The sequence below is a fragment of the Bidens hawaiensis genome, unplaced genomic scaffold (assembly GCF_021521415.1).
Source record: "Bidens hawaiensis isolate Kalapana, Puna unplaced genomic scaffold, B.hawaiensis_p1.1 tig00003536_1, whole genome shotgun sequence".
Taxonomy (NCBI): Eukaryota; Viridiplantae; Streptophyta; class Magnoliopsida; order Asterales; family Asteraceae; genus Bidens; species Bidens hawaiensis.
Genome location: NW_027491199.1, coordinates 516,988 through 661,166, shown reverse-complemented (window position 1 = coordinate 661,166; position 144,179 = coordinate 516,988). Strand labels below are relative to the sequence as shown.

Below are 144,179 nucleotides of genomic sequence, written 5' to 3'. Positions count from 1 at the left end.
GGTAGAACATTTTCCATGAGAGAGAGCGATTTGATGGGATTGCCCACTTTTCAAGGGAAAGATACAAAGGAGCCGTATTTACATATGAGTAATTTTAATTCCATATGTACTACTATCTATGGTCAAGGGTTCACAACTTATGAGGTAAAATTAGTAGCATTCCAATTCAGTATGAAGGATTCAGCTAAGCAGTGGTTCTTATCACTACCGCCAGCCATATTTACACGTGTATTGATTTAACACAACAATTCCTAGATGAGTATTATACGCCACTTGAATTTCAGCTATGTAAATGCAAGCACTCAACAAAATCTAAATTTCCATGGCAGTTCTCAGAGAACGTGGTACCAGTCCAATCAGAAGCAGTTTAACAACAACTCAGGTAATAATCAGAGTGGGTTTAATAAAAGAGATTTGAGTAGTTTCAACCATAAGTATCAAAATAACTATCACTAAAATCAAGGATCAACTCAGTTTCAAAACATGTCTCTAGATTCAAAGGTTTTAACACGGTTGAAGGACCTCGGTCGGAACATGGAAATTCAAGAAAAGGAAAATGTTGTGAGAGACAAACATATTAGCTAGCTTGCTGAGGAGTTATCAGCGTCAACAAAGCTTCCAAGCGATAACTTGAAGAACCCTAATCAACAAAGCATCAAATCCTCAAACTCCAAAAATACATACATTAGTGCCATCACCATTGAATCTAATGAGGAGAATGACACAGCTGAAGCATTTGAAATAGGGACATCACTTATTCCCATTCAATCTTGGGAGTTCGAGACTATCAAGGCACTGGTTGATTATGGTGCAAGTGTTAGAGTTTTACCGGGGAGTGTGTATGGCTGGTTTGTCTTCGTGCCTTAACGAGAAGTTGACACCGGCAATTGGGTACCTGTTAAAGACACGATAAGACCTGTTAATCAAAAAAGTGCGGTGTGTGATTTTTCTATTTTCTTAAATAATTGAAATTAGTAGGCTAGACTCCCTCATTATCTCTTATTGGTACACAAAACTTAAAACTGTCTTATGGTCATGGCATATAAAGTAGTTAAACGAGTCGTATTGAAGTTTTATATTTGTGTCATGCGCGTCGCCTCTTACCTGTTAAACCTGTTAAGACACGAATTGCCAGCCCTACAGTCACCGCCTTGGTGTTAGCTAATTTTACAAGCAGACGCCCCCGAGGGATGATGGTTGGTGTTGCACTGAAAGTTGGATATTTATACTACCCTGAACATTTCTTGGTGCTCGATTATCACCAACATAGAAGAAAGAAGAACCCCTGGTGGTATTGGGGAGACCGTGTTGGCTACATCTAATGCTCAGATCAACTGCCAAGTGATAACAGTTTGCATGACCTTCGGTAACCGTAAGTTAATTTTAAATATATTTTCAAATTCATAAGATTCATCTGTTGAAAATACATATTCTTGGTCATGTGTTACTAACATGTATATTCCTTGTATAAGCTAGGGCGACACTGAAGTGAAAGGTTTGTTGTTTGACAAGACTAAGCGTGAGTGATGGCCGGCTATAAATCATGTGTGTATATGTGCTATTTCATGCATTTTAAGTGTTTATATATAGCGTACATTGAGTTCTTTTATGATCACATGTGTTCAGAGCTTAAACTAGCTTATTCAGAGCCAGGCATATGAAGATTAAGCAAGCCTCGATAAGACGAATGAATAGGGAAACATATTTGGATGGTTAAGAAGCATTCGAGAACGGTTTGGATGAGAAACCCGAAGCCGAAGTGAAAACTAAACTAGATGGGCTACCAAGAAAATGTCTTTTAGTAAAACGGGCATATCTCGGCCTAGAAAATGAGTTACGAAACACAAAATATATGAATTCCGGGTTTCTCGACGAGACAAATCTAAAAATATGGTTATGTTAGTTTGTGTGACGGGAACTGATGGTTAAAACCGCTTCGCGCGATGCGACGCGAAGTGACATCAAAATGGGAAAATAACTCCAACTTGATATAATCAGTCTGGAGCCCCTATTTCGACCTATATTTCATTCCAGCAGTTAGAGAGAAGCCCTAGGACGATTTTCCACCATCCCGAAGCTTCCTGTTCATCAGTTAGGCTAAAACTGATGCCGATGTCATCCTTTCAACATATAAGCGAATATTTCGTGATGCCGATATCAGGCTAAAACCATTGTATTCACTTTAGGCTAGGTTTTTGTGTAAACTAACTTTGATCAGATTCTATGTGTTTGAATGATTATAAATTTGATTGAGCATTCTTTAATCTTGTTTTACATTATCAATTGATTGTTTAAACAATTTATGCTTTTGACTATCAAACTTTGCATCACTTTTCGGGTTATGTTCATCAACAATTACGGTTAGTTCTTATGTCATTGAACCAATAATCGTTAGTCATTGCTCATACTTGATTTTCATACATTAAACTGGTAATTAGGTAAACTTGGTTTAGTTGTGTCAACAATTCAGTTCGGGTATCGTTTGTCATCACAAGCCAACTATTAGGTTTAGTAATTACTGCACAATTAATTTATCTGAATATGTGATTAGTCGAATATCACATTACCTGAACCTGAAGTGAATCGTCTTATCATAATTGTTTACAACTCTTAATTTATAATTGTGTGCTTCCAAATCATATTTCTAAACTGCTTGACATCGTTTGTCCGCCTAATTTAATAATTAATTAATATGAGTTTTACATGCACTTTCGATTGATTCCCTGTGGAGAAGACTGATATACAGTTATTTATATATGTTTACCCATGAAAAATTTATGCAGTATTTGATGATTTATGGTTCATTTTCGCTTAGAATTGATATATCACTAACTAAATGAAGTTTTGTAGGTCTCGGGTGCGATAAACAGTCGAAAAGGAGCTTAAATGAGTTAAAATGAAGAATCATGACAAATCAGGATTGAAGCGGAATGAACCATTAGAAGAACCGGTCAAACCGGCTAAGAACCAGAGAGTGTGGAGCTGGTCGCGTCATGCGACGAGGAAGAGCCTCATGGTCGCGTGACGCGACGATGAATATATGTATGGCCGTGCTTTGCGTCCTTAAAAGGCATCATGGTCGCGTAGCGCGATAATCCCCTTTTTCAAGAAGATTCTGACGTGTGGATGGGTTTTTAAGCCTTAAGCACTATATAAACATCATTGACCTTAACCCTAGGATATAAAACAAACCAGAAGCTATTAGGGTCGAAAATTCAAGTCAGGATTGCAAGTTTTGGAGCTTTTGAAGGCAAGGAATCACAGTTTGAGGAGATACAAGTGCAAGATTGAAGAATTCACGGGTTTTGTCATCCAGACTTCTTTATTCTTATTAATCATCATGAATTCATGTTTTGCTTTTATTCATGTTATGTTTGATTTACCAATGTTAGGCTAAACATCATAGACTGCCTAAGCTATCGATGAACCTTCGTTGACGTTTGATTTTCTTTGGATTATACCTTTTCTTTATGATTATATGAATCAGTAAATTGTTTGGTTTATTCAATTGATGCATATGTGTGCTTGGTTTTGATGGATTTAGTTTTATTATTCCACATTATCCTTCATGATTGTTTCATATAATAGAAATTTATTAGGTTATCAATTGTGTGTTTTTGACTAGTTTATGATTAAATTCGAATAAGATCATAGGAATATATTATTAGTCAAACAAATAAAAGTGTGTTGCTAACCAAAAAAGTTGTAAGGTTATAGGTTATTTGTTAGATCTTTGTTGATTACGATTGCTAGATTTAGTTCTTCGTAAGGAATCCGTCTAGGTTTGATTAGTTAACATTGTCCATCGAGTCAATTAAGTTTACTAAATTAACTTTGATTTTCGCGTTGTAAGGTAGGATTTCAATATATAGGTACTTGTTCATAATTATTTAAATATCCATAAGGGAGTATAATATATAAAACTGGTGTGTCTTAAAACTTGTTAGAAACCCATAGGTGTCTTCTTAAGAAGGGTCAGGGGTCCTGATTGGCTAAGATATATTATTAGATATGATTTGTTGAATTTTTGGTTTATTTGTCGGATGGTGAAATACTTTAATTGCATAATGTCTATCAAATTGGTTTAATTGATAAGATATATTATTAGATATGATTTGTTGAATTTTTGCCACGTATGTTCGTGTGTGAGAGGAGGAGATACCGTTTGCTGAAGCACATTTGTAGTTGGAGGGTATTCATGGAAGAAGACTTTGGCATCATATTTCACGCATATTACCAGCTAAGTAATTTTCATTATCTAGCTTATTTACATTTTATTTTTTTTTATTTTATTTTTAGCTTTTTAGTTTTTGTTATAGTTCGACTTTATTTTATTTTTATTTTAAGTCGTCCTCCTTGCATTGAGGACAATGCAAAATTTAAGTGTGAGGATAGAATATTTGAGTCGTAGTTTAAATCTAACTTTACAAAAAAGAAAAAAAAAATAAAAAGTTTTGAAAATGTCCTTTGAAAAATGGTGTTTTTTTTGCGTTAAAATGGAAGATGATGATAATTATCGGAAATTGGTTTTTCAAACTACTAATATTATGAGATAATATAAAAGAAAATGCGCTTAACTTGGGATGTGTCGGTAGGCTCAGGCTTGAGAATGAAAGGGCAATCTGATAAATGGGTAACGAATAGATATGGATTTTAGTGGGTGATGCGTTTTCTCGATGGAAAATAAGTAATGAAAGGTAGGGACATACTCAAGCCTCAATTTTTGTTGGTTTTTGTTAAGAATTATTGATTTATGATAAAAAAAAACCTATGTATAAATTGTATTTCATGTATTTTGGGTGTTTAAAATGCATTCTATAGAGTCTATGGGTCAAAAAGTGACAAATTCCAAAAATTGATGCAAGATATCGTTTTTCGCGCTACGCGACGGCAGATGGTGCCTACCCATCGTGCTACGCGATGGGCAACATGAAGCATATTTTTCGTTAGATTAGGTTTTAGCCACACTACAAAATAAATATCCACGGCTGTTGGTGACATTTGACCACACTAGTCAAGTGCGGCTGCTAAATGTCATACTCTTTTCTTAAAGTGTGTCTAATTGTTGTGTTTTTGTTCACATGAATTAAATATTAAACAAATACCATGGCAATTGAACACATTTGGCCACGCTTCACGAATTTGGCTAGTATATGCCACTTTTTTTATGTGGCTATAGGTTGTGTTTTTTGTCACATGAATCAAATACTGTAGCAGTTGGTCATATATGTCCACACTTTTTTCTAGCGAGGCTACTAAATGCCACATTTATTTCTAAAAGTTTGGCTAAAGGTTTTATATTGTTAAAATAGGGGTCACGTATTTTTCTTTAGGCGTGGCTAAAGGTCATGAACTGTCATATAATGGTCACATCAGTGTTTTTAAAAGGGTTTCGAAATGTTAGGTTTGACCTTTAGTCACGCTTTTAACCAAAAGTATGGCAAAACGATTTTGAAAAAAGCGTGGGCGTAATCCCTTTTTTACGTAGTATGGTAACCACGAGTAACGGTAATTAGTGCGGAACAATGGTGTGCATGAGATGGTATAGAAAAAGTTGTTAGTTTTTTAAAACTTTGTTTCACACAATGTCTAGTTTTAAATTTATAAAAATGATTTTTTTTATCTTAACTAAACCACACACAAATAGGCAAGTGTACCTATCGTATATGTAGAATAGTATAGGTAAGAACTATGTATCGATCTACAGAAACACTTGTTTGATTTTTACTACTAAATCAGTGTATTTATTTTAACCGGAAGTAAAATTCATAGTAGTTTGGTTTGAGAAGTAATTTTAAAAGAAATTTAAAAGCAATAGTTAAAAACAATATTTTTGGGTTTTTATATATTTGTAGAGATGATCAAGGATAAAAGTGTATCATAGTGGTTAAAACGCTTTTTAACTTGGTTTAACAATTAATTGGTAAACATGTTATAGAACCTTGCTTTGGTAATTAACTGTGGAAATAACATCTTATTCTTAAGTCATGTTATTCCATGATAATTAAATAAAGAGATATGCATAACTTCATATCCTCCACTAAAACATCGTTTTACGTAAGCAAGTAGTTTATATTAAGTATATATAAGGTAACTTACTTTAAAGATGAGACAAACCCGTAAATTACTAAGTGAATTGTCCTTTATATTTTAGTAAAAATAACCTTTGCATTATACTTAAAATACCAATTGAGATTAGTTAGCTTGTAAAGGATCAACCTTGAATTACCAATTTTAACCAACACAACTCTTGGACAATTATAAAACTCATGTAATAACCATCCAAGAGTTGTTTGAAAAAGGTTATGTTATACACTCATTTGACAAGTAATTAACTGATTTAAGTTATTTGAATATCGACAATTTGTTTTCAAAACAAGATCAACATTCCCATTTTAAGTTGATCAGTTCCAACTAATAATTCATTTGGTCATATTCATATTATGATTTATGTTTTTTTTTCTCAACCAAACCCTCACAAGAATGGCAGTTCCCGTTTATCATCAAGTTCGGTATTTGGTGTCTCTTTTAAAATTTATTATCCAAGGCCTCACAAGAGTGGCAGTTTCGGAGTTTATCGGAAAGCTCGACACTTGGGGTATCTTTTAAGGGTATTTTAACATTCCTAATAAAGTGATGATTACAACATAACATTTACTTTATATAAACCGATTAAATGTTTAACCAATATTATTAAACTTCAATTAAGATTCATTATAAACCAAGATGATACTATGAAAGTTTAGCCAACAATAAGCATACTGTTAATACATCAAAGTAATAGATATAAACATGATCAAATTAGAATTGTCGGACCAATTTGAATGTCTAATCTTTGATTCTAATGACTTCTTCTAAGAGCTTAATCTCCTTGATCTTCAAAGGTTGGATGGATGGGATAATTCCCTTATTAATGGTGGTGAAAGGAGGTGGTTGAAGTGGATTTAATGGTATTAAGGTGTATAGAATGTGGAAGATGAGCATTCAACTTATAGGCTGAGCTGGGGACTCAGCACGGCCTGTGTTTAGCTGTCCACGACCATGTTGATCAGTTTGTCGTATTGTATTAATTTCCCGTTGTCAGATGATACAACAAGAGAGAGAACACAGCCGTGTTGACCTCTCAAGACGGTCGTGTGAGCCTAAAAGTGTCCATTATTGTCTTTTCTCTTGTACTTTCAACATGGGCATGTTTAGGTTGAACATGGGCCATGCTGAGATTCATAACCTTCTATTTTGTTTTTTCCCTCTTATACTTTAAACATGGGGTGTGTTGAGGTTAACATGACTATGTTGTGAATTCCTTAATTTTGTCTTTTCTTCATATGTTCTTGACATGACCATGCCTTAATTCACCATAGGGTGTGTTGAATTTGTTTCACCGTTTTTCTTCGTTTATCTACGTATATCAGCTCATAAAATTCTTTAAGGTTATATTTACCTAGTGATAGAAATTATAAACATTAGCGATTATTTATTGTAAAATTATTGTTGTTATTACGCTTATTTGGAGATATTTTAGCGCCGAAAGATGTATAGATTTATATACATCAAACAATATGTTTCTACCAAGACTTTCCACTAAATTTTAACTAGTAAATTACCCGGAGCATTGCGCCGGGACTAGTCAGATACACTTATATACCCGTCACATTACTCTAAATCCTAAGACGCAAGCGTTAAAACAAATAAAATATTTAAAACGACGTTTATTTGGCTGTTTAAAACCCGAACGTTCGTAAACCTGGTGTTATGGCGGGTGAGTCGACACGAATTTGGTCGATTTTAGTTACGTTTGTTACCGTACACTATACACAATGTTGGTAAAATCTAAGCGTCAAACCCCAAATAATAAATCCATCAAATTCACATGTAAAAAATAAAATATCTAAAATGGCATTTATTTGGTTGTTAGTAAAGCTCGAGCATTGTCGGTCCCGACATTACGGTGGTGAGTTGACATCAATTCAATCAGTTTCGGTTACGTTCTTTATATATGGTTCTGGAACTAATAGAAAAATGTCCGTAAATTCATTCTGGTAAATCCCGCGCGTTGTCTGTAGTTAGGGATGACAATTTAGACACGAATACATGAAACGAACATGCACGACTTTAACACATATCAGGTATGGCCTTAACAAGTTTCGTGTACCAAACAAGTAGACACGAATTAACCTGTTAAATTGCGTGTCTAAACAGGTATAGAACCCCTACCTGACACGGGTATTCGAAGTTAGACGCAAAAGACTGATCGAACAGTATTTCAACTTTATATCATGTTCTAGGGCTTAAACCGTTGGAACTTTGGAGCTTGGCATGTACCTCAAGATCCGACACGCTTCCCGAGGTAGTGTGTGTGTGTAAAGAATGTGTTTTGGTGTGTGAAGTGGGAAATGTCATGAACCATCTTATGTTGCCAAAATTTGGAGTTGGTCGCATATCGCGATGGCCTTTCAGAAGGGCTATCTCTTATCGCGATGATTCATTATTTTCAGAAGCTGCCACGTGTCGCCATGTGGTGAACACGCGTCCCCGGTTGCTTAACCTTTAGAGTCGTCACGTAATTTGTCACGTCTTAGTCTTTCTTCCATTTTCCAAAAATACTAAGGTGGCCCTCAAGCGGCTTGCGGCGATGCGAGTGAGAAAAGTGCGCCATCAAAGCGCCACATTGAGCCCATTGCCTGAGCCCGTGTGCGTCGGGTGCTACGCACCCTCCGGTAGGTCCAATGGATACATCTTGGCATATAAAAATATTACTATGTGAACTCATCTCATTGTAAGGAGCTCACAAGTTTTATACTTACTAATGTGAGAGGAAATTTCTCTTTCCCATTTCTACCCATGTGAAATGTTTCCATTTTCTTCTTTCTTTTCATGTGGGGTGAACTTTGTTATTTTCTTAACACAAAATGCTTTAATTTCCTTATCTCACTTTCATATTATCTATCTTGAGAATGTTTGTGATCCTTCATCTTTAATATGTTGTCAAATTTGATCGACGTTTTGGGGATGTTACATATAGAATAAGGCCCATAACCATTCCCTAATCCATCTTTATTTTCAAGCCCATAACTCAACTTATTATTATTTTAACCTAATTAAATAATATCACACCATTAAATAAATATAATTTTATTATTTATTATATTATCAAAAGTAAGATGTTACATAGACGTAAATGTAGTTCTAAACGAGGATGTTCCTTGGGCTCTCATCGCCACAACGCCACCTTGATTTTATCTCTATCTGGCGGGCGAGGTAGCTCTTCTGGTTCATCAAAATCTAAGTCGTCATCAAACTGCTTAAGTTTATATAGGAACAGGCATCTTATGTATCTTGAGACGAATTTGGTTCATATGTACTAGACGCAGTCTTGGACCATTTAGACGCCCAGCCGACCTTTGTTAGTGGTACACACTTTGATGATTTCTGAAGTAGATCCCAAACTTCTATCATCGTAAATGGGTGTCATCTTTCGGCCTTATACTGTTTATGCGCCTCCATCATCACATCGATATCGTTTGTACCACCTGGGCCCTACTACGATTGTATGTAAGCCGGTTGAATGTGTAATTGAAATTGGTGATTTTCATTCATATTACCGTCCATTTGTCGGATATGGCATTGGCCTATATTATTCAATATTCACCCTGGCCCATTTCTTGGAAAACTTACCAAGAATATGGACCCAAAAAGTATTTGACCACTTGACCATCACCTTTTACAGAAATAAAAGGAACATTAGCCGCTAAAAAATTAATAACATGCATTTGTAAAAAAAATAGTGATAATGGTGTCTCCCGAAACATCAAGCCATGCATGTGCCAATGCAAAATCCTCCTCACTTGTCTACCTATCCACCTCTCAAGGTTCTTTTTGTTCTGGTGTCACTTTGTTATAATAGTTTTTTTTTCATTTGGAGGTGGTTGACTGTGTTTAAGTACACGTCTCGAGTGATGGTTGGGTTTGGCGTGACTTGCGACATTTGAGATGAGAAAAGAATGTTGGTGATGGTTGTGAGCTTTGTGGGGTTGGCAATATCGGTCGATAAACCACATCGTTGGTGTGTTGGTTGTAAAAAGCGAGAGATTTTTGGACTGAATGCTGATAGTTTCCGTAACACCAGTGGTTAGATTCCACGGGTTCATGATGAAAGTAAAAACTTTGAGAAATTTGAAGATGGGGTTAGAATTGTGTGGTTAAATGGTTAACATGGTTTGATGTATATTAAAAAAATGGTTTGATGTATCTTGGTGCTCGTTTATTAAAAAAATGAACATTTTCATCTAATTGGATCCTATACATATTTTTAAGCCTACCAGCTTCTTCATCCATTGACTGATCAATCTTCTGCTCCAAAGCCCACATCCCACCTTTTGACTCATCTTCTCCACTCATATCACTCGCCATATCAATCAATCACAATTACAATTCTCTAATACCTCTTTATCTACTCTAGCTTCAATCAGTTCATAAAACAGCATCATCTCCTCGTCATATCATCGTCATCTCCTCACCACCACCCCTACTGCTATTTCAATTTTGCCTTTAATCCTCGGTTTTGGGTCTGCCCGCCAGGTGTTCGATAAAATGTCTCAATGAGTTAATCGGTTTTTTTGGGTTTACGGAGGGGAGAGCAACTGGCGGTTGCTCTCCTTTCTCCTCTTAGTTCGGGTTTTTACTCCCAAAACTCAGCTCGAGTTTGTTTGTTGGCCTTTTTGTCGTGAGGGGTTATGACAAGGGCTCAGATTGTCAAAGGAGCCCCATCGGGGGAGGTGGGCACGGGAGGTGGACATGGTTGTCGGTTCGACATCATTTCTCGTGGTGGATTAATTGATGAGGGTGCTATGTCTAAGACCCTAGAAAATAGTGTGGGTTCGGTGGGTGTTTGGCCATGTCCTTTTAGGGGGTTCCATTGTTGCCCGGATGGACGGGCGGGGTCAAGGGGGATCTCTCGGTTAATGGCGCATATCAAACGACTTCATTTGTCGTCGGATGAGCGGAAACGGACCCTACGGGACGCCATTTCCATGGATTGTGATTTATTATTTCGGTTGGGGAGGCTTTTAAGGCCTCGGACCAGTGGCTATGTGGGGTGTGTATGCGTCCAAATGCTCTTAAACGGACGTGTCATCATGCTGATGGAGTCACCAAGTACAACGAGGGTGTGGGAGCTGTGAAGGAGTTTATTGTGGGGATTGATAAACCACATGTTATGAGGGATGTTGCTCCCTTAGGAGGGATAGTGGTGGATGAGGTTCTCCTTGACCGCGTCTTCTCTCTTCCTATCACAACTGTTAAGAGCATCCCTCATAGTTGTCGTATGGAATTTGCTCAAGCGTTAACTGCGGCTCTGGGTAAGGTGGTTGCTATGCCAGACTCTGTTGAGGCATGGGTGAAACTTTTCTTGTTACCGCGGTGCACGCTGCGTGTTTTCAGACCTTCTAAACGTCAGGAGCGCAGGTCCGGTAATAGAAAGTCTTTGCAATGTCAGAGTATTCAACAAGCACTAGCAAGTTGGGGTGGTTTTGATGCGCTTATTTTATCCCTTTTTGCCACACCTATAGGGGTGAACTCGAGTCATGGGGAGCCTCTCGCTAAGCACGATGATGTTGCGGTATGCGCCAATGTGAAACAATGTTTACGAAAAGTGGCGGACGGGCATTTTACTGCCGCCATTAAAGTATTATGCTCTTCAGGGGTTGCACCTTTCGGCAATGACACTTTGAAAGCGTTAGTGGCTAAGCATCCCAATTTTTCCCCGCCGGTTATGCCTGCTTCATTGCTTTCTGAGCCTCCTCTTGTTGTTGATGAGGATTGTGTGCTTGGATGCATTAAATCCTTCCCTAAAGGGACGTCATGTGGACGAGATGGATTGAGGGCACAACATATTTTGGATGCATTTTGTGGAGAGGGGTCGCCGATCGCTGTTGGGTTACTAAAGGCTACTACTGCGATGGTTAATTTATGTTTGGGGGGGAGATGCCCAAGGGTTTTGGCAGAGTTCATTGCGTCGGCTCCTCTCACACCGTTGCTCAAACCGGACAATGGGATTAGACCCATTGCCGTAGGTGCCATTTGGAGAAGATTGATCTCTAAGGTGGCTATGAGGGGTGTTGGGAAAGACATTACTAAATACCTGTGCGACTTTCAGTTTGAGGTGGGAGTCCCTAGTGGTGCAGAGGCCGTTCTTCATAGCGCGAACAGGTTTTTAAGTAAGTTCCATTCTGATGGGTCATTGGCTATGCTTACTATTGATTTTTGTAATGCCTTCAACTTGGTGGATAGGACTGCCCTTCTGAATGAGGTTCGGGCCCGATGTCCATCTATTTCCTTATGGGTGAACTTTTTATATGAGCAACCGGCCAGGCTATATGTGGGGGATCACATTTGGTCCACCACTGGGGTTCAGCAGGGGGACCCTTTGGGACCTCTTCTTTCGCCTTGGTTCTGCACCCACTTATTCATCTAGTCCAGAGTTCCTGTAAGCTTCTCTTTCATGCTTGGTACCTAGATGATGGTACAATTATTGGGGACTCTAAAGAGGTTGCCAAAGCTTTAGATATTATCAGGTCGGAGGGTCCCCGCCTGGGCCTTGAACTCAATATTAAGAAAACCGAAGTATTTTGGCCGTCGTGCAATGGGGTTAAGGTGCAGGAGGGGGTGTTTCCCTGTGAGATTGGAAGACCGGTGCTAGGTATGAAACTCCTCGGGGGAGCCGTTAGCTGGGATGTCGGGTTCATCAGTGAACTTGCTATGAAAAGGGCTTCGCGAGCTGTGGAGTTGATGAGCTATCTCCCGCATTTGCGGGACCCTCAATGCGAGATCTTTTTGCTCCGCTCATGTATGGGAGTTGGAAAGTTGTTGTTTGGTTTCAAAACATGCCAACCTGTGTATGTAGGGGAAGCATTTTCTGTGTTTGACAATTGGCCTTCGGGGGGCGATTGAGGACATCGTGGTTTGTGGTGGTCCCTTCTTTGGAGATTTTCAATTGAGATTGGCATCACTTCCGACTCGTTTTGGAGGTTTGGATTTATGTTCAGCTTCAGACGTTTCTACTTATGCGTTTGTGGCCTCGAGGGCGCAATCTTGGGAATTACAAGACCACATTCTTTGAGGTTGTGGTATTGATGGGTTTGACTCCGATTATGGGAGTGCGATAGATCGGTTGCACTTTCACTTCCCGATTTTGACATTAGCGGTTTCTCTAATAAAAACACCGCCCCCCCCCTAAAGCCCAACATGCTTTGGCGAGTGCCCTTTATAGTGGAATCATCAAGAGTTTGGAAATGAAGTTTGATTTATCCCCTCGTCAGAAAGCAGTGTTTGAGTGTCTTCGGGCTCCTCGGGCTCAAGATTTCTTAAGTGTTCTCCCTATTGAAGGATTGGGCCAACATATGTCGGCTTTGGAGTACCGGGCCATCCTGAAGTATCGGTTAATGATCCCTTTGTTTCCGATAGATGAGCCGTGCCCGGTTTGCCGTAAGGTTTGTTTGGATTCTTTTGGCGAGCATGCGGTTCACTGCAAAGAGTTGCCTGAGTTTAAGTACAGGCATGATTTGGTGAGGGATGTTCTATGCGATGTTCTTAAACGAGCCGGGATTTCGGCTAAAAATGAAGCCCCCGTAAACTTTCTTACGGATCCTCAAGAAGGAAGATCTACATTACGACCGGCCGATATACTTGTTTTTTGGTGTGTAGGGGGAAAACACGTTTGTGTCGACCTCACAGGAGTGTCCCCTCTTGTTGGGATTAGGGACACTGGATTTGTAGCAGGCCAGACAGCATTGAAGGCGGCATCGGGCAAGGTTGCTAAACACGAGAGAGCTTGTTTGGAGAATCAACACGTGTTTATCCCCTTCGCCTTTGACACTTTTGGTTTCTTAGCTCCGGATGCCGTGGGCCTTTTGAATAGGGTTCAGAAAGTTGTGTATAGTAACGTATCAGCCCATAAGAATCAAAACTTTGTTTTTAGTCGGATTGGGTTTGCTATCCAAAAGGGGGTTGCGGCACAGCTTGTTGCCCGCTTACCTGCCACTTCATTGTAAATCTTTTGGATGTTTCTATGAAATATAAAATGTATATTGTATTGAATAAAATATTTAAAGAGTTTTCTTAAATTTCAAACTATCCAATAAATAGTTTTCGAAATGTGGCCGCACTTTTACCACAAATAGCGTACATTAATGGGTTGGTGCCCCTCTCGACGTCACCCCACTTCAATGGTTTGGAGCGGTGTTGAAGTGTGTTATCGTCTGACATGGCTAAGGGCGCAAATCCACAGCTCGTAGTATTACCATCGAGGTAAGTTATTATCACTCCTTAGTTACCATTGATAACATAAGATGACTCTAATAATGTTCCGCGAAATATAGCCCCTTGGACCTTATCGATGCGCTTCTTGAACCTCGTCAAGGGTGGGTAATAGGACGGGTATGAGACTGGTTTTAAAATCTTTTACGGAGAGAAACTATTATGATAGTAAGTGATCTATAACCTAATTATCATAAACATGTGTATCCATTTACTCAAACCTATGCTCATTGTAAACCCGTCCCATTACATTCCTAATGACAAACAAGCGCAACATATTAATTATAGTGTTATAATCTTAAATATCTATAAATGAAACTTTTATAAGCGCTCTGGTTACTCCCTACACTTTCTCAAGCCACCTAATTGTTTTATTTGTAAATGAAGGTTTATCATGCATTTAACCCAAATTCACGGGGATGTGTCTCACCAAACCCAGATAACCCTTAAACGAGTTATAACATCTCATTAAATTAAAAATTAATCTCACCAAATATATTATATGAAAATTCTATAAAATACGGATACATTTAAAATTATTATCCAATCTTAAAAAAAGATATTATTTATAATTAGTAAACAATTTTATAATAAAAAATAAGCGGGTCATGGGTCTCAACAAACTCATATAGCTTTTAAATTGGTTATAACATTTCATTTATTTGTGAAACTCTTTTATCATTAAATTTTAAGTATATTATTAACTTTCTTACAATAAATAAATTTAAAATACTGAAAAATATACAAAATATTAAAAACGAATAATGTAAAGCAAGCACGTAATACAGGAGATAAAAGCTAGTAAAAACATAAAATTGAATATTTCTCTTGATTTTACCGCTGTGAATCCTGAAAGCTTCTCAAGACTTACCAACATTGACCCTTTAGCTCAGCACGGCCTCACATATTAGCCACTAACTTTCTTCATTTACAATTTTTAGCCCGAAACTATAAACATTATTAAAGCACGTACGAACCAACAATTTAACTAATAACTACAAACTAACGACTTAGCGAATTTTAAGCGCAATATTCATGTCACCCAGTTTTGATGGAAACATATTACCAACTTATGGTCTTACTCTATTATATGACCGATCAAAAGAACCAAAAGTAATAAAAGATTAGCTACAAACAAAAACATGTCAAAATCTTAAAAAATATTCAAATGCTTATAATATATAACATATATACTCGCATGTTATCTGTAACTAAATCTACCAAAAAAATAGAATAATGAACAATAAATGAACAAATCATAACATGATCAATTCTTCTTGCGGTCCAGCATTGTACTTAGAACTTTTAACATCGGGTACATGAGCCATCCTAATACTTTCCAACTCAGATGCAACTTCCTTCATTGTTGGTCGATTTTTGCCATTCAAATTCAAGCACCGCATTGCTAGCTTTGCAACCGCCATAATCTCACCTCGAGGACCATCATTCACGATCCTTGAATCAATAATCGACACACGCTCTTCCTCAATAGCCAACATAAAATGTGTAGCCAAACTTCTATGTTCTCCAAATCTGGTTAAAGATATTGGCTTCTCACCCGTTAAAAGCTCAACCAACACAACTCCAAAACTATAAACATCACTCTTTTCAGTAAACTGACTCGATTGGAAATACTCGGGATCTAAATACCCAAATGTCCCTTTGATCAAAGTTGTCAAATGAGTTTGGTCAATCGACACAAATCTTGAAGTTCCAAAGTCAGAAACTTTGGCACGGTATTTATCATCTAAAAGTATATTTGTTGTCTTGATATCCCTATGATATATTGGAATTGAAGTTGCTGAATGCAAGTAAGCCAATGCTCCTGCCACTTCTGTAGCAATACGTAACCGCGTGTTTAAAGTAAGCGGAAACTCGTCATTGTCACCATGAATATGCTCAAACAATGTCCCGTTTGGAATGAACTCGGAAACTAAAAGAGGAACCTCAGTTTCTAAACAACATCCTAAAAGTTTGACCACGTTCCTATGGTTGACTTGTGAAAGAATGACCACCTCGTTGATGAACTGCTCCAGTTGACCTTCATCGACTATCTTTGACTTCTTCACTGCGACGATTCTTCCGTCTGTTAGCATGCCTTTGTAGACTGTACCTTGACCTCCTCGGCCCAGTATTCTATTTTCATTAAAATAATCGGTTGCTTTTTCTAACTCTTTTGCGGTGAAAAGTGTGGTGTTATCAACTAAACTTTCGTCAGTCGATTCTTGTTGTTTTAACAATAAACCCCCGTTCCGTTTAAAAAACCGTTCTCTTCGTCTTTTGTCTTTCGTTTTTTGGATTAGTTTGTATAGTGCAAAGATGGTTGCTGTTAGCATTAGTACCCCTGTGCTTATGCTAACACCTGCATATAAGTCATGTCAAAGAAACTTAGAGTAAATAATTTTAGGGTGGCAGATTCCGAAATGACCCAAAACACGACACGAAAGTGATCATTGGCATATTCAACTCGTTTAAAAAAAATGTGTCATGTTCAGGTTAATCTATTGCATGGATCGTATTCGGGTTAGCTTGCTTGATAAAACGGATCGTGTAATGTTGACATGTTTAATTAAATAACTCGTTTTTGGGTTGACATGTTTAATTAAATGGGTCATTTTCGAGTTGACCTATTTACATGTTTACTTAAGTGGGTCGTGGTGTTAACCTATTAACATGTTTAGTTAATCAGGTCGACTCACTACCCGTTTAATCCATTTTTACAGCCCACAAACCCGATTAGCAAGTTATAACAACTTGACTACTACCCATCAACCCAGTTAACACGTTTACAACTTGATTATTACCTGCCAACCAAATTAACATGTTTACAACTTGACTATTACCCACCAACCGTTTTGACACATTTAAATAAATGGATTCAAGGGTCGTGTTTGCCTGTATAGGCTAATAAAAATATGGGTTGCATTCAAATTAAACAATTCAATCTGCTAACCTAACTACTGAACTATAAATTACTTTTCTAGCTCAGATCAACTCACGGGACTCACCAATACACTACAGGCTTTAAACATTAAAACTAGCAACTAATCGTTTGTAGTTTTACCTAGAATAACTCCAAGCGTCGATGATTTGCTTCCAGCCTCCGATATAGGATTAGGAATGCAAGTGATGTTCGTCGACCCCAATAAAACCTGACATTCACCATTGCAAGTGGCGCATTCTCCCACAACTGCAACGCAAAACATTAAAACCTTGGCTTTAAAACACACACCAACATTAACATTACAACAAGATCATTTGAACCCAAACCATAATCGAGTATTAAAATACGTACGTTCGCACCCATCAACCAAATACGGGCTTCCTTCTTCTATAGGTCTGCAGCTACATTTGTAAGATTCAATAACAGTCCTATTACCCAAACTAAGTTCCTGTCTTTCTGAACTCGAACAACTTGTAACATCACGCGCTGTTAGCGTCCACTTTAGTGAAATCGGAACAAACGAGTTGTCCACCACTGCAGACCGACCCGAAAACCTGCCAGCCGAATACAAACTTTCATCCACCAAAAACGCAGACCCACAAACCCCATCAGGGCCCGGCCTTTCCAAACCCGAAATATTCACACTATACGTCTCAAGATAATACGGAATACTCGTTTGGCAGCAGTTAATACCGTAACAATCGTCTCTATCTGTAGTACTTATGTTCTGGCATATCGTGGAACACCCGGTGAGAAGGTTTCCTTGCTCCATAACAACCGCGTTTCCACACCCTTCCACGGTGAATCTGTTGTGTTCTTGCGAGTACAAGAACGGACTCCCTCGAAGATTAACACTCAGGATCTGACTGCTGTTCCGAACTGTGTTTTGACAGTCGGAGATCATCGAAACATTAACTGTTACCGTCTGGTTTTCCATATTCAGAGACAATACTTGAAGGTTGTTTATTGAAGAAAGATATGGTGTTGATGAGTTGCAGTCAACAGCATACCATTCGTTTAGATAACAATCTGTTCCGATTCCAAATGGGTATGGAAGCCGGACGTTGCCGCATGTGTCGTTGCATCCGGGCCTTGCGTAAAGTGCGAATGAAGTTGAAGCTGATGTTAATGAGATTAATATGATGGAGTAGAGTTGGATTGGAGTCATGGTTCAAGATATGAAGAGGTGTAGGTGTTGGTGTTGGTGTTGGTGTTGGTGTATATTTATATTGGCATGAGTAGAGTTACGTTTCAAAGGTGAAGTTGGACTTAATCAGAAGTCTTGTTGGTTGCTGATGTTATTGATGATTTAATATTGTTGTAAGAAAGTTTCTAATATGATTCTGTGCAAAGATCTTTCAGGCCGCCGCATTTGACTGTTTCATAAAGGAAATGTTTGGTTGTTTAGACTTTCCTTTTTCTTTACACGAAAATGTTACCATCTGCATGCAACTCATCTTACCCACGTTAGTAACATAAACTTGTTAGAATTGCAGGGACACGCAGTAGTTCTCACAAAATTCTTGCCGCATATGTGGTTTAATTGTTTAACCAGATTGAGCTTGTTAACTATACGATAACAGATTATAATTAAGAGTGCATTAATCATATTGAGGTTAATGAGTTAAAAGGATTCAATGATGGCTGCCTACATATTTATTTGTTTAAAAAATAATATTTGTCTTTGGCACTCTACTAATCATGTTGTACTGATGTCATGTTTATGTCAACCCATGCATTTAAGAATGAAGGGTGTGAAATTTACATTACAATCCCCTTGTAAATGTAAGAAAACAATATGAATTAACCTTCATTGTTGATTTTCTACCAATCTTTTCAACTGTTACAGTTTTTATATTCTTAATTTTTTTCTTAAAAGTATAAAATCAAGAATTTTATTATTTTTGAACCAGTATAGCATTTTTATTGATTTAGTAAGCTTATCTCATTTACATGGTGTAGATGTTTGTGCTACAAATTTTTGTACATAAATAGACTCAAATACCCTTAAACATAAAAACTCACGTAAGTCCATGTGTCACCTCCTCGTATCTCTCTACCGTTCTTACAAATAACAGGTTTTGTATGAAAATTCCCCTATACATATGTTAAAATAGATTGGATACAAAGTTATTTTTTTTTAAATGGCAATTAGTGGCTGCTATTGAGACGAAAAAAGTTTGCAAATAAAACAAAGTTAAAAGTGGCCGAAATGACAAAAGGTGAGTTAAACTTTTGACTATTTGTTTAGTTTATTTTTATTTCCTTTTAATGCATGCGCTAAAGTATCATAACATATATGTATCATCACTCCATTATAGTGTATACATGGTGTATGTAACAATACATCCACACAAGTGTTATTACTAATGCAGGGTGTGTACAACCAGGGACGGATTTATTTAATTGAGTACCGGGTCAAGCGAACCAGGTGTTTTTCGAACCGTAGTGGAGCATTTAATAGCGACTTTTTTAGCGAACCAGGTGTTTTTCGAACCGTAGTGGAGCATTTACTTGACCCGAACCGTTAAACCAATCCGAATTGTCAACCCGACCCAATTTTTTTATACGCGTTCTTATATATTTAGAGCATCTTAAAATAGCGAACCAGATAAAAAAAAATTCTAAATCCGTCACTGTGTACAACAATAATTACATAAAAATATCACTAGCAACAGATACAATGTACGCGTCATTGATTCACTATATTATGATCAGCAACTAGCTAAGGCATGCATGATAGCAAAAAATTTGCGAACGCGACTGTGCATTTTAACCACTATCATAGTGGATATAATTATACAAACCAAACTTTTATTACGAATATGCTTATTATCACCGTCATATACACATATTCTGATATTCATCACGCGTTTAAATTAGCAAAAATATGACTATCCACAACCAATCATGTCTATTTAATGAATTTGGACAAGCTACAAACTTTTCAAAACTTTCCGAACAAACTTTGACCAGATACTTTGACCCTAAACAAACTTTTCAAAACTATGTTTTAATATTTATTTTAAGTTTTCTGTAAATGTCCTTGTTCAAATAATATTCACCAGTTATCTGCATCTTCAACTGCCAATGATTTAACAAACTCCATATCGAACTATATATAGGTTATTAATGATCCATATTTTAGTTCAGAATTTAATCCAAAAAAAATATGATCTCAGTTCTGTCCTCTCTGAACCTGAACCAAACAGGTCTATGTAATCTTATGTTATTACACATCATTTTTGCTTATTTCAGATCTTTGAACGTTAGGAGAGCATAAAAACATAATTTTTAATTGTTCCAAAGCAGAAATACAGTTGCAAACCACCAAGAAATTGATCAAAGTAAAACACAAAATGGTCTCCAACAACCATGATATTAATGTTCCAGAATAACTCCTTTCTACTTGCTTTGTTTAAGTTCTTCCATCTTCTTCTTCATCTTGAATTGCAATGTTACAGGGGCGCAATCAAGTGGTGTCTCTCCTGAATTTAAATAGCGTTTATGTGCGCGCGCATGTGAGTGTATAAAGATTCTTTAACAATATTTACAAATTGTACGTGATGCAACACATCTTGTACAGTAGGCATTTAATTTCCCAAAGTTGGAATAATATATAATTTAGTTCCAATTATGAAATAAACTAATAAAATAAATTCATTATCAGCTTTAATTTGTGAAAGATTCATGCATAAGTGCCACATAATGACATAATCAGTCCAATAATAAATATTTCATAGCAACTAAAGTTAATAACTTGAATAGAAGCAAAAGATGAATCTAATACTTAACAGACTTTTAGGCAATTCAATCACCAAACTAAAAAGGTCCCTAAAAGTTGAATCATATTTCACGAAAGCACAAATTAGGCCTAAAATTTATCAAGGAATGAATGAAACATACCCTGAAGATTCTTACAATCCAGACTTGCTCCATTTTCCATGAGAGTAAAAGCTATATCAGTTTTGTTAAAAACCGCAGCCTAAATTCAACAAATGCTGTTAGAATAAAGAAAATGTGTGTGTGTGTGTGTGTGTGTGTGTGAGAGAGAGAGAGAGAGAGAGAGAGAACCAAATGCAAGAGTGATAATCCTTGTCTGTCGCAGTAATTTGCATCAACTCCCTACAACAGATAATTTCAGCATAAAATTATAGATTTAAAAACAAACTGTAAGTTCATTTTAACATAAACGAAAACATGTACAATAGAAGCATATACTGTTAACAATGTTCTTTTTTATCCTTCAAACAAGAAACGAAATAATGTTATTTTACTTACCTCACCAAGAAGCTTTTTGACAGAAAATAAGTCACCACTCTTTATAGCTTCACGTAAACCCTACAAACAACATACAATATTTTCAGGTTTTTTTATCTGTCAACAACTGTTATACATATTCTGCCAAAACCATTCTACGACGGCTGACACATGTACTTCAAAATAGCATACCTCTCCATTAACTGCATAATCCGCAAGTGGTCTTTCTGAGCTAGTGTTAGCTGATGTACTGCAAATTATTGTATGTTACTTTAAAAGTAAATTTAAATATTCAAAATTTTAGAAAAATGATTGATGGAAAACCAAGGTCTGAGTATATACCTGGACTTGCTAGATGAAGCTCTACTTCTCGGTGCAGTGTCTACTTTTTTAGGAGCTGTGGATACTGAGACAGGTTTCGGCTGCACAGGTGCCACGTCATCATTTGATGCCACCTCACATATGCATAAAGGCATTCCACACGTGCAATTTGGAGCACCACTTTGTATGGTATCAGAATTTGATGATGTATTAATATCCAGTCTTGCAACTGAATCTGTTACAGAATTCGCTTCATTCAAAGAAGTAACTCCATCGGGTTTTTCAGTGCTACATAAAATGGTATACATAATTAACAATAAATACAGTAATTACATAGATGCATAACTAATTAAACAAGTGTGATCTTACCATATAGAATAACTAAAAACTCCCTATTATAGATATCTTAAGGGATAATAAGCCTTTTTGTTTAGATACACTCCAAAAGTTACACATTATGATTGGAAAAGGGTACATGGTTTCTAAGCTATGCAGTTAATGCGATAAAATATCAGATATCAGTCAAAGACCGTTATTTGAGATATCGGTTATCGTGGTGGGATATCAGTAATTTCAATATCATGCAGAATTTATATATATAGTAATTGAACACTGACAACGCAGTATACTCTCCTACCATTAACAATTTAACCTTTTGCAACTTGCAAATCACTAACAATTGTAGCAAGTAGGAACAAGTTAAGACTTAAAACACTAATATTAAACACTAAAACATGACAATTAAGACTTAAAACACTGATATGGTGATATATCAGTCAATATCGCCGATAATATCGGTCTCGATATTCTGACCTATATTTCACATGGGGAGCGATAACCAATATCCCACCGATACTGACTGCATAGTTTCTAAGTACTCGGATAGAGATCATTAGTTAAGCAGAGACTAATCCAGTAATCCATTGCTAAAAAAATTGATGTCATGAAAGAAGATGTAATGTTTATAAAAAATCTGAATGTTCTGAAATTCAAATGAAGTTGTGAAGTTGGAATTTTAAAAAAGAGTCTTTAATTACAAAAAATCAATTTTCATTCGAATAAATCATGAATTTTCCAAGTCAAGAACGTAGAGGAGGTAGGATGGGCATCTATTTGAAACATTGGATATCTATATAAGGCATTCGGCGATTCTAACAATCTTCTAGTTACTTCGCTCTCTATTTCTATTTGAGAGTTTGACTGAAAAAAGACTCAATTTATTAGACAAAAGTTAATAATCCTCATCTTTAGAATGAATATGTTGTAAACCTTGGTGGCTATAATGTATGGGATTATGTATCTTTACAACATTATATTGCAAGTAACCATTGGTTAAATTCACGACTCTTATAACAAACAGATGAGGTAGTCACATTTACAAAAACATATGCAATCTTGAACCAGCGATATAAGCCATTTAACATAAAACCGCATATCAAGAAAGTCAAAATGGATGCACAAAGCCTCAAACATTAAGACTTACCGAGTCGACGCGTCATTATAACAGTTTGAGCAGACTCTAACAGGAGAGTGAAGACCAAATTGAGGCAGAGCCTGAAAGAGCACACAGTACCAAATTCATAAAGAAATTTCGTTGTTCTCGTAGTAACTTGTTAATAAAATATTAAATATGTTGCAACATACCATTTGATCTGATGAATGTTCAGCACACAAGGTTCGGCCACACCGTCGACAATGATGCTGCAAAATATTTCAATTCAAAATCAGAAATTAGGTTTTTGACTATTTATTTATTGGGTCAAAATTTATGATCCTGATTAGGTCAAAATAAATAATCAAGTGAGCAACTTAATTAATTAATCATTGAACATGGAATTTGAGAAGCTGATTAAAAGCACGAACACTAGATCAAACTCAGATACATACATATTTGATTGAAGTAGCATATTAATGGATAATAAGTAGCTAATAATAATAATTTACCCACCCGTCGTCTGAAGGTGTTGAAAGTGCATTTACAAACATCGCATCGTGTTGATTCTTGGAACGGCGGAGGCTCCGACGACATTCTTGACCTAAACTAAACCTTTTATTATTATTATTATTATTATTATTATTTGAAATGAGAAGAAGAGATTTATGGTTTAGATCCCCATTTTCTAGAAGTTTGGTACTCCAAACTCTTATTCCTGATTTGACAAAAAAAAAATCTAGAATTGGTGTTTTAAAAAAAGAAATTAGTCATACCCATTAGATTCGTATGTGTAGATGTATATATATATATGCCCCGATGATCGGATGTTTTTAAACGAGTATGAGACGTACCCATTTATGATCTTGTATTATTAAAAGTTTTTTAGATATTAAGTATCTGATAATGTGTCTTCAAATATCAAATATTTGAAACACTTCAAAATGTTTTGTAATTTTAGTAATTTTTAGTTTCTAATAATCTCATTGTGTTATTTATTATTTTCTTAACTAATATATTAATGTATCAAGTTTTTAATAGTGAGCATGTACATGTAGTAATTGGATGGATATCTAATCTACTTATGTTAATCTAACAATACTTTGAAAGGAAACCTATTGAGGACATATGCCCCTAGCTCTTAAGAGAGAAAATATTGTATGAAGCGGTTATGAGTGAAAAAGAGAAAAAAAATTAGAAATTGTTAAGTATCGGAAACAATTTAATAAACCTTTCCTTTGTCTATTTTAATATGTAGTTAATTACTTATTGACTTATTGTGTTAAATCATATTATTCAAAGTATCACTTTGTTAGAATCATAATAAATTTTTGTCTATTTTAATATGAGACAAATTGGATTGGTATCGGTTGAATTTGTTATGGTATTGGCACTAAACAAAAATAATAATAAATTAGTAAACATTCAGAAAAGTAGTATACTTTTATATTATTAATCAATCAATCATACCTAGTGGAGTCCCACCAATAGCAAAGCTATAAGTAGGGTCTAGGGAGGGTGGGATGTAGGCACACCGTACCTCTATCCAACGGGATAGAGAGGTGGCTTTCAAATAGACCATCGGCTCTTGACTACATATGTATGCGGCAATATAAAAGGAAATCGAAGTTCAACTATAGTATAATTCATAGTAGCACGTAGTAAAAAATGATAATACTATATATATATATATATATATATATATATATATATATATATATATATATATATATGAAAAGAAAATACCATAATGGTGTGTGACCAAAATAAGGTAAATATAAGCCCCTAAGGTATTCATTTATCCCTAAAAGTCCTTAACTTTAATTTTACTTCTCCAAGAATTCTTATCCCTAACCATGTCCTCTGAGAGATTTAGATATATCAAATCATGTCTAATCCTCTCATCCCACGTCAACTTAGGTCGTCCTCCACCCCTCCTCCCCTCTATAGTAATATTTTCTACGGATCTAATCGGGTTCTTCGTTTGTCTTCTCTTCACATGTTCAAACCATCTCAATCTCCACTCTCTTATCTTGTCAGATATGTTAGCTACCCCTAATCTCTGTCGGAATACAACGTTTCTTATTCGGTCTAACCTTGTGTGCCCACACATCCAGCGTAGCATTCTCATCTCTGCTACCTCCATCTTCCGCACTTGTGCCTTCTTGATGGCCCAACAATCTGTTCCATATAGCATTGCAGGTATACTTTTATATTACAATAACTATTTAAAATGACGTTTATCCGGTCGGCAAAACCCGACGTTGCGGCGGCGAGTAGTCGCGAATCAAACGGTACCGGTTACGTTCATTACGTACCAGAATTAAAATTCACCCACGTCTAAACAAATTAACATATTTAAAATGAAAAAAAACAGATATACACAACGAAAATCGACAATTAAAACAAAACAAAACCGCAATGTGTGTCAGTTGAATTTGTTATGGTATTGGTACTAAACCAAAAAAATAAATTAACAAACACTCAGAAAAGTCGTATAGTTTATATTACACAACAGACGTTTATCTGGTTGGTAAAACCCGGACGTTGCGGTGCCGAGTCGTCGCGTGTCGAGCGGTACCGGTTACGTTCATAACGGTATTATTACTAAAATTCTCCAACGCCCAAACAAATTAACATATCTCAAATAAAAATAACAAACAACAAAATACGTTGCGAAAATCGACAATTTAAAAAACAAAACAAAACTAAAATACCGCACGTATAATTGTCGTGAATTGACGTAAACTCGACTGGTATTGACGATGTCAGCACCAAATCATAAAAGCCACGTTTAAAAATAAAGTATTAAATGTAAACAAAATAAGCCACCAACTACATACACTAAAAAGAACTATTCTTTTCATAGCTAAGAATCGAAGCCGGTGGTAGACACTGCAATCAAACCATACACACATCCACAAAATGACCAACATGCTACATATACCTTTACGTTGTTGTTTCACAATTAGATTCCATATAGCAAAAGTCAAAAGAATCAGGACCTTAACTTTGTAGCGCCAGGTTTCTTATTTACTATATAATAATATAGATAATTATGAAAAGAATATTATTTTCATTTGAAAAAAATAAAAAAATAAGTTTTAATCTGTGTACAAATGTTGACTGGTAAAATAGAATGAAAAGATACATGTTTGTTGACTTCCTTAGCAATTTAAAATATATTTTAGCTTTTATTTTTTTTTTAGATATTTGACTTATTGAAAGTGAAAGTCAGACGAACATAACTGATACCGACCGAATTCAATTTAGTGTTGGTGTCATAACGAACTTAACCAATACCGATTGAATTCACATCACTGCGTCGCTGCAATACGATGAATTTCGTTACCTCATTATATATAATTAGCTAAGAGGATTCTAATTCGAATCTCTATCTGTATAATTTAACTAAAAAACACTCTCTTTATACTTTATTTAGTTTTTTTAAACCACACGGTTCTCCATCTATATCTCCATCTTACTCAAATAATTATTTTATTATATATTCGATTTTATATACTCACAAAATTATATAGATTAATAAATAGTAACCCTCAAGATATAAGAAGGGAAGTTTTGGGTGTTCTCTTTATTTCATACTCTATATTATTCTCTATATTAAAGAGAATATATAAGTTTAGAGCTCCAATGTAATGCTATTAAGTGTGTAAATTGTATGTAAAATATGACAAAGTGAATATGGTCCAGTAGTATCAAGATTTGTAAAAGTGTTTCTCCTCATGAGATTAGTCCCATTATGAACAAATGTTAAATTTAAGAGTGTATTTTAGTTGTTCTAAAAAAGTATGGAAGTTATTCAAAAATTAATTTGTTTTTTTTTATATATTATTAGGTTCTTAATATATCAACCAACCAATCCAAAATTCAAAAAATAACTATATCCAAGGCATAGACCTTAGTGTCTATTGGGAATAGAGTGGCATGCAGCGAAAATCAGCAATACATTTGTACATATGATTATTCATGCAGAAAACAGAAAATAGAGAGGTTACAGGAATTTTAACAAGGTTCGGTCTCAACATGAAGAACTACACCTATAGATTGCAATTAGGTTATTGTTTTATGTATAGAACCAATATTACGATTACAATAACGAGAAATAAATAGATTAGGGCCACGATATCTAACTTGATGGCTAAGAAACTAACTATGAGCCTAATAATTAATTTATCAAAACTGGTCAATAGCCCTTCTTGTCATCCTAACCTAAAACCCACAATTAAACCCAAAGGCTTTACAAATCAGTGGTATACACATTTAATCCATCCTTGATCTTTGAAGGGTCCTACATGGTCAAATGGACCTTCAAGGGTGTCATTTGCACACCGCGCCGCCCCTTCCTTTCACGCATGACAGACCAGAATGAGGGTGATCATGCACACCCTTTAAAGGGTGGCGGGCCCTCATCCAATATTTTTATTTGTATCTTTCTTCCTTTTGTTATTATTTCTTTGTATTATTAAATAAAATGGAATGATATGAATGACTCATAATTGGGGTTAAGTGGTATAGTTGAATGATGAAGAGGAAAAATTGAGTTAGCACTAAGACATGCAGACATGACGAATAGAAGAGAATGACCCATACCATTTGGTAAAATAGTGAGCACCCTAGTTGTTAGCATGCCACCTTTAATTTATTGACCGATTCTTAGAGAGCTTCTCAAAGAAATATATGATAAATAAAACTCCTCTACTTGCTCCAAACCCAGAATCAACTAGACAAATGTTACAAGGATTGAGGGGCTTTATGCATCTTTTACCACGAGGTAGCCACTACATGGAGTATGACTTAAATCACAATGAGTTATAATTTATTTGAAAAGCTCTCCAAATTGGTTTTTGTTTTTTCTGTAAACTAGTTTTTATCCCCCGTAGATTTTACATTATTCGTTTATAATATTTATATATTTTTTTGGATTTTAATTTTATTTAGTATAAAGAAATTAATAATATACTTAAGGTTTGATGATGAAAGAGTTTCACAAAAAATAAATGAGATGTTATAACCCATTTTAATAGTTATCTGGGTTTGGTGAGACCCATAACCCGCTTATTTTTTTACAATAAATTTTTTTCTCAATTATAAATAATACGGAGTATCTTTTAAAAAAAATCAAATATTAAATTTTAGTATATTCCTATTTTATAGGATTTTCATAACAAATATTTGATGAGATTAATTTTTAATTTAATGAGATGTTATAATCTAATTTTTAATTTAAGTGCTATCTGGGCTTAGTGACACCCATACCCGTGAATTCGGAACAAATGGATGAGAAACCTCCATTTACAAATAAAGCAATCCGGTGGCTTGAGAGAAGATAGGGAACAACCATAGAGCTAGAGCTTTTAAAGGTTTCGTTTATATATACTTAAGATTAAGATTAAGATTAAGATTAAGAACTACTTCCAAGTAACAGCTATAAACTGTTTGTTTTATTGATCATCAATACTTGCAATACAGTAGGTTTTGAACATCATAGGACTAAAAATTTAGATACTTTAATAACTTTAGCCATTGTTTTGTCTAAACAACCCTACAATCTAACCACTGGTAGGCAACCTTAACAGCCAAATTATGCAAGGGCCAAAAAATATAAACCAATGAATACAAAACTTAACATACTTACAGTTTCCACATATTATGCTTCATCATCAGATTGCTTTCGTCTCTTAAGTTCTGGTTCGCGCAATTGCAAGCCGATGGATATTTCTTCAGAACCGTTTCTTAATGACGGCTGAGTATGCAAATTTGAGTTTCCGTGGGGCCCACTTTGATGTGAAGGAAAGCTTGATATGAATTGATGTTCAATGTTATTAGGAGCTGCTTCAATGCCACTTTCAACATGGAACTCTAGAGGGGCAATTTGGTCATTTAAATTAAACGGTAAATGATTCTTATTGGGTTTTTGTGGTGGTAGACACTTGTAAGAAGATGATTCGCCATTTGGATAATCGGTCCCTGCGGACGTGGATGCATTCTTTTGCTCTTGCAGGGCAACTAAGTTAGGGAAAAAGGGGAGGGTTGAAAATAAGAATCCGTCAATAAAAATTGTTATAAAAATAAAGCAAAATTGTAAATATATATTTAGGATTGGTATTATTTCAGAACTTCCAAATAATTTGAGAACTTTAGTAACTTTTAGCAACCAATCATTTTGTTTATTTGTTTTATATATTTGAATATTATTTGAGTATATTTTTGTCATTTATAATGTAGTTTGGTGATTACATATATGTAATCACAAGTTTACATATGTGTAATAACCAATTTACATATATGTGTAATAAACAATTTACATATATGTAATCATAAAATTACATATAATAAAATGGCAAAATTACCCTCAAGAATATTGAAAATATAACATAAATAAATAAATGAGTGATAGTTAAGAGTTCTTAAAAGTTCTTAAATTATTTGGAAGTTCTGAAATATATAATGTGAAATCTCAGATTAAAGAATTCCCACCCCTAAAATAAAAACTATAATCAAATTTACATTTGTGCTCCCATGTAAAGATTCTTTGAAAGTACAAACCTTGAAGGCCCTCATTGGTTGTGATCAAATCAAGTTCGAGAACATCAAGAAGACGACCAAGATCAACCGCACTGGTCCAACTCTGTGGAGGTTGACCATCTTTGACTTTTAATCGACCTCGATTGGCAGTCCCACCCCAAATTATCCCAACAGGCCTCGGTTTTTCACGATCTTCTCCTGTTAAAATAATCAGACTTCCACTATCACCTTCCAGATCAAAAGTTTTTTGGTTCTCACCAATTACCAAAAAGTCGGTAAGAAAGCAAGTTCCTTTTTGGTCATTGTATTCTAAGGCGTATGCCACTATGGTCCCTGTAGTCAACCCAGAACTTCTTCCAACTTTTGCTACTTGTTGGCCAACTACACTGTTGACCTTTGACTGCAGATCTATGATTTTGACTTCACCAATTTTGCCGATGCCTCTAACCAACGTAGTCACATCTGATACGTTAAAGTCTTCAGCAAATGGGATGAAAGCGCCATCTGCTCGCACAAACGTTTCTGCATAATACACGGGGGCTTTTATAAAAATTGTAACATATTAGTTAAAATGTATGAGGTGAAATAAATATTACCTGGATTTGTACCAGCAAATATGCCATACCAAAGATCATCTGTGATGAATGAGGTTGCTCTCTCAACAGCACCAAGATATACACCAGGTCCGAGGCTAGGTGGCATAGGATGGAACATTTTCTGGTTTGGATAGTCCAAGTCAACTGCCACATGTCTGTTTGTTAGAAATCCAACCTGGCGGTTTCCAGTTCGGCTTTTTACAATGGCACTCATTGTACCGCATGTTCTTCGGTTTGCAACCTATGGATGCAACAAATCACTAGTCTGCTTTTGGATGCAAGAAACCTAAAACTGATGAGCGGAAATGCCTAAAATACCCTTTTATAATGAATGACTATGGTGATCTTGTGAACCGAAGTCAATACCTTGTGTAGTGGAAATTAAATCTAGGAATGTTTCATTATGAGCCTAATACCTGATTACATACACAAAGACTACACTAAATAAGAAAATTATAAAATAACCCTAATATTGGCAGAAACCCTCTTCTACAAATACATAAATGCATTATATCTAACACTCCTCAAGTTGGAGCAAAGCTGCTAATCATGTGCAACTTGCTACAAACAAAATGAACTTGCGATTTAACGACTTAATGGCAAGCTGATATCGGTTGGATTGGTAGAGGCTTAATTCTTGGCTATATGAATGGTTGACTCGCTCCACGATAAAGCCTCGTCAACTCAAGTACTCAAAAATGCCCCTAACTTAAATAAAGTATCTGTGTGGCCTTGAGATGCCTCAAAATACAAAGTGATGGATTCAAATGGCATGAACCAGCTCAAGACACTACACTAACTGGAAACGTATGCCAAGAATGTTATTATTTAATTTCTCAACAAGTCCAATTACCCTAGATCTTGGACACCGGAGAAAATGCCTCATCATACTCGATCCAGAGGATTTCGAAGAGCCTTTTGCAACCAACAAGGCTTTCATCAAATGCAATGAACCATTAGGTACGGTTGAATAAGTGACTATGCATAGGTATGGTTGAGTAGTTGACTAGCTATAGCAAGAAGCAATCTCATAGGTCTCGCTCTCGCTCCATTCACACCATACAATTTACCCTAATAAAGGTAGAAACCCTATTCTATAAATGTACTGTATTTAACAACTTCAACACACTGTTGGGTCTTTTTATTTCACATTCAATAAAGAATGTAACAAAAACACGAAACTGGTTGATATTCAAAAAAACTAACTTCCTGCAAGACAACATTATAAGCATACAAAACAGACTTGAAACTACCTGGGAACCAGAACCAACTACTGGATCGTTTCCACGCAGCCCATCAATAAGCTCTGTGTAAAACTCTTCCTTTGGAGTTGCTTCAGGTGCACCATAGTATGAGAATTCCACCACATCAACTTCACACCACACGCCCCCGGGTCCCTGTTCAACCTATTCAGTTAGTTCACATAAACCAATAAAAATTATCAACTTATTAGCCGGTTTATCAAATGTTAGTTTTCATTCTCATCCTATACTTATAATTCAAGAATTTAAGCTTGCACAACTACAATAATATAATTTGCTATCTTTTAATTTCTTCAAATTGCCATTGGGACGATAAAGAGTTAAAAACCTCAAGAGCACATGGCACAAAGTCACCACAGCCGAGCCACTCTCTGTGAACCTTCCGACCCACAAATACAAGAATGGCAGGTATATCAGTCAACAAACCGCCTCGCATCCTGAATCCAATTGCAGTTGCAATACTAACTTGCTTCAAATTCTTACTATGAAAAGCCCTAATCGTCATGAGTTCCAGCAAAGTAATCGCCTTTTCACCCGTAGGCAACCGATCAATCCGTACCGGCAAAACGCCTTTTAAAAGGTTGTCAAAATAATTAGCTCGGTCTTCAGCAGCATCATTCAATCTGCAAGAAGTTGGCCATGAGAAGTATGTTGCGTTGGTATCAGAGAGTTGACCCGCTGATGTGGCGCCAGCAACAGACTCTAACGGTGGAGTTTCAGGATTACCGCAGTCTGTTCTTTCCATGTCCAAAACCGATTCTTCAGATTGTGTAGATCCCGTGAGATGGTGATATTTAGACCCTAGATCCATCACATAAATCCAACTTGAAAACAATCAAAAGTCACATAACTTGAACAAGTCTAATAATCCCCAATTTTAATAGATTCATCAAACCGCATTCACCCACCTGCTCTTTGATTTTCAATCACTATCAGAAGCAATGCGATTGATGATTTCAATGGCTTGTTATCTGCAAATTATCGGGCCTGTATCTCAAGAAAAATATAAAATCCACCAACATATGCAAAGAATTAGAAGCAAAGTGAGATTTCTTAATGCAAATAAAGCAGAAAACTAGAATCATAACTGTCCAAGAGCAACAAAATAAGCAGAAAATCATACACATACTTTATTATAGGGACTTAAAAAAATATTTTCCGACAGTCCCGAATTTCAATCTATTTTCCTTCAGCAATCTTATACGTGATTTTTTTTTAACCCACGTATCCTTTTATATATAACACAAACCGAGCTACATCTGGATAATGGGTAAGCGAGCAACAAGTTGCGCCGCTGTCCCCTTTTGAATCGCAAAGCCTATTCTACTAAATATAAATCCTTGGTTCCTCGGGCTCTGCGAGTCACTGTGGACCACCTTCTCCACCCGCTCCAAGAAGCGAACCGCCTCGGGAGCTAGGGATCCAAAAGTGTCGAAGGCAAATGGAATGAATACGTGATTGATTAGCTTTTAGTTGGTATGGGATTGCGGGAGGAAAATAGGTTGAAAATCTATATATCTTAAGTTAGGCTTAGCACCGGGTGAAAGAGTGAATATTAAAATCCAATATCCCTTTTCATGCCAGATATTAAAACATCCCTAAACTATTTAATTAACATGAAGTCAAAATTGGTCAAAGCAAAGAATGCGTCAAAATCCCTAAATCTAAACAAACATTGTAACAAACAAATCAAGAACATGATCGAACGAAGAATCATCATAACATATAATGGAATCGGAATCAATCACTTACACTTACACCGGAGCTATGAACTATGCAGCAGCATATTACATGTTTCAAAATGTTAATAATAATAATAATAATCGGTTGTCAGTCGGAGCAGGTGAAAGTGAGAGGCCGTCCGGCGAAGGAAAAGGGGGCTTCTAAATTAGGAAAGAAATACTATATGTGGAAAGCTGTGATTCACAAAATCACAGATGATAAAAAGCTTCTTTTATTATTTTTCAAAATTATTATTATTATTATTATTAATTGATTAGAAAGTGGCATCATTATAAAAAGGAAATAAACAAATCATCCAAATTCAATCATTGATTTTTGACCCACTGTTCATCTTTTTTATCTTATTATTATTTTACCTTTTTTATTTTTTTTCGATAAAAACAAACAACTATCTCAATCACACTAATTAGCAATGTTTTCATACGCCTCCCGGACGCTTTATCAGGTCAAAGGTCGGACAAATCCAAAAGGGCGGACCGGTATTTGACCTGGATAATGTCATAAGTCATAAATAATTTAAATATATGTATAATTCATATACATATAAAATATAATAATAACCCAAAATAATAACAAACTTTAATGTTTATCTATATTTTATACATTTTTTTTTAAATATATGATTTATGTTTGATCAATAGAAACATCAATTAAGTTTGGTTGGTTACAAAAGTTTAATTATTAAAGTTTCTATCTCCTAAATGACCCAAGTTTGAATCCTAGCACGCACATTTTATTTTGGATTTAATGAAAAATGGGGTTTTACCGGGTCAACCAGTCCGGGCCGACCGCCCACCCGCAAAACTGGTCGGGTTTTTCGAAACGTCCCAAACACACTGACCCGACCTGGTATAGAGACAGGGTTCCGGTCCGACCGAGCGGGCCGGGCCGGGTTTCAAAACATTGCTAATTAGTCCTTCAATTACGAACAAGTCTCGTGACAAGGTTTTCATAAGGATTAAGGCAGGTTATCGAGTCCGAGTTATCAACATCATGTGAGCGTAGTAGGGTGATGATGAGTTGTCCGATGCCAATGAATGTGTGAACCAGAGCTATAAGGCTATCCGTAGTGGGGGCGAGAAGGAGCGATAACGGGCTACAAAATTGGTGAACACCGCCCCACAGGCGATATTGGGACGATTGGGGGGGTGAATTTATCGCCTGCTTTTTAGTTTATGTTTATTATTATTATATATGTGTGTGTGATATTATATATATATATATATATATATATATATATATATATATATGTCTGTATATATATATAGCTACAACATCATTACACCTCTAAAACAAAAACTCGCTCTTTGCTGGCTGGACGCCATGTCACACCCCAACCTACGGCGTAAATGTCGGGGTGGACTGATTACTCACAGCTTTTCAAAGGTTACTATTATGCAACATTATAAGTTTCAATATCTATTTAATAATTTCAAATAAAACAATTACAGTTAAGTACATCAAGTATAACGAAATTACAACAATGTTTAATTAAGTTTGTATCCTAAAAAGCATCTCTACGTGATCTTCATCTTGCTAAACAACCAAGCTAATAACCTGCACATGCGTACAAAATATATGTATGTCAACAACACATGTTGAGTGAGTAGATCACCAGTTTTGACATAAACAAAAAAATGGTAATAATATATAATGATATAAGTGAATAAAAATAGACAAAACTGTTATCTGTGAGTATAAACAATAAAACCATAGCACATACATAAACAATCAACCATAAAGAAAGGGCTAAACCGTTGCCATGCGAATGGGCATTGGTTACCAAAAATGAGGTGTTGGTGAAACCATTGCCAATGCGATCGGGCTCTGGTCACTACGACGGTCGTATGATCATACTATAATGAGATTATGTTGGACCTCTCCGAATGCGATTCAAGCAAGCAAGTAAGCAAATAGCAAGTAACAGGCAATCATTCAATTGATACACAATACAAAGATCACAGTTTGCGTTTGAGAAATAATAAGATAAATAATATGATAAGTGGTACGCAAGTGTCCCCAAAACATTTGAAAACAAGTAAAATAGGGGAGTGATTACTCACCGGATCGGATGAACGAAATGTAAGTGATGATGTGAGAACGATGAACCATTCGGGATATACCGTCAAGGATTCCTAGTTAAATATAATAATATAAATCAATTATAAATGATATACTCGATTTAATGAATTAAGATTTTGATGTGATATGATTTATGTTTGAGATTAGATTGCTTATAAATTGATCGACGAATTTCTATTATGATTGCTAGTGCGGAAATTTTATTAACTTAAGTAAATAAATATGAGTTAAATATAATACCATTATTATTGTTATCATTTTAAAGAATTAATACTTTTATTGTTTTATAGAATCACCATTATGTATACTTGATAAAATCATATAATTGGTCTTATAAATACATAATTTAAATAAATAATTTAATATAAAATGCTAATGTATAAATAAATATATGATCATAATAATAATGCGTTATTAATTAAATATAATATGTAGTAGAATAAATATTCCATTTATAAAATATATTTAATACGTTTAGTACAAATATAAGTAAGTTTATAAAGACGTTCAATGATTACGAAACATGAGTTAAAAGTGTCGGGTTTTAACAAAGTAACGATGATTGATTATAAAAGAATTATGTATATATACTTATAATAAATCAATAGAGGAGGGTTATACTAAAAAGAAGTAGTTTCCTAGGAAGACTAGGAATAAATCATAGCCATTGGATCATGCTAATCAATTGTTGAGATTTAAAATTACCAATAACCGACATAGTTTCCTATAATTACTCTATTACCGCTATAACCGACATAGTTTCTTAAAATTGTTCTTTCACCATATGTTGTAATGCCACTTGTCAAAAATCTATTGGTTCTTACCATTCTTAGTAAACTCTTCCTTTTTATTTGAACCATTTTCTAAATCAATATACATATATATATATATATATGTAATCGAAAGTTTTCAACGCAACTTGACAAGAAACATTACTTCAAGATGTTGGTTTACAAAAATAACAAATACTTGGTATTTAATATTAATTATAAAACATTTAGACTAATTAAAATACTTTAATAAAAATAAAACCATAAACCGCGTCCAGGGGGGCTCGAACCTGCGTCCCTGGCCGGTTCGAATGTTTAAACCCACACACAAAACCACTGGACCAAGACTGCTTGTCTGTTGAAGAATAAAAACAATAATTTAAATGCAGCATCTGTTACATCCACAATTTGATTATAAACCCTAAAACCTAAATTGATTAATCCGTTCGTCGATTGATAAAATTGATTTAGGGTTAATCTTAATCGATAATAGACGAACTGAAACCATGTTTTAATTACCTTTAAAGCCGCAGGTTAAATGGAGAACGATGGACGGCATGTGACGGCACACGAAGAACAAAACAACATGATGCGGGAATGTATAATACAATTAAGGTTAGGGTTTTTGATCGATGGGTAATGATGAAGGTTCAGCAGAGGTTAATTGGGTTATATCGGTCTGTAGTTGTTATATTGTTACTTATGAAATATGACGGGTTTTGTTAATTTTATAAATTCGTATCCCATTGATTGTGTTTACCAAATTAGTGATGACAACAAGGTCGCTTAGACATGGTAACCAATATGGACAGATCAATTCCTACAATAGACCGAAGATTAAGCTCCAAGAAATGATAATGGATCGCGGGGTGGGTTTGAGACGGGTTTCTGGGCTACAGGTCACGGATCCGGATAAGGAGTTAAAAGGATTTATTATAATATTTATGCAGAATTTGCAATTTAGCCTCTTAAGTTCTAAAGTGGATACAAAAGGGTTAAAACTAAAGTTTTGGGTGTAAATTGAATATATGTCAAAGTTATATTCGAAAATTAATTAAATATAATAACGATAATAATAAGAATAATATTGGCTCGATAAAAGCGATGGGTTGTTGAGTAACATTTATCCGAAAAACGAAAACGGGTCGGGTGATATGTAAATGAAAAACCAGAGTTGTTACAGTCTCCCATACTTTAGGAAATTTCGTCTCGAAATTAAAGAATACTATAACAAAACCATTACATTTTGAGGAAGGGAGAAATTTTAAATATAATTTCTTTTTAAATCTGTTATAACACGGAACTTTGAATTGTCGAAATAACGCTCCAAACGAAAATCCGATAAGGGCACTTACATATAGGATGTACCACCGGCGTATCCACCATGTTCTTATCATCTTTACATTTGTACCGTTATCCCAACTACTTTCGGTTCTAGATTATGACACACAATTGCACGCATTATGATTTCCATGCGAGGACTTCAATAATTATGTAGGCCTCCATAATTACTTAGATCGTCGGATGGTCCACGTAACTCGTCCCATCATGTGGGTTACAAAACATTCGAAAGACATGATATTTAGATAAAACAAGAATCTTAATACGTTTTGGTAGTAGACTAGAAGATCGTAGCTGTGTAAAATATTACTAAAAAAATAATAATAAATAAATTGAACTCTTGAGTTGGCTTAATAGAATATTAAAGTTTCTAAAACGTCTTTTGATAAAAGTTATAGATTTTGAAAGTCTGAAAATAAATGAGGACAACAGACAAAACTAGGAGTATGGTAAGATAGATTTTATTGTATGAGTATAATCACTTAAAATTAATAAATTATTAGAATTGAAATTGTTAAATCCAAAAATCAAACAAAGATTTGTTATATGATACGGTTGAGAAAGATAAAATATTTTTAAATAAAAATGACAAAAAAACGTCTTATTTGATAAACTTAGTTATAATTGATTTGATTTAAAATAACCTGATTAATTAGATTAATAAAAAAATATGGATAATTGAAGTTGATTGAATTGAAATATTTTGATTAGGTTGCAAAGTATGGTTTAAAAGAATAAGTTTGGAAAATTTTGAGCTTGACGAACGGGATTTAATCGAGAACACACATGGCGTAGGTGATTAAGATTTCCATAGTTGTGGCAAGTATTAACAAGATAATCAAATGATCACATTGGGTACAAAACGATATGAGTATTGAATTGAATAATGATGGCAAGTGAATCATATCGAGTGAATTTTGACGTAAAGTTTCTTGTTGAGACACTAAGATTTTGTTGAGATTGATTGCTAACTTGATTGAAAACATATAGTTGATGTCTAGACATGCGGTTGTTATTGTCGTTGTTATGAGAATGAGTATGGGTAAAACAATCAAAATTACTAACAATTAGTTTAATGGACAAGATTTAGTTGATTGAATTTATAATTTGGAAATTGAGTTTTTATTTTAGAGATCACATGGGCTATCTCCTTGACTAAACATGTGGTCATGAGGCGGTTATAGAAATTAAATGATTAATGTGGTTTAATGTTGAGAAAGACATTCTATGATTAATAAAGATGTGATTTAATGAGAGGATTGGATAGTTGTGTAGATTTCATATGAGTTATTGTGTAAAACGAAACTTAGATATGTTATGCTGATGTTTATTCATGACTTAAGGATAAGTTAGAATCCAAATTGAAAATCAATGAGTTAATTTGATAAGTGAATGGGTTTTATCAAAGTTTGATATGTTTTAACAAATTAAAATTTGAGGTTGAATACTTGAAATATGTTTAGTGGTTTATGTATATGATATCATGAGCATTAAATTGTGTTACGTTATTTAAATCACTTGAGGTATTGATATTATAATAACGTGATAAGATGAATAGGTGAAAACCAATTTCAATAATTAAGTGTAAATTGTTTTTGGTTGGTTCGTGACAACCGAGTCTTGATGAATGAATGATCTGTATCCGATCAGGAGAATAAAAATGTTTTGAGCGTATGAGTAGATTGAATCAATAGATCATGATTAAAAAATGATTTAGTAAATAAGGAATTGAATAATTTAATAATAGAATAATTGAATAGTTAAATCAAATCATAAATTTTTTCGTATAAAATCAAACAAATAAAACAATTAACGAATGTTCTTCGAGGTGTTGGGTTTCCCATGAGCTTTCCATGGTATTTTGTTTCTCCAACTTATTAGCATACCAAAACCAAAACAAACGTGTGAGTTGGCCTCCCATGAGCATTACGTGGCAATTTGAATGACCCAACTTAATTAACGAAAACAAATCAATTAAGTTTGTCGTCCCATGAGCGTTACATAGCGATTTGACCGACCAAACTAAATAACGAATAAACAAACTCAAGCATAAGTAGTTGAAACATCTCGTGTATCACTAGGATGATAATGTTCCAACAAAATATCGCAAATATAACAAATTGTGCAAATGTACAGTTGGCGTGTCCATGGCGTCCCATGGGTTTTACACCCGACTAGACATTTTAAAAAAATAATAAAACACAATAAATGGTGTGACCGTTTAGCCGGTTATGTTAAACATTTAAAGTGTCGGTCGCATGACAATTCCCACAATGGCGGGGAATCTCGTCACACTCCCTAGTTATAAGCGAAAAAGAGCAAATACAAAGCTAGGAAATTCTTAAGAAAATTTCCGACAACAAAAGACAATTTAATAAATTTAAATAAAAATATTTTGAGGTTTAGGCGTAGCCTCAGAGTTATATAAAAAAATATTTTGAGAATGAGACGTAGTCTCGGAATCATAAAATATTTTGAAAGTGAAGCATAGCTTCAGAGTTGTGTGTGTGTGCATGACAAATAAATAAATAATTAACTAAGCCGTTAAATAAGTACATAATCTAGCAAGGCAATTACGTAAAGCTGTAAACAATCAAATAGAACACATCAGGTAAACAAATAAGCACGTATGACTCCTAAGCATGTTACTAAGGCACCACTAACAACTTATCTTAAACCCATGAGCGTTATATGAGAAAACGTAAAATACAAAGTGCATTAATACTTAACAAGTTACAAAACAAAGCATTAAGGACACATATGAGGTAGCATGTGTTGTGAGGGGAGACCGAGACGACTTTAAATACGATATTCCTACGTATGATAATAGTTCAAGAGTATGTTTGGGATTGAATTTGAAGGCAGCTTATTAATTTATTGGCTTTTTTTCACTACAAATGTCTTTTTTTAGCTCTTTGAAATGGTTGAAAAGCAGTTTTCTATAAACCCTAAATCTTGGCTTTTCAAAACGATTTTTGAAAAAGCCAATAAGTTATTTTCAATGGAAAATTCCCAAAATAAACGTTTATGAAAACGTTTTTCAGGTTTTAGGTGTCATTTGCAAGAAATTCCTAAAATATGTATTATAAATTAGTCGTGACGAGTAGTTTATGATTACACACGAGTAATTTGTAGAACCAGTTAAAACTTGCCACGTGCCCTTAAACTAACCATAACGAGCAGATTTACTAATCATTTAGTCGTCACGAATAAATAAGTTTCATGTTTCGTAATCAACGTCCACGAGTAATTCATAAGGCCTTTAGTCGCGACGACTAGTTTACCTGGTTTACATTCCTTACAATAGTAGTTTATTAGTAGTTAACTCGCCGCGACTAGTTTAACCTTACAATCTACTCGTCGCGACTAAAGAGCTTGTGAATTACTCGTGGGCGTTGATTACGAGACATAAAACTTATTTAGTCGTGACGAGTAAATGGTTAGTAAATCTGCTCGTTATGGTTAGTTTAAAGACACGTGTCAAGTTTTAATTGGCTATACAAACTACTCGTCATGACTATATTATAATACATATTTTGGGAATTTCTTGCAAATAGCACCTAAAACCTGAAAAACGTTTTCATAAATGCTTATTTTAAGAATTTTCCCTTGAAGATATCATTCGGTGTAAGACTTATATGAAGTATTAAAATAGATTGAACATCTTTTTAAAAACATTCCCCGGAGAAAATTTGATAAGATTGGATTTGGGAATCATAATTTCCGTTGTCTTATTAAGTTTTAAACAATATAATATGTGTTTATAAAAAAAGATGTTATTTATCAATATATATAACTTACAATAACTTAAGGGGTATAAAGTGTTCGTAGCTTTTCACATTGATAAAAATATCTATACTTTACACCATTATTGGTAGACCAATGAAGTTAGATATTTCTTTTCAATCATTTATTTATTGTAATATGTGTTTGTTTTTAAATGGATTTATTGTAATATATTACCAGTAGTTCTATCGTGGTGCCCTTAATCTCTTAACATGTGTTATGTTATGCAGGGGCGGATCCAGCATACAAACGGGTGGTTCCGGAGTTTCGAAATAATAGTGTACGGATATATAGAAGACGCGTAGGAACCACCTTATAAATTAAGAGGGAACCACCTAAAAAAAATTCCTGGATCCGCCACTGATGTTATGTCCACTTTCAAAAATGATTTGTTTTAATCCATCCGTCTCTGTCGACTTGTTTATGTATTTTTCACGGAGATAAGTGTTTAAGATTAGAGGCCGGTGGGAGCAAAATAATAAATCAGGGGGTTTAGATAACGGGTCCAAATAATTTTAAATCAAAACAAGTAACACTCTACCATGTAAGGTGCTCAATATATTTACTTTAGGCATACATTTATTTACTTTATTTACTAAAGGATCTTTGGCCTAGTGGTATCCAGAAGTTGTGTAAAGTGATACGATGATACCCCTTCCCAAGAGATTGATGGTTCAAGTCTTGGTGTGGACACATTAGTTAGCTGCTACAAAAAAGATTAAGATCATGTTTCAAGTAAATCATGGTATGACAAGGTAGTGTACGGGATTGTTCTCACGACATGTTGATGCATTTGAAATGTGCATAATGATCAAGTGCATTCCGATACGAGATATCCCGGTAATCATCTCTAAGACGACCGATGCTATCAAATATTTGGGCTATCTTTGGATAAAATATCGTTTCCTATTTTAAAGTCTGTTATCGAACGATTGGTGTAACTTTTCATTGTAAGTTTTGTTGTTTGTTTTGACTCATAGTGTCTTGCGAGTTGTTTTTAATAAAATTTGTCGTTAAAAAAAGTAAATCATTAATAATCTAAAAGTGGAAGGTCACACTTGAGAACGTTTAAAATTTTGAAATTATAATCTAAATTCAAATTGGATATGATGTTTGCTCGAACAATGTAGAGAAGCGGGGATGCTACAAATTTCCTTAATTTCTTCAAATAAAGAAGATCAACAATTCTTCCAAATAATAAAGAAATTCAACCAAAAACATTGACCCACACTTAAACATAACACATGTTGACCAGTCACTCACCGGTTCATCCTTAAAAGCGTAACAAACGTCACAAAAAAGAGATAAACAAGTCGCTACAATTACAGTAACAAAGAGAGCTCGCTTATCACACGGCATAGTGACATACTACTACATTTAACTAGAAAACCGCTCTTTATCATGAGATGAAGGAGAGTCAATGTTTAGGCCAAGAGGAACAATCCTGAATGGGTTAATAGATTATAGAAGGATGACTTCCGTAGTAATGTTTCTTGCCATGTTCCATATTAGCCGTACTAGTGTACTACTCACACCGGGATTTGGAACAAATCTTTTGTTTAGTTCAACAAATTCGGACTCACATAAATAAATACTAATAATAACAGTGCTTATCAAACCTTATGAGTGTAACAACAATAATAATAATAATAATAATAATAATAATAATAATAATAATAATAATAATAATAATAATAAATAGATGTCTGTTTGTTTAAATGGTGGAGAAATAAAGGCATACATACGGTAACTGTATATTTTCCAAAGTAGTTTTCACTAGCAATCTCCTACAATGCTTGTATGTTTTTTGGCCCGTTAAAAGGATCTGGTGAGGCCCCGACTTGCATGGTTTCAGTGTCCGGGAAGACCCATCCCGTGTGTTAATCACAATCCTTGGTTCTCTCCCATATTGATTTAACCAACTGGAATTTTAACACGTATCAAAACCTTTAACTGCTAATTGTTAAAAGTTGGCCTGCCGGATAGGCTTGTAAACGAACAGAACGTTTAGTGAACCATTCAACGTAACGTTGGTAACATGAACAAAGTATTTTGTTCATTTAGCTAATGAACATGAAAGTATGCCTTGTTCATTCATTTATATATGTTTACGTTCGTTCATTTAAATTCATTTATGTCCGTTAGTTTACGTTTGTTAATATATTCATTTAAACTTTCTAGGCCCATTGCAGTTTAGTCTAATTTTAATATCTTTTTAGTTCCCGTGCATTGTTGCTCACGTTTGGTTTTAATTACTTTTAGCTCAGTGTTCGTTCATTGGAAAAAAAGGTATGTATATACATAGTTTCCCTATCTATAATAATTAAAATAATATTTAATTAAATTAATAAATATATGAAAAAGAATAGGTGTGATGTTTTTCCTAATTGGTTCACAAAGTTAACTCGTACAAGGTAGCGGAGGGCAACGTCCTAGGTTCCATAGTTTCTTCACGCCACAATCGGCAACACTCAGGTTTAGAAACATCGTAACGGTATTTGGGCATTGTAAGTGTGATGTGGACATGTGTTCATATTCCATTCTTTATTTTTATTTAAATGATCTAACTAAAAATCTACGTTTATCCTGTTAGAAAACCTTCACGTCTCATTTTTTATGTTTATCTCGCTATTCATTATATGGAATGAATAGCGAGTTGATAAATATAAGAAATCACTATTCAATCAATATACAAACCATATAATTTATGTATAAGGAAAAATATAAAGAATATGATAGAGCGAGTTTTTTTTTCATGTTTACCATATATTTTAAAGATATGAAACATTATAAAGAATAAGCTGTCAATACTCAATTGGAAGGGATAAGTGACATCTAACGTCTAGTCAGCAAATAGACAATTTTAAATTTTAATTTTAAGGATGTAGTGATGTTAGACCAAATTTGGATAGGTAAACCTGTTTAGACTCTTTTTTTTCTTATAGTGACAGTTCATTACTAATAAAACAGTTCTAACAATAATACCCAGATAACCAAATTGACAATGTCAAAATAAATTTGCCGTTTAGGTTTGTTTAACCCATAATACAAGTAAAACTGATGGTTTTGATTAAGAATAATGAGAAGTAATAAGGTAGTACATAAAAATAGAAGGCTCAAAGCTAACAGCTTTGTTTCAAGATCTTTACCACAACCGCCAGTTATAATCTCAAATATCTAGCATAAACATGAATCTCAAAATTCCAACAACATTCTAATAAAACAAGTAAAAAACTCTCAAAATCCGCAACAAGCAAAATCATCTGGCTGTTTGTGCCTGAGCATGTTCCAAAAGCTGACTAACTAACTTGTATGTGCGACCCGACAGCCCTTTTGTGTGGTCAATAAGTTGCTCATACCTGCCAGAAGAAAGTCAGCAAAGATTGACCCGTTTAAGTTGTTGGTAAGTTAACTTTGTCCACACAATATGTGTAGAATATAATTTAGCTCATGTCAAGCCGTTATAATTCTTTTTAAGTTAACATCATATTTTAAAATTAATTCTTTGTACTTACACATTAGGGTGATTGGGCTCCATAACAACAGTTCCAGTTTGGGTGTTGATTTTAGCGTCTAGCTTTGAAGTTCGGATGAGATTTAAAATCCACCTTTCAGCATCTTCATAGTTTAGGTTTAGTTTCTCAGCAAGCACCCTGCAAATTCATTAAACCAAACCATTAAACAAAATTCATAAATTTTCAAACCCCAAAAGATACAAGGAATAAATATAATAAAAAAAGTATGTACCCCATGTCAATACGCTCATGTATTCTGCAGTAAGTCTCAAAGATAAACAATCGAGCATTTTCAAGAAACTCATCCTTCAATGGCACAACTGTATAGTTGCTTTCTTCAACCCGCTTGCCCAAAAACGGATCGTTCAGTATCACCTGCATGTACATTTGTGTTTTAAAAACAAAATCTTTCATGCATATATAATAAAGGAAAAAAAAAACAAAAGCAGCTTACATCCTCACACTCCTTCATCTTCTTTTGGGCACCATCAAAGTCAAAATTGACATAAACGCAAGCCAAAAACTCGGTAATTGGATCCGAAAACGAGTGCTGTTCTTGCTGAATGACTTTAATGAATTCTTTGAACTGAGGCCTTCTTTTCTTGTTAACAATAAATGCAGTTGCAAGGTAACGCAAGAGATGTGGAGCGTTTGTTTGAATGGCATTTAGATACCTAAAAAACAAATTTCATAAGTAAACAAATAAAACTTAGTGTCAGAATAATAGGAGGGCCATACTTGTCCTGATTAAATAAATCAATGATTTGTGTTCTGCCATTATCATGGTTGAAGAAGATGAATAAACTCCAATGCATCAACCAAATCCTACTTTGAACTTGATTCAATGAGGATGCAAAGTTCTGAAAGAAAATACTTCTCATTAAATTACTTATAAAAGAAAATAAACTAATCATAAAATTAGAAATATAAACAAGCCAAACCGCGCGCTACTCAAAATTGGCTCACAAAAAGCTGAAATCGAGCCAAGCTATTACAACCTCGAGCCCAATCTCGAGCCAAAAATAAGCTTGCTTAATAAACAAGCCTGAGCTTCACTTATTGAGCTCAAGTTGGCTCACGAGCCTAAACGAGCCCATGATTAAAATATTTATTATCTGATAAATTTATTACATGTTTATTTCATAATAATATTTATTATTGATATTATTTATTATGTAGAGAATTATGATAAAAGTAACTAAAGAATATATATTATGTTATATATTATTTAGACAAGCCTAGTCAAGCTCAGGCTCGGCTTGTTTGCACCCTTACATGAAATTACTGATATAGTATAAATAAAAAGAGACCTTGGAGTCTATTATTTCCTTCAAACGATTGAGTTCTTCAAGAGCAATGTCCCAGTTTTGCATGAGTATTTCAGCTGCTAGCTTTCCCCACAAGGCACTCAGACTCCTTTCAGCATTGGTGCACAATGCTCGGTACTGATACAAGTAATCAGCTGCTCCTGAGTAGTTACCGCACTCAAACTGAAACTTTGCATACTGATATAGTGCTTCTATCTGCTCCGGACCAATCTGTTAAAACATAAAAAGTTATGAATGCATGAGCAAAACAAACCCATGTAAAAAACTATGCACAATAACATCAAATCAACAAAAACAATGGTGATGAAGTACCTGATAACGTTCAGTTAGCATCTGGAGGTTATACTGTTTGTCAGCCCTCAACTCCTGAACTGCATTTGGATTTTGCAAAAATGTGACCAATGGAGCTGCTGCTTCTTCCAAAGACTTCAATCTTGCAACTACCTCTACTCTCCTGTCCACCATATCTAATGATAAAAAACAAACCATTAATAAACAGCTAAACTAAAACAGAAACTTATTATCCAACTGTACATACATACAAAACAAAAATATACACTATGCATACCCCATCACAAGCAATCTAGCCTGACATAATGACTAATAACTTTAACAATAGCGTACTCGCCTACCTATTACTCTATTAGTAACCTTGTAAAATTTCCCTGAAGTTAAAATTAATATAATATAGTTTTGACACAGATATCACTAAAAAGTCAAATATTTACAAAAACAAATATTACAATCACAAAACATGACAATAAACAGTCCCTGTTCAGCTTATGGCATAACCTGCATAATTCTGATTTTACAAATCAACATGTTTACCTACAAAAATCAAAATCTACTACAGTACCACCCTAATTTGAATTGAACAGTATAATTCTTCAAAAAATACAACATTCCAATAAACAGCCAAGCTACTCGAGCTCGGATCAATAATAAGCTCAAAACGCAGCCTCGAATACAGCTCGCCAAGCCTTAATGATCCTTGTGTATTATTAAGTTTGACTGACCTTATTTGAGCCTGCATGTATTAAGTTTACACTTCACAGTCAAGCTTGAGCCTAGCTTTGGCTTGTTTAAGGTACTAAGAGAGTGTTTGGGTTTAGGATTCCTTATTTTACCTCCTTATAACTTTTTCCATAAGTAACTTAATAACTTATGCACTCACAAAAACACATAATACCAAGCGTCTTTTAAGTTAATAAAAAAGAAGCAAATCCTAAACACTGCCCCCTAAACATATTACAAATAATATATATATAAAACCTTGAGGAACGTCTTCGGTGTGGTAGAGAGACTTGTGAATATCCATGGCGTAATCAACCATATTGGTGTTGTTGAGGAGCTCTATCTTGGCCTTGAGGATTTGGTCGTTGGGGTAAAGCTGCCGTTCCTGTGTGAATTCCAGCAGCGGAAACACCAGATGCCTGTCCAGATTCGGAGCAATTCGAGGCGTCAGATCGTATTTCGACATCGCCATTAGTAAACAAGATGAAGAAGAACAAAGATGTGTTTATTATTATTATTATTATTGTAACAGTCTTGTTTCAGACGACGGCGGTGGATCTGTTAGCTAGGGTTTTATCGCTTCCTATCTTTTCTTTTATGCGCTTATTCTTTCCTTATCTTCCACTTTCGGTCCTTCGCCTTTGTTACTATTACAGTCTACTCCTTAACAAAATATTAAATCTCCGCTAATTGTTTCAACAGCAGAATACCGGTGAACGCTTCTTCGCAAAAAAGGAAGGAGTCAAGGTGGAATTCAATCGACTGCTATTTCTTTTGTTTTTTATTTGATTCTAGTTTGGTGGGTCTATTAACTTAAATTAATTATAAAGAAAAAAATGTTTTAGGTCCAGTAATTATAAGATGATCAGGATCTAACCTTGTTTTATATTTTTAAATATATATAAAAAAGTTTTAGCACTCAAAAACTACGGGCCTTGACAGTCCGACACATACACACTCTAGGCCGGATATTAGAGGATCCTTTATTTATCGCGCCGATAGCACTGGCTAGCTTTACCCATTCACTCCACCCGTAAACTCTTCAATTTAGGTTTAGGTCTCCACAACTAGCCAACGGCATAACAACTCGAGCGTCCAGGCAAGCCGCTTATGGATTTAGTTTGTGCTCATTTATCAATTTCTTGTAATAAGACTATGGTTTTTGCATTATGTCATTCTTGTAGAATATCAAACAACAATCGTTTACCATTTTATGATTTGAATCATGTCACGTTTGTACCTTTTGATTTAATACATTTTGATCTTTGAATCTCGCCCATTTTGATTTAATGCAATGCTGGTTCAAGTGGTTTCACCCTTAAAATGAATTTAAAGCCCATGTGACGATCTCAGAGTTAGAAAAAAAAATACAAAGTGCAAGGGACCAACCGGGTTCGAACCCGAATGATTTTATATTATACTAATGACTGTTATTAATTTAATATTATAAACAAGCTTATATACCCGCGCGGGCATGTAAGATATTTTACCTGCAAGTGGTAACTTGTAAGTTGTGGCGCACGGGCACGTTTGCAAGCCTGCCTGCCATTTTTGTAGAGTATAAAAAGATTGTTTATCTAAGACCTGAATAAAATAGACAATTTAAATAAAGCACTCCTGCCATTTAATTCATGAACATCCCACTTTCAAAACTTGTATCATATACATGAACCATTAGTTAGGTTTAAAGTCTTTTTTTTGCGTTAAATAAACCTGTTGCATTTAGGAATGTAGTTGCTGTATCTTAAAACATATTACTTTCTCCATGTTCAAATCTTTAAACATCAAAATGCAGAAAAAAAAAACTCTGATCTTCAGGACCCCCTGCACCTAATTCATCAACCGGGTCCAAATCATGAAGAGGGTCAACATCTCTATTATGATTAGACCCGTTTAGTGAAGGCTCTTGTAGATTGGTTAATACAACTATTCCCAGACGTCGGCACATGACCGGCAGGGTTCACTTTTATTTTCCTCTCACCCTGGTATGCAGTGCTGACATGATCGAGTACTTTAAACTTCCTATGAGGCTATGAGGACATGTTAAAGCATCTGGCACTTAATTTCCCAAACTTAAATGTTTTCCTTCCAAGTGCCATTTGGGATCTTTAATATCCCACCTCCAGAAGGCCCTCTAGTAGCCTACAACAAAATCATTCAATTATGTAACAATTTATATCTCCTAGTTTTAGTCAAATTCTAGACAAATTTGGATTCAAATTGCTAAGGTTAGAACTTGCCAGAATTTTTCAGTAAGCTGCATCCACCAATTATTAAATGCAAGCTGCTCAATATCTTTGCATAAGCACATAATTTTGTGAGTGAGTTAGAATACCAACAATGAAACTTAGTCAAGTCTGCAAAAAGAGATCCATGTATAATGCTCTTATCAGCTGACAAAGTTGTTTCATGTACTCTTTTTATATTTGCTCCAAATACGCCTTCTTTTTTATAATTCTATACAATAAATGAAAATAATGAGCATATGGAAAGTTCATATAACTTGTAAACAAACAGATGCTAAAATCCGAAGTGGCAATTTCTCGTCATATAACCTGTTGTCGAAGTCGTGTGTTTAACACGTTGATTTCTTGCCTAATTATTCTTCTTTGTCATCCAACTTGGGCTATCATCTACATAAGAAACGGAAGTTAAATTAAGTGGACAGACACTACCACCGAACCACCACACCATTGGAACCCGGCAATGCCCAAAGCCCACGATAATCGGGCAGATGAAGTGGACAGACACTACCACCGAACCACCAAACCATCGACGTCCGCTTGGTTTAAAAAAGCGTTAGGCGAGGCGAGGCGAGGCGTTTTGGTCCAAAAAGCCGAAGCGTAAAGCGAGAGCTTCACGTATGTGAGGTGCTCAATAATAAAAATACTAAAAATTAATTATACATGATATTCTACTTGTTAATCAGTCATAAAGATAAAACATATTTGTAAAACTAAACATGAATACTTAATACGTAGTTTAAACATTATAAAAACATACTTAAAAGTTGCAAAAACACTTGGATTCTTAGAAAACAAACCCATTAAAAATAAAAAATGTATTACACAAGCATTTAATAATAAAAAAAATAAAAATGTATAGTAAAAAGTAATAATGAAGAAAATACCGCTTGAGTCATAAACATATGTGTAATAATTAGGAGAGTTTGAACCGATTAAAAAGATGGGACTAATAACTAAGGAAAAGATAAACTTGAACCGTCTAGAAGGTTGACAATTGGAGAAGATAAACTTTGAATATAAAAAATTAAAGAATGGTTTGAATTGAAGATATAGTGATAAGATATATATAACACGGTTGGGTAATTTTTACGGATGGGCCCCAACGTTAATATTTTAAGCAGATGGTCCTAAAGTGTTACATTTTCAACCTAACTTAGACAGCATCACATGAAGCAACGCCTCAAACGCCTCATGCCTCACCCGTTGATGCGTCGCTTCAGGCCGCCTCATGTAATTTCTCGCCTTACGTGAAATAAGGCGTTTTTGCAAACGCCTCGAGCGCCTCACGCCTCAGGCGCGCCTTTTTAAACCAAGGCCGTTCGGCGCCACCAAGGGGCCCGAATCGAATCCCGGCAAAGCCACAGACAACGATAATCAAAACCTGGCAAGAATACGCTAGAGGCGTTGATTATGATTTAGAGAGGAGAGTACATAAAATGAGTCGGTGAAGAGTGAAGCCTGAAAAGAGAGAGAGAGAGAAAAGAAGAGTACAATACTGATGATGAAAGGGTGATGAGTCATGTAGCACGTGTCGGGAAAACGGTAAAGATTTTGATGAACAGTAAGTTTATACATGTTTGGTTTTTAATATATATATATATATATATATATATATAATATTACAGAAACTTGACACCAGGACCATTGTGCTAACCGACTCAGGTCAACTACTTAAACCACTTGAATCAAATGAATTGAAACGGTGATATCATTGATGAAGGAATCAATATATAAAATGGCGACGAAGAGAAACGAAATCAGCCTCAGCAATTGTCCTGGACAACAGTTCTCATATTTGGTTCTCAGCCACTAACTTTTAAACAATGCACCTATCTTATTCTTCAAATGTTTCTAATAGGAAAAAAGTTCAAATTCAATCTCAAGTACTTGCTTGACGAAACTCTTAAACTCAACCCGACTTTTAATTATAACACCGAGTTGCAGATTCTGATTTTGGAAACATATTATATCAAATTGTCATAAGAGCAAAAAGAAACTACCTGATACAGTAACACTATGTATATATCATGCCAAATAGAGACTAGATATACTCATAAGGCTGAGTGAGTCGATATTGACCTCTACATACAACATTCCGAATGCTGGACACATTTATACTACTACTCCCCCAAAAAAATATCCACTTGTCTATTTTAGTTTGTCAAAGTTCCATTTCTGTCCTTAACGCACTTATCACAAAATCATATCAAGTGTACATCTTAAAATTCTTGTGCATTTTGTAAGGGTAGAATTCACATCTAGCTATCATTATTAGATAATGCATAATCTATACATTCCTAAAACCATGTTCTTTTTTTTCCCCTACCCTTAACGGTCCTTATTTTAGGACGATGGAAGTACCGTTTGCTCCTTATAAATGATATTTTGGGACTTGGGTAACTGAAAAAAGAGAACTTACAGACTGTAGTATTGAGGCAATTTGGGTGCTTGACATATTGACAATATTAAATTATATCATTAAGCTAATCATAGTTTTAACTGCATAACTACCGGTATCTAATTTATTTGGATTTTTGTAATAGTCATAATGCTCACAGCCTTACATTATTTTGATTTTCTTAACAATCAACTTTTTATTATTTTAATTTTAAGAAAACAGCATATAGCACATGTTAGTTATCAAGAAAGACATTTAATATATATTTTAAGAAAATTCAGTGTATTATAATTCACAACTACCTAACTCACCTCACAAAACCATTCACGCAAAATGAAGTATAGAAAGAAAAAAACTACCAAAAAGAGGTCCTACCGGGAGTCGAACCCAGGTCGCTGGATTCAAAGTCCAGAGTGCTAACCACTACACCACAGAACCAGATATGACACCTTTGCACTGTACTTAAATATGTAAATTGATTACAGTAGTTCAACTTATGATGCTTTGATTACAGTAAATCGATACATACCTAAACTAATGCTTGTTTCCTGCGATGAATCAACAAATTTTGTTTGATCAAACTATGATGCTTTGCTGCAACGATAATATACAACTGCAATGATTCCTTGCTAGGCAGATACGCATGTAACGGATATTGGATTTGATAGCACCTCCTAAAATATAGATTTTAACTACCTAGGTGGGTCGGAACCAGGCCAACGTGCTATCGAGTATAACAAATCACAGGAACCGATAACCATACCTAAATACTACAGGGTTGGTCCTCACATATATAGACGGTCCCGGTCTTCGGTTCTCACAGGTTGGAACCGGAATTTGCACACGCCTATCTACTGCAGTGTCAAATAGCCCAAGATATACAGACCTGCAACGTAAGTAATCTCAATGATGAAAATTATGTTGCAGGCCAGCCTTCTCTCAAATTGAGATATTTAAAAAAGGGAAAAAATACAAATACATTTGGGTTCTATAAAGAAACAACAGTAGTAGATTTACCATTAAATAACATTCCACAAAATACCCCTTTCAATTTGGTCAACTCAAATGCTTATCCTCACCCGCCCACCAAATCCTTACCATGCTGCTATGATTATCCTAGTTTTTAAACTTTTCTAGTGATGTGGTGGTCGTAATTGTGCGTGTAATAGAAGTGGCAGAGGTTGCAGTGCAGTTGTAGGGGTTGTAGTGGTAGGGTGTGCCTAATGAGGCCAATGATGGTAGAAAAGGCAACGAAAACATAACATCACGCATAGCTCCGGATATTATTATGTTTGAATGGGTTGATTTTATTGGACCACTGGATCGTTTATGTTGATCCATGGGGTCATATAAATAAACTGGATCACATCCAAATATGATCCACTAACACGCCTAAGCCTACTTGACATACAAAACTGAGTGACATCATTCATTGAAGACCTTATATGTTTAAAGATAGCGTGTAGTCCTAGTAACTCCACCGTTGTCCAAAGTAAAAAAAAAAAAAAACTCAAGGCGATTTTATCAAAGCTCATTTTGTCGGTCCTGTCCACTTGTCCCTTTAATTCCATCTTTGCATTCCCCTTACTCCAACTCAAGACGTCAGGCGATCTCACCGAAGTTCGTTTTTTCGATCTTGTCCATTTTCCTCTCTAATTCCATCTCTGAATTCCCTTTTCTCGATTAAATTTTCTCCCAATCTAAAGGTAGATAATCGATCTCTTAATTTCAAGGAAAGAGGCATGTTCTTGATTTTAATTTTCACCCGATCTAAACATTAAAAGTCGATCTCTTAACTAAGAGTTTACTTTTATGGACTAGATTGCTGTTTTTTATACTTAATGCTTGTTTTTAAAAGTAAAATTGAGAACAGGGTGCATATGAAATCGGGAAAGTACAATCGTAGAGTTTTAAATCTACTAGTGTAATCCGATGACAGTCAAATTTAGGGGATAATGCAACTTAATATTATATTAGGGTTTATAATGTAAAATGAAATTGGGGATCCATGATGTTAAAGTTTAAATGTTTAATTAAGAATTCACTATTTTGGAATGATGTTCGATTTAAAGTTTGGTAAATGCTTTACTCGTTTAAATTATGCATTGCACCTATAGTAAGAGCATAATGTATGAGATTGTAACATTAAGCTCTACTTTTAAGTTTTAACTGAAGTAGTTAGGAACAATGTTAGGACTAATTATGTCAAAGTTAAATTAGGATTTGTGTGATCAAGCTTTGTTTATCATATCTTGTTGGGGAAAATCAACACCTTTACTAACTTGTATTTTATACACTTATAAGCATAACCATACTAAGAGAAACCATCTTTTGGGATACATTTGCACCTAACTACGTTACGAAGTAGTGATATGGCACGACAACGAAACCAACGAGTACATGCCAAGCGTGACGGTGCTCAGGGCCCACCAGGTTTATTTATGCAACTTACTTACAACTACTTATATCCTTTATCAATATATCATGCTTATATAATAAGTTCATACACTTCTCATGTAGCTACACGAGGAAGGAGCCATTCTGAAGGAGAGTACGGGAATCCTCCTACAGTCCCTCGACCTATAAAAGTTAGCAAAACACAGTAAGTACTATGTTAATCATTTTAACTAGAGGTGACCAGATGGGTCAATTGGCTTTGACCCGTTTTTCACTTATTTAGGCACCATTAATTGATGCATGATTTAAATGCTATTATCTTGTGAATGCAGTATTCTAGATAACACTGCCACCAAGACGCTACTAGCTATAATGCGCGCTAAGTGGCCTATGGGTACTTTTACGTTAAAAAAAGCACCTGAAACCTTTTGGCCCTCTATCATCGCCGAGTTCCGAGTAAACACATTTTTCTTAAAAAAAATTCCATTTATCATCGACTAACAATACTTAACCTAATATTATACTTAATTCTATATGTTGGTTTTTGATAGAGATACTATAGCTATCATCCTGGTGTATCGGATACTGATGGTGATGCTGTTGTGAAAGAGCACGTTGCCCGTACAATGACCCAGACCCTATACGAGGAGAGGAATCGGGCTATGATACGGGCCGAACAAAACAACACATCACTTCAGGAAGAGTGCCCGGCATACTTTAATAATGACGTGTGGAGGTCTTTCTGTTCTCATTGGTGCAAGGCATCCTTTAAGGAGAAGTCTGCTACTAACGCAGATAACAGAAGGAAACTTCAAGTGGTTCATACAACCGGAGCAAAGCCATTCAATAAGTTTAAGCAAGTAAGTTTAATATATAGTTGATATAAGTGTGTTTAACAACTTAACATTCTTTCTGTGTCACTTTAATTTTTAGGAACTGGAGCAAAAGTACAGCGGGCCTCCTACAGTTGTACAATTTTGGGAAGAATCACACAAGAAGAAAGAAACAGATGACTGGGCATCTGGCGAGGCTCAGTTGATTGGGGTATACTTTAGACTTAAACGGTTTTATTAATAAGTAAAGTTAACAAGTTGTATGATAAATACTTGGTTGTTGATCAGAATCGGATGCGGGAGATATTAGCATCAAAAGGAGCCGGTGGCGAGTCATCTCAGAGTCAGAGATCTGGGATTTTAGCTTTGATAGAGGCCCAAGGGCCCATTAAGAAGAACAGGGCCCTTGGTCTCCCTCGAGTCCGAGCAAATTCAGTTATCGAGGCCCTGCATACTACAAAGAAGCGTCGAAGCCAGATGAACCGCAGGGGTCGGCCAGGCAGAAGCTGGGGCCAGACAGTATTGAGATGATAAGTAAACTAATTGGTTTGGGTTGCAAAGTTTGTGAATTTGATATTGTTTTGATTAAAGAAGGTTAAGAGGATAAGTAATTAATTACTGTGTGAGTTAAAGTACAGTGTCATCATATGCAGTGTAGCAATTGGAAAAACGAAAACTGGGTTCTTAAGAGTTAATCTAAAACTCGTAAAGACGCATCATTAGAACTGCAGAGCATCATCTATCAATGAAATTTACAGAGTGTGTTATAAATAATAATATTCTACAGATCCTTGCTGCTATGCTAATGAACCCTAAAACTGAAGAATTAAGAAATGACTTACTTCGAGGAAGGAATCGAGAGCACAATCGGCAGGCTGTGGAGTGATCAATCCATCTTCACAAAATTATTATTTTATTATTATTATTTGGCTGACCGCCTAACCTATTATTTTATTGTTCATTATGATTATGATTTCTATATTATTTCAAAATCAAAATCGATGAATTATATTTTATTTTTATATAAAATTTCTGAAAAATAGATAGTGGCTCGTTCAAAATAATCCGAATCCGAATTATTCAAAAATTCGAATTTGAACTATTTGAAATTCATATATCCAAATCTCGGATATCATTCGGATAGTAATTTTAAAAAGTTTTAGATCCGATATCTGAAATTATAAGTTTTTTTTTAATATTTATTATATTTAAACATATCTTACTAATCTAATAAAATGCTACTATATATTGCTACTTGTCAACCTTTCATCACCAATCACTTTTTTAACCCATATTCACTAAAATAGTATTATTAAGATCAACCCGCCTGACTAATGTTATCTGGATCCGTATCTAATTCAATCCATTTGTTTCCCCCTTCCAAATAAAAAAACCTTACGCTACAGACACACAATGAGGCGCCTCTTCCCTTCGCTGCCAATCTGCCATTACTTCGCTGCCTTCTCCCTTATCTGATTAAACCTACGAGACTATTCATCTCCATCACTGCTAACGTTCATCTCCACCGTTGCTTCAAACTGTTCCATTGTCGCTTACTTTTAGGTAATTTTACAATCTCATGCTTTAGAACTGTTGGTGCCTACCATGAATCATGGGGTGGGATTTAAACAAGAGAAAGGAACATTTGAAATTGATTTGACGGTGTTATTTAAATGTTTGGTTGATGTTGATTGTTGTTGAATATGTATATAGTTGCCATTTTTTAATTAATAGTGTCACACCCCGACCAAAGGCGGCGGAACATGCCGGGGTGCAACGATTGCTCATAAGCGCATGACACTATTTAAAGCGACAATATTTAACAAACTCATTTCATTTCACAACATCGAAAATGTCACGTAACAATATTCATAAGTCAAATACAACAACATATAACAAAATATAGCAAATCAAATGTTGTTCATTCTTGCTAATATCCTAGGTATTTGTGACGTTTTCTTCTCCAAACTCCATAATCAACCTAAATGCAAACCTGTAATATTTCATAAAATAAAGTTTATCGACACAAAGGTTGGTGAGCAATTCATAAGTTTGAGCATATAACTATATAACACGAAAAAGCCACAATCTTGTATACGAAACGATAAATAAAAGCAATAACTAGGATAAATAGATATCGCTAATAGAATTACGTTAGCGACACCTAGCTATAAGGGGATGCCAAATAGTCTAGGATTTTATAGTTATCGTTAATTGCATTACGTTAACGACACCTTGCTATAATGGGATGCCAAATAGTCTAGGATTTATAGATCAACCAACCAAAAGCGATAAACACATAGGCATATAATCACAGAACACCAAATAGAGCATTTATTTAACTAAGGTATACAATAACGTTTGTGGTTTAAGACCCAAGTATAAAACATTTAGTTTATATAAGATGAAATGTCGCCCCCAAAACAAAAGATGGAAAACGGGGTATGAAAGTACTCACGTTCAAGTAATAAACTTGAAAGATGATAATTTGGAGATTTGCCGGAACGATGAGTTTAACGTATGAAGCCTAAATAAAAGAAAGTCTTGGATTTAGAAAGGTTGTCTTGAAGATATTTAAATAAAATAATTGTTGCGAAAAGGTAAACAATTAAAGTTCAAGGTTTAAAATGTAACTATTTAAGAATTTATAATAATAACCCTTTAAAAATGTCAGTTTGCTCGAAACCGGGTTAAAGTATCTAACATTAATATTTACTTAACCTATGTTAAGTAATAAGGTGGGAAAAATGCAAAGATGCAAGTTCCTTTGGGATAAAAATACTAAAACGGGTCTTTAACGAGTGTTCGGGTTGTTGGTTTGGGTCTTGAGGCCATTTTAGGGACCGAAAAGGGTGTTTTCAAGACCCAACAAATGTAAAACAATATTGTAACATAAAATCCATCATTTTGATTATAACGAAGGTTTTGGTTTACAAAACGGGTCGGTTTACATAATAAAACAAATACAAAAGTAACCCGAAATTGACAATTGTCATAAATAGATTATCAAGCGATAAACAGCTCCAAGCGATAAACAACATATATTATATTGTAATTGCAATTTTAATATAATAGTAAGATGTTACATTAGTAAGTGGTTATTCACTACCTTTTCAGCTAATATTTAAATTTTTTTCATGATTTATTATGCATGTAATGACTCCAAATCCAGAAAATGTTACAATCGATACACCTATTGTTGATGCCCTGCACCACATGCACGATGGAAAGTTTTTACATATTTCTGTTGTCGATAGAGGTAAAGACAATGTTGTCTGTTTGATTTTATACATTTGATATAAACATTATACATACAGGTTGTATATCTAAATTGCATTTGGTTTGGTGCAAATGGAGTTGCAGTTGCCATTGTTGATATTCTTTACACCGCTCACGTTGCAATAACCATAGTACCTTGCTGCACCAAGGTATCACTTAGATTTTTTTTTTAAAAAAAAAAATACTGCAGCACGGTTCGTGTACTCGTGTTCCTGGGTTGGTAGGTCCAACTAACCCGAAGACGACCTGAAACCTTATTATATTTTCAGATTCAATAGTCGACAAAATATTGTTTTGAATGTTTTTTTAAAAAATTGTTTCACGGTTCGTGTACTCGTGTTCTTGGGTTGGTAGGCCCAGCTAACCCGAACACGACCCGTAACCAAATTATATCGTACACATGAACTAAACACGACATTCGTATTTGTTGGTTATTTTTTGTTTTGCACCAAGATTCTATAAAAAGTTTTGGCTTCTTTTGAACAAAAGTTTTCCCTTTTTAATATATTTTCATATTCAATAGTTGCGTAAGATGTATTATGGTTCCGAAAAGATGACCAAATAACACCAGATTGTGGTAATTGATGCAACTTTACTATATCAACCTTTCAAAACTAAAGTAAAGCAGAACCGACACCAATGTATCACTTGGATTTCTTTTTTTTTTAAATATTGCATCACGGTTCGTGTACTCGTGTTCCGGGGTTGGTAGGTCTAGCTAACCCAAAGACGACCCGAAACCTTATCATATATTCAGATTCAATATGCGACAAAATATTGTTTTGAATGTTTTTTTTAAATTGTTTCACGGTCCGTGTAATTGTGTTCTTGGGTTAGGAGGTCTAGCTAACCCAAACACGACCCGAAACCAAATTATATCGTACACATAAATTGAACACGACATTCGTATTTGTTGGTTATTTTCTGTTTTGCACCAAAATTCTATAACAAGTTTTGGCTTCATCTGAACAAACGTTTTGACTTTTTAATATATATTCATATTCAATATTTGCGTAAGATGTATTACGGTTCTGAAAATATGACCAAATAACACAAGATGGTGGTAATTGATGCAACTTTACTATGTATATCAATCTTTCAAAACTAAAGTAAAGCACAACCGACACCAATGTATCACTTAGATTTCTTTTGTTTTATTTATTTTTATTTTTTAAAAAATATTGCAGCACGGTTTGTGTGCTCGTGTTCCTGGGTTGGCAGGTCTAGCTAACTCAAAGACGACCCGAAACCTTATTATATATTCAGATTCAATAGCTGACAAAATATTGTTTTGAATGTTTCTTTTTAAATTGTTTCACGGTTCGTGTAATCGTGTTCTTGGGTTGGTAGGTTCAGCTAACCCGAACACGACCCGAAACCAAATTATATTGTACACATGAACTGAATACGACATTCATTTTTGTTGGTTATTTTCTGTTTTACACCAAGATTCTATAACAAGTTTTGGCTTCTTTTGAACAAAAGTTTTGACTTTTTAATATATTTTTATGTGCATGAATATATTTTTTATTACTTTCATGGATACATTATCATTTATCTAGGGTCGGTATATACATGAAGAACCTTATTTGTCGCATGGAAGAGTTATAAGCATACCCATATATTACCTTATCTAGAGTTACAAGCAAACATGGATTAAAGATTTTAATTTTTGATAAACAATGTATACCAACCAATACAATCACAAATGTAGTGTACAAGGAAGGTTTTACTTATTTAAAACATATTTGGGTAATTTTAATTATGTAATTTATGTAATTTTAATGTGAATTGTAATTATATAAACAATATGATCATTTTGTTGACTGTATTTCACTTAATAGCTAAAGTTTAAAATTTTAATCAATTACCTGTGTAATGCACGGGCATCAAACTAGTATATCATATAAAAACCCTATAAATCTTCCTGTATGTCAAAGACTTAAATATGCGGATTTTTTTTTTTCAAATTAGTAGCTTTAATATAAAAAAATGATTTTTAGGTATCAGACAAGGGGGTAAATTGAATTTAAGTGTCCAGCCATATTGGATTCCTCTCTTCTAGTGGCAGCCCATGTAAACAACGGCGTGGAAGTGTATGGTGACTGGCCATCTATGATAGCTAAATCCAACCTTATTCCCTTACTGACACGTGGTAGCACCATATGAGACCAACTATTTTTGTAGAAAGTCGACTTTCTTGTATTTAGGCAATAAATGATTTGAGTTAAGCTTTGTACAAAAGTTGTCAGTTTAAAGCCCGAGCCCACCCGAGTTTATGTCCCACCGTGTGTTACGCCAGATACGTAAGTCGTTGTGGTGGCACAACGACTGTCAAGTGGCAGTCGGCGGTATGGTTTCCCGGGGGAACGTCCAAGCCAAACTCTGAAAGCTAGTGTGGACCTAATTAAGATAACATAGTCTGACCAGAGTAAGGCAACGGGGATCTCCAAATTTAGAGAGTGCGGTAGCCTAAAGGGGTTTTTGGATTCCTTATTTTACTTCCTTATAACTTTTCATTAAGTTAATTAGTTATAAAAATGTAACTTATGGAATTTTTTCTCTCACAATATAAGCAATCCCAAACACCTTATTACTTCTCAAAAAGTTTATAAGTTATAAGTTGGTGAAAATAAACAATCCCAAACACCCCCTAAATACAAGAAAATCATCGTTCTAAAAACATATAGATGGTCTCATATGGTGCTGCCACGTGTCAGTAAGGGAATAACGTTGGATCTAGCCATCTCAGATGGCTGATCAAGTCACCATACACTTCCACATCGTTGCTTATGTGGATTCCCATTAGGAGGGGAAATCCAATCAGATGGCTGGACACCTAAATTCCATTTACTCTCTTGTCAAATATTAAAGATGCTATTTTGAAAAAAAAATCCAAATATACGCTGCGATCTTCGGTTACTCATCAACCTAGCCCGGCAATTCTGCACACGTATCTTGTCGTCACATGTTGCCGGTGGTTATCAGACTTCGCCTCATGTTAGCACATACGCGCTTGATTTTCGAATTTTGGGCAATGGAGATGGAACGACGATTCAGGGAGTGGCAATGATTGGTGGATGGCAGTGGTTAGTGGTTGTGCATTGATTCGTGGTTAGTTGTTCGTAATTTCAGCTTATATGAAGATTAGTTGAGTTTCTCTAAATATAACTTCCCTTAATGTTTCGATGGTACTGTATATGAAGAATATGTATTTGCCGAATTATGTTCGTGGTGTATATGGTTGTATATGAAGAACTAGCTTTTGAACCCATGTATTACACGGAATTTGTCAAATAATAAAAATAAAAAGATCCATTATCTGAAAGAAATGAACAAAAGTATAGGTAAAAAGAAGATAAAATATATAGTGCAAACAATAAAAAGTCTAGAATCTCAAATTTACAAATTCGATTTTATTTATATACAACATTTGCAAAAATTGTTTTGACCAATTACCCGTTGATAACTATGATAAATGAGATGGGAGATTAGAGAATTAGAAGAGAAATTATAATCCATATCTCTAAATTGTTTTGTCCCATGACTCATGGATAAGTAGGATGAATGAGATGATAGATTAGAGAATTAGAAAGGAAGTTTAACTTATAACCATTTGCCAATATGGTTTTGCTCCATAACCAATGGATAAGTAGGATGAATGAGAATAGAGATTAAGGTAAGAATGAATGTGGGATTGCCACATCATCCTCATTATTTTCTTTTATTCTTTTATTAGTATAGTTAGATTAGATTAGATTATAATGGTTTTAATCTAATAAAATAAGTTTTTTTTTCAAATTTTCGCATATTCGTTTTATTATCCGAACAGGTATCCAAAATTTCAGATAGTGAAAAATGATTATCCGAAATTTCGGAAATTTGAAGTTCGAATATCTGATTTGAACACCCCTAGCAACACATACATTTTTAAATATACCAATCATAATTTAACTTCTTATGAGTAATCAAAACAAACTAATAATAATAGTTATAATAAGTTTTAAATAGACATAAATCAAGGGTTGAGCTATTATACAAAGGCCAACAAAAATGAGAAGTGTGAGAAACCATAATTAATTGACATGCGTCAAGTAGGGAAAAAAGAAAAAAGGGTATAAAAATAATAGTACACATTTACTCTTTCCACATGCAAATCACATGTTAATTCCCTCATTATTTTTAAATGCCTATAACTTTTTCATATGATATTTAAAATAAAAATAAAATTCACCATAATAACAAACGTTTTTTTACTTTAATATGAGTTTGATTTGTTATATATAAATAAATAAAATTTTTACGTCATTGTGTCTTTTTGCTTATCATTGTGTCTTTTTTCGTTACTGTGTCTTTCTGTTTGTCAATGTGTTATTTTTCCATTGTGTCTTTTAACTTATTATTGTGTTTTTCTAAATACAAATAACACTGTTGTGTAATAATATGTAAATACAATTAAAACAACCAACAAATTATCTAATACATAAAACATAATGATGAATACATATTACACAATAACCTGAAACGTAAAACACAATAATGAATACATTAACACAATGGCTTGAAACGTAAGACACAATGATAATACATATAACATAATGACCTGAAACATAAAACACAATGAGATCTACATATTACACAATGACTTGAACGTAATACACAATGAACATAATACTACTTTTCTCAACTTAAGTGAATGTTGAACACAATGACTAAAACACAATGATAAGTAAAAAGACAAATGTTGAGCATAAAGACACAATGACGAACAAAAATACACAATGATGTAATCTTTGTTTTAATTTTTATCTTTAATATGAGTATCAATTGAAAAACACAATGATCAAAATCTATAACACAATGTATAGAAAAACTCAATTAAAAAACACAATGGACAGCCAAATAACACAATATAAAAAACCCACTAATTTTTTTTTATTTTTATATGACAATATGATATTTATATTAAAGATAAAAAAAACGCTTGTTATTATAGTAAACAAAACTTATAAAAAATGTCATATGAAAAGGTTATAGACGTTTTAAAATTATAGGGGATTTGACATGTGCCTTGCATGTGGAGAGAGAAAGTCATCATAAGTTATATTTTTATTAACATTTAACACAAACCAAATTACATCTGGATAATGGGTAAGCGAGCAACAAGTTGCGCCGCTATCCCCTTTGGGATCGCAAAGCCTATTCTACTAAATATAAATCCTTGGTTCTTCGGGCTCTGCGAGTCACTGGTTCCTCACAAAGCCTATCATAAGTGGGTTATTACATGCATGCCATTTTCATTAATTTTTATTCTTAAAATTAATCTCCATATCCAAATCTAAGATCAATGGATTAGATTCCTTCTTACAATTCTCATTTTTGTTGTACTTTGTATTTTAGCTTTACCCCCATAAATCAAATGTTTAAATGTGATAACGTTTATACTTGTATAGTGACATAAAACTCGGAACAATATTTGAACTTCTTTTATAAGGTTTATATGGATTTATTAAAGTAGAAGTAACTAAATGCGATCAAGATATGGACATGTTCTTCTAAACATATATTCTTCACATATACAACATCTCAGTTAGTTTGGTTTCCATTGCTAAGAGCAGGCCATACACTATAATTATATGAGAGAACTGTAGTTGGCTTCACCGTGGTTTGATGGAGAGAGTAGGTTGCATCCCTCCAAAACGTTTTGAATCGTTTGACTCCATGTAGTTATATGACGGGATCAGATTCATCCCTCCTTGTAACCAACATTACCATAGAAGGTAAATATAAGGGTAGTTTCGTAAACTTGCACCTAAAAGTAGATTATACCTTTTGTATCACACTTCATAATCACTCAGATGAACTCATTCGTTCCCTTTGTGTTCCCGGCATTTCCACTTTTAAATTATCCTGCTCTTCGACCAATATCCCGGCGTTTCCACTTTCAAATAGCCCTCAAATCTTTAAGTTTTCCAAAATGTTCCAAGAATTATGTACTGGGTGACACTTTTGTATTAGATCCGACGAGATCTATCAATCAATTAAAAGCTGACACGTGGATAAAAACTGACATGGCGGGTAAAAAATTTAAAAATCTTGAGGGTGACGTCCAAATTATTTCATTAAATCTTTAGCTAAAAAACAGTCTCCCCAAACGGTTTTTTAATGTTTCCTACCTGTTCCGTACAAATTCTAAACTTTTTGAAAAAAGTGTCTTTTAAATTTCGTATGCCGAGACGCATTTGAGAAGAATTGTTCCGATGAGAGGAGATCCATAACTTTTGTTCTTATAAGTTTTTGAAGTTGAAATCCTGTCCAAACCGACCGGATTTATTTATATTCCGTCTAGACCGACATAATTTAAAAATATTGCGTCCACACCGACCAAATTCTCCAATAACATTCTCAGGCGCACCCCGCTTTCTCCAATAACTTTTCAAGTTTATAGGTTTATAAGATTGGATGTTTCTTATTCAATTGCTCCCTTGTGTAATTCATGATTTATAAGGTTTATAAGGTTGGATCCTTTGACGACACATGGAAAAACAAACGAACAAACATAAAACAAGATCTGGTCCACCTTTTTAAATTGAGACTGGAAAGCGGGGTATAAATTAATATATAAGTTAAGAAAGCGGGGTCCACCTGAAAACTTATTGGATAATTTGGTCGGTGTGGATGAAATCTTTTTAAACTTTGTCGGTCTGGACTGATGTGCACGAAGTGGTATATAAATATCTAGCAAATAATGACCAAGCACAACGAGTAATAAAAACCTAGAATACCTTAAACCAAACCACTAGCAACAGGCAAGTGAACCTATCGGGTGTAGAATAGCTATGGGAAGACCGGGAATATCGAACCCTAGAGACACTTATTTAAATTAACGAGACTAGTTCTAAAAACTAATTTAAAGTAATAATTAAGAAAATATATATTTTTGGATTTTTTATTTATTTTATTTTAAAAACTAATAACTAATTAAAATAATTACTTAATTAAATTAAAGTAAACTAGAAAATTAAATTACTGAACAAAAACTTTAGTAAATTCAAATGAGAGTAAGAGTTATCTAGGCAAGGAATCCGAATTGTGACGACTTGGGATTTTATCGGTTACGGGAAAATGTTATGGGAACCGGGAATATAAAGATATGAAAATCTAAGAAACTTAATGGATCCTTAATCACTCTCAAGGTGTCACCGAAAAAGAAATCTTAGAGATCATGTAAAAACACCGGCTTATTAGTTCACCTGTCAGTTCACCAATTATGATTAATTACCCTATAAAACAGCTAACCCGTCGGTTTCACTATCTCAATGCACCAAAGTACACGGTGTGGTTTTGAACAGTTTAAAGGACACGGGTAAACAGTAAAATTAAGGCAATAATAGGCAAACTTCATGTCAGATAATTTAACCTAAAACCCTAACAACGTAGACAAACCCGACAACTTATTACCCATCGGATATCTAAGTAGGTAAGAATATAAACATCTAATAATATGCCAAAAATCAGTTTCTATGGTGAATGAGCTCAATAAACCATAAACAAGTTGCAAACACACAGTAAACAACCCTAACATGCAACCTATAATCGAAAAACAATCAATCAAGTAACATGTGAAACATTCATTAAGACACAAATCAAAAGTAAATACGCATGAGACACATCCAATAAAACTGATAAAAACTTTTAATTAATCAAAATCCCATAAACAAAAACCCGAAAACCGACAAGTCCAAAGCAATCAACAAAACATCATCACAAGCCAAGATAACTAAAAGCGTTTAGCCAATAACCATGTTCAAAACAATAAAATAGATATGATAAATATTATAATTCATGAAAACAAAAAGTAGAAGTTGAATGCCTGTCTTTCTTTTCGTGTGATGAGAGCCACAAAGAATCAAGTTGAATGCCAATAATAAAATATGCTTGCTGTGTCTTTGACTCCCAAACAACCCCACGTGAACAATAACAATAATATATATATATATATATATATATATATATATATATATATATATATGGCGGCTTTTTGCTTGCTGCTCTCCCTCACGTGTAGAGTTTTTTTATGAATAATAATATTCTTTTTCTTTTCTTTCCGCTGTTGTACCCCTCTTATTATAATTTATATCGGCCTCTTAAATTCTTTAAAACCTTCACCGACTCCCAGGCCTTTTAACACAGCCCATTAATCATGTGCCTTTTAATTGTTGAGTTGAGCCCTTGTTTGCGTTTGACCCACAACAAACCATCACCAACTTCTAATATATGGGCCCATCATCCATATTCTGCACACAATTCAAATTTATGATCAGTATATTATCTTGTAATTTTTAATAGCAAGTTAGAGATTTTATTCTAGACTTCTCACATTTACTATTATAAACAATATAAAGATTATGTATTTGTATAAAAACTTTTGTAGTTTAAAATATGAAAATTCAAAATATGTTTAAAGATTCACTCAACGATTTCAAGTTTAGAATAATCACAAATTTAGCTCGTTGTCTCATGAACCCTTTGAAATAAGCATATTAACCAATTAATAATAATATTCAATAAAAACCTTGCTCAAAAGTACGAAAAAATGTAGAAAATATGAATAATAATATGTATATAATTTAGACCACATCAAATATCTCCACACTTAAACTTTTTAGTCCTCGAAAAATATATAATGCAATGGAATCATAATTCAAAGTCGATATTCAAAACATATAGGTTATCTTTTAAGCTTAGATAAACGCAAAAACCGCGATTGCCGATATTGTTGTCCACCTAAACCCAACCACCAGCCTCTCAAGCCCTCAATTGCATTAAGCGTTTTAAAGTTCAAAAGCTACGGCTACACCTACCCCATCTCAGACAAAGAGTGTTAGAAGAACTAGAGTCGAAGCAAACTGGCTCGGCAAATCACCATAAGCCAAGGACTCGTTGATGGTACTAATTAGATGCACTCGGTGAAATTTGATGGATGAATGGTCATGTGGAGGTCGTACGAGCTATTCCTAAGTATTATTGGACTTTGTCCTATAAAATCCTAATTTGATATTTATTGACTAAGAACCTTCGAGCCCCAATAGTGTATCCTCAGAGTCACTATCCCATTGGTAACACGTAAACTCTAAGTCCCGTCTAGTATTTGCATCTTTGGCCTCTTTTACTATTTTTGAGAATGCTTCTTTGGCATTTTACAATCTTTGAGAATGCTTCTTTGGCATTTTACAATACATAACTTTCTTCACAAGCATTTGCTTTTCTTGAACCAACTCTTGGAATACACTTTCAAAACATACTTTTTTTTCTTTTTTTCTTTTTTTTGCTTTTTTTTATATCACCCTAAAATATATAACTATTTCTAAGCTCGTAGAAAGATGGACATGTGGTGTGTGCTGGTTTGAGTGCATCTAAGTATAACCATCTCAAAGTTTTTAGATTATGGTAACCATCGCACTGGTTTGAGTGCGCCAGTGGGGGATACTGATTTCTTTCCTGTAGAGGTAGGTCTTCACCAGGGGTCAGCGTTGAGCCCGTTTCTTTTTGCAGTAGTCTTGGATGAGTTGTCAAAGTCGATTCAGGGGACTCTCCCGTGGTGCATGATGTTCGCAGACGATATTGTGTTACTTGCTGAGAAAAAAACAAGATCTAAACATGAGGCTTGAGGAGTGGCGAACAACCTTAGAGACAAAAGGTTTAAAGATTAGCCGATCTAAGACGGAGTACCTCCACTGTGATTTTGGTGGGATAAATGTAACACCCCGCAACCGCAGCGGAAACGTAAACGGGATGCAACAGACACCTCTGATATCAACCACATTGTTTATAAAGAAAACTGAATACATTAATATACTTCAAATTACATTATCTTGTATTTCATTACCGTCTAGGTGATACACACATCATACAATACGATACACAATTCTATTTGTTATAATGTATCCTAACATCCTTCACGCAAATCTTACACACATCAAGCACTTAGCACGTAAGCAATCACTTCATCTTAATTGTACCTGAAAAGCATGTGAGAATACGGGTCAATTACGAATAGTTGGTGAGTTTCACAATTCGAGTAAACCATGATAAATCATTATCATAAAATAATATTATTATCGATGTAATTATGCTGAGCCCACAAGTGAAACCTCTGACTATCTCACACAACCCCCGTGGCATATCCCCCGCCCACGGACCCGTGGCATATCCCCCGCCCACGGAACTGTCCCAAACCGCTATGCCTAACATTACATAGCAAAATAAATATAACACCCAACATAGACATGTGCAACTGGCTGGGAAACATCAGCAAATCCATGCCGGACCAGTTGGGTTTGTCAGCCCAATAGTACTATCCACACTCTACCGGCTTTCAGTTAATCACTCGTGTTCCGGGGCCTTAGAATGTTAGCAACTCAGACAATTACCATCTTAGTACATTTCCGTACGATTCCCGTACAATAAAATATATGTAAATCCACGCAAATCCATGCGTTCAGTATGTATTTAAACATTTCAGTAATAACATGCTTCCGCCCCGAGAAACTATTTAAAAACAATTCAGAAAAAGGGGCTCGTGAAACTCACCTTAGCACATGCAAGCAGGTAACAACAATCATTATCAGTTAACATGTCCAATCTGTAATATGATCCCTACGATCGTTACTATACACTCATTATTAATATAACTTTAACCGTGTTAACCGGTACATCTGGGGACACTGTTAACCCAGTACTGTACCCGTTCTGGGGGCAATGTTAACCCAGAAACACTTCTCCGGACTCAGATTGTGATGTCGTTTAGAGTTCAACAGTCAAATTTTCTAATAGCTTGTTTTTCCCGTTTTGCGTGCCTAGCACGGTTACCCGTTTTTATGTTTCAAAAATGAGTTTGGCCACACACGACCCGAAAATAGTGGTTGACTGATAATTTAGTTTAAGTTGTGAAATTAGAGCTCGGTTTAGACGCCCCGATTGGCCGCGGGACCCGTTTCCGTCTTTAGTGCACCGGAAACTGTTTTATCGGGTAAAATTACTCAAATCATCCGAATTATTTTCGGATGATTCATTTTTACTTGTTTAACTCAATTATATGAAAATAGTTTATTTTTTAGGGTTTCTATACACCAGTCAGCTCGCTTAAGCGAACTTCACCGGTTTACGCGTTTTAACTTTAAAAGTTTGATAATTAGCACAAATAATTATCCATTTAATCTCGGATCTTGAAATTTTGCACAAACCACTTTTTGACAGTGGGGAATTTTATAAAATTATTTCCAGAATTAATTTTTATATTTAAAATTTATTTATCTATTTTTAAACACTAAATATGTCGTAAATACCAAACGATCTTAGAAAAATCCCAAATTTCTCCTGGATGTCCCCTGCCATCTACATAGTCCCCTGTAATTTTTCCAGAACCAAAATCTTCTTTTACCTGCCATTTTCACTAAAACCGAGCTAGAAAACCCTAGAACTCGTTTAACCGAAAAGCCTACTTAGACTTCTCCAAATGACCTCAAATTTTGTGTGTGACTTATACATGATATAAAAAGCTTATCTGCAATTTTCCAGAATTTTTCATGATATTTAACCATTTTTCACCATTTTTAGCCAAAACCGAGCATTAAATTCACCAAATATTCATCCTTTATCCAAAAATTACCAAAAATTTACAGAACTCATATTTTCATGTGTTTAACACCTCTGTAAAATTTCATGACCTAATTCTAAAGCATCAACAATCTGTCCAAATCTCCAAAACCGAACATAAACCGAATATACCTTTTGTTTTCCGCCACTACAAGCTACAAACTCGTCTTTCCGCCTTATCTACCACTAAATACAGAACCTACAACCAACATACCACAATACCAAGCAAGTTACACTCACGATCAAGCCATTTCTTTCATGGTTTCGGTTATGATTCCAAAAACAAAGATTTAACCGTAAAAATTCGTTTTTGATTCGTTTAACTCCTTTCTTGGACCAAGATCCCTTGTATAACCCGCATACATCACTTGGTCATGCAAGAATCGGTTTTCATCATTGAAACCTCATTTTCTTGCAAACAAACTCAAGAAACGAAGATGGAAACGTGATTAAGTCGGTTTTTACCTCGGTTTTCTTGCTCCAAATCTCGGTTTTTAGTTGATATTGTGGAAGGAAGATGGAGATTGTTGCCATGTTGCTTAGAAAAAAAAATGAAATGAATGGGTATTACCCATTAAGTCCGATCGGAAATGTAGGAGGGGTGGGGTGGGACCCACCTCTCCATTCTAGGCCACATGTTTGGATTTCGGATATCCGGATAATGTTTTGGATAATCTGGTTCAGTTCGTTTTTTGGTTAAATGTTTAATTCGGCTTAAAACGAGGCTAAAACGGTCGTTTTTCGGCTTAAAAAATGAAATTTATATAAAACCGATTTAAAAACTTTAAAAACTTAAACCATGACATTTATTAACTTAAAACATCATATCATTAATTATCGCGCATCTTTTTCGGCTTGATCGATCATCTCTTGCTCGGTTTGGTATTAAATGTTTCGTTTAATGTACCGACGTACCATTAAATCGAAATTCTTTTTCTGTGCCGTACTTTACTTATCCCGAAGCATTAATGCTTCGTAACATCACTAAATATTATAGATATCGTCTATAATTGAACCCTCGATTCGTTCGGGTTTCAATAACTATCGATCGATTAATCGCATATTCAATACGATGAATTATATATTCACGTACAATCAATACAGTGAACCATGTATTCTCGTATAATTACTATGGTAACTCATGTACCCGACATTAAATATGACGTAACTATCGTCTACCGGTTAGGGTATACCGGGTTTCGTCGGAATCGTTACAATAAACGACAATGAAGACACACAGATCACAATTGAAGGGCAGGTGGTCCCGCAAGTAACGAAGTTCAAGTATTTAAGATCTTTTGTACAGAGCGATGGGGAATTAGACAGTGATGTGACCCACCGAGTTCAGGTAGGATGGTGTAGATGGAAAGCAGCCACAGGTATATTGTGCGACAAGAGTTTCCCGACTAAACTAAAGGGAAAGTTCTATAGGGTGGCAGTTAGACCTGCAATGCTATATGGAACAGATTGTTGGGCCATCAAGAAGGCACAAGTGCGGAAGCTGGAGGTAGCAGAAATGAGAATGCTACGTTGGATGTGTGGGCACACAAGGCTAGACCAAATAAGAAACGTTGTGTTTCGCGAGAGATTAGGGGTGGCGAACATAGCAGACAAGATAAGAGAGTGGAGATTGAGATGGTTTGGACATGTAAAGAGAAGACAGACGACGAATCCTGTTAGATCCGTAGAAAACATTACTATAGAGGGGAGGAGGGGTAGAGGACGACCGAAATTGACTTGGGATGAGAGGATTAGGCATGATTTGATAGACCTAAACCTCTCCGAGGACATGGTTGAGGATAGGAATTCGTGGAGAAGTAGAATTAAAGTTAAGGATTTTTAGAGAGAATTGAATACCTTAGGGCTTAGACTTAACTTATTTAGGCCACATACCATAATGGTATTTCCCTTACATATATTATTATTATTATAATTATTATTAGCTTTTATATAGCTGTTAAACTGTGATCTTATTATTAATATTATTATAATTAGTAGTAGTTTTTATATAACTGTTAAACTTTGATTTCCTTTATTTTGCTTTATTTTCTTTTATTTTGCTTCATACACATGTACTTAGAGCCGAGGGTCTCTCTGGAAGCCACCTCTTTATTCCTTTGGATAGAGGTACGGTGTGCCTACATCCCACCCTCCCCAGACCCTACTTATAGCTTTGCTGTCGGTGGGATTTTACTGGGCATGATTGATTGATTGTAATCATCCCTAAGCATCGAAATTCGGTTTCACCGTTTTTTTTCAAATTATTAGATATATAAAATCTGCTAAAGAGGACTATCAAAGCTAGTTGGGCCTACCGACACATCCCAAATTAAGTGTGCCATCTGTTATTTAATCTCATATATAATAGTAGTTTTAAAAGATCAACCTTAAACAATAACATCATTTTCCATTATGTGCAAAATAAATTTTCGGGACATTTTTTTTTATATATAACTTCTTTTATTTTTTTCGTTTTTTTTATTTATCTATTTTTTTTTGAATTTTTTATTTTTTTTTTGAAATTTTTTTATATATATATAAATCTAAAACCGTCAGTTTCCCATCCCCACACTTAAATTTCACATTGTCCTCAATGGGAGACAAGAAAAAAACAAAAATAAAGCAAAAATAAAATAAAACAAGCATAAAGAAAATGGAACAGACTCCCCTGGTAATATGGCAATGATATGCATATGTCATGTTCCAATAAAGCGACCGTATAACATTTCATTCGCGGTCGCAGCTTTTGGGTGCCCTCTACAATCAAATAAGCTCAGAACGCCCCCGTCCGAATGGAGATTGAGTACGAACGAAAGTATCCAAACCTGCAACACAAAGCTCAAAGCACCCAAAGCAGACATCAAACAGACTCTAAAAACTTAAAACAAACTCAAAATAAAATAATAATAATAATAATAATAGAAAAAACAAAAATATTATACAAACTCTACACTCGGGTATTTCCCGAGGCCTATCCCTATCAAGCAATCAAGGTAGGGATGTCGAGGAGAAATACATCTTCCTCAACCGAATCAACCGGCCCACCGATATAATGCTTTAACCTATGGTCATTCACCTTCCACGATTTCCCCTCATGATCAACTAACTCAACTGCACCGTGCGGAAATGCCGCCTTCACTGTATACGGACCAACCCATCTCGATCTAAGGTTACATGGAAACAACTTCAGGCGGGAATTATAAACCAACACATGATCCGCACACTTGAACTCTTTCACCTTCCTCAACTTTCGATCGTGTAACGCCTTCGTACACTCCTTATAACTCCATGATCTCGCGTACGCCTCATCTCTCAGCTCCTCTACCTCATGAATTTGGAGATACCGGTTTTTCGCAGCTTGGGTCAGGTCAAGATTAACGGATCTCAATGCCCAATATGCTCTATGCTCACTCAACCGGTAAATGACAGGCTTTCCCGTAAACCATCTAAAAGGGCGTGGTCCCAATAGGCGTTTTAAATGCTGTGCGGAAAGCCCAAAGTGCATCATCCAACTTGTCGGACCAGTCCTTTCGGTTCTTGCCGACAGTTTTCTCTAAAATTCATTTAACATATCGGTTTAAATTCTCCACTTGCCCGCTCGTCTGTGGATGATAGGCGGTGGACAATCGATGGGTGACCCCATATTTTGCCAACACCTTCTCCATCTGGGCATTACAGAAATGTGTGTCCCTATGACTGATCAAGGCCTTGGGAGTATCAAACCGACAGAACAACCTCTTCAAGAATCACACTACAACTCGGCCGTCGTTAGTGGGAAAGGCTTGAGCCTCAACCCACTTGGAAACGTAATCGATAGCCACGAGAATGTATCGGTTCTCTCAAGAAGACGGGAATGGACCCATGAAATCAATGCCCCAAACGTCGAAAACCTCACAAACCTGAATAGGGTTTTGGGGTGTCTCATTACGGGATGAGATGTTACCAGTGCGCTGACATGCGTCACACTGTCTGACAAACTCGTGTGAGTCTTTGAAAATCGATGGCCAATAAAAGCCGGAATCTAAAAATTTCCTAGCGGTGGAAGACGAACCATGGTGGCCTCCAGTTAAACCCTCATGACAATGCCTAAGAATCTCACGTACCTCTTCCCTACTCACACATCTCCTCAACACTCGATCGACGCCTACACGAAACAAATACGGTGCATCCCATATGTAGTGGCTGGCGTCTGCGAAAAACTTCATCTTCTGCTGATAACTCATGCCTTTAACCACTACTCCTTCGGCCAGATAATTCTCAATGTCGGAGAACCATGGCAGACCCTCCTCTTCAGCACTTACGTACAACACTGGCTCTCTCTCAAATCTCACTCTCACCATCATCAACGACTCGTGGGGGAACTTATCCCCGATGGCATCTTCTCTAATCTCCTCTCTCTTCGGATCCTCCAGGCGTGATAAGTGATCCGCAACTACATTCTCCGCTCCCTTTTTATTTGTAATCTCAATATCGAACTCGGAAAGCAAGAGAATCCATCGTATCAGGCGAGGCTTGGCATCTTTCTTGGCGAACAGGTATCGTAATGTCGCATGATCAGTATAAACGATGGTTTTAGAAAGCACGAGATAAGAACGAAATTTGTCGAACGCGAAGACTACTGCTAGAAGCTCCTTCTTAGTAGTCGTGTAATTCTCCTGAGCGTCATTGAGGGTCTTACTCGTGTAATAGATAGGATGGAAGTGCTTGTCCTTCCGCTGACCTAAAACAGCCCCGACTGCAAAATCACTAGCGTCGCACATGAGCTCGAAGGGTAAGCTCCAGTCGGGTGCTACTAAGATAGGGGCATTAACCAACTGCCCCTTGAGAAACTCAAACGCCTTCAGACAATCAGCATCGAAGTCGAATTCGACGTCCTTCTCTAGAAGGCGAGTCATGGGCCGGGTGATCTTAGAAAAATCTCTAATGAACCTACGATAAAAACCCGCATGCCCGAGAAAACTACGAACGGATTTCAAACTAGTCAGTGGAGGAAGTCTACTAATAGTGTCGATTTTAGCTCTATCTACCTCAATACCGTCTCGCGAAATCTTGTGCCCGAGCACAATGCCTTCAGACCTTCAGTCACCATAAAGTGGCACTTCTCCCAGTTCAACATCAACTTAGTCTCTATGCACCTCTTCATCATCCTCTCAAGATTAGAAAGACATTGATCGAATAAGTCCCATATACCGAAAAATCGTCCATGAAAACCTCCATGGAACTCTCGATCATGTCCTGGAATATCGCTACCATGCAACGCTGGAAAGTAGCTGGAGCATTACATAACCCGAAAGGCATACATTTGTATGCGAAGGTACCGTATGGGCATGTAAATGTGGTCTTTTCCTAATCCTCATGTGCGACCGGGATCTGGAAATATCCTGAAAATCCATCAAGAAAACAGTAAAACTGTCGCCCCGACAGACGCTCCAACATCTGATCGATGAACGAAAGAGGAAAATGGTCTTTCCTAGTAGAGTCGTTAAGCCTCCTGTAGTCGATGCACACCCGCCAGCCTGTGACTGTTCTAGTCGGAATAAGCTCGTTACGTTCGTTAGTGACAACTGTCATCCCTCCCTTCTTAGGGACAACCTGAACGGGACTCACCCATGAAGAATTAGAGATGGGATAGATCAAGCCAGCGTCGAGGAGTTTTATAACCTCCTTCTTGACCACCTCCGACATGTTAGGGTTGAGCCTCCTTTGAGATTGGATTACAGGCTTGTACTCATCCTCCATGAGTATCCTGTGTGTGCAAAAGTTGGGGCTGATGCCCTGGATGTCCATGAGTTTCCACGCAATAGCCTGTTTGTGTGCCTTGAGCACATCAACCAACCTCGATTTCTCATCATCCGCCAACTGAGAAGAAATGATGACGGGTAAATCGGCGTCACCGTCCAAGAAAGCGTACTCCAAATGAGGAGGTAGCTCTTTAAGCTCGAGGGACGGTGGTGCCTCAATAGATGGTCTCACCTTCGATCCCTCGGTGCTATCGGCAACCGTGAACACCTCGGGGTACTCAGGAGGTGAGCTAACAAAAATGCTCAGGTCGTGCTCCGGGGGAACATCAACCTCGTCCTCCTGATTGGGCAAATCTGCTCCAGAAATATAGTCAAGACATCGTTCGAACTGAGATATGAACGTGTCAAGAAATTAAACGGAATCGTCCTGACTACTGGAGTTTCTCATTGATTTGACGACATCGAAGGTGACGTTCTCCTCCCCTACACGAAGTGTAATTTTTCCGTCGAAGACGTCAATAAGCGCTTTAGCAGTTAGCAAGAAGGGTCGTCCCAAATGAGTGGGACCTGATCGTCAGCCTCCATGTCAAGAATAACAAAATCCACGGGAAAAACGAATTTATCGACTTTAACGAGTACGTTTTCCACAATTCCCCACGGATATTTGACCAAACGTTCGGCTAAGATTAACTCATGCGCGTTGGGACCGGCTCGCCAAGGTCTAGCTTTTTATAAAGAGAATATGGCATAAGATTAATGCTAGCACCTAAATCGGCCAACGCGTAGCTCTCAGTCGAGCTGCCAAACAAACACGGAATCGTGAAGTGTCCCGGGTCTGCTAATTTCTCTGGCAGCTTGTTCTGGACTACCGCAGAGCATCCTTCATTAAGATATACTGTCGAAAGCCCCTCCAGCTTCTTCTTATTCGAAAGAAGATCTTTTAAGAATTTGGCATATTTAGGCATATGCTGGAGTGCCTCGACAAACGGAAGATTGATTTTTAGCTGTTTAAACATGTCCAAGAAATGTCCATATTCCTGCGCATACTTCTGCCTCAGAAGACGAGCTGGATACGGAACTCGAGTAAGATCGACTTCGGGACTCTTCTTATCTTCAATATTCTTCTCGACAACTTTCTCTGCAGGAGACTCACCGTTTGACGAGGTACTTGCTGGGAATCGCCTCTCATGCGCCCTCACAGGAGTCTCCATCTCTATCTCCTCGTCCACCGGCTCCTCATCATCTGCCGGCGACTGCTCTCGATCACCTCGTCTGCCACTTTGGGTGGTCACCGCCTTCACTGTGCCTTCGGGGTTAAGCTCTGTGCTGCCCTGAAATGCTCCGACCTGTTTATTAGGTAGCATCTGCTTCATCATCTCATCCACTTTTCGAGACATCTCCAAAATGACGACTGCTGGTTCTTCAATAGGGTGTCGTGCTCAGCCAGTCTCTGTTGTGTGTTATTATCTCTGTCAATAAGGTGGGAAAGAATCGTAGATTGCTTAGTTAGAAGTTCCTTAAGATCCGGATCCATACCGCTACTCTTCCCCGCACTTGAACTTCCTACTGCCTCTGGGTCACTAACCTGCTCATGCCTCTGCTGAAAACCTTGAGCATTACCTCCTGACCTCCAACCATAGTTGGAGTTATTTCTCCATCCTGAGTTACCGTAGGCATTCGCTCCTCGATTCTGATTACCTAAGTAGTCCACCTTTTCCTGTTGATCGACCGGACAATCAACTGTATCGTGCCCTCCGCGACAGATTTCGCATTTCTGAGCGATCTTCTTCAACTCTCGGATATCCTTCTACATTGCCTCTAAGGCAGCCGCGATGGTAGTATCATTCGAGACATGATAAATGCCTCAAGCGGAAGAGGTGGTGGTTTTAGAAGCACCTCGGGCGGACGGCTCCTGCTGCTCGGCTAGGGCGAAACTCTCAAACAACGACTGACACTCATCTATATCCAACTTCTCTAACATGTTTCCTCCAGTTGACGTATTGAATCTCTTCTGCATCTCAAAGTTCAACCCGTTATAGAATTTCTCGACTACGGCCCATTCGAGTAGACCATGCTGGGGGCATCTACTAAGCAGATTGTGGAACCTTTCCCAAGCCAAAGAGTATGGCTCGTCAGGGTCCATGTGGAAGGAACAGATCTGATCACGAAGTCGCGAGGCCTTAGATGGCGGAAAGTACTTCTTTAGGAATACAGCTTGAAGATTATCCCAGGTAGTGATGGACCCAGGGGGAAGGTTTTCCAACCACGATGAAGCACGATCCTCTAGAGAAAATGGAAAAAGATGAAGGTAGATAGTAGCACGAGTGACGTTGGCAATATTGAAAGTGTCACAAATACGAGTGAATTTGTTCAGACGGCCAGGCGCGTCCTCGTCTTCAAGTCCGTGAAATGGGGCAGAATTAGTAATGGAATTCATGACGTTGGTCGTAATCTGCCAGTTATTAGCATCGGGCATTGTCGGACGTGTGATAGCAGACCGTCTCCCCATAACTCCCTCATTCCCTCTCAAGTGAACCGTACGCCTAGGGGGATTAGTGTCACCCATATCTAAAGTGGAATCAGAAACGTGTACCTTGCTTTCGCGTAGAGCACGTGCAATCTCTTGAAACTCCCTACGGCGCTCACGAAAATCTCTCTCGGGTTCGTCTGAAGCAGTGAACTCTGGTGGTCCTAGTGAACGTGTACGTCGCATATGCTGAAAAACAAGTATAAGAGTAAGGACCCAAGCTTATCCCTAGAGCACACAAATTACAGTCAAGGCATAAATAGCAATCAAGAGCAATTAAATAGTAAAATAAAATAAAACTAATTAACTAAAACTAAAACTAAAAACAAATAAAAGCAAATAGAAGCTAGTTCGCTATTACCAAGTGTCCCCGGCAGCGGCGCCAAAAACTTGATGTGCACGAAGTGGTATATAAATTCTAGCTAATAATGACCAAGCACGAGTAATAAAAACCTAAAATACCCTAAACCAAACCACTAGCAACAGGCAAGTGAACCTATCGGGTGTAGAATAGCTATGGGAAGACCGGGAATATCGAACCCTAGAGACACTTATTTAAATTAACGAGACTAGTTCTAAAAACTAATTTAAAGTAATAATTAAGAAAATATATATTTTTGGATTTTTTATTTATTTTATTTTAATAACTAATAACTAATTAAAATAATTACTTAATTAAATTAAAGTAAACTAGAAAATTAAATTACTGAATAAAAACTTTAGTAAATTCAAATGAGAGTAAGACTTATCTAGGCAAGGAATCCGAATTGTGACGACTCGGGATTTTATCGGTTACGGGAAAATGTTATGGGAACCGGGAATATAAAGATATGAAAATCTAAGAAACTTAATGGATCCTTAATCACTCTCAAGGTGTCACCGAAAAAGAAATCTTAGAGATCATGTAAAAACACCGGCTTATTAGTTCACCTGTCAGTTCACCAATTATGATTAATTACCCTATAAAACAGCTAACACGTCAGTTTCACTATCTCAATGCACCAAAGTACACGGGGTGGTTTTGAACAGTTTAAAGGACACGGATAAACAGTGAAATTAAGGCAAAAATAGGCAAACTTCCTGTCAGATAATTTAACCTAAAACCCTAACAACGTAGACAAACCCGACAACTTATTACCCATCGGATATCTAAGTAGGTAAGAGTATAAACTTCTAATAATATGTCAAAAATCAGTTTCTATGGTGAATGAGCTCAATAAACCATAAACAAGTTGCAAACACACAGTAAACAACCCTAACATGCAACCTATAATCGAAAAACAATCAATCAAGTAACATGTGAAACATTCATTAAGACACAAATCAAAAGTAAATACGCATGAGACACGTCCAATAAAACTGATAAAAACTTTTAATTAATCAAAATCCCATAAACAAAAACCCGAAAACCAACAAGTCCAAAGCAATCAACAAAACATCATCACAAGCCTAGATAACTAAATGCGTTTAGCCAATAACCATGTTCAAAACAATAAAATATATACGATAAATATTATAATTCATGAAAACAAAAAGTAGAAGTTGAATGCCTGTCTTTCTTTTCGTGCGATGAGAGCCACAAAGAATCAAGTTGAATGCCAATAATAAAATATGCTTGCTATGTCTTTGACTCCAAAACAACCCCATGTGAACAATAACAATAATATATATATGGCGGCTTTTTGCTTGCTGCTCTCCCTCACGTGTAAGGTTTTTTTTAATGAATAATAATATTCTTTTTCTTTTCTTTCCGCTGTTGTACCCCTCCTATTATAATTTATATCGGCCTCTTAAATTCTTTTAAACCTTCACCGACTCTCGGGCCTTTTAACACAGCCCATTAATCGTGTGCCTTTTAATTGTTGAGTTGAGCCCTTGTATGCTTTTGGCCCACAACAAACCATCACCATCATCCATATTCTGCACACAATACAAATTTATGATCAATATATTATCTTGTAATTTTTAATAGCAAGTTAGAGATTTTATTCTAGACTTCTCACATTTACAATTATAAACAATATAAAAATTATGTATTTATATAAAAACTTTTGTAGTTTAAAATATGAAAATTCAAAATATGTTTAAAGATTCACTCAACGATTTCAAGTTTAGAAGAATCACTCAAATTTAGCTCGTTGTCTCATGAACCCTTTGAAATAAGCATATGAACCAGTTAATAATAATATTCAATAAAAACTTGGCTCAAAAGTACGAAAAAGTGTAGAAAATATGAATAATAATATGTATATAATTTAGACCACATCATGGACGGAATATAAATAAATTCGGTCGGTTTGGACGGGATTTTAACTTCAAAAAGTTATAAGAACAAAAGATACGGATCTCGTCTCCTCGGAACAAATTCTTCTTAAATGCGTCATGGCAGACGAAATTTAAAAGACAATTTTTTCAAAAAGTTTAGAATTTGTACGGACCATGTAAGAAACATAAAAACCGTCTGGGGAGACTATTTTTTAGCAAAAGATTTAATGAAATAATTTGGACGACACCCTCAAGATTTTCAAAAATTTGGCCGGCCATGTCAGCTTTTGTTCACGTATCAACTTTTAATTGGTTGATAGATCTCGTCGGATCGAATTCCAAAGTGTCGCCACAATACATATTTTTTAGGACATTTTGGGAAACTTGAAGATTTGAGGGTTATTTTTCTCTCTCTTTTATTGGTCCATTTTGAGAATTTTTCCTTTAAAATTAATAATAATCTTAATTACGAAATTTAATTAAATTAAATTTCTCGACCCTAGCCAGGGGCTGCCGCCCCTTGGAACCTGCTACCAGGGGCGCTGCTCCCGGACTCCCGCACTCCCCTTGGAACCCCCATGACTTAGGGACTTCGTCTCTAAGAAACAATATGATTATAAATTATAATAAGATCAAATAAGTGTGCACCCCCGCACCCGTCTTATTTAGATTCCCGGACCCCCGCACTCCCCTTTGAACCCCATGACTTAGGGACTTCGCCCCTAAGTAACAATATGATTATAAATTATAATAAGATCAAATAAGTGTGCAGCTCCGCAAAGTCTTATTTAGATTCATATTACAATTAACTTGATCAACAAGTTAACTCCTGATTACACTAAAATCACTAATATATTTTATTCTTAAAATAACAAGTATTAATGTACAGGATGAGGAAACTGTAACCCCTTCTGATGTTGTAGACGACACTAGTAAGTTCTATCAACCGCAGCTGGTGGCAATAATAGGTTTGGGTAACGTCTAAAATGGGTCAGGGCTGGAGTTGCATCCCACACTTTTCTAATGTCTTAAACTAGAGTTTTATCCGGCGTGTTGCGCCGGGCAGGTTAGTAAAACCGGGTGGTGGTTATATCCAAGCATTGAGGCGGTAAGTTGACACGAATTCGGTCGGCTTCAGTTACGTGCTTTATTGTACCGGAACTAAAATCAAAAATAAAAAAAAATTAGAAAAATTGAGGCAGACCAATGGGGTAACGTCGGTTGGTAAAAATTGAGCGTTGGTAAAACCTGACTATTGTCGATCTCAAACGTTGAGTCGTTTAGTCTACACAAATTCGTCCGGTTTCCGTCACTTTCGTTACAATATCGGAACTAAGAATACAAAACAATCTTCATTTGGTTTTCGTTACGTTCATTACGATATTGGAAATAAAACAAACGCAATGAAACTATACGAATTCGGTCAGTTTTCGACACATTTTTCAAGGTACCAGAAATAAAACAAAGCAGAAAAAAATACAAAACAAAACAAAATTGACATTCGATCGATTTTTTTATTTTGTTACATGCCAAAACTAAAACAAAAAAAAGGTGTTGCACCAATAAAGTGTCGTAAAGAGGCCCAAAGACGTATTTACGGCACCAAAAACTCTTATATATATCAATATATTTAAACCAAAAAACACATAAAATAACTAAAAACACAAAAAAAAAGAAACTAAAAAATATGTATGAAGAATGGAGTTCTACACAACAAGAAAAAATAAATACCAAAAATTTTGGCTTCATGTGTGGCTTGAACTTGCATAATACCAAATATTTTGGCTTCATGTGTGGCTTGAACTTGCATGGCTTTTCTAAATTCTAAAGCATTAAGAAACTTTGCAACAACCAACACACCAATATATCATAATTGGTTAAGTGTTAAAATGATTTTCACAAAAACAAAACAAAACAAATAAAATAAAATATTCTAAAAAAATCTTTGTGGAACCAAACTTCTTAATTATATATAGTATAATATGATTACAAAACTAAATTTTGTTATAAACAGTAACTTTTTTTTTACTACTAAAGAGATTTAAAAAGTTTGTCTTTTTAAAGATTTTAACACAATTCCGAGAAATAAAGAAACAATCGACACAGTAAACCGAGATAAAGAAACAATCGACACAGTAAACCGGGCTTGTGTTTAACACAATTCCCTTAAACAGATTCGCGGTCTGTTCCCAGGGTACTCCGGTTCGAAACAGAATCGGTGCTCTGTCGGACTGATCACTTGCCTGAAAATGAAAACGAGAATAATATTGTTGTAGAGAGGAAGAAGATGAAGTGTGTTCGTGTATTTTCGGCGGTGTGTCAACTCAAGAGATGGTCCGTTTATATAACCATAGAATCATAATCAATAATGATAATGACCATTAAATATCAAATAATGGCCATTAGTGCATTACAAAACCAAAATTAATAACCATTATCATAATGATCATTGAAAATAATAATAATGGTCATTAATGCGGAGTTGAAACCGAAAATAATAATCATCATCATAATGATCATTAATAAAATTGACCAACAATTTTAGTTTATGAAATGAATCTCAAATGAATTCGAATCTCAAACGAATTCAAAAATTTTCTCACGCGGGCCCGGGTTTTAATTGAGACTTCATTCACACACTTTACTTAAAACTTCCAACAATCCCCCACATGAATGGAGGTCGAAAAAACAGCATTATTCCGATTAGATTTCAGCAGTTGAATCTTGCATAGAATAGGTAGGTGTTATCCTTTAAACCTTTGCTTATGAAGCATACTTAGCCCACTGGCTCTGAGTAGACATTGATGTCTTTGAACTCGTCTGCCGTTTGTGTAGACGACAATACACTTCACACAAGACTCTCCCTGACAAAGTCAAGTCCTCATAGTTATGTTCGTTATGGTCATGAACATGCGCCTGGTTCTGCAAGAGCTATTAAGTATTGTGCCCAACAACACCCTTCGAAGCGACCCCACTTCTCTCTCACATAGGTGATTCACCATGTATGACAACCTTGGTCGAATCATTAAAAGCCATATGCTTAGCCTCACACTTGTCACTTTAGGAATGGACTAGGAAGGTTACCTAGCTATGTGGTAAACTCCCTCTTAAAATTGTAGGGTTATCCCCCCCACAGTGACCGCACTAATTCATACAATTAGGTTTTCCTATTGAACTCAATTCTTGGGATCTCCAATTTGTTGAGTTAGGTTTCCTTCATATGAACTTTAATTTTTCAAGGGCTTCAGTCCCATTCCCATGTACGACTTCTGAACTAACTCTCTACTTAGGCCTTTTGTTAGCGGATCCGCAATATTATCCTTTGACTTCACGTAGTTAACAGTGATAATTCCAGTAAATATTAGTTGTCGTACCGTATTATGTCTACGTCTAATATGTCTATTCTTATCATTATACATAGTGCTATGAGTTCTGCCAATTGCCGATTGGCTATCACAATGTATAAAGATGGCCGATGCCGGCTTAGGCCATCTTGGTATATCCTCAACAAATTGACGTAACCATTCTGCCTCCTCGCCCGCTCTATCTAGGGCGATGAATTCTGATTCCATCGTGGATCTAGCTATAACCGTTTGTTTAGACAATTTCCACGATATAGTAGCACCTCCAAGTGTAAATAATACCCACTTGTTGCTCTGAAATCATTCGTGTCAGATATCTAATTTGCATTACAGTGTCCTTCGACAACTGCTGGATATCTGTTATAATGTAAACCGTATTCCCTAGTGTATCTTAGGTACCGAAGCAACCGAATCACACAGTTCCAATGACTTGAACTTGGGTTGCTTGTGTATCTACTTAGCTTGCTCACAACATATGCTAAGTCCGGTCTAGTGCAACTCATAAGATACATCAAGTTGTCAATAATTCTTGAGTATTTCAACTGGTTAACGGGCTCACCTCTATTCTTAGCTAGATGTTGACTTGTGTCAATAGGAGTTCTAGCTACATTAGAGTCATTCGCATTAAATTTCTCAAGAATTTTGCTCACGTAATGGGATTGACTTAAAACAAGTCCATTTTGGGTTCGTGTGATTTTAACTCCTAAAATCACATCCGCAAAACCCATGTCCTTCATGTCAAATCTTGCTTTTAGCATGTTCTTTGTGGACGTTATGATTTTGTCATTGCTTCCAGCAATGAGCATATCATCTACGTATAGACACAAAATGACATATCCATCGGATGTGTCCTTCATGTATACACACTTGTCACATTCATTGATTTTGAAACCAGCATCAAGCATGACATGATCAAACTTTTGGTGCCATTGTTTAGGAGCTTGTTTCAATCCATACAAGGATTTCACAAGTTTACACACTTTCTTTTCTTGCCCAACAGCTATGAAGCCTTCAGGTTGTTCCATGTAAATCTCTTCCTCTAGATTTCCATTCAAGAAACCCGTTTTTACATCCATTTGGTGAACTTACAAGTTTCTAATGGCGGCAATGGCAAGCACCAACCTTATAGATGTTATTCGCGTAACCGAAGAATACGTATCAAAGTAATCTAAACCTTCTCGTTGTTTATATCCTTTGATCACCGACCTTGCCTTATAAATATCGATGGTGCCATCAGGTTTCATCTTATTTTTGAAGATCCATTGATATCCTAGTGGTTTACACCCTTGAGGAAGATATACTAGTTTCCATGTATGATTTTGTAAGATAGAATCTATCTCACATTTGATGGTAGAAACATCTATATACATATCGCTATTGTAAGCATATTATGGTGAATTATCAGTGATGAATATCAAAGGATTAAATATCTCATTACCATATATTAATTCATATGTTACAATTCACACTCAATGAATTTCCAAGGAGTTAATTCGTCATTAACATATATTAGTTCATATTTATTGATTTCCAAGGAGTTACACATCACTTTCTTTTTTATTTCATCTTAATATATTCACCTCGTTATTCTATTACCATCTCATGATGTGATTATATATTTGATGTCTCGTCTTAGACTTTAATCTTCGCAACAACTCACAAGTTGTATCTTATAGGAAGTTATTTCTTTTACATTATCCATCAAAAATCCATATGGATAATTAGACAACATTTACACATCAAATCTCAAAGTGTTATTATTTTCAAAACTTTCATCATCCATCATGAATCATCTCAGTGATATCATTTTATATTATGTATACAAGTACTTCCTCAGATAGAAATCCATACACACATATCCTCATATCCTCGTTTCACTTTTGAAACCATACTCTTGAACAAATATGTTCAAATAACATCAACTTGTTACAATTACTACACTTAAGTAGCTAGCAAAGCTTGAATTTTCTAACACATCCATTAGAAAATTAACGTTTACACAAAACGTTATAAATAAATCGTATCTTACACGCATGTTAGATATTTAACGTTGACAAGAAACGAATGGTTAACTCAAAACCATTTCTAACACAATTGTTAGACACAAACGATTGCAAAAATCATTAAACAAAACTAATAAAATCCCAACGGTTTTCCAAGATCAGTTCTAACTCTATAGTTAGAATACAAATGATTACACAAATCGTTTTCTAAAACCAAACGGTTGATCAAATATTACGTTTTGTAACACGGTATAGGATTTAAGATTGCATCATGATCTCTAAAATCCAAACACACCAAGTTGTACTACGCACATAATTTCCCAAAAGAAAATATTTATAAGATTATAATATCTAAATATTTTGATTTCAAACCATTTCGTGAACCCAAAATCCTTATAAATAAGGTTTTAAGATTGTAGCAACAATCTCACGAACTCTGTTTAAGTTTGTTGGAAATCTTGTATTAATAATAACCAGAAATAAAGAAACAATCGACATAGTAAAACGAGAAATAAAGAAACAATCGACACAGTAAACCGGGCTTGTGTTTAACACAATTCCCTTAAAAAGATTCGCGGTCTGTTTCCAGGGTACTTCGGTTCGAAACAGAATCGGTGCTATATTAATAATTCAAGATTCTTTTTTACAGCATCGACTGAATGAACTCAAGGCAGTGGACCGCTAAGGAGACAAAAAAGACACCTTTTAAATTCGTTAAGGACTAAGTTTTTGTGCTTGATGTTGGTACTAGTGATGTAATAGACTCGGTTTTTGTGGAGACAAAAGCAGTTGTGACTGAAATACTTGATTAGTGTAGGATGTATTGCTAAATGAAATACAAGTGTTTGGTAATTAAACAGCTAAAATCAAATCAAATACATCACCAGTCAATATATTGATTAATGATGAGTCACAAAGGCAACATAATTCATCAAAAGATATTTTGAAACCTTTTTGTTACATCAAAAGTTGATTTTGGTAGCTAGATATATACAAAAAGAAAAAGATGTATAGTTGAATTCACCTTAATTAGTGTTGTTTATTTTAACAATCTTACGTTCAATTTATACACTGCAAAGGAAATAACACGAATATATTCAACTAGCATCGGCTTATACCGTGTATATCTTATAGTTGTAGTGTTTAAACTTTCAACTGATTACTGAAAATTTTAAAACTAAAAGACATGATTATGTTTGGGTTTATCAAATAGTCGTGTAGTCTTTTGTAATAAACTAAAAATTTTTAGAACAAGAGTACACAACTATGTATAAGGAATAACAACAATCAAGGAACTCAATCATCTGTATAATTAGAATGTGTATTTTAATTCAATATATTCAATGTCTTACCTAACTTAGAGGCTTGTATTACTCCAGGAATTACTCCTTACATATTGTAAATTAGCATTTATAAAGGCATGTAACCCTTTGTAATTGACATCAAGAATAATCATATTACAATACCTTTTATATGGTAATCAGAGCACTATAGCTCCTTTGAGCATCCACGATCCAAACCACCTTCCCTTCATCTTTTTTTTTCTTTCCCTCGCCTTTCTATCTCCCAATATGAACAACACCATAGTTGAAGTCACCACCCACACCCATTTTCCTACCAAGCTCACAACCAGCAACTTTCCATCTTGGAGGAAACAAGTCATGGCTACTCTAAGTGGGCTTGATCTGGATCAATATGTCGATGGCATTACCGAACCACCACCCCGCATTCTTGAAGGTAAGCCAAATCCAGCCTATCGCCCCTGGTACCGACAAGACCAAATTCTTCTCGGAGCTCTCCTCAGAAGCTGCTCCGACACTATTCAACCAATCGTTTCCTCGGCTGAAACATCCCGTCAACTGTTTCAACGCTTGACCGAAAGCTATGCAAGTGTTTCCAGATCTAGAATAATCTCGCTGAAATCAAGACCTGCCAGAACCACCAAGGGTACAAAAACAATGACCGAATTCCTCCATGAGATAAAAGCAATTGCTGATGACTTAGCCTTGGCGCAAGAACCGATTAAAGAAGAGGACCTAATAGTCCACATTCTCACCCAATTAGGTGACGACTACAAATACGTCTCTGTTGCTCTGCAATTTCATGACAACCAGCTTACTTTCTCTGATGTGTTCAACAAGCTGGTGGACTACGAGCGATCGATACAAGAAACACAAACTTCAGCCGTAATTGCTACTGTGAATAACACGCAGAGACAAGGGGGACGGTTTTCCTCACGGAATGGATATGATGGCCGAAATCATAACAAGCCCAATCATAACAGGCCTAAATTTCCTAATCACAACAGTGGGCCTCAAAACAATTCACGTGTTAACCGTAACTCTCTTTTTTGCCAATTTTGTAATATTCCAGGTCATGACACCAAAGATTGCAGGAAGTTAGCACGCCTTTTACAGGAAAACAACATTGTTATATCCTCGACACCATCAAACAATTCGGTGGTGAACTCATCGATGGCAAACTCGTCAGTACCCACCCCACCATGGATGTTTGATAGTGGGGCATCTCATCATGTGACATCCGACCGATCATCCTTGCACACCCTATTAGAATATGGCGGGCCCGATGAGATTGTGTTAGGAAATGGTAAAAGTCTTCCCATTTCTCATACTGGTCACATATCTCTTCCTACCTCTTCTCGTTCTTTAAACTTACAAAATGTTTTTCTCATTCCTCACTTACGTAATAATCTTATTTCTGTTGCTAAACTTTGTAAATCTAACCATGTTTCGGTTGAATTTTTTCCTTATCATTTTATTGTTAAGGATCTTCGCACGGGGGAACATCTAATGCGGGGAGTGAACGTTAACGATGTCTACTATGCAGCAACCAACTCGCTTCGTCGTCTTTCCCAAATCAACTCTATTGGTCATATAACTTGATAGGTTTGCAATGCATTCAGTAGAGTATTGGAAAGTTGTTCATTGTATTTAGTAGAGCTTCTTCATTACCAATTTGTAGGCCTGGAAGCTACATAATTATTCATCAAGGGAATTTTTTCCATATATGCTCAATTAGATTGGTTTTTAGAGCGTTATGAGATTCTCTATTCTAAAACCAAGCTCTATTGGTCATATAATTTGATAGGTTTGTAATTCGTTCAGTAGAGTATTGGAAGGTTGTTCATTGTCTTCAGTAGAGTTTCTTCATTACCAATTTGTAGGCCTGCCAGATTTTCAGATGAATTATAATAGTGAAGGTATGTGTCTCGTTCATCTTCAATTATAAATTATAATCATAACTTTTCCTTTCATATCCTTATTCCACCTAGGATATGGATGTCGAAGAAATGCAAATCGATCGTGTAGAACTCTAAATGCTCGTTCAACATCTTTTCTAACGAACTCTTGATGTTAAGCGAAAACCTTATGTTTCCGATGTTGTGAAGTTATAGACTTAACAAAGGAAACCCGTGAAGGATATATATATATATATATATATATATCGTCAGTGAGATAATGTGTCCTATTATATTCCCGACCATTCAGGACGTAACTCACATTTGGTGCTCGACCAGACAGTATATCACTAAAATAGGAGATCGCTAGAGGACATTAATATCATTGGGCGTACCTAGTGTTCCGAAGAATGCGTGCCATATCCATAAGTCATATGATGTAACATCTTCTAAAATAAATGTTGGTTTACCACTTCTACCTGCATATTGCCCAGCTCAAGCGGTAGGATAAAGTGCATACAATCAGTGCTGCAAACCATTAATGGGAATCCTACAAGCGGTAGGATAATTTGCGGCATTCAAAAGATTTGACATTGGAACTTTATTAATAATAGAGAAGAAGTCTAATTCTCTAAATCGTCTCTCTGTTTTTATGAATTAATGCGGGGTAACTTACGTGCCTGTGTTACACCTTTTTACATAACTTAGAGAAAAATAAAATTCATCGAACGAGATGTGAATTTTGATCATCTTCTAAAAACATTAACGTTGGAATCCCTATATCACTCTCAATCTTATATATTAAGAAAAAAATTAAAAGGTCTTTATCAAAGCGAAGGCTCCAAAGTGGGCAAATAAAGACGTCGGCAACGGCGTGACGAAAAATAATACAAATGATTATATATATCATCAAATATTCAAATATAATGTATTGCCATTTTTCTTTCTTTATTTATCTATGTATGTCATTAGTTTCCTTTGTAGTTTAAGCGAGTTTATTATACAATTTAGTAGTTAATTACTTTTTAAAAAATGAAACCAATTATTTTAACCGGCATAAGTTAATAATTGAGCCCTATTTTGGCCCCGCGTTGTTGGGGCGGTTAATTTTGAATAGTCAACGACAAATGACAATAGGTAAAGGCAACACAAGTCAGGTTTTAAATTGAAAGCCAACCTACGACTGTATAAGAAAAAAACAAATCCATCACCATATGCACACCAAGAAGATGCGAGGTGTAAAATAAAAGAGATGTTCAAAAAAAAATGTGTCAAAAGCTTATTGCTTCATTTCATGAATATTAAAATTGTGAGTGGTATGAAAGTTAGTTTTTAATATATATATATATATATATATATATATATATGGGAAGGTTAACGTACAAATGAAATTAACATGTTAAACGTGAGAATCAAGTAGAGTAATTTTATATACAAGTAGGGTAATTATGTAATTACATCATAGAGTAATTACATAATTACTCTACTTGTATATATAATTACTCTACTTGATTCTCACGTTTAGCACGTTAATTTCATTTGTATTTGATCCAAACTCTATATATATATATATATATATATAGTCATGAGAGTTTTTTCAAACCCTGAAACCGGTTATGACTAGTTAACCAATAACCGGTTGATACCGTTGCGGAAAAAAGTTGACCGTTTTAAATGGTCATATAACCTTTAAAGAGTCGTTTTATGGTCTTCTATTTTGACCCATTTTACCACTCTCTACTGATATAAAAAGGAATTAGATGTGTTGGGTTGATAACACCACTTACTGAATCGGTTTTATCAATATTGGTTAACTGGTCGATTTATACCCGAACTAGTTTTAACCGGCAAGGGTTTTATGCCTTGGGAACCAGTTGACAAAGAGCCGGTTTATGACCAAATCGGTTTTGACCAAGTTGAACAAAAACGGTTTGGATTTTAACCGGTATTTCTAAAACAGGTATATGCGTCCCTACTCCTAACCATATGCCATCCGCTTAACTTAATCACTACTATAAAATTGTTCTCTTAAAAGCGGTAAAAGGATAACTTTGAAGCGGTTTGGAACCGCTTTAAAGGGTTAATGGAAGTTTTGGTCTCATAAAAAGCGGTTGTTGACTTTTCCTCTAATTTGAAGCGGTGCACACTTTAAAGCGGTTTCTATAATAGAACCGCTTCATTTTAGCTCTATAAAATCATTTTAACTGCTATTATTTTATTCCACTTTCCACATGCTATTTATTATTCATTAGTTGCAATTTAATCACACATTTAGGAATTTTTTACCAAATGGATGTAGTTAGAATAAATATTTACAAATTTGGTGTAGTTTGAAAACTATTTATCAAAATGGGTATATTCTTGGAAGTTGTTTGTCTCTCTTTTATTATAATTGGATAAACCAAATTCACTATATTTAAACTAAATTAATGTTAAAATAATAATTTTATTCACAAAAATATTATATAATAATATGAAACTAACAACCTTGCCTTTTGTAATTTCGAACTAAAATGATTTTCTTTTTGTTGTTCGAGCATTTATTAACTCAACTCAGTGTTATTTTTCTATTGATATTTTAACTATTAGGATATGTTTAATATTAGAAATATGATGGTTTTACGTTACTCGAGCATTATGATAGCTAAAGGTATCTGAAGAAACACTAAGTGACCCCGTACAGATTATAGATAATCTGGGGGTTAAGTAATGTTTCCCACGGATGAGGTCTAGCTGAGAAGGCTGTTCTTCAGGAGACCTGCAAAACAAACACCGTAAGCTCGTCACTGAGAAGGGGGGGGTTCCTCCTTGTGACCACCCTCCGGCGTGAGAATCAGACTAGGTTGCTCTGAATATAAGTGTATATTAAGAGATTGCTAGATAACTGGATAGCAGATGATCTTACCATTCCAAGATGTTGGAGTATTTATAGCCGAAGGTAGGTTTCCTAGAAGGTACAGCCGGCTGAATAGTATTCCTGTTCTACCAACAGTGGACTATACACAGGCCATACTGGTTGGTGGATAGATTACGGCCAACAGTAAGTATGTCGGCTGCACTATTCCTCCAACTGTAGATTATGCACGTCCTACCTACTGTGGATTATACGCAGGCCATGCTGGTTGGTGAATAGGTTACGGCCAACAGTAACACTATTTCACCAACTGTAGGCTGCGCACGCCCTACAGTAAGGGTTGGTGAGTAGGCAGCGGCTAATAGTGACAAACAGTACTAGAGGGTGCTCCTCCTCGCACTGTTGTCGGTGAGCTGTCACCCTGTGATTGGCTCATGGGTTGTTCTGGTCAGATCGTCTGTCCTATCCATACCTTGGTAGGTATAGTACAGAAGATCTTTCAGAATCGTACAGACTGGCTCATTTAGGCGGGATTGTTCCCGCCTTGCTCATTCCTTCATGTGACTACTGAAGTATCTATTGTCTTGTGCGTGTAGCCCTGCTGTCCGCGGGTAGCCTTCCCTGATGGCTTGTATCCGCAACTGCGGGAACAGGCGGGGTACTTCACCATTGGGAGGCTTTCCCTGCGTGTACAGCTTGCGTACTGCGCGTAAGGTTCTATGAGCATGGTGGGTCCTGCGGGAGCATATGGTCTTTGCGCAGACGTCCCTGTTTAAGGTGAGTCTTGCGGGACCAACTGGGTTCTGCTGGGACCTACCTCTTCAAGTCCCCCCAGTCCAATGTTCTTCTCATGAATGTTCAATAAAGTGAGGTGAACTTTTGGACTTTAAGCAAGGGGTTTTGAAAAGGTTTTTAGTTTTAAGGTTCTCCGTGGGGATTCTTCCCGCGGATTTCCTAATGTCACTTGCAAAAATTCCCGATTTTTTTGCTTGATCTTTGGGTATGATGCGGGTAGGTATGTAACCTTCTCGCAAGTCAGGAGCGTTGAGTCTCACTTGTGTGGATTCTCCTTGAGGTTTTAGTGGTTTTGAACATAGTGATCAATTATGTTTAAACCACCAATTCCATCCTGGAGCCTCAAAACAATGTATTTCTCGACGTTCCCGCTATGCGGGGATGTTATTTCCGTTTCCACAAGCATTGCCCAAAAGATCCTTCTTGGTTTCAATTCCCTGCGGAGCGCTAGGTATGTGAAGGGTTTTGCCTTGACACTGTACCCGCGCTCGTCTTACAGTTACTTTACTTTCAAGGTACCTCTGGCGTCAATTCCCTGCGGGTGCTAGGTATGTGAAGGGTTTTGCCTTAACACTGTACCCGCATCCGTCTTATGGTTACTTGGTTGCCAAGGTAAGGGGTATTTTCCCGCTTACTTTTGAATCTTTTTGAATTTTGAATTTTGAAATTCGAAAGGTTGGTAAGGATAAGAACAGTCCAGACATCTGAAACGTCGTGCGACGGTTTCTTCTGACTGTGTCAGGACGTGCAGGAAGTTATGGTGACGTGACAGAACATGGTCATTCCAGTCGCTTTTTCAGGCGCGTGGGCACGATTTTTCGGGCACGTGGCCGCCAAATTACTGGCACGCGTCCTGTCAACAGCTGTTGCCAGCTTGCTTTTTGCCACGTGTCATAGTTTCATTGCACATTCGATTTCTCTCTCCTCCGCATTAATTTCACCGCATTAATTGCGATTACTATATAAAGGGGGAGAGGGTTACTTTGCAATTCACACTTTTCACTCTTCTCTTCATCTTTAAGGCGATTTCCGGCGAATACTCCTTTATTCAATCGAGCATTCTCTCGAAATCGTTCTCTTCTTTCTCTGCAAGATGTCTTCTCGTGATGCTGAAGCTATAGCTGACGACAGGGGTACTGCTGGCGAGTGCCAGTGTGCTCTGCCCGGCGATCAGTACCGGTATGTTGTCAGGAAGTTCATGCTCGATCATCTCGAGCCTGAGTTTCCTGAATCCCACCAGACCGTGTATGATGCCCCCAGAGGCAAGATCGGGGTTTATGCTGCATTTTTTGTCTATGGGAATCTTAGATTCCCGTTGACAAAATTTGTTTACCGTGTCCTTGAGAGGCACGGTGTTCATTTGACCGAGCTGCACCCCATGGCGATCGCCAAGATTCGCCATTTTGAGTGGGTGTGCCGGATTTTGGGCATCGAGCCCCATGTGGACCGCCTGATGACCTTCTATACCTGGAGGTGCATCCAGGGGTGGTACACCTTGACGACCCGTATTAAGGGTCTGAAGATTTGCGACACCGAGCGCAGTCTTCGCGCGTGGAAGCAGGAATTCTTCTACATTTCTGCCCGCGCCATCCCCCTTGCCATGAAGTTTAAAAATGGCCAAGCGATACCGAGCCTTCACGCCCCCAACTACCAGGAGGCGGAATGGTTTTCGAAGATATCCCGGATCCAATCTCCGGTTTACCGGTTTGCGGAGTCCGGGATGGTCATGTTAGGGATGAGCCGGGTGTGGAAGGATGCGTCTCAGGTTCCCATCCTTCTCGAATACGGTTTGAACTCTATTCCCTATGGTATGTCTTGTCTTTCTTTTTGATACAAGTTTGTCTTCTAACTGTTTCTTTTCTTTCAGAGGGAAATAATTTGGAGTCGCTTCTGTTCCCGCGGGAAACCGACGGTCCCGCGCGGATGGGTACTCGTGCTCTGGACGAGGGCGAGTTGCCCATCCTGGAGCAAACGGCGGATCGTTTTGTGGAGGTCTATCCGCTGGGCCACGAGATCCTGAGCCACCGGCGGCCAGGTAAGGCGATATTCTTTCCTCAATCTCTCAATGCTGTACCCGCTGTTGGAATTCTTGACCTGTCTTCTTCTGAGGAATCCTCAGATGCTCCTCCATTGGTGCGGAAGAAGAAAGCTGCTGCCGGCGGGAAAGGGAAGGAGAAGGCCTCCACGGCTGGTCCGGTGGTTCTATCTGACTCGGAGTCAGATAGTGAAGAGGTGGCGGGGAAGCCCGGTGGTGAGAAGACCACTGTTCCGGAGGCTACGACCGTTACCTCCGGAGAACCAACGAAGACGACGGTGACCGGTACCAAGAGGCCGGCTCCATCGGGTTCCTCCCCGCCCGTCCGTACGTTCAGGGTCAAGAAAACCCGTAAGTACAATCATAATGTCTTTGCAGATTTATTACTTCTTAAATTTATCTAACACTTTCTTCTTTGTGCAGGCGTGGATGTTGACGCATTCCAGGGTGAAGCGCAGGGGAGTACCTCCCCGCCAATGACGGTAGGCTCGGTCAGCCTTCCTGAGGCGTCGACCCAGGCGCCTGCGCCTGCATCCGCTGGTCCAGTTGCTCGTTCCTTTGAGCCAACTGTTCCGGCCGAGATGACGTCACCGCCGGCCGTGAGTGCGATTTTTACAGCATCCTTCACGGAGCCGGCGGTTACTGCTGCTGCTGAGGAGGCGGCGACCGCGGCGGCGACCACAACGGCGACCACGGCGGCTGCCACCATGCCCGCGCCACCGGCACCTACGGCCGGACCATCAGGTACGCGCAGGGCTTCCCGCCGATCTTTGCCCCCTTCCCGTCTGCCTGACCTGTTGGATGGATTTCCTTTAGGTTCAGGTGATGGGTTTGGCGGCTATCGGCCTGTCATTGACCCTACAGGTGCGTATGGTTCCTTTCTTTTTCCCTTATGTTTTTTATCATCTTTTCCTTACTGCCTTTGTTTCTTTTGCAGTGTCGGATTCCAATGAAGTGTATGTTCCGCGATGGAACATACGCCAAGGAACAACCCTTCGTACCCCTGTGGAGTGCGTGGACTGGGCTCGCCACGCTGCTCCTCATGGTGCGTTGGGGGAAGCCATGGCTAGCTACCAGGAGGGTAGGCTAACCAATGAGCTTCGGGTTCTCCAAGCCCGGATGCAGCCGCGCGTCGAGCTGCTTTGTCGTGAAAACGACAAGTTGAAAGCAGCTCGCGCCAAGGACGTATCTGAGGCGCGTGCTCTCCGGGAGGAGAACCAACAGCTGGCGGCAGCTGCCGCCGACAAGGAGAAGGCCTTCAAGGCCCTCGAGGTTGAAGTTCAGGCGCGACTCGAGGCCCGCTCCAAGGCTGCCCAAGCTGTGAATGAACAGCTTCGGCTGGCCAGGGAGACTGCGCGAAACGCAACCGAGAGGGCTGCCAAGGCTGAAGCCGTTGCTGAGCCTTTGCGTGTGGAGAATGAGGAGCTCAAGGCCAAATTAGAGGCTCTCCAACGCGCTCATGATGCCTTGGCAATGGAAGATGCCAAGAAACTCCAGGAAATCTTGGACCAAAGAGGGGTGCTTGACCACACCGAGCGGAAGCTTAAGGGCGTCGAAGAGGCTGCCGCAAAGGAAGTTTTACTTGCCAACCTTAACAAGAGCGAAGCCGAACGCGCCCATAACGAAGCTCAAGCTGCCCTCCAATGGCTTCTTCGAGAAGCGTTGCCTCAGGTATGTTTAGCTTTATCTTCTCGCTTTTCTTTTGTAAGAAAAGGTTCTAATACTTGTATTTTTTCTTTGTAGGTTGTGCGTCGGGTCTTTTCAGAGACCTCTTACGATGATGCTATGACCGCAGCCCTCAACGCTTCTCATGAGGATGGGGAAAAGGCCGGCTTCCTGCTTGGTCTAGGGTTTGTTGAGAAAGGCGTCCCGCCTTCCAACTTCCCTTTGTTCGATGTGGATACCGAAGCCATTTATGACCAAGCATTGAACCAATACGCCGCCTTCCCGCATCCAATGGTGGAAAAGGTGGACGAAGTAGCTGCTGCTGATGATGGGTTAGCTGTCCTCAAAGCGTTCCTCGAACCACCCCGTTCTTCTGACGGAGCGGGTCCAAGTGGAAGCGGCCCTGAAGCTTGATCCTGAAGATCCCTTTCCATTGCTAAGATAGACTTGTATAGATTTACTCTTTCAGGCGGGTAGTAACCCGGCCATTCTTGTAATATATCATTGAAATATAAATCTTTTTGCGGATAAGATTGTTATTTCCTTCTTTGGATTCCTTGCTTTATAAGCTCATGACTTAGTTTAAGTTAGCAATTTTCCAAGTTTTTTAGAATAAGTTAACCTGTTGAACGTGGTTGATGATGGGTTAAAGTTTCGCTTCCTCCTTCGTGATTGTGCGGGTAGAACCGTCACTTGCACTTGGTAGGATGGCTAAACTTTAACCTTCATCTGACCTGCGTGTAGGTTTTCCTCATTTTTCCTCGAAATTTCTAAGTATTTAGGATAAGTTAACCTTTGAACGTGGTTGATAGTGGGTTAAAGTTTTGCTTCCTCTTTCGTGATTGTGCGGGTTGAACCGTCACTTGCACTTGGTAGGATGGCTAAACTTTACCCATACCTGACCTGCGTGTAGGTTTTCCTTATCCTTATTTCTAAGTATTATTATTATTTTTTTTTTTTTTTTTTAGGATAACCTTTGAACGTGGTAGATGATAGTTTGAAGTTTTGCTTCCTTATTTGTGATTGTGCGGATAAGACCGTCACTTGCACTTACAAAGATGGCTAAACTTTACTTACATCATACCTGCGTGTAGGTTTCCCTTATTTTTAATGTTGTGTTTATGCGGGTTTTGCCGCCTTCCACACGCAACGACTTACTTCTCCTCATTTATGCGGTAAATACCGGCACCAGTGGGGAGTTCATAAGGATAAAGGTAAACACATTATGAAAGGAGAATCATTTCCATTAGAAGTGGCTCTTGGCCTTTTCTTTACAAGTTTTGGAATTGATCTACATATAACATTTGCGTAATTGAGCTCCATTCCATGTTCTTGGGATGGGAGTGCCATCGAGCCTTTCGAGCCGGTATGCGCCCTTTCCCAGAACCTGTTTGATAACGTATGGCCCTTCCCAGATCGGGGCCAACTTTCCTGGGCGTTCTTGGTTCGAAGCCTCGTTGTTACGCAGTATGTAGTCTCCTTCCTTGAAGTTGCAGAGTTTTACCCGCGTGTTGTAGTACTTTTGCATTTGTCGTTTGTAGTTCTCTTCACGCACTGCGGCTAAGTCTCTGCGTTCCTCGGTTAGCATAAGATCCAACCGTCTTTCCGCATCATTGTCTTCTGGCTGACTCAAGACCCTTGGTGAGGGTAGACCAATTTCGACCGGGACCATGGCTTCAGTGCCATAAGTGAGGCTGAACGGGGTTTCTCCCGTACTGGCCTTCTTCAACGTTCTGTTTGCCCAAAGGACGTGCGGAAGCTCGTCCACCCAGCCGGATCTGTGTTTCAAGAGTCTTTTCTTTATGCCTTCGACGATGCTTTTATTTGCTCTTTCCACCTCACCATTTCCTTGCGGGTGTGCCACTGAGGTAAAGGTGTGGGTGATTTGAAGTTCTTTTAGCCACTGTTGTAGCTTTTTGTCAGCAAAGTTGGTGCCGTTATCGCTCACCAAATTCTGTGGAAGTCCAAAACGACAAATTATAAATTCCCAAATAAATTTTTTGATATGCTTTGCGGTTGTTTGGGCTAAAGGTTTTGCTTCTATCCACTTGGTGAAGTAGTCGATGGCTACCACTAGGAACTGAACATTTCCTGCTGCTGTAGGAAATGGGCCTGTCACATCGATGGCCCACTTCTGAAATTGCCACGAAGAAGTGACTGGAACCAGTTCGTTTTTCGGGCGATGCGTGTTAGGTGCGTAAAGCTGGCAAGACCTGCATTTTCTGATGTATGCCAGTGCATCCGTATGCATCCCCGGCCAAAAGTATCCCGCGTTGTTTAGCTTGGCTACAACAGCGCGGGGACCTGCGTGTACCCCACAGATGCCTTCGTGTACTTCCCTTAGGAGGTAGTTGGCATCTTGGTTGTCCACGCATCTCAAGAGTGGGCCAAGAAAGTTACGTCTGTAAAGGATGTCATTGACGAGTTGATAATTCAGTGCTTTACAGCGTAGTTTTCTTGCCTGTGTTTTTGACTCTGGTAGTATTCCTGCTGCAAGGTAATTTATTATTGGTGTCATCCACGTTTCTGTACTGGTTTGGATGACACAAATTTCCTTGTGCGGGACTGATGGCGCTTCGAGGAGTTCAATGCGGAAGTCCTTTCCCAGGTGGGTGAAGGCTAGTGATGCAAGCTTGCTTAACGCGTCCGCAGATTTGTTTTCGCTGCGCTTGACATGTATGACTTTACAATCACTAAAATCACGCATAAGGGTTTTTGCCTGGGCGAGGTACAGGGCCATGGTGTCGTTCACAGCCGTGTATGTTCCATTTATTTGGTTGGCCACCAGCATGGAATCCACGTGGGCTTCCAAGTTTTTCACTCCCATCTTACGCGCAATTCTCAAACCGGCCAAGAATGCTTCATATTCGGCTTCGTTATTCGTACTTGGAAAGTCCAGCCGAATAGCGTAAGTATATTCTTGGCCCGCTGGGTTGGTTAATTTTAACCCTGCGCCTGAACCCTCGTTACTGGCTGCTCCATCAGTATAGAGTCGCCAGACATCATTGACGTCCTGTGCTGGGGAGGGTTGAGCCTCCTCCTGGCACTCTTTCTCCCGCGAAGCGGGGACTTCTGCAATAAAATCGGCCAGGACCTGGCCTTTTATGGCTGGTCTTGGCTTGTACTTAATTGCATATTCTCGCAATTCAATTGCCCATTTGGCTAGACGTCCCGATAATTCGGGTTTGCCTAGAACGTTTGAGAGTTTGAAGTTGGTGAGAATGGTGATTGGGTGGCCCTGGAAATATCGTCTTAACCTGCGTGAAGCATGTATAAGTGCTAAGACTAATTTTTCGAGGGTAGAGTACCGGGTTTCTACGTCTGTTAGTACACGGCTAACATAATAGATTGGCATCTGGATGCCCTTTCGTTCTACTAGCAGGACTGCCCCGGTTGCTCTATCTGTTGCGGAAAGGTATAGGATTAACTCCTCTCCCGCTTGTGGTGCTGTAAGTGTTGGGAGTTCGATCAGGCGTGACCGAATCTCCTGAAAAGCTGCTTCCGCTTTTGGTGTCCAGCGGAAGTGCGTTTTCTTCAAGCAGTTTCTCAATGTTGACACGAAAGGAAACGACTTATCTGCATGGTTTGCCAAGAAGCGATTAAGTGCGACTAGTCGTCCATTCAGTGTCTGAGCCTGTTTGATGGTGGTAGGTGATTCCATTTTAACAATGGCTTCGACCTTTTCAGGGTTCGCTCTAAAGCCATCTTTAGTAACAATGACTCCCAAGAACTTCCCTTCTTCCATCCCAAATGAACACTTGCTCGGGTTGAGCTTCATGTTTATCTTTCGGAGCGTGTTGAAAGTTTCTTCAATGTCTTTCAACATCGCCTCAGGCTCGAGGCTTTTGATGACCAAATCATCCATATAGACTTCCAAGTTTCTCCCGATTTGGGCATGAAACTCTTTGTCCATTAGTCGTTGGTACGTGGACCCTGCATTCTTAAGTCCGAATGGCATCATTTTATAACAAAATGTACCATCGGGCGTCCGAAATGCGGTTTTGTCCTGGTCATCAATGGCCATGTGGATTTGGTGGTACCCCTTATACGCATCCAAGAAGCATTTAAGGCGGAATGGTGCCAACGAATCCACTTTGAGATCAATTTCTGGTAACGGATAACAATCTTTGGGGCATGCTTTGTTCAAATCTTTGAAATCTATGCACATGCGCCATTGTTTGTCATTCTTCGGTACCATTACGGGATTTGCAACCCATGTTTGATATCTACTAACGCGTACGATGCCTGCGTCAAGGAGTTCCTTGACTTGGGTTCTACACGCGTTAGTTTGTTCAGGCCCCATTACTCTGCGCTTTTGTACGATTGGCGTAACAGCCGGATCGCATTTGAGCTTATGCTCCGCCTTACTTCGGGGTACACCAGTCATGTCAGCTGGTGCCCACGCAAAGATGTCAGCGTTTTTCTGCAGTAAGCGTTTGAGTAAGGTGCGGGTGGGATCAACGATTGTTGGTCCAATGGTAACGGCCTGGTCGGGGTATTTGCCATTGAAGGCCCATTTTTCTGGTTCAGTGATGGTTGGTTTAGCCTTTTTCGGTTTGGGTTTAGATGAAACAGATGCAATGCATACCTGGGGAATGCCAGAGATCATTGCTACACCCTCAGCTGTTGGCCATCCCATCATGCCATGGACTGAAGATACCACGGCGTTGAATCTTGCCATCCCGTCTCTTCCGAATAGGATGTCGTACGTATGATGTGGCTTTTTCATTACGACAAAATCCACGTCTTCTGTGCGTGAATGATTCCCATCAGTAAGAGTAACGGGGAAAGATAGGATACCCAGGGGTGTTTCTGTACTTCCGTCAAACCCTTCCATTGAAGCGTAGACCGTTTCCAAGCGTTCTTTGTCTTCATCATCCAGCTTATCAAAGAACTGTCTGTACATCACTGTCGACGAAGCGCCGTTGTCAGCAAGAGTGCGTGAAGTGATGTAGTGCCCCAGCTGGCTTCTGATGACGATGGGGCCTTCTTTGCTGGGGCCTCCTGGCACTCGCGGGAAGCGCACCTCAGCTTCCTTCCACGCGCATGGTTCTGCCACCCGTCTTTTTCTTCCTCTGACCTTGCCATGAACCATGTTGATGCTGATATCGACGGGCTTTCGTCCGTTACCTCTGTACCGGTTGTCATTCCTTCCTCCCTTCCTGATCGATGCCACAAGATGTGCAAGCCTTCCGTCCTTGACAAATGTCTCAATAATATCCTTCAAGGATGTGCACTCTTCAGTACCATGACCCTTTGTCCCGTGGAAATCACAGGATTTGCTTTGATCCGCATTAGGTTTCTGCCGGATCAATGGGGCTTTAGGCCATGGCAATTTTTCCGTGGCAAATATCTCCGTGACGCTCTTCGTGAGTGGCGTCCACCGGTGTTTTCGGTTTGAAGGGTGTGTGTTGTCCCTTCCGCCAACAAGAGGGCGAGAGCTGGATGAGGTGTCAACGTTTACCCTTGACTGCCAAATACCTAGCCTCCTCTTTTTGTTCTGCCGGGCGATCCGGACATTGTTCTCTCTGGTCCTCTGCGTGTAGAGGTGTGTACTCTGGGGAAGATCTCTTCCCAGTTGCTTTTCCGTCTCGGCAAAGCGCTTTGCCGCCGTCATGATGGCATCCCAAGTTGATGGCATGCCATCCTTACCCGTCAATGTGCGGATAAGTTCTGGGTATTCGGCGCCTTGGATGAAGGCGGCGCGAACCAGATCTTCACTTATGTTGCCGAGACTAAGCTTTTTGGAGTTGAAGCGAGTGATGAAGTCTAGTAGAGATTCATCCTCCTCTCTCACGCAGTTAAGGATCGTCCACTGCTCTTCAGTGTACTTCCTCTGTTGGCTGAAATGCTGGCTGAACTTGTTCTGAAAGTCCGCCCAGTCATATATGTGGTGGATCGGTAAACGATCGAACCATGCCCTGGCCGCTCCGACCAGAGTCATCTGGAACATGTAGCACCACGTGGGTTCCGTCCAGTTGCTGACGGTAGCCCCCGCAATGAACCTGTTCAAATGGTCGTCTGGGTCGGATAGACCATCGTAAGTGCCAATGTTGGACATTTGTTTGGCACTTCTCGGGGCGATTGCTTCCGCAATGTCCCTTGCGAACTTTGACTTCCCTGCATTTGTAGCAGTTGGTCTAAAGGTTTTGGAAAAGTCACGCGGGTTTCTCTCCACGATTGGTTTAAAGGCTTCCCCAAAATTCCTTTTTGGTTGGACGTCCGTTTCCTTACGCTTCCCTTTCGCCTTATGGCGAGGGTTCGCGTCGGTGTCGGACTTCAACTCGTCGTCTGAGTACTCGCAGTCACTGCTCATATTGAGGTGTTGGCGAGTACTGGCGAATTCGTCAGCCTGTTGAACTGAACGCAAGCGTTCGTCCAATTCGGCTTGGAATTCTCTTTGCCGTGCTTCGGCCCACGCCTTCACTTGATCTAGTGTTTGGCGAGGAACCTTCGTTCGTTTTTCCAGTTGGGTATCGGAGAACCCCAATGGAATATTTACTCCACTTGCCCCGGCTTGGGTAGTCGGGGTAGTGTTCGTAAGGATTGTATAACCGCCGGTGTTCCCCCCAGTTGCTGGGGTTGTTACCGGGGTTTCTTGGTCGGTTACTGGCCTTTGAACCGGAGTAACGTTAACCATTTCTTCAGAAATTGTGAAAAAACTAAAGTAGTTCTAGCTTTTATACACGGATGGCGCCAATGAAGAAACACTAAGTGACCCCGTACAGATTATAGATAATCTGGGGGTTAAGTAATGTTTCCCACGGATGAGGTCTAGCTGAGAAGGCTGTTCTTCAGGAGACCTGCAAAACAAACACCGTAAGCTCGTCACTGAGAAGGGGGGGTTCCTCCTTGTGACCACCCTCCGGCGTGAGAATCAGACTAGGTTGCTCTGAATATAAGTGTATATTAAGAGATTGCTAGATAACTGGATAGCAGATGATCTTACCATTCCAAGATGTTGGAGTATTTATAGCCGAAGGTAGGTTTCCTAGAAGGTACAGCCGGCTGAATAGTATTCCTGTTCTACCAACAGTGGACTATACACAGGCCATACTGGTTGGTGGATAGATTACGGCCAACAGTAAGTATGTCGGCTGCACTATTCCTCCAACTGTAGATTATGCACGTCCTACCTACTGTGGATTATACGCAGGCCATGCTGGTTGGTGAATAGGTTACGGCCAACAGTAACACTATTTCACCAACTGTAGGCTGCGCACGCCCTACAGTAAGGGTTGGTGAGTAGGCAGCGGCTAATAGTGACAAACAGTACTAGAGGGTGCTCCTCCTCGCACTGTTGTCGGTGAGCTGTCACCCTGTGATTGGCTCATGGGTTGTTCTGGTCAGATCGTCTGTCCTATCCATACCTTGGTAGGTATAGTACAGAAGATCTTTCAGAATCGTACAGACTGGCTCATTTAGGCGGGATTGTTCCCGCCTTGCTCATTCCTTCATGTGACTACTGAAGTATCTATTGTCTTGTGCGTGTAGCCCTGCTGTCCGCGGGTAGCCTTCCCTGATGGCTTGTATCCGCAACTGCGGGAACAGGCGGGGTACTTCACCATTGGGAGGCTTTCCCTGCGTGTACAGCTTGCGTACTGCGCGTAAGGTTCTATGAGCATGGTGGGTCCTGCGGGAGCAGATGGTCTTTGCGCAGACGTCCCTGTTTAAGGTGAGTCTTGCGGGACCAACTGGGTTCTGCTGCAAACCATTAATGGGAATCCTACAAGCGGTAGGATAATCTGCGGCATTCAAAAGATTTGACATTGGAACTTTATTAATAATAGAGAAGAAGTCTAATTCTCTAAATCGTCTCTCTGTTTTTATGAATTAATGCGGGGTAACTTACGTGCCTGTGTTACACCTTTTTACATAACTTAGAGAAAAATAAAATTCATCGAACGAGATGTGAATTTTGATCATCTTCTAAAAACATTAACGTTGGAATCCCTATATCACTCTCAATCTTATATATTAAGAAAAAAATTAAAAGGTCTTTATCAAAGCGAAGGCTCCAAAGTGGGCAAATAAAGACGTCGGCAACGGCGTGACGAAAAATAATACAAATGATTATATATATCATCAAATATTCAAATATAATGTATTGCCATTTTTCTTTCTTTATTTATCTATGTATGTCATTAGTTTCCTTTGTAGTTTAAGCGAGTTTATTATACAATTTAGTAGTTAATTACTTTTTAAAAAATGAAACCAATTATTTTAACCGGCATAAGTTAATAATTGAGCCCTATTTTGGCCCCGCGTTGTTGGGGCGGTTAATTTTGAATAGTCAACGACAAATGACAATAGGTAAAGGCAACACAAGTCAGGTTTTAAATTGAAAGCCAACCTACGACTGTATAAGAAAAAAACAAATCCATCACCATATGCACACCAAGAAGATGCGAGGTGTAAAATAAAAGAGATGTTCAAAAAAAAAATGTGTCAAAAGCTTATTGCTTCATTTCATGAATATTAAAATTGTGAGTGGTATGAAAGTTAGTTTTTAATATATATATATATATATATATATATATATATATATATATATATATGGGAAGGTTAACGTACAAATGAAATTAACATGTTAAACGTGAGAATCAAGTAGAGTAATTTTATATACAAGTAGGGTAATTATGTAATTACATCATAGAGTAATTACATAATTACTCTACTTGTATATATAATTACTCTACTTGATTCTCACGTTTAGCACGTTAATTTCATTTGTATTTGATCCAAACTCTATATATATATATATATATATAGTCATGAGAGTTTTTTCAAACCCTGAAACCGGTTATGACTAGTTAACCAATAACCGGTTGATACCGTTGCGGAAAAAAGTTGACCGTTTTAAATGGTCATATAACCTTTAAAGAGTCGTTTTATGGTCTTCTATTTTGACCCATTTTACCACTCTCTACTGATATAAAAAGGAATTAGATGTGTTGGGTTGATAACACCACTTACTGAATCGGTTTTATCAATATTGTTTAACTGGTCGATTTATACCCGAACTAGTTTTAACCGGCAAGGGTTTTATGCCTTGGGAACCAGTTGACAAAGAGCCGGTTTATGACCAAATCGGTTTTGACCAAGTTGAACCCGGTATTTCTAAAACAGGTATATGCGTCCCTACTCCTAACCATATGCCATCCGCTTAACTTAATCACTACTATAAAATTGTTCTCTTAAAAGCGGTAAAAGGATAACTTTGAAGCGGTTTGGAACCGCTTTAAAGGGTTAATGGAAGTTTTGGTCTCATAAAAAGCGGTTGTTGACTTTTCCTCTAATTTGAAGCGGTGCACACTTTAAAGCGGTTTCTATAATAGAACCGCTTCATTTTAGCTCTATAAAATCATTTTAACTGCTATTATTTTATTCCACTTTCCACATGCTATTTATTATTCATTAGTTGCAATTTAATCACACATTTAGGAATTTTTTACCAAATGGATGTAGTTAGAATAAATATTTACCAATTTGGTGTAGTTTGAAAACTATTTATCAAAATGGGTATATTCTTGGAAGTTGTTTGTCTCTCTTTTATTATAATTGGATAAACCAAATTCACTATATTTAAACTAAATTAATGTTAAAATAATAATTTTATTCACAAAAATATTATATAATAATATGAAACTAACAACCTTGCCTTTTGTAATTTCGAACTAAAATGATTTTCTTTTTGTTGTTCGAGCATTTATTAACTCAACTCAGTGTTATTTTTCTATTAATATTTTAACTATTAGGATATGTTTAATATTAGAAATATGATGGTTTTACGTTACTCGAGCATTATGATAGCTAAAGGTATCGATTCGGTTATTTGCGGTGCTTAAAAAACGAAAATGCAAAAAACATTTGAAAATTATTAAAAGACATTTGGTTAAATGTTAATTATATGATATGAAAGTAGTAAAATTTTCGATTTCGATACACCCACTACAACAAACGAAAGAGAAAACCAAAAAAAAAAATATAGTCGTAGTGTAAGCAAAAATTTATCAAAACGTATACATTTCATTATTATTTTTTAATATGTAACGTCAAAACTTACATTTCAAAACTCGCACACTAGCACATACACCAAATGATAGACAAAACTCAAAAGATAATTATTCAAAAAAGAGAGTTAATTAAAAATTGAAAAATATTTTTCAGGTGTGGCCACGTCCACTATATTAAAAATAAGAATATGATAACTTGAAAAATATAAAAGAAAAAAACTTAACAGACCCTAATCTTCACCCAGCTTCTGGTTGTTATGATAATATTAATTAGGATAACAAACAGACTTTTATATATAAGAAAACAATACTAATACTTTAAATTGTTTTTTTAATAAGGTAGATTATTTATTTTAAAAGAAAATAACTTGTTAGGATGATTAAAATAATCTTAAGAAAGAATACTTGTGGGTTTTTTTGGGTCAATTAAAATGAGTATATTATTTTTTAATCATGATTTTTCGTATGACAATATTTAAATAAATGATTAAATGACAGCTAAACTAATTACAATAAATAATTAAAAAAATAGCAGTATTCTATATTATTTAATTTTATTTAAGCATTATTTTAGTTTGAATATAGTGAATTTGGTTTATCCAATTATAATAGGAGAGAGACAAACAAGTTTCAAGAATATACCTATTTTGATAAATAGTTTTCAAAATACACTAAATTGGTAAATATTTATTTCAACTACACCCATTTGGTAAAATACTCCACATTTAGCCAGATATTTATTTATAAATAAAACTGCAGCATTAACAATATTAAGCAACATAAACTTCTGCATATATTACCAAAGTCATACAAACTTTCCGAATTCAACAATACAAAAACTATACAAATTTTCCGAATGTAACAATGTCAATAACATATAAAATCAACTTAACGTGGGAATGTTTTCAAACAATCTTCCAAAAAGCGGCGGCATCACTCTCATTATCGTATCGTCAATCTCCTCAAGAGTAGCAAATCCCGATTCATGTCAAATCTAAAAACAAATAAATAAAGTTGAAATAACCACCATAATATTACATATGAGAACCCCACAAACCTTAACAAATAACAACTGATCCGAACCTAACCCGTAAATGAAAATTCAGAAAAAAAAATCCAGACCTTTATTTTCACTTTACCTCTAAACCGAACCCAACCCAAACAAACTCAAGCCCAAATAACCAAAACATAAATCATAACTTATCTCACATTTCTAGAATACCCTTGGCAACCAAAGTTACTCTAACCTGCTGTTATAGAATATTGTGTACACATCCACTACAACCAACACACGTATGCGCAATAAAACACAAACTAATGACCGTTTGTACGTATCACATAAAGTATAACCACATTTTAGATGTTGACAGCAACAAATTTTAGCTATTAGCTAATAAATTTTACCAAGTGTTCAGGTTTTGTTTATAGAATAAAACCCAAACAACGCGACACAAGCCCAAATAACAAACCCGAATTGGGAGCTAAAAAATCCGCAAAACGAACCTAATATATAGTGCAATACAATTATCATAAATATTTAGAAGATGCTTACATTGTTGGGAATTGATTATGATAATGATAAACAAATTCAAGCATATGCTTTATAACCATATATATCCACATTCCCATGTGCCTTTTTGTTGCTTGCACTATAATTAAAAAAAATTACAGTTAACTAGAAACCAATTAACAAAAAATAAGTAAATACAATACTAGAAAACATACCTCAACTATTTTCCATGTACATATTTTCCCAAAAGCTTCTCGAATTATGTTCGAAAGAAGATATTTATCATGGTCCTTTACAATTTTCCATGGTTCTTCTAAGCATGACTTTCTTTGGCTTATCGTCTTCGATTTTCCAATGAGTCTATATAATTCAAAAACACATGTTAAATGGAATACTTAACAAATATTTTATGTTTACAAATTTACAAACATTAGTTACAATAACTTGATTTCCGACCATAGTTTTTCCCACTCTTGCTTTGGAACTTCTTTATTAGCAGAGTGACACAAAATCCATGTTCTCAATTCTCCTCCAAGCCAAGTAGCATATCCAGAGGCAGTAGAACCCTTTGTAAACAAGTTTTTAATCATCATAATCAACTTTCTTTGACATTTTTGCAACACGGTGTTTGGTACTTTAGACATGGCTATATTTAATATTTAAGAAAAAAATTACATAATTAGAGTTTTACTAAACGAACTGAAAAATAAAGTAAATGGCATTCAGGTGTTAGTTATTCAAACTGTGCGGGCATTAATATGTATTATAAGCTCCAACGGTTAATTAACAAGAAAACAACAAATGACATATTCACAAATACCTTGTGGGCATTAACATGTAGTATATAACTGAAGGCTCCAAATTGTAATTCTAACATATAATAAGCTCCAATAGTTACCTTTTCATGAAATTCTGGGGGAAAAAGCTTCAAATTGATGGTCGGGTACCCTGTTTAGGGTTCATTGTTTGGCCGATGAAGATGAAATTGAAGGCACGGTTCGTGTAGGTTGGCTTTGTGGTTCACGGATTCGCTTTGTACGGATGAAGACGATGGCGGGTGTTTGATAGATTTGGGGTTTAGGGTTCGAAGTGTGAAAGATTTGGGAAAAAAGGGATGGCGGGTTAGAATACACTAGCGGGAAATGAAATTAGATGATGAAATTATTATATTATGTATATAGTAATAGATATTTATTATGTATTTATGTATTATGTATTATATATTATTATGTATTATTAATTTAGGGGTGTAACCGAGTCGAGCCCAATTTTTACTTGACTCGGGCATGATAACAAAACAAGGTCGAAAAAACTGAACAAACTTAACTCGTTTCGAGCCTTTTCTCGACCCGAGCTCGTTATATATAACTGAATAAAAAAATACATGGTCTAGACCTAAACGATTACAAAATACAAGACAAACAACTACACTTACGTAAGCCAGCTACATAAGCGTATGGATTCAATCTTAAACGAATAAATCTCATTCGCTTCACACACTAAGCGAATGAGCCTTTACATCTTAACATAAATTACAATATTGCCCGTATTACATGGTCTATACCAATAAGTGATAACGAAATACAAGACAGACAAATATGTATTAACAAACTCTCCCTTGTCTTGTGCTTTGTGTTAGACTTTTATCACTTCCACTTGGTATTCTAGTTCCCCCAGCATGAATACCAAAAGCGTAGCATGCCGAACAACTCTCTGAAATTGCAAGGCCAACTCATTGTCCTGGTTGTTCTTCCACCTGATTTGATTATCATATAGAACGTCGATGTCTTTCTTTGAATAGTTAATCAGCCACATCGGATCGAACACTCTAATGAATCTCCTATGAAAGCCTTTCCCTAATACAATGGCGGCTTCCCTCATATGTTCATCATGGTAACACAGTTGAAACTCTCGATAAAAATCTTGTTCCATTATCTTCAACGAGATTTTCTTTAACACCCGAGGAGCTTTTTTAATCTTAATTTTTAATAGTAAGGATTATCTTCCTATGACTATCATAAGGACTTGTCTCTGTTTTGCTTATTCATGAAGGAATTCGGAGATGTCCAACATAATCTCATAATAGTGTGAACATACGACCGTCGTAGTAGCCATCATCCAATTCATCTGGCATCGTGTTTACCGACAACTTATTTACTTGCTTATTTGGTTAAATTGCTTATCTCCTTGATACAGTTTACACTTTTTCTATATTATTATATATTCATTTATCTTGTGCTTTATTCACTCAACCTTGTGTTGACAAATTATAATATTTTTAACGCATATGCAGGTCAACGTATGATATTATTATCAAGATTTCTTTGAATAAACTTAGGGTTGCATGCTAGAGAAGAAGATTCAAGATTTAAATTTGGATTTTGTTTTATTTATGGAATTTTGTACTTTATATATTTGAACCTTGTTGAATTATTTGAAATTGATTAATAGATATTACATTTTAAATATTGCATGATAGTATACATTGAAAGCTAAGGTGTGAAAATGATGGAGATGGAAAGGATATAGGGTTTAAGGGGTATTTATACTCTCTCAGCCCATGGAACTTAGGCCCATCTTCATCTAAGTCCATAATTTAATTCCATCTATTTCAACCCACCATCCTTTTATCATTATTATTATATTATTATTATTTGTCTAATAACTTAAATTAATCCTTCCAACATAAATAATATTTTAATATTATTCCTAGAAATTCGGGATGTTACCTCCCTATGCCTATTAGTGAACATTCTCTCTAGGGATTATGAAACTAGAAATTTTCTTGTTATTGTTTCGACTCATATTCCCCAGAAAGAGGATCCCGCTCTAATAGCTCCGAATATAATAGGGTCTGTATCTATACATTCATCTAACGATATATCTTTCAATACAATAGTTACATGGTCTTTCACCATTGCATAAATCTTTTGGAGTTGTGCGGGTGTTAGCGTATAGGAGATTAGCATATGCACATGATGAATATTTGAGAATGAATGAAGCTGTAACAAGGGCCCCACTTATAAAGTCCGTAGAAAGTATATTATTTTATATTTCGGTCAATAGTACCAAAGAAGGCCAAATGATGGTGATTTAGCAAGTATATTATTTTATAAAGTCCGTAGAAAGTATATTATTTTATTTTATGTTACCACCTGACGGTCCATGCAATATCCGAAGATCGTTCATGCACCGTCAAGAAATCATCATACATAATTCACACAGGGCATACACTTACCACTTAAGGTAAGTGTATTAACTATCACATCAAGTATGCACACAGCCCCGAAAACATAACAAGGAAGTGGGGCTAGAAACTCACCTGAATCCTGTCTCTTTCTCCGCTTATTGTTAATCCCTTCTTTAACTGAGCTCTGCTAACTGTATAATAGTTACACGTATCAAATACTCGTCTGGTCTACTCTAGAGGTCTAGTATTAGCTTACTTAACATTTTATGGTTTTCCCTTTATTTTAACATTCTTGTATTTTATCTCCTTAGGTCTTTACGATGCATGCTATCAAGTGTATACACGTATATGTATACATTTACAAGTCGCCAGGTATCCGGGTCTCAATATAAGCGAACTTAGATATATAAGCGAACTTAGATATAAGCGAACTTGTATATAAGCGAACTTGTACATAAGCGAACTTAGACTTTAAGCGAACTTATATATTGAGCGAACTTATACATAAGCGAACTTATACATAAGCGAACTTATATATTGAGCGAACTTATATATGGCGAAGTTGCAGTAGGCGAACTTGATCAGCGAACTTAGATGAGGCGAACTTAACAACTCGCGAACTTGGATATTAAGGCGAAGTTACAGCAAGCAGCTACGGGTCCTTTCTCAACCCCCATAATCATTTTTGCTTTAATGTATAACCCCTTGTATGATTTTAACCAACCCCGTGAACATTCCCATGATTGATTTCGGGTAAAACTCGGCCCGGAAAAGTATAAAGTTGGGACCTTTAAGCTAAAAACGTTCAATACTAGATCTAAGGTTTATTTTAAGCGAGCCGTACATAGCCATGAGTTCGTTAAGTCCATTTTAATCTTCAATTTTGCAACTTTACGATTTGTCTAGACCCGATCTATCATCCTACCAATTTTCATGTAAATCCGTTCATGAAAAGTAAACATTTTTAACAAAAACGTACCTTTGAGGTTTTTGTTTGAAATCACTCGAGATGCTCAAAACCATATCAAACGAACTCCGATTTGAGTGATTCAAGCGGCCACGGAACTGTCTCGTCCCGATCTACAAACCCATCAGCTCAACTTCGCCGGAAACCGCCGCTACAGTCGCCGGAATAGTGAAACAGTGGCCGGAAATCCTCATTTTGAGCTGCTACGGTTTTTCTGATAAAACTGTACTTCCCGACCTCTGATCGAAGATCTAATCGGTGAGAATCTTCATTTATATACCGTGAACACTCAGTTAAAATTTGGGACCGATCCGACGGCTAGATCTCCGGGAATCTTTGTGTCATTGTGGGTGGTTTTCTCAAAAACGGGAATTGAGTTAAGTGTGTGTTTTGATGGTGGAGGCTATGGTGTAGAGATGTATGAAAATGGAAAGGATTAGGATTTTAAGGGGTATTTATACTCCCTTACGTCCATGGACCTAAGACCCATCTTTCTTTTTTGGTCCATAATTAACTTCATCTAATTAGCCTACTTATCCTTTCATCCTTATTATTTTATTAATTATCTACTAAGTCAAGTAAACTTTTCCATCATAAATAAATTATATATTAAATATTATTTTTAGAAATTTCGGGATGTTACACTACGCCAATTAGGGATAGATTACGCCATAGGCTTAATTATGGTTTGTGTCCTTTTTGAAAATGACTTTCACTTTCTATTCTTTATATAAAATTCGCTTTAGTTTTGGTTCTAAATGGATGCTAAGTTTTTTCAGTTAAGTCAAACCTATAACCCATACCCACCTCAACGCCTATTCTTCTTCAGCATCTTACCCCTACCAGCAACCTACACCCACCTCCACCATAAAATTTGCACACAACTTTAAAAGAATCAGGACAAGCCAAAAGTTATAATACGATGTTATGATCATAAATGCTTATTTTCATCGTTTATGAATCAAACAGATGGTGTTGATAATGAAGATCGCATGGCTGCCATAACTAAATTACCACCACCGTTTAAAGAAAAAAAATTTAAAATTTATATAGATAGTGAAGATTAATGGAATGTGAATGTTCTTATAAAGATAGATATAAAGAAGCTTTTATGATTACTCTAAATGTGATCATGTGCTTCTAAATACATCTTCGTTCACTAGATAACGTCTAGTTTTGAACATGTATTATATCTACATAGTGAGAGACCCGGTAGAAGGTGATGCAGCGGTGAAAACGAAATTGAAGATCGAATCACGTTGATTCAACGAATACCCGTGATGAACTTCCAAACCATAAAAATCCCACCCAAAGGTCAGGGAAATTGAAGAGAAAAAGTAATTATTATAAAATTCAAGTCTATCTCTTCAGATTACATTAACATAATATAAATAGAGTTTCAAATACGAAATGAGCCTAAAATGGGCCATCGGCCAAAAACAAACCCAAACACAAAAACATAAAAACTGACAAAAAAACATAAATGGCCCCTAACTTTATTTAGGAGTCGTTTTTGGGCTTTGGACAGGGGCCAAACAGCCGTAGGCCAAGTTATGCCCGTTTTCATGGGCCACCTTTGGAGACATGATCATGGGCCTTCAAATATAACATGGCCTGTTCGTCAATACTTGGGCCTTCATCAGAAGGTGATGTGGTAAAACAATGGTGAGTATTGATGAGGTGGCATAATTCTATTAATTTAAGCTATTTTTTAATATTAAAATTATATTAAAAAACTGTGAATAGACAATGATGAGTTTTGCATTGGTTGAGTGGTGGGATGAATGATGGATGAGGCGGTGATTCAATTTATCCTTGTCTATATCCGAGGAATCTTCTATTCCTCCAACATCTATCTTTGTCTATATCCTAATTCTGGATTTCTTGAAAAAATAAATTGAAAATATGTAAACACACAGCTGGTGAATAACGCTAATGACTTTAAAGAATTTTCATAAATAGTTAGGAAACAACACCAATAGCGTTCAGTGACTCAATGGGTCTATATCCCATCTCATCGGAACTAAACATACACACCAACTACTTTAAGGACGGATACACGCCCCATAGTCAACATGACTATAGTATATCTACCACATACCATATATTTAAGGATCGAGACACACGTGTATTTTAGCCCGGGTGTATAGTTACTACTTTTCATCACGACATTTTACAAGGATTTGAACCAGCCCTTCATAATTCTTTTATGACTCTTAAAAGTGGATAACACATATCCTTGTAATTTGAAAGAGTTTAAAAGGTATTGCATATTCACGCTAAAAAGGTTGAACTGGTCGATAACCTTGACATTTGATTATGATTCTCGATCTAAGTGCATAATAGGCCATTTCAATACTTAGGCCCGTTACGTGGTCTAATCTCCGACTTTTACAGGGTTCGGTTTTCATAGATTTAAAATTATTTTTCAAAATAGTCTTTTGATAGACTATTATAAAAGACAGACATGTAGCCCTCTATTGAACTAATTAGTATTCTCCTTTTATGGCATTTATTCATTCTGAAATAACGTATATTTGTCAGAGCCTTTACTTATAAAACTATTACCGTTAGTTTAAAACTTTTCAAAGGTTTGACAATAACATTGTCTAAGGTTTTAACTTAGACAATAATACACTTAAATGACATTAACCAACACCTCAATAAGCTTAACAACTAGCTAAAAAGTCGGGTAGAGACTAAGAAACCTTCTTTATAATGAGGTGAATACCTTCCTCGTCATAACATGTTTTGGGTGTTAAATTTCATAGTTAAGCGTGCTCATGTGGGGAGTAGTATCAAGATGGGTAAACTCCTGGAATGTCTCTACCTAGGCAACCAAAAACAAATACGTGAGGTGATGGTGGTTCTTCCCAGCTAAAGTGGACAATATCATGATGTGACGGTTAACTGGGATGTTAGATTTGCCAATGTGTTTCCTAACCTCTTTCACCTTAAGTCATCTTTAATATCAAAATCCCACCACCATTCATTTGGTTTATCTAACAACTGAATACCTTCTAATGAAGAACAAAGAGAATTGAAATGTGCCTTATCCTTGCCACCTCTTAGACATCTCCTTCAATTCGAAATCAAATTCACACTTAATTGACAATTGTTGACAATCAAACAATCCTCTTCAACTTATAGTCGCAAGACGAAGAAATTAGGAACCAATATGAGAATCTCCTAGCTAAGTATTCAACCAAAACCTTTCAGCATTCACGTTACCCACTTTTCTTTTAATCACCTAGAAATGAATCAATGCTTTTATGATTAACATCGGTACGCACTTTCCAATTCGGTTTCAAATACCATTTCCTTTCCCCCACTTTATTGTGGTCAAAGACATCGTTATTTCCTTTTTGAATAGATTTGATTAATAAAATATAATATCTCCACCTCCATTTAAGAAGAATATCCAAATTAATATCTCCTCCACAAGATTTATCCACCCTGACGTATATTTGAACTTAAACTTTTCAACTTCCTATGAATAATCATCAACATAAGAAATAAAGACAAGTAATAGCTACCAACCGCACCAAGGACCAACGTAATTAGAATACCCCTTCCTCCAATCGAGAGAAGGTTTACTATTTTCAGCTACCATGGTCGATCACTCTTTCTTCTATCGTTAGCCTCTTGGTCCAACCACGGGAGGGCCTACAATGGGCTCAGGAGTTGCCCGAGTTACCCCTCAACTTTCTTGGTCAAGTACAAAATTAGTGAAAATTTCTTTTTTTATTCTTCGTATTATGTATCAGGTTACCCCTAAGAAAAAATTAGGATACCTATAAAGATTACCACATGAGAAGGTAATCAAAATTTGGTTTTTTCGGGCAACTAGAAGTAGCATTGGCCAATTTGATGTAGGAGATAGTATAATGAATTGAAGTTTATTGTTTGGAGGTTCTTTTAAGTCTAAAATTTATTAGAAAGGGCTCCAGCATTTGCTTTGTAATGTCATTTTAACCCTACAATTACTGGAAATTGGAAAAACTATATTAATGTCTAATGAAATTGAAAAATTATTCTTCCGGTGGATTATTAATTAAATAAAACTATATTTACTTAAGGCGTTTAATTGCAATTATTACCTCCACTTTATTTTGTTATAAATTAGTAAAACATTGTTATATTGTATCAAGTGTAAAAAATATATATACTATGACACTCAAGTTTAAAAGTTTTTGGTTTTGAATTTACTCGTGCAAACAACATTAAATCTTCACCAACTACATATCTTTAATGTATATTTAATTTTTTTAATAAGGAAGTTGTGTAAAGTGATTTTGTTTCTTATATACATAAATTAATTATATATTAAGTCATATATAAAACTAATACATATTTTATTGCATACGTAAATTATTGCACTTTTGCTCCTTGACTCTGGGCATTGTCGAGCTGTCAGCTTGTCGTCATGCACTACGTGAAAAATGACCTTTGGTCACACTATATATGGTGCCTATTGCGATTAACGAAATTTTGTTATGTGCTTATAATTTAATTTTCTTTTATCTTTTGTTTATGTGACCCGACCTGAACTACCCTACCCGATCTGAATGGGCCGAAAAAAATAATATATAATGATATCGGCCTCCCAAAGCTTCCGACCCACATAAGAAAAATTCCTAGCCTAGTCCGCCATTGGTGCATAGGTTCAAAAATATTTTTAGGTTACCCCTAATTTTTTCTTCTAGATCCTTCACCGGGTCCAACCAATAACCATAGTCAGCGGTCCTCGCTTCTGGGTCCAACCAATAACTATATATATATGTATGTATGTGTGTGTGATTACAGCATCATTATATCCTTAAAACAAAAACTCATTCTTTATTAACTGGGCACCACATGACGCAAGTTGTCTCATTTTATAACCCCACTACTACACATAAATCACAATTTTGGTAAAAGTGGAAACAACTATTTAGGTTATGCATTAAGTTGTTGTCGTACATGCTCCCTACACTCTCAACTTTTTCGGTTATGCATTAAGTTGGAGTAGTTGTACATCACATGAAATTAAATATTTAATGAAATGAATCGAATCAAATCAAATCAAATTAAATACTTATTAAAAATAATAATGAATAGTTTTCCTATTTTAAAACCCAAGAGAATTATATAATCCGGTGGTGTTTCACGTCGTAACATGCAAATTGCTTTTTTCTTTTAAGTCCAAGACCCTTCATGGAACCACCAATTCCTTCAGTGGAGGTTTGTCATTCCATAAATTTTGTTCATTGATTTCTGTTCGTTAATTTCCTAAAACCCTAAAAAAATTGATTTAATTCATGTTAGCTTATGTTAATTTCACGATCCTAAAAATCATAGCTTTGGTGTTTGATTTTAATGTCAATTTTGTGAAATTAATGTATTATACAAGTTGTCATTGGAAATCAATCTTAGTTATGTTGTTTGATTCTCATTTCAAAACCTACTGTTTTGATTATGGTATTTGACCTTTTAATGTTTTCGGTTAAAGAATTAGGTTGCTTATAAGGGATGGATATTGACTACCGAATCCCTTCTATGGTAACGGTATTCATTAAGATTTTTACAAGTTCGGTCCTGGTAGTAGGCGGTATGGTACCTATACCAAAACCATTCCTATATTTATTAACAAGTCGATCCGCCAATCTTCTTCTTTTAACACATTTATGGTATAGTCATAATTAAATAATGTGTTATTCTATTTGTATAGGGTTTGCTATGTCTGACGTGTGGTGATCAAGGTTTCACCAATGCGTTTATACCCGCTAACTGGCCTATGGGAGCTTTCACGTTTAAAAAAGCGCCTGAAACCTTTTGGGCATCTGTCATTTCCGAGTTCCGAGTAAACACTCTGTCCTTAATGCAATTTACATTCATCATCATCTAACGATACTCAACCTAATATTATACTTGTTGGTTTTTGAAAGAAATACTATAGCTATCATCATGGTGTATCGGACACTGATGGTGATGCTGTTGTGAAAGAGCATGCGGCCCGTACAATGACCCAGACCCTATACGAGGAGAGGGATCGCGCTATGATACGGGCAGAACAACACAACACATCCCTTGAGGAAGAGCGCCCGGCATACTTTGATAAAGACGAGTGGAGGTCTTTCTGTTCTCATTGGTGCAAGGCATCCTTTAAGGAGAAGTGTGCTATATATGCAAAGAACAGAAGGAAACTTCAAGTGGTTCATACAACCGGAGCAAAGCCATTCAATAAGTTTAAACAAGTAAGTTTAATATATAGTTGATATAAGTGTGTCTATCAACTTAACATTCTTTCTATGTTTATTTATTTTTTAGGTTCTGGAACAGAAGTACAATGAGCCTCCTACAGCTGTGCAATTTGGGAAGAAGCACACAAGAAGAAAGACACAGATGACTGGGCATCTGAAAAGGTTGGGTCGATTGGGGTATGTTTTAGACTTTAATGGTTTTATTAATAAGTAAAGCTAACAAGTTGTATAAATACTTAGTTGTTTTGTTGTTGATCAGAATAAGACGCGAGAGATACTAGCATCAAAATGAGGCTCGGGCCGGCTATCTTCAGATTCAAAATCTGGTATGTCAGCAATTTGATTGAGGCCCAAGGTCCCATTAATAAAAACATGGCCCTTGGTCTCACTCGACTTACAATTACTTATATCCTTTATCAATATATCGTATATGCTTGTATAATAAGTTCACACCCTTCTCATGTAGCTACACGAGGAAGGAGCCATTCTGAAGGAGAGTACGGGAATCCTCCTACGGTCCCTCGACCTATAAAAGTTAGCAGAACACAGTAAGTACTATGTTTATTCATTTTAACCAGATGGGTCGGTTGGATTTGACCCGTTTTTGACTTATTTTGGCACCATTAATTGCTCCATGATTTAAACTCTATTATCTTGTGAATGCAGCATTCTGGACAAAACTGCCACCAAGACGCTACTAGCTATAATGCGCGCTAAGTGGCCTATGGGAACTTTTACGTTAAAAAAGGCACCTGTAACCTTTGGGCCCTCTATCATAGCCGAGTTCCGAGCAAACACATTGTCCTTGAAAATATTTCCATTTATCATCGACTAACAATACTTGGCCTAATATTATACTTAATTCTATATGCTGGTTTTTGAAAGAGATACTATAGCTATCATCCTGGTGTATCGGATACTGAGGGTGATGCGGTTGTGAAAGACCACGTGGCCCGTACAATGACTCAGACCCTATACGAGGAGAGGAATCGGTCTACGATTTGGGCCGAACAAAACTGCACGTCACTTCAGGAAGAGTTCCCGAGATACTTTGATGAAGATGTGTGGAAGTCTTTGAAGGCTCTGTTGATTGGGGTATGCTTTATACTTGTTGTGGTTTTATTAATAAATGAAGTTAACAAGTTGTCTAAAAACTAAATACTCTTTGTTTTGTTGTTCATCAGAAGTGGATGCGAGAGATGCTAGCATCAAAACGAGCCTCGGGTGAGTCGTCTCATAATTGGAAATCTGGGATTTCAGCTTTGATAGAGGCCCATTAAGAAAACAGGGTCCTTGAACTCACCCGACTCCAGCAAATTCAGTTATCCGCACCCTACAGACTACAAAGAAGCGTCGAAGCCAGAGGAACCGTAGGGCTCGGCCCGTCAGCAGCTGGATTAGTGCTGGGCTCAATATTTAGATGATAACTAGTTGTTGAGGCTTGGAAAGTTTGTGAATTTATCTTCTTTAATCTAGCTTATGTCCAACTTAATTAAAGCAGATAGATCGATTATCGTAACTTCAGTACTTATATGATAAGTATTTCTTAACTGGATAGCTAATTGTATTTAGGGTTAGTGGATTTTAATAATCGTAACTTTCACCTATTGCCGAGATTAATCCAAACTCATAAAATGCTTACAAACAGTTCAACTTTGAATGTATTTTCTTCCAAGGATCTCACACTAACCCTGTTAGTTTGTTTTTGATGACGTGGACTGCTTATATGGCAAAAAAAACGTGTACTCATTAATCATCATAAAGGTTAAAAAAATATGCGTTAACAACCAATGGATTCTGAATGTGCGTCTCGGTTTTGAATAAAGTTTATATCGAAATGAGTTGGGTCTCATGGGTTTGTGAGCTGCAATGTCTTCAAATGATTTAACTAGTTAACTAAAAATGCATTGGAATAAGCTAATGGGATGGTGTTACCACATAACAATGGGGTTGGTGGCTCATTGATGAAGGTGAATCCTTTAAACACTTGCGTTTGGAAAGCTTTCTATACAAGTTCGTAGTCTCCCCTACTCATGCGAGTGGACGATTTTATATTGATTTTGGTTGATGGCCTCTACCTCAGTGAGGTGTCCTTGCATGTTGATGTGGCTTCGGGTATGTTTGTCATGGAGCTTTTAGGAGCTTCTAGCTTATATTTGAAATTTACAAGTTTGGTACTTCAACTCTCGTCAACTTTTGTTAATTTATATAATAGTTACACGTTTAACCCTTATTCAAAACCAACTACCCCACGACTTTTTAAGAGGCCATACTTTTTCACATGTTAATATTTTTTTAAAATTACATCATAAAAACGACTAATTTATTCTCTTTAATTTGGGTATGATATTGTTATACTTCTTTAACTTAAAAAAATTAAAATATTACATGATTACCGGTTAGGATCGGCAACAAGTCGAGTCAGACGAGCTCGAGTCATGTGTAAGATCAAATTAGGGTCGTAACGAGTCGATACAAAAAGAGTTAATTTAGTCTGGTTTGTGTCGGTACGGTTTTGAGTTGAAAAGGGTTAGGTCAGAACATGTTTTAGATTTATTCTGTGTAGGGTTGAACTGGGATTTAGATCAAAACAGGTTGGTTTAAAAGTTTATCTATTTGTGTTGGGTCACGATTTGGTTAGACTGACGCATATCAAAAGACCACGACATGATCAAGACTGAAGTGAAATAAACGAGGACGAGTTGAAGAATTGCATTATGGTTTGATTTCGGTTGTCTAGTAACACCGAAATCCCTATGGATTTTGGTTAGGCTAGTTTAGGCTTATTTGGGCTTGGCGTTTGGGCCTTTTATGGTAACCCTATAAATAGTTAATGTTTAATCATTTTAGGGTGAGAGGTTGTTGAGCACTTTGAGAACCACCATAATTCTAGAGAGCATTATATTGTTTAGCTAAGTGGTTTATGTATCTGACGATTTATTGATAATAGAATCGTATGCATTGAAACCATATTACATCGTGTTCATCTTTTATTATTTCCAAAATAACATTGTGATCATCGTTGTTCTTGAATCATCACGTTAACTAGATTCCGCCTATTTGACGTGTGTTTGTTAATATCATCCTGTAGTGATCCAGATTCGGGACTTACAATTGGTATCAGAGCCTATAGACCTATTCTAGGCTTGGTTGTTGTGATATCAACGATTCAAGATTTCTGCATTTTTTGGTGAATTGTTCTTCGTGTTCATCGGAAGATTCAAGATTTTTGGGGTGTTGATTTGATTATTGGTGGAAAGAGTTTAATTTTGGTGTTTTTGTTTGGGAAGATAACTGATTTAATTTTTGAAATTAATACAAATCCCTGAATTTCGAGATTTGATTTGTTTCCTATTTGATTAAGTCGACATAGGTTCTCGGGTGATTTTGTTGAGATTTTGGTCAAGAATCAGTGAGTTCTCGGTCCATAATTAAAGTTCTCGGTCAGAGTTTCGGTCAATACTTGAAGTTCTCGGTCAGAGTTTTAGTTCTCGGTTAAAAAGTGGGTTCTCGGTCAAGCTGTTGAATTCTCGGTCAAGACTTTGGGTTCTCGGTCAAGCTTTTGAGTTCTCGGTCAAGACTTTGGGTTCTCGGTAAAAAAAAAAGAAGAATTATTACTCAATGGATTCTCCACAAACCTTCTCAATGTTTAGAAGTACTCTTAATCAGTCTGCTCCCTCACCGGTAGAATTTCAGAGCATGAAGAGTTCGCATACAGAGGTAGATTCAAATACATTAGCAAATTCCAATATGGTAAAGGATATGGAAAGGTAAAATGTGAAAACTATACTCTTAAGAAAAACAAGAAACTGTATAAAGAAAACATAGATGCACAACGTCAGGACATACGTAATCTTCAAGAAGATTTTAGTATAAAATGTTGTCACCACTTAGATGCCAAGAGGCGTATTGCTAAATTAACTGCCGATTTAGAAGCATTCAAGTTGGAGATAGCAAAATTAACAAATAAATTTGATAATGTCGAGTTCAATTTCAAGAAGTTTGATGTTTCAAGTGAGGTGGTTGAGAACATGATTGCGTGTCAATTAAAGTATAGAACTCAGAAGTTTATGGGATTAGGATATGAAAAGGTACCTCCTCCTTTCAATCATAACTATACGAGTATGCATGTAACTGAAGAGGATGAGGCTAGGGAGGAGAACATGAAATATGGTAAGCAGGTTCAATCTGAAACTGTATATTTTAGCTCTGCTTCTTGATTTTCGCCACCGGTTACACGCGTACTGCCTTTGCACGAATTACGCATTTATACTCGGGTTATGTGTACATTGTCATCAGGTGAATATGTACAGACACTGATTATGCAGTTGATGATAGGTTGCACGCCCACTCCGCCGCACCGCGCGGGCACCCAAATAGTTTTATTTAAAGCTCCAGTTACTCTGCCAAACACCCAAATACATCTAAAACCCTACAGCTAACAGTACCAGCTTCTAGCCACCAGCTAGTTGTGCCGAACATACCCTTCCTCTTTTGACCACTTGGTCGTTGAATTAGTAATAGGATGTAGTTAACTGAGAGTTGTTTGATAAAGAAATGGGCATATTTATTTTTTTAATTTAGTTTTTGGTGGTTTCTTCTCTTTTGCAATGTAACATCCCGTTCTCTCATTTTGGTTAATGAAATAAAATACGAGTTATTATAAGTCGGGCTAGTGTTGGGTTAAATAAAATGGGTAATGGACTTGGGTTAATAAGGAAAAGAGAAGACCATGGGCTTAAGCCCATGACCCATAATATATAAACCTTAATTAACCCATAATCCAATCATTTCCACTCATTCTATACACCATCAAAAACACACACTTAAGCACTCTCTCATCTTTCTCTTTCTCTAACCGAAACCAAGAGGGAAAACCAAGCATCGATCCGAGGTAATAACATTACGATATCTTCTGGATCCAAACCCGCTAGATCTAGTCGCGAAACGACGAGCCCACACCATCAACCGTTAAAGTCACGAGATTCGGATGGAATCGGGTATAAACCGGTCAAAATATGAGCTTAGGGGTCACCCTAGCTCAGATTTGGATCGAACGGGACGAAAAATGGTGAAAACAGTGCAAAAATGCTTTTTTCCGGCCACCGCCCGTTTTTACGGCACGACGGCGTGTGAGGATTAAGATGTCAGAGAATGTTCTGACATTCTCTGACCTAACCCTAGGAAGAATAATGAATTCGCTATGCTCATTCGTTAAGGAAGAATGACGAATTCGCTATGCCAATTCGTTAAGGAAAAATGACGAATAATCTCATTTGCTATGCCAATTCATTAAGGAAGGATAACGAATTAGCTACATTCGTTAAGTCATTCGTAAGCACTTCGTTGCAGGGAAATGACGAATGAACCCTCATTCGCTATAAGGGTCAATTCGTTATAATAGTCCATTCGTTAAATGGGTCCATTCATTAAGAAATAACGAAGGATTCTCCTTCGTTAACGAACTGGATAACGAATTAAGATTGAAAGAACGACAGAAAGGTCCCTAGACTTATAATAAATGGATTAATTACAAAGAAGCCCTTGAACTTTATGAACTAGCAAATAAAATAATAAAATGGAATTCTAATGAAAAATGTGTTAAGACAGTTAATGAAAATAAAATTTTTCCAAGCTGACCTGCCAGCTCAACCCCAGCCAGGGGCTCTGCCCCTTGGACCCTCCTAGGGACTGCCGCCCCTAGAACCCTGCTGCCAGGGGCGCTGCTCTGTTCATTGAGGGTTATAATTAAACTAGAAACACGATATGTGTAGTGATAGTTAATTGATATGTGTAATTGTTATACAGTTAGTTGCGCACAGCTAATGAAAGGAATAACTATTAACGGTGAACGTAGCCGAGTTCAGGTGCGTTTCTAGCCCCATTTCCTTGTTATGTTTTCGGGGCTGTGTGCATACTCAATGTGAATGTTAATACACTTACCTTAAATGGTAAGTGTATGCTATGATGGTTGATGTGATAGTATGTATGAATGTTATGAATGTATGCCTGTCGGTACGTGAACGATCTTCGGATATTGCACGTATCGCCAGGAAAGGTGTGTCTTATATAAGATGCATGAATGATGTATGAATGAGTAAGAATATATATGAACGTATATAATAGAATGTATGTATGAAGAAGCGTAGAAATGGTTGATTAGATAGAGAAGGAAGGGACCGGACCCTAATAATATCTAAGACAGAGACAAGAAGGGACCAGACCCTAATAATATCTGAGATAGAGAAGGAATGGACCAGACCCTAATAATATCTGAGATAGAGAAGGAAGGGACCAGACCTTAAATATATCTAAGATGGTAAAGATAGATTGCGTATGTATTATGAATGTATGAAAGTATGAAAGACAGAAAGAAAGAAAGAAAGTATGTACTAATGAAAGAAAGATAACAGGCTAAGTATGTAATGCATTTCTACGGATACGTGTATATAATGTGAATGTATTGCATGTTGCCTGATTAATAGAACTCACTCAGCGTAGCTGACTTTTAGTATGCACACATGTGAGTAGGATGTGACAGATGGCTTGAAGGGGGACACATGGCAGATGAATAAAGAAGCTGGCATCTGAAGACTCATTTGCTAATGTTTGAACTAGAAGACATGTTTTAAGTTATGTTTTAAAGACAAGTTATGAATGTTGAAGTTTTATTTATTCCGCGAAAGTTTTAATTAACTATGATATTTAGAACTGTGTTTATGAGTAAATCCAACGCTAAAGTAGGGCACCGGGAGCGGGGTCTTACATGTAATGCTCATTAGGGGCTTTGTAGGTTAGCACTTTGCTTATTTTGTATGACTTGGATTTAATTAATGTTTGTTTTGCTGGTAAATATGAAAAGCTAAAATTAACCACGTCTAATGGCGTGGGTACTCTTACCCACTCACAAGCTTAATAATAAAGAAGCAGCTCACGAACTAGGGAAGCTTAGGAATAAAAGAACAACAAGCATAAGCTGCTAGATGGGGAAGCTCGACCCTTTCCCAACAAGATTCCTAAGTTTACCAAGAAGTTCATGCTACTGTAATGTCAAAAAAAGTCACAACTGACCAAAAGTTAGTGCTTGCCATAAAGTAAAAGTAACCACAAGACAAATGAAACCTGAACAAAATTTACACGGAAGTGGCATCCACCCAGTTTGCTGAGCTGAAAAAAGAGCTGACCTTTTCCACTTAAGAAGCTTCAGCTTCCCTAGAGAAGCTTCTGACTGCCTATAAAAGAAACATTTCACCAAAGGTATTCTCATTCGCATTCACCATATTTCCTCTCTACTATCTGTTCATACTTGTTACTCCTTTCAACTAGCATATCGGATTACTTATTCTCACGCCGGGGGTTGATCGCAGTAGACCCCCTCCCGTGGTGAGACTAACTAGTCGTGTTATTCTTTGATTCATTGCAGGATAGGAAGCTTCGATAGGCACATACTCTTGAACCACCATACTATTATTGTTAGCAATATTCGTTGTAGCAACAAATGGCGCCCACCGTAGGGCTAGCACTACTTAGAACAACAACTCCGGTAGTTTTAGCTCTGTTGTTATCAAGTGTTATCCTCTTATGGCCGAAAAGAGTAATCATAATCAAAGTCTTCCTAAAAACGATGATCAACCGCCAAATAATTCCTCACCGGAGGAAAACATTGGTTGTAGTTCGTCGGAAGTGAGCAGGCCGTTGGTCATGTCATCACAGTCCTTTGAGTTCCAAACACCACCCTCGTATAGAAGTGGAACATTCTCCCCCAAGGAGTGATTTTCTCCTTCCGGTGGAAAGAATAGATATGACACAGGAGGGTGTTAAACGGAATTTCATCCAGCTCAGGGAGCTGATGAACAATTATGCTCAGGAAGAGCAAGCTAAGGGGGTGTGTAAAGACCCCGGTCCCGGTGCCCTACATTGGACATTGGATTTACTCATAAACATAGTTCTAAATATTATAGTGAATTAAAACTTTTTGCGAAAACTTCAACCATATATTACATAATCATTCAAACTCTTGTCTTTAAACATAAAGTCATATAAAAACATTATAACATTCTTCTAAGATGCCATCCTCTTTAGTCCAATGCCATGGATCTTCATTCAAGCCAGCTGCCTCATCCTACTCACCTGCGTGCATACTAAAAGTCAGCTTCGCTTAGCGAGTTCTAGTTTAACAAGTCATATATTAATCTCACACGTTTACAATATATGTCTGTATCCGGAGATACGATTCTTACCCTTGACCTGTACTTACGTCCTTACTTCTTACATGCACATATACTTAGTCTTACACGTACCATACATTCTTGCACATATATTATAAAGGTATGCCGCCCTAATTCTTGCACATATATTGTAAGGGTCTGTCGCCCTAATTCTTGCACCGATATCATAGGGTCGGCCACTCTACTCTTGCATTCAACTCTTTACTTGACTCTTATAAACGCATACAAGTAATCATATTAAACACACATGACAAATTCTTGCAACATTCTTTCATTCTTGCATTAGTTATTCTCACACATCATATACAAACATATACATACTTCTAGTCTTACAAGTATGCACACAGCCTTGGAAACATACAAAGAAAAGGGGCTAGAACTCACCTGTGTCCTGCCTCTTTCGGAATTGATTGTAACACCTCTCATCTGCTGAGCAAGGCTAACTGTTCAACACATACGAGTTAACTACTACTTTTGTATTCGAGTGTGTCTATTCTAGCCTCTATCTTTCTTTCTAAGTCGCTCTCATTTTAATCATTACCTTTATATATTAGTTTATCATTTATTCTTTTCTTATACACCATCTAAGTTCATACACGTCGTATACGTACTTATTCACTGTATATCATTTTTTTATCCGAAAATCCACTTATACCTTAGCGTATATGTATCCAACGCATAAGTACATATACGTCGGATACCTACATACATATATACCAACATGCTTCCATACATATACGCCTGTATAAGCGCAACACATATCCGCCGTATAAGTGTGGAACTTATGCGCACGTATATGCATAACACATATCCGCCGTATAAGTTAGGATCACTTATCCGACGTATAAGTTGAAATTCACATATTCGTCGTATAAGTGTATACATATATTACGTATAAGTTTTATCCGTTCATTGCATATCCGCTAGGCACATATCTGCCGGATATGTGCAGGTTAACCCCTCTTTAACGCGTTTTAGGGTTTTTCAGCGATTCCGGCATCGTCAGCCGCCATTAACCACCACAGTTGTCCGGATTTTGATTGTTTATGCCCCAGGTAGATTTGGGTGGTCCGGATCCAAGCTAAGGTGACCCCCTTAAGCTCGTTTATGATTGATTAAACACCCGATAAAGCTAGATCTAGATTTAAACGGCTCAGTCGGCATCCCGGGGCTGCGGTGTCGGGTTCTATAATGTTGGGTCAGCTGAGATAAATGATTCCTACCAAGTTTATGCAAAACCAACTTCGTTTAACCGTCCTTTTCACGAACCGAACACTGCTCATTTTACCCGAAACGAACCAACTAACCCCTTTTCTATCAAGTTCATTACTTTATCAATAATCATGACCCGTTCTATCATCCTACCAAATTTCATGCAAATTCGTACAAGAAAACTAAATCTTTTTTTAACAAAAACGTACCTTTGAGGTTTATGTTCGAAATCACTAGAATAGACCAAAACCGTATCAAACGAACTTGGAGTTGAGTGATTCAAGCGGCCACGAAACCATCTAGCCACGATCTACAAACCTATCAGCTCGCCGTCGCTGGAAACCGCTACTACAGTTCCGGAAAACCAAAACAATTGCCGGAAATATTCATTTTAAGTTGTTGTTACGGTTTTGCTGATAAAAACCAGACTTCCCGATCTCTGATCGAAGATCTAATTAGTGAGAGCCTCCGTTTATATGCCCTGAACACTCGGTTATAATTTGAGACCGATCCAATGGTTAGATCTTCAAGAATCATCGGATCTTCGTGGGTTGTTCTCTAAAAAAATGGTAATTTTGAAAAGGAAGGAGTTTGGATGCTAGGATGGTTATGAATGAGATGGTGGCTACATTTATGAAAAGATGGTAGGGTTTCATGTTTAACTTTTCATCTAATGGCACTTATCCCTCTCATACTTTAGATAATTACATTTATCTTCTATAAATTAATTAAATCCAAATTATTTTAAAATATCAAACGAAATTTGGAGTGCTACATGGTGAGAGTAAGGTTAGTTTATAATGAGGAACCTGAGGTCACACTCTCCCCCATGCCTCGTCCATTAAACACGAGCACACCTTCTCCATCGAGAAGAAACACTCAGGAACCCAGCAGCTCGCAGATAGAAGAATATGAGAATACAAGCTCTAACATTAAGACATATGATGGAATAGAAGATCCCGAAGATCACCTTCAGATCTTAACGGGAGCTGCTATCGTAGAAAGATGGAACAACGCGGAATGTTGTCACATGTTCATGCAAACCTTGATAGGACCTGTCAGACTTTGGCTTAACTCCCTTTCGTCAAGAATCATAGCTTTCTTTAGTGACTTATATCAAAGCTTCTTGACCAACTTCACTCAACAAAGAAGGTGCACCAAAGACGCAGTTGTCATGCATCAAGTCAAGCAGAGAGATCATGAAGACATAAGAGTTTTCATGGGCATATACAAGAAAGAATGCTTGAATTACAATGGTGCTTCAGAAAGATGCATGTGTACGGCTACATGAATGCCATAAAGGCCAAGAAGTTAGTAAGAAGGTTCCATGAAAATATTCCTCAAGCCATGAAAGAAACTTTTAAAAGAACAAAAGCTTACCTTCAGGGGGGAAGCCTTGGACAATCAAGAAACAAGGAAATGCACCATAGAAACTGGAGAAGCTACTCCTCAGAAGAAAAGAAACCTCGATTCTAGTCCTTCGTTGAGAAGCACTCTTAGAAGCACCACAAGCATAGAAGGTCAGATGACATAATTCGTTCTTCTCGACATCAAAAACCACAAGAGAAAGACAAGCTGATTTTCTCTGTATTAACTAAAGCTCCACAAGATTCTGGCCTCCGAGGAGGTCAAGCATAACTTTCTTCCTCTCCCTCCATTGTCCAAACTGACAAGCAAGCGGGACGCGGGCAAGTTTTGTGCTTTTCACAACGACTTTGGGCATCATACAAATGATTGTTTCCAATTGAAGAAGCGTACTGAAGAGGCTGTTCAAAGTGGTGAATTAGCTCACCTACTCAAGGATCCAAAAGAAGATAAAAGGGGCGAAAAGAAGGTGTTCAGAGTAAACATTGTTCAGATCTGCAGGCAGCGAACGCTCGCATAGAACCAACAGATGATACGCTTCCCTCCGACCAACCCTCAAACAAAGTCACAACTCCAGTCATTGTAGAAGCTGAGCTTAATGGCTTCCCCATAGATAGAGCTTACATGGACAATGGGGTAGCAACAAAATTTATGTATGAAAGGTGCTTTCTAAGGCTCCTTTAAGAAATAAAGAATCAACTCCAACAAACCAGCAACTCTCTTAAAAGTTTCACTGGAGAGAAGGTAGTTCCCCTCGGGAAGCTCACTTTGGACGTTTGGTTGAGAGGCGGAGACCTCTCTCGTGTTGGGAAACTTACATTCACAGTGTTCAGGTACCCATCTAACTATAACATACCCATTTGAAGAACTGAAATTGCAACTTTCGATGCAGTAGTGTCCACAGCTCATGGAATGATGAAATTCCCTACCACGGGAGGAATAGCAACAATGGTACCAACACAAGAAGCTTTACTAATAATTGTCGTAGAAGAATCATGGGAACTCAATGAAGACATGGAAGATGATCATGTGCATGAGATAAGCATCAATCCAGCTTACCCTGAACAAACGATCAAAGTCAACAGTAATCTTCCCTCTCAGACTATGAGTAAGCTCGTAACTTTATTACAAAAAAGTAAAGATGTTTTTGCATGGTGTCCAAACGATATGGCAGGGGTTCCAAGGGAATATGCTGAACATTCCTTAAACATCTCACCCACACATAAACTGTTCGCCCAAAAGAGGAGAAGCATGGCTGCTAAAAGAAGCTTAGCTTCCTGTAACGAGGTGGACAAGTTTGTCAAAGCCAACATACCTCGAGTGGTAAGATACCACTCTTGAATTGCTAACCCAGTTATGGTCAAAAAATCTAACGAATTTTGGCGAATGTGTGTTGATTTCGAGGATCATAACAAAGCTTGTCCTAAGGATAGCTACCCCTACCAGAGATCGACTGGAATGTAGATTCCCTTACAGGCTTCCGATACAAGTGCTTTTTGGATGGTTACAAAGGATACCACAATATCTTTATGAAGGTTGAAGACGAGGAGAAGACGACATTCCGCACTAACAAAGGAACCTTCTATTATAAGAAGATGCCATTGGCTTGAAGAATGTCGGGGCTACATACCAAAGTTTGATCGACAGCACCTTCTCGAATCAAATTGGAAAGAACATGGAAGCTTATGTTGATGACTTGGTCACAAAAAGCAAATGTGAGAAAGAAATGCTCAACGACATTGAAGAGACATTCTGAAATCTTAGAAGCATTAACATGAAGCTCAATCCAGTCAAATGCTCATTTAGATTCGAAGAAGGTGTATTCTTGGGTCACTTAATTGATAAATAAAGCATAAAAGCTAACCCAAGTAAGGTACAAGCTGTTTTAAATTTGCATTCTCCAAAACAAAGAAGGAGGTTCAAAGCCATGGTAAGATTGTTGCGCTTAATCGGTTTCTTTCAAAATCAGCAGAAAAATCCCTACCCTTCTATAAAACCTTGAACAATTGTAGTGACAAGAAGGATTTTCAATGGACTAGTGAGGCAAAAGCTGCCTTCCTAGCCCTAAAGCAGCATCTAGCTTTCCAGCTTGCTCTAACAAGTCCTCAAGCAAAAGAAGTAATAACAGATTATCTCTCTACAGGGAAGGAAGCTATCAGCTCAGTGCTTATTGTGGAACACGACAAAGTCCAAGTCCCAATATACTTCATCAACAGGGCACTACGAGAAGTTTAGCTTAATTACACAGCCATCGAGAAGCAAATCCTAGCACTCGTTCACACAGCCAAAAGGCTAAGAAGATACTTCCAAGCTCATCAGATGAAGGTGGTCACAGACATGCCCATAAGGTCCATCTTAGAAATACCTAAAATAGCAGGAAGGTTAGCCAAATGGGAAATCGGCTTAGGTGAACACGGCATAGCATACAAACCTAAAAAGGCAATCAAGGGTCATATCTTTGCCGACTTTCTAGTCAAATTACCAAAAGAACCTATGGAGGTGAACAAGTTGGAAGAAGGTGAACCTGCTATCCCTAAGGGGAAGTGGACACTCTACACTGATGGTGCTTCAAGTATAGAAGGTTTCAGAGCTGGTCTAATAATTATAGACCCCTAAGTAACTGAATATACTTATGTGTTCCGGTTAGAGTTTCCATGTACTAACAATGAAGCTTCATAAAAAGCTTTGACTGCATGGCTCCGTCTAGGAAAAGTGATGAAGATCCAGGAACTAAGCATCATTAATCATTCAAGATTGGTGGCTGATATATAAGAAATTATACATCTTTTCAGCACTAAAATGTCTCCAAATAAAAGTAATTTTGGCAACTATATTAAAATAAATAACCACTAATGTTTATAATTTCTATCTATAGGTAAATATAGTCCTAAGAAATAAAACAAGCTGAAATACGAAGAAGAACGTATATAAACGGTGAAAATCGACTCAACACACCCCATGTTGAATCAAGATATGGCCATGCCTAGAGCATACGAAGTAAAGACAAAAATTAGGAAATCAAAACATGTCGATGTTAATCAAAACACGCCCCATGCTATCAAGAGAAAGAATAAAAGACAAAATAGAAGTTCTAAAGCAAAACACGGTCGTGCCTTCCCAAGACACGGCCATGCCTTCAAGTACAAGAGAAAAGGACAAAACTAGGGAAGTTTGGATTGTTGTGGAACTCAAAACGGTCGTGCCTTGCTTAACACGGTCGTGTTAACCTTGAGCTATACGATCTGACATGGACAATTAATGCAGCATGACAAAAATAACGACACGGTCGTGCCCTGCTTAACACGGTTGTGCCCAGAGGACCTAGACAACCTATATATTGAATGCTCTTCTTGTTCATTAATAGACTTGAACACCCCTTGGAGAAGCATTCAATACTCTACAACCACCTCCTTTCACCACCAATAATAAAGAAATTAATCTCATCCATCCAACCCTTGAAGATTAAGAAGATTAAACTTTTGGGAGAAGTAATTAGCACAAAGATTAGTCAACCAAATTGGTTAGATTGTTTGAATTTGATCATGTTTGTATCTATTACTTTGATAACTATCATTATGTATATTAGTGGCTAAACTTTCATAGTATCATCTTGGTTTATAATGAATCTTAATTGAAGTTTAATAATGATAGTAAAACATGTGATCGATTTTTAATAACTAATGGCTATGTTGCAATTATCACTTGACGAGGAATGTTAAATACTCTTAAAAGATACCTCAAGTGCTAAGCTTGATGATGTCACACCCCAACCTACGGTGAAAATGCCGGGGCGTGGACTGATTGTCACAGCTCGTAAGGTTACTATCATGCAAATATTTAAAATTCAAATATCTATTTATTTAATTCAAATAACACCATTATTCATTACAAAAAAAAAAAAAGAAATCCAAGTAAACAAAACATCAAATAATTCAAATGAACATTTAAAGTCTCAAAATAAACTCTTCTAGCATAAGTCCTTAAACAAATCTTCTAAGTCCACACTTCACATCAAACGGTAACCTGTATATGCGTGAAAATAATATAGTTTGTCAACACGAGGTTGAGTGAGCAACACACCAGTTCAGTTTACATATATATTAAAATACGTAGCTGCAACGCGTCAAATGAGATTAACAAATCAACAAATGAGCAAATAAAATGAGATGTCGAAAAGCACAAAGCTAAATCGACTAGCATATGATCATACTATTTTCTGAGATTATGCTGGACCTCTCCGAATGCGGTTTACATTGAGCACATAAACATATAGCAAGTATGGCGTGATGTTAGTTAACACATAAGACAACAATTGCAGTTTTGTGTATAGATAAAGTGTGAAAATATAATAAGTTACGCATATGTCCCCAAAACAGTATGAAAACGAGTAAAATGGAGGGGAATGTGGTACTCGCCTTAAAAGATGAACGAGGATGGCTAAGATGATGAGAATGAGGAAACTAATCACAAGCGAACGTTAAAGCCTAAGAGAATAAAGAATAACCGGACATGCTAAGTACAAGATTTAACTAGCTAATCAATAACAAGAAATATTATTTTAATATTTTATTTATAAGAATTTAATATTAAACCATTATTTTGATTTATGAAAATATACTTAATAAAATGTCCATTTTAGTTTTATAACTAAAATCACTTGATATGTATATATGTGTTTATTAAACGTTAGTTTTAAAGTATCTTTATATATATATATATATCTAAGTATATATATATGTATGAAAACGAGTCTTAGAAAAATATATGTATATGAGCGAAACAATTATTAAGAAGTCGGTTGCTTAGAGAAATAATTGTTATTAATCATTAATATTATTGAACTTGTTAAATACTTGGAAAAATCAATTAAATGAAAACCCTTTAAAAAAAGAAAGAGAAAAACGGGTGCAGGGGGGTTTGAACCCGCAACCCGAGTTTTGATACACACACAGACCAACCAATTGCTCTACGTGTTCAGTTTGATTAAAGCTCAGTTCGTTTAATTATAAACAAGATCCGATTTTTACCCCCTTTAACCAAGAACCCTAGAATCTGCAATTAACCCCATACATTAACAATTGATTAAAAACAGGTTTAGGGCTAATGATCCTTATGCAATCGCGATTCAAAACACGTACTTAATTACCTTAGAACGAAATCAGAAGAGGGAGAACGAAGGTGATACAGAGCCGGCTTGAAAACGTGATGAACAAGCTATGTATCAACTGTTATGATCCAATTATATATGGGGTTAAGGTCGGCTAAAAATCAAGGAATGAATCCTTGACATTAATTGAATTAATATCACTGATTTCGTATACATCCGCGATTTAGGGTTTCGGTTAGAGTAAAGAAGGAAAAACGAATCAAAAAATGTTATTTACTTAAACTGATTGTCGGTCAATGCCGTGTTGGTTATGGAATAGTGATTCTTGGATCATATTGGTGTTTACAACTTGATTTACTATCCAAAATTGATGATTATTAGAGTGGGGTTCAAGAAACATGAATGTGGGTCGGGTTTGGTAATGGATTACCCATTTTACAATATGTATTATAACAATATTTGCAGCTAGGACCCTAAGGTTTGATGATGGACACAGAAAGGTTTAAACTTTATATTTTGGGCTAAAAACGTCATAATTAAATAGTTTAAATATAAATATAATAGTGATTTATAACTCGATAAATGCGGATATTATTAATGATAAAGCCCGGACCCGAAAGTGGGTCGGGTTACGGTTACAAATAAGAAAGTGGAAAACCCGAATTGTTACAGACGATAAGCCAAGAAATTGCTAGTCTTGTGAAGCCTTAGTAAACCTTAAATAGACACCAAGACCCCAAACTTGAAGATAAGTCGAGAAATCGCTAGGGTGCTCGAAGTCGGATATCCGGAGTTTCGGATATCTGAACATTTCGGATAGTGGATTTCAATATCCGAATTCGTATTCGAAATTTTGGATATCCGAAATTTCGAATATCTGTTCGGAAAGTGAAACGGATATCCTAAATTCTAAAGAAAAAGAATAAAATAAAAGGAAAATTGTTTCAAAATGAAAGCAAAACTCATATCCGTCTTTCAATCTAATACATCAAACAACCGTCCACCTTGGGTCTTCTACATGTTGATATATAAGCACCATCGTTCCCCGATGAATCAATAACCACCACCACATCTGAATCGACAACCACCGGCAACTGAATCAGTAACCACAACCGTCCGTCGGTAAATCAGTAATCACCACCGTCTGTCGATGAAGTTCAATAACCATCACCGTTCACCGGCAAGATGCGACGTGTCGGTAGACGATCTGATGAATAGGGCATGTGATAGATCCAAAATAGTTATGTATGTGTGTATTGAAAGAATGAAAGAAAAAATGGATTAGGGTCTGCGTATGGTATATATGTTATTATATAATAAATATATTTAAAATAATAACTTAAAGTTTCAGATATTTCGGATATCCGAAATATCCGAAATTTTCAAATTACTATCTGAATCAGAAAATTCGTATATTCGAACTTTCAGATAATTCGGATTCGGATTTTCAGATATTTTGGATACGGATTCGGATTCTTCTGAACACCCCTGGAAATCGCTTTTATTTTGAGGACTTGGTTGATAAATTAAGAATCCTTAAAACCAACCCCCAAATACAGAGCTTGACGATAAGTCGGGAACTGCCACTATTGTGAGGATTTGGGGAATAACTTAAGAATCTTTTAAAGAGCCTCCAAGATTCCGAGCTTGATGATAAGTTGTCACACACTCAAATTCCACTAACGGAGTTTTACCGTCAGAGGGTGTGAACTAACAGGATCGGAATCATTAGTTATAATCAAACCATAAAAACGTTTAAATGAAATTAAGTGCGGAAGCGTAAAAACCAAAAGACAAAAGTTGCGTCACGCAGGACGACTTAAAACCCAAGTAATAATAGTTAAAAACATATTTGCATATCAGAATGTTCAAAAACCATGCATGATCCTATACCGCGCGCCCGCCTCGGCTACCTGAGAATAACATACTAAAAGTGTCAACACGAGGTTGGTGAGTTCACAAGTTTATATAAAATAAAGTGTTTAGCGTTTGCGTTCAGCGTTTTGCGTTCAGCGTTTTGCGTTACCAGATAGTGTTAAATCAATTATATATCGATAGGTAGCTAGCCTATACAACAAGTATTACTAAGTGTTCGACACCGAAGCTGACTGTTTATCAAGTGCCTTGTCACCAGGTCATCCAGACCATGGTACGTGTTAGCCAAAATTACACCCGCTCGACCTCCAGTCGAGTTTAGCGTTGGGTGGGGTTTGTCAAACCCAGTAGTACTACTCAACAGTGACTCGCTATTCCAAATATTAACCTGTTCGATGTGTAGGACTTCAAATGTTTCGTTTGCCACTTAGCCTTTACAAGTGATATATAATTTACTAACAAAATATTAAATGCGTTTATCGGAGTATGTTATCTCCCCCAAGTGAAAAGCGTTTAAAACAGTTTAAAGGGGTAAGTGAAACTCACTGTTTGCGAAGAATTCCCAAAATAAATCACCAAGTGATGCGCGTCACAGAAAACTCTCTCTAGCGTTCTAAAACAACAAAGAGATTTTTCTAAGTATCGGAACTAATATCGAGTCTCTAGACCCGGCACATAATTCCTAAGCACAAGATACGTTTCGTGTTTATTTGTGAATCGTGTGTGACTTAACAAGTACATTTGTGATACGATACATGTGTGAACAATTATTTACGTGTCATGTATTAATAACGTATATCACTAGCAACTATTCCCCGTAGGGGCAATTTGGTCAAAATACCACACTTATTTAGCAAGTATTCCCCGCAGCGGCAATTTGGTCAAATCATAACAATTAACTAGCAACTAGCACTTTTCATGCATTTTCACAAAGTTCGGCAGTTAACTTTACCGAGACAGAATTCTACTTGAAAGATTATACTATTCCACCGATCATAGCATCTCAAATAATTCATCAAAAATCATCACAAAAGCATACATGTATTAGGTTTCCAGAACATCTTTTATTTTACTTTTATTCCCCATAGGTTTCTCACAATCATCAAAACATTACACCAACTCATAACAGTCAAATTCATGCGCAACAGAATGTTATTTGAAATTCCCGTTAAATGAAAAATCCAACAGATGCAAGACCACTTGGGTTAGGTTCCTAACTCAACAAGTCAACTTCCAGAAGTGGAACCAACCCAATTGGTCTCGTAGTTCATGAGATATAATATTTACAAAACAACCTAACAGAAAATCCAACAACTCAGCTTTGCACAACGTTTTTGTAAAATCATAAAGGTTAACTTTTACACGTCCAAAAATTGCAAATTTATATTCTTTAGAAACTAGACTCAACCTAGTTTACTGTAGTATCAATAATCTCAACCAATTCTTACATTAACATTTAGTTACAGTTGTCTAACCATAACTTACAATCTGTCCAGTACCAGTTTTGACCTTTAATCGCATTTAAATCGTTTGACTAACCAAAACACCTCCAAATTAGGCGTGGTTGGACTTTCTGAAAACTAGACTCAGAGTACTACCTTGTAGACTCATAATTAGCTCAGTTTGCTTTTATATTCAACAAGTTACACATCGTTCAAGTTTAACAATCACTGCTGTCAAAACTCAGCAAGCATAAACGATCATCTAACATGCATTCTATGCATATGAAATAACTCCAAACATGTAAAGAACGTAATTAATCACCAAAATCAGTAATAACCCTCTAGGGTTTACAAAAAATCAATGATTCATCAATCTTTCATCGTTCAAAATCACATATGACTATCAATATCAAACACTAACACATAATCAATCATCCTCTAGCCAATACCAATCATAAAACACTTAATACATGATATTCAATAATTAGGGTTTCATATTTTATACCTTAAAAACGCAGGAATAGCCAAGAGACATGTGAGAGGTGCTTAGAAACGAGTGTAGGATGCTTCAATTGAGAAAACCAAGATCAAACAAGGGTGGTATGGTGGTGGTGAGGGGCTGCCGATCGCAAGGAGAGGGAGAGAGAGGCTGGCCGTCGGGTTTAGGGAGGGGGAAGAGGGAGTTAGGGTTTATATTAATATTATTATTAATAATACATGTTACATCTAGGTCCCTCAACATCTAAATATTACTTATCTAGCTTAAACTAACTTGTTTACATCTTGAGTTAGTGTTTTAACCAATATTATCACATAACACATAAGTCTAACACATAATTATCACATAATTATTGTTTTGACGTTTTTCGTTTATTCACCAATTGTTTGCGTCAACTCGTTTGCGTTTCGGTGCAATTCCCGAAAGACTACACATGTAGTAAGTGTCAAGCGTCATTTAAACCCTAGTTTAAATGTAATGAGGTGTGCGTTACAGATTCAAAGATCTTAAGTTTGAATTGACGGAGTTGAGTTAACGGAGTTAATGGAGTTAACCTGAAATTGACAATTGTCACATAAGTCGAGAAATCAACATTCTTGTAAGGTCTTGGTTGGGGAAAACATGAATCTTAATATTGACATGGACCAAATGGAATATTTATAGTGATTGATCATTTTAGAATGGGAATTATCAACAATGTTTTGGAAACGAATTGTTGGTGTTCATCTACTAAGATCAGTTAATTACTCGTTAAGTGAGTGTGCAACATAACCTATTTTAAACAACTCTTGAGTGATTATTACATGATTTCTATAATTATTCAAGAGTTTTGTGGGTTAATACTTGGTAATTCAAGGTTAATTCTTTACAACTCAACTAAATTTTATTGGTATTTTAGGTATAATACAAAGGTTATTTTTACTAAAGTATCAAGGACAATTCACTTAGTAATTTAAGAGATTATCTCATCTTGTAACATGCCAAGTTTCGTCGATTTTTAAATAATTTGAGTTTAATTGAATTATAGAAAAAAATGTATTTATATAAAGTATGAGGGGAATAAATGTCATTAGATGAGAATTTAAACATGAAACCCTACCCTCTTCCTATAAATTTAGTCATCATCTCATCCATAACCATCCTAAGCCTCCACACTCCTTCTTTATCAAAATTCCTGTTTTTGAGAAAACCACCCACAAAGCCACAACGATTCCCAGAGATCTAACCGTCGGATCGGTCACAAATTTTAACTGAGTTTTCATGGGATATAAATGAAGATTTTCACTAATTAGATCTTCGATCAGAGGTCGGGAAATCCGGTTTTTAATAGCAAAACCGTAACAGCTAAAATAGAAGATTCCGGCAACTGTTTTTGTTTTCCAGCAACTGTAGCGGCTGTTTTTGGTGACAGATAGCTGATGGGTTTGTAGATCGGGGCGAGACGGTTCCATGGCCGTTTAGATCACTCAATTTCGAGTTCGTTTGATATGATTTTGGTCTATTTGAGTGATTTCTAACATAAATCTCAAAGGTACGTTTTTGTTAAAAAAAGGTTTACTTTTCGTATTTGGATTTGCATGAAAATTGGTAGGATGATAGAATGGGTCACGATTATCGATAAAATAATGAACTTGTGAGTAAACGGGTTCGTTGTTTCGTTTCGGGTAAAATGAGTAGTGTTTGATTCGTGAAAAAGACAGGTAAACGAAGTCGGTTTTGCATAAAACTTGGTGGGATAGTATATCGGACCGTATTATGTTAGTAAAATATAAACTTGAACATAAACAAGTTGTTTGGAATGAAACAGGTAATACGGGTGACGTTTGGACCAAGTTAAAGTACGAAAATGAACTTGGTATAGCTCATAACTTGTTTTTATCATTAAAACGAGCATAATGGGATGAAAAGATGTGATTAGGAAGAAAAGATACGAAAAACATGTTCGAATCGAATTGAAGAGTAATTGAATCGAATTGAAAAGTAATCGATTCAAACGAAAAGTAATCGGATCGAATTGAAAAGTAATCGATTCAAACGAAAAGTAATCGGATCGAATGGAAAAAGTAATCAAATTGAATGGCCATTCGATTAGAATCTATCATTCGATTAGAATCTGCCATTCGATTAGAATACCATTCGATTAGAACTGTCATTCGATTAGAATTGTCATTTGATTAGAACTTATTCGATTAGAACTGTCATTCAATTAGAACTGTCATTCGATTAGAAATGTCATTCGAAAGTATGAAAGTAATAAAGAACGTATGTATGTGGTATGAAAGTAATAAAGAATGCATGTATGTAGTATGAAAGTATGAAAGTAATAAAAATTGTATGTATGAAAGTATGAATATAATGAATGTACGAAAGAAAGGTAAATAAGTATATAATATGTATCTTCGGATGCATATATGTAAGTAAGTGTATGAAATGTATGTTGCCTGATTAACTAGAACTCACTCGGCGTAGCTGACTTTTAGTATGCACACAGGTAAATAAGATGAAGGAGTTGGCTTGAGGATGACACATGGCATGGACTGAGTTGGCTGGCATCTAAAGAATATAGATATGATGTTTTAAACAAGAATGTTATTATTTTGTAATATATGGTTGAAGTTGTATATTCCGCGAAATGTTTTAATTCACTCTGATATTTAGAACTGTATTTATGAGTAAATATAACGTCCAAGTAGGGCACCGGGATAGGGGCCTTAAAAGTTGGTATCAGAGCATAAGTTCAAGAGAAATAAGCATCCTACATGCTTAGACTCGAACAGATAATGGGATTAAAAGAATAAAAGAATGAAGATACCAGTTCAAGAAAGTCATGTGTCGCTCAAGCAAGCTCTGTAACGGTATGGTACATGATTAAATTCATGTAAATATTTAGGAATATATGAATATGAATGTTAAATGAAAGCGGAAGAATGTATGAATGTTAGCTTAATTGCTAAAGAAAGAATGTTTGTATGCTAGCTCAATTGCTAGGAAAAGAATGTGTGTATGCTAAGCTTAACTGCTAGGGATAAGAATGTAGGTTATATATATGTTTACATGATTGTGTGAGAAGTAGAACTAGCACAAGTGAAATCATAAAGGGAAGTATGTAGAACCTGAGGAGTAATGTAAAGAGTTAATTAAACTTAGCCACTGTCATTAACTACTTACCTTACAAATCATGTGCTAAATAATTCCTAGAGTGATAATGTTTGTGTTTCTTTAGAGATAAGATAGATGATTGCTACAAATGGGCAAGCACGATGAGGTCGTACTGGACGTTGTGGTAAGACACGGGCCAACCAAACAAATTTTGAAGAAATGTGTGATAGAACGATATGTGAAAGTAGAATGACTTCGACTGTAGAAAGTAATGGAAAAGGATCACACTTGGAGCTTGTAGTCAAACACTAATGGAGTTGCTAAATTGTTTCGCACTACAATGCCAACAATGTTCACTGAAGCATCAAAGGCAGCCCAAACTGGGAAATCCAAGTGGAAGCAACATGAAAGAAACGGAGATAAGCCCACTAAAATGAGTCAAGACATGTAGTATGCCTGAAATAGTTAACTCTATAAGGGAACTTGCTGGAATTGTGAATGGCGAGGAGAATGGTGAGAAAGTAGAGATGAGCAAGAAATGCATGGTTGTATGGAAAGAAGGGACCAGACCCTAATAATATCTTAGATAGAAGGGACTAGATCCTAATAATATCTGAGACCGAAAGGACCAGACCCTAATAAAATCTGAGACAGGGGACCAGACCCTAATAATATCTTAGACAGAAGGGACCAGACCCTAATAATATCTGAGACAGAAGGTACCAGACCCTAATAATATTTGAGACCGAAGGGACCAGACCTTAATAATATCTAAGACAGAAGGGACCAGACCCTACTAATATCTGAAATGGTAAAGATAGCTATGTATATAGTATGAAAGTATGAAAGTAATAAAGAACGTATGTATGTAGTATGAAAGTAATAAAGAATGCATGTCTGTAGTATGAAAGTAATAAAGAATGTATGTATGAAAGTATGAATGTACGAAAGAAAGGTAAATAGGTCAAGTATATAATTTGTATCTTCGGATGTGTATATGTAAGTAAATGTATGAAATGTATGTTGCTTGATTAATTAGAACTTACTCAGCGTAGCTTACTTTTAGTATGCACGTAGGTAAATAAGATGAAGGAGTTGACTTGAGGATGGCACATGACATGGACTGAGTTGGCTATCATCTAAAGAATAAAGATATGGTGTTTTAAACAAGAATGTTATTATTTTGTAATATATGATTGAAGTTTTATATTTCATGAAAAGTTTTAATTCACTCTGATATTTAGAACTGTGTTAATGAGTAAATCTAACGTCCAAGTATGGCACCGGGATCGAGGCCTTACACATCTTAAAAGTGAGTTAATGAATCTTTATCAAAAACCACTTACTTACATAAAATGATGTTTTAGTAAAAGGGGTCAAGAGTTATCTCTTTCTTTAATTATCATGGAATAGCATGACTAACGATGTTATTGTCATATTTAATCACCATAGCAAGCTCATAGCACATGTTTACTAATAATTTGTTAATCCAAGTTAAGAGAATTTTTAACCAAGATGCTACACTTTTATCTTTGATATTCTCTTTATCTAAAAATATAAAAACCAAAAAATATTGTCTTTTAATTCACGTTTCTTAAAACTCATTTACCAAAACCAAAATTATTTTCACTTTCGGTTAAATAAATACGACGATTTAGTAGTAAAAATCTATAAGTGTGTCCGTGGATCGATACTTGGTTCTTACATATATTTTACTACATATACGATAGGTACACTTGCCTATTTGTGTGTGGTTTAGTTAAGATAATATTTTATAAATTTAAAACTCACATTGTGTGAACAAACAATTGAAAAAAGTAACACTTTTTTTCATACTGCACCCACCACACATCAATTAAAATCTAAACAATACCTTATTTTATCGATGGCTTGGATGTGATGGAAGATGGTCGTTCATTCGACGGCTTTGGTGTCTACAAGCGAAAACCCTAAGGGGGTGTTTGAGATTGCTTATTTTCATCAACTTATAACTTACTAACTTTTTGAAAAGGAACAAGGTGTTTGGGATTGCTTTTGATGTGAGAAAAGTTAATAAGTTACACTTTTGTAACTTATTAACTTATTGAAAAATTATAATAAGGTTTCATAAGGAATCCCAAACACCCCTAAATTACAAAAAGAGATTTTCGAATTTGAATCCCAGATTTAGTCTTTCTCTCTCTTCTAGTTGTTTTGTGGTGGTTCGTGAAAGGATAGGAAGCTTTCGGTGGAAGATTCAAAGAACAAAGCTTTGTGGGGAAGTTTTGTAAAAAGAGGCATAGAAAGCCTGATTAATTGCCAAGTCAGCATAATAATTCTATGCTTGACACGTGTATATGGTTGATAAGAGAGAGAGACAAGTGTTCTAACCTATTCTTTTTATTATATGAGGATATATATATATATATATATGTATGTTTTCTAAAAATAGTTTGGGCTCCTTGAAGAAATGGGTCTTGTGCAACCCCCCCTGTCCCTGCCCCTGATACATAGGAACCCCACCGAATTTAAGAAATTGGTCCTCGAAATGGTCAAAAAGTTCCTTCTCAATCGGAGTGAAGTTAGTGAGCCATGTACTTTTGCTTTTAGAGTCGTTAATATTCAAATGCTTCTTTTATTATTCACGATCCCATGTAAAAACTTACTATTTTCATCAACCCTCTATAGACTAATTTACTTTCGCCTTTTGGAACAATTCCGCATTAGTATTTTTCTTAATCTCGACATTTTCGTAGACATTAGATTTTCTTTCTTCCAACCCATTGATATCGATCACCCCCATGTCGGACTCAGTGCTAAGAACTTAAAGGTAATCAGTGAGCTCATCCTCCAAACCATGCTCTCTAAGACGTCTCGAGGAATTCCATGATTTGATAGCTTCTTTGATATTTTTAAGTTTCAGTTTGAAATGTACAAG

At 36.6% G+C, this 144,179-nt stretch overlaps 5 protein-coding genes and 1 non-coding gene across 14 annotated transcripts; 1 reads left to right on the top strand and 5 right to left on the bottom strand.

Annotated features, from left to right (window-relative positions):
- Positions 1 to 15,543: 15,543 nt before the first annotated feature.
- Positions 15,544 to 18,455, bottom strand: LOC143623744 (wall-associated receptor kinase-like 1). The gene is made up of 3 exons (XM_077094588.1): positions 17,609 to 18,455; positions 17,378 to 17,503; positions 15,544 to 16,675 (listed from the first exon to the last, which is right to left on the bottom strand). Exons 1-3 carry the CDS (start codon positions 18,423 to 18,425, stop codon positions 15,570 to 15,572), a joined length of 2,049 nt encoding a protein of 682 aa, XP_076950703.1. The 5' UTR covers positions 18,426 to 18,455; the 3' UTR covers positions 15,544 to 15,569.
- Positions 18,456 to 20,526: 2,071 nt separating this feature from the next.
- LOC143623743 (uncharacterized) lies at positions 20,527 to 23,947 on the bottom strand. The gene is made up of 9 exons (XM_077094587.1): positions 23,787 to 23,947; positions 23,483 to 23,539; positions 23,322 to 23,392; positions 21,860 to 22,126; positions 21,710 to 21,767; positions 21,539 to 21,598; positions 21,332 to 21,382; positions 21,164 to 21,242; positions 20,527 to 20,745 (listed from the first exon to the last, which is right to left on the bottom strand). Exons 1-9 carry the CDS (start codon positions 23,865 to 23,867, stop codon positions 20,663 to 20,665), a joined length of 807 nt encoding a protein of 268 aa, XP_076950702.1. The 5' UTR covers positions 23,868 to 23,947; the 3' UTR covers positions 20,527 to 20,662.
- A 4,753-nt stretch (positions 23,948 to 28,700) lies between these two features.
- On the bottom strand, positions 28,701 to 33,633 carry LOC143623742 (protein NARROW LEAF 1-like). 8 transcript variants are annotated; one of them, XM_077094580.1, is made up of 7 exons: positions 33,427 to 33,633; positions 32,583 to 32,661; positions 32,003 to 32,498; positions 31,666 to 31,809; positions 30,413 to 30,653; positions 29,838 to 30,338; positions 28,701 to 29,297 (listed from the first exon to the last, which is right to left on the bottom strand). In XM_077094580.1, the coding sequence occupies exons 3-7, from the start codon at positions 32,483 to 32,485 to the stop codon at positions 28,939 to 28,941; spliced, it is 1,728 nt and encodes a 575-aa protein (XP_076950695.1). In that variant the 5' UTR covers positions 32,486 to 32,498; positions 32,583 to 32,661; positions 33,427 to 33,633; the 3' UTR covers positions 28,701 to 28,938. The 8 variants fall into 8 exon arrangements, with proteins under 8 accessions (XP_076950695.1, XP_076950700.1, XP_076950698.1 ...); XM_077094585.1 differs by having other exon boundaries at positions 32,003 to 32,475; positions 33,429 to 33,633; XM_077094583.1 differs by having other exon boundaries at positions 33,433 to 33,633.
- Positions 33,634 to 44,444: 10,811 nt separating this feature from the next.
- LOC143623740 (eukaryotic translation initiation factor 3 subunit E) lies at positions 44,445 to 47,765 on the bottom strand. Its single transcript, XM_077094578.1, has 8 exons — positions 47,512 to 47,765; positions 46,552 to 46,706; positions 46,222 to 46,449; positions 45,650 to 45,771; positions 45,366 to 45,585; positions 45,144 to 45,286; positions 44,912 to 45,049; positions 44,445 to 44,755 (listed from the first exon to the last, which is right to left on the bottom strand). Exons 1-8 carry the CDS (start codon positions 47,723 to 47,725, stop codon positions 44,656 to 44,658), a joined length of 1,320 nt encoding a protein of 439 aa, XP_076950693.1. The 5' UTR covers positions 47,726 to 47,765; the 3' UTR covers positions 44,445 to 44,655.
- Positions 47,766 to 52,263: 4,498 nt separating this feature from the next.
- TRNAQ-UUG (transfer RNA glutamine (anticodon UUG)) lies at positions 52,264 to 52,335 on the bottom strand. Its single transcript has one exon. It is a non-coding gene; the product is annotated as a tRNA-Gln (tRNA).
- A 2,250-nt stretch (positions 52,336 to 54,585) lies between these two features.
- Positions 54,586 to 120,119, top strand: LOC143623703 (uncharacterized). 2 transcript variants are annotated; one of them, XM_077094547.1, is made up of 4 exons: positions 54,586 to 54,750; positions 54,846 to 55,154; positions 118,503 to 118,612; positions 119,620 to 120,119. In XM_077094547.1, the coding sequence occupies exons 1-4, from the start codon at positions 54,604 to 54,606 to the stop codon at positions 119,639 to 119,641; spliced, it is 588 nt and encodes a 195-aa protein (XP_076950662.1). In that variant the 5' UTR covers positions 54,586 to 54,603; the 3' UTR covers positions 119,642 to 120,119. The 2 variants fall into 2 exon arrangements, with proteins under 2 accessions (XP_076950662.1, XP_076950663.1); XM_077094548.1 differs by lacking the exons at positions 54,586 to 54,750; positions 54,846 to 55,154 and adding exons at positions 117,888 to 118,035; positions 118,121 to 118,429.
- Positions 120,120 to 144,179: the final 24,060 nt, after the last annotated feature.

What these genes read in the sequence shown, in the direction of transcription:
- LOC143623744 (XM_077094588.1), bottom strand. Translation starts at nt 18,425, where the DNA reads ATGACTCCAATCCAACTCTACTCCATCATATTAATCTCATTAACATCA. An exon ending in TTTGGTTGATGGGTGCGAAC is followed by an intron (nt 17,504 to 17,608) that starts GTACGTATTTTA and finishes TTTGCGTTGCAG; the next exon opens with TTGTGGGAGAATGCGCCACT. An exon ending in GACGCTTGGAGTTATTCTAG is followed by an intron (nt 16,676 to 17,377) that starts GTAAAACTACAA and finishes ACTTATATGCAG; the next exon opens with GTGTTAGCATAAGCACAGGG.
- LOC143623743 (XM_077094587.1), bottom strand. Translation starts at nt 23,867, where the DNA reads ATGTCGTCGGAGCCTCCGCCGTTCCAAGAATCAACACGATGCGATGTT. An exon ending in AACATTCATCAGATCAAATG is followed by an intron (nt 23,393 to 23,482) that starts GTATGTTGCAAC and finishes GTGCTCTTTCAG; the next exon opens with GCTCTGCCTCAATTTGGTCT. An exon ending in ATTATGCAGTTAATGGAGAG is followed by an intron (nt 21,599 to 21,709) that starts GTATGCTATTTT and finishes TGTTGTTTGTAG; the next exon opens with GGTTTACGTGAAGCTATAAA.
- LOC143623742 (XM_077094579.1), bottom strand. Translation starts at nt 32,485, where the DNA reads ATGGATCTAGGGTCTAAATATCACCATCTCACGGGATCTACACAATCT. An exon ending in ATTTGCTGGTACAAATCCAG is followed by an intron (nt 30,339 to 30,412) that starts GTAATATTTATT and finishes TGTATTATGCAG; the next exon opens with AAACGTTTGTGCGAGCAGAT. An exon ending in AACCAATGAGGGCCTTCAAG is followed by an intron (nt 29,298 to 29,837) that starts GTTTGTACTTTC and finishes TCCCTAACTTAG; the next exon opens with TTGCCCTGCAAGAGCAAAAG.
- LOC143623703 (XM_077094547.1), top strand. Translation starts at nt 54,604, where the DNA reads ATGCTATTATCTTGTGAATGCAGTATTCTAGATAACACTGCCACCAAG. An exon ending in CATTCAATAAGTTTAAGCAA is followed by an intron (nt 55,155 to 118,502) that starts GTAAGTTTAATA and finishes TTTATTTTTTAG; the next exon opens with GTTCTGGAACAGAAGTACAA. An exon ending in AAAAGGTTGGGTCGATTGGG is followed by an intron (nt 118,613 to 119,619) that starts GTATGTTTTAGA and finishes GTTGTTCATCAG; the next exon opens with AAGTGGATGCGAGAGATGCT.
- LOC143623740 (XM_077094578.1), bottom strand. Translation starts at nt 47,725, where the DNA reads ATGGCGATGTCGAAATACGATCTGACGCCTCGAATTGCTCCGAATCTG. An exon ending in AGATGAAGGAGTGTGAGGAT is followed by an intron (nt 45,287 to 45,365) that starts GTAAGCTGCTTT and finishes ATGTACATGCAG; the next exon opens with GTGATACTGAACGATCCGTT. An exon ending in CATGAGCGTATTGACATGGG is followed by an intron (nt 45,050 to 45,143) that starts GTACATACTTTT and finishes ATGAATTTGCAG; the next exon opens with GGTGCTTGCTGAGAAACTAA.